This window comes from Delphinus delphis, chromosome 15 (assembly GCF_949987515.2).
Source record: "Delphinus delphis chromosome 15, mDelDel1.2, whole genome shotgun sequence".
Lineage (NCBI taxonomy): Eukaryota > Metazoa > Chordata > Mammalia > Artiodactyla > Delphinidae > Delphinus > Delphinus delphis.
The window spans coordinates 6,218,892-6,363,070 of record NC_082697.1 but is presented as its reverse complement, the minus strand read 5'-3'; the positions used below and the strand labels follow the sequence as shown (position 1 = coordinate 6,363,070).

General features: G+C 45.1%; 4 protein-coding genes across 6 annotated transcripts in view; 3 read left to right on the top strand and 1 right to left on the bottom strand.

Annotated features, from left to right (window-relative positions):
* Positions 1-66,566: 66,566 nt before the first annotated feature.
* Positions 66,567-78,002, top strand: FAM210B (family with sequence similarity 210 member B). The gene is made up of 3 exons (XM_060033378.1): positions 66,567-66,801; positions 75,265-75,440; positions 75,638-78,002. The coding sequence occupies exons 1-3, from the start codon at positions 66,616-66,618 to the stop codon at positions 75,852-75,854; spliced, it is 579 nt and encodes a 192-aa protein (XP_059889361.1). The 5' UTR covers positions 66,567-66,615; the 3' UTR covers positions 75,855-78,002.
* An 89-nt stretch (positions 78,003-78,091) lies between these two features.
* On the bottom strand, positions 78,092-96,795 carry AURKA (aurora kinase A). 2 transcript variants are annotated; one of them, XM_060033381.1, is made up of 9 exons: positions 96,681-96,795; positions 93,005-93,048; positions 90,603-90,882; positions 88,524-88,578; positions 87,277-87,468; positions 86,351-86,489; positions 81,973-82,121; positions 79,930-80,104; positions 78,092-79,803 (listed from the first exon to the last, which is right to left on the bottom strand). In XM_060033381.1, exons 2-9 carry the CDS (start codon positions 93,041-93,043, stop codon positions 79,624-79,626), a joined length of 1,209 nt encoding a protein of 402 aa, XP_059889364.1. In that variant the 5' UTR covers positions 93,044-93,048; positions 96,681-96,795; the 3' UTR covers positions 78,092-79,623. The 2 variants fall into 2 exon arrangements, with proteins under 2 accessions (XP_059889364.1, XP_059889365.1); XM_060033382.1 differs by having other exon boundaries at positions 87,277-87,465.
* Positions 96,796-96,923: 128 nt separating this feature from the next.
* Positions 96,924-108,316, top strand: CSTF1 (cleavage stimulation factor subunit 1). 2 transcript variants are annotated; one of them, XM_060033380.1, is made up of 6 exons: positions 96,924-97,039; positions 99,372-99,572; positions 101,525-101,802; positions 101,967-102,164; positions 102,920-103,310; positions 106,102-108,316. In XM_060033380.1, exons 2-6 carry the CDS (start codon positions 99,404-99,406, stop codon positions 106,359-106,361), a joined length of 1,296 nt encoding a protein of 431 aa, XP_059889363.1. In that variant the 5' UTR covers positions 96,924-97,039; positions 99,372-99,403; the 3' UTR covers positions 106,362-108,316. The 2 variants fall into 2 exon arrangements, with proteins under 2 accessions (XP_059889363.1, XP_059889362.1); XM_060033379.1 differs by lacking the exon at positions 96,924-97,039 and adding an exon at positions 97,128-97,237.
* Positions 108,317-113,946: 5,630 nt separating this feature from the next.
* CASS4 (Cas scaffold protein family member 4) overlaps positions 113,947-144,179 on the top strand; it is a 39,122-nt gene continuing 8,889 nt past the window's right edge. Inside the window, exons 1-3 of the mRNA XM_060032653.1 lie at positions 113,947-114,130; positions 135,590-136,012; positions 140,287-140,388. Coding sequence (XP_059888636.1) covers positions 114,095-114,130; positions 135,590-136,012; positions 140,287-140,388 — 561 coding nt within the window. The 5' untranslated portion in view covers positions 113,947-114,094. The remainder of the gene's footprint in view (positions 114,131-135,589; positions 136,013-140,286; positions 140,389-144,179) is intronic.

Here is a 144,179-nt window from a genome sequence, read left to right as displayed (position 1 = left end):
CCCCAACTCACGTACATAGATTATCATTAAAAGTAAACAAGTTACTCTACTCAATATTCTGTAATAACCGGTATGGGAAAAAGAATCTGAAAAAAATAAATAAGTTATTCGTGGAAATGTTCTAGCAGCATTACTCGGTATAGCCAAAAATGGAAAAGCCCAAGTGTCCATCAACTGACAAAGGGTTAAACAAAATGGGGCACATCCATACAATGAAATATTAGCCATAAAAAGGGATGAACTACGTTTATAACATGGATGACCTCAAAAATATGATGCTAAGTGAAAGATGCCAGACACAAAAGACTAGATTTTGTATTATTCCATCAATACAAAATATCTAGAAAAGGCAAATTCATAGAGACAGAAAGTAGATTAGTGGCTGCCTGGAGCTGGGGCTAGGAATGAGGACTGACTGTAAACAGGCACAAGAGATCTGACTGGGATGACAGAAATACCCTAAAACTGGACTGTGGTGTCACTGGATATGCTATAATAAGAAATCCATGTTTGGCCTTTGTCCCTGGTTCTTGGCACACGACTCCTAATTTAACCCTTGGAGTCTCTGGGTTGATAAGTGTGGTCTTTGTATGTTAATGGATGACTCACGCTGGGGGCCCCTAGACGGCTTCAGGGCTGGTGGCCAAAGAGACCAAGACATGAGTAGAAGGTTGGAACTTTCAGCGCCAACCCCCCGACCTACAGGGAGAAGAAAGGGACTAAAGAGTGAGTTACATCCCCTATGGCAAGTGATTTACTCAATCACGACTGCGCAATGGAACCTCCATAAACACCCCTGAACGACAGGGCCCAGGGAGCTTTCCCGCTGGAACAGACCGAGGTGCTGGGAGGGTGATACTCCCAGAGAAGGCATGGAAGCTCAGCATCCCTCCCACATACCTGTCCCCAAGCACCGCTTCCACGTGGCTGCTCCTGAGTTGTACCCTTTACAATAAACAAGTAAGAGTATTCTGCTGAGCTCTGTGAGTCCCTCTAGTGAATTATCACACCTGAGGGGGATATTGCAGGAAGCCCCAATTTATAGCTCGTCATTAAGAAGTACAGGTAACAACCTGGGACTTGTGACTGGACGTCTGACACGAGGACAGTCTCGTGGGACTGAGCCCTGGCATCTGTGAGGTCTGCAGGAACTCCAGGGAATTAGCGTCACAACAGAATTGAACTGTAGGACAGCCTGTTGGTGTCCGGAGAGTGGGAGAACTGGTCGGTGTGGGGAGAAAACCCACTTATTTGGTGTCAGAAGTGTTAGGAGTAAAAACAGCTCACTGCACAACTCAGCAAAATTACTAAAAATCAGTGACTGTGCACTTAACATGGGTGAATTTTATGGTATGTAAGTTATATCTAAATAAAGTTGTTTCAAAAGGGAAACCTGCAAAAGAATAGACAAGTAAATGAGATGCTACACATGCTGTCCCATGCTGTCCCAGATGCACTGCTCAATGACCCAGCTACCTGGATGAGCAGGCATCCAGACCACCCCTGGAAAATACTCCAGTACCTACACTTTCATTGGTGTCAGGGAGGGAGAACCAGTCCCACTTATAGCCATCTCCGAGAACTCTTTCAGTTGGAAAGTTTTGCTTCGGGCGACTCCTTGGGCACCAGACAGGAGGAAGAAGCTGCAGATTCCAAATGACAAAGGGACCACGTGTCTCATAGCATCGTTGCTCATAAAGGACTCGTCTGCTCCATTGGTTTGTATCCTCCTAGGGTCTGTTCCCTGCACAACATGTATAGGACGTGGCAGAGGAAGGCACTGGGCACTCAGAGCAGCTTTTGAAATGGATCAAAACACTGAAGGCAGAACTTCTCTGGCTTAATGGCTAATGGCTTGTGTGACAGTTTCACTGGGTAGGACAGCCTGACCTTTTGCTTGGGTGGAGAATGTATAATTACCTGAATTGTTTCCCCAGAGAGCAACAATCATGTCTCGTCCCATTTAATTTAATTAATTAATTTTTTAGGCGTACTGAACATCTTCCAGTCACAGAAATGTACAGTCAGACAGACTTTGGTCTTTTGCTTTTCCGAAATTTCCATTTATCCATTAAAGAGGTGTGTCCATCTTATTAAAATTGTTCTTGGATATTAGGCAAACGTTTTAGACTTTGAGGATCGGTAATTTTCTTTTTAAACAAATGCTAGCTCTTCCTTTTAAAAATGGTTTAAACTTTCAAATCCTTAACAGCTTATTTTTTATTACGAGATGATTGAGGTATTTTTTTCCCAGCCCCATCTTAACACATCGCGTTATTGTGATGTGGTGGAAACATCTCAGGCTCCCGGCTCAGACCTGGGTGCTCACCTTGGCTTTGCCACTTTCCAGCTGCATGGCTCTGGCTAAGTTACTTACCTCTCTGAGCCTCGCTGTCAGCATTGATGAAACGAGGATGATTTCTACACTGTTCTGAAGATTAAATAAAATTAAAGGAGGAAAGGATGTCATCGTTTCAGATCTGTATAAATATGTTTAGTGCAGTGATGGCACAGCGTCAGTTTCCAACAAGCAATGATGCTTACTGCATCCATCCTGGGTGATGTTTGGACGATGCCCAGTCAGTGGGCAGTAGACTCAAGATCTAAATCCGCCATAATTAAATTCTGTAACACAAGCTCTTTACAAAGGATGGTACTGGTACTTCCTAGACCAGTTTTCAATCAGCAGTTGATCCTTAGAACTTGTGTCATTGAGAGCTTGGCCATTCACTAGTTGCCTGTCTTTGGTATGGTTGCTTACCTACTCTCTGCTTCCCTTTTCTTATCTGTAAAAGGGGGATAGTAAATAGCTTCTACTTCCAAGGGTGTGAAGGGAATGAAATAAGCATGAAATTAAATAATTAGTACATTTAAAGCACTTGGAATGGTACCTGGCACACAGTAAGCTGTCAGTGAATATTAATTCTCTTTCTTGATGTGATCACTACTGTGTGCTGTGGTCCCTGCCTTCACAGCCTGGCATAATGTAGGTGCTTTAGAAATTGTAATTATTAGTACAAACAGGTGCTTTCCCCAGGCACAGATAGAGCATATGTGAATATTTCTTTTCAGCAAGAGAAGCTGTCAATGGTTCTCTACATAGAAAGTTACAAATACTCTTTGTTCTTTTTTTATTTTTTAACATCTTTATTGGAGTATAATTGCTTTACAATGGTGTGTTAGTTTCTGCTTTATAACAAAGTGAATCAGTTATACATACACATATGTTCCCATATCTCTTCCCTCTTGCGTCTCCCTCCCTCCCACCCTCCCTATCCCACCCCTCTAGGTGGTCACAAACCACTGAGCTGATCTCCCTGTGCTATGCGGCTGCTTCCCACTATCTATTTTACGTGGTAGTGTATATATGTCCATGCCACTCTCTCACTTTGTCACAGCTTACCCTTCCCCCTCCCCATATCCGCAAGTCCATGCTGTAGTAGGTCTGCGTCTTTATTCCCGTCTTACCCCTAGGTTCTTCATGACTTTTTTTTTTCTTAGATTCCATATATATGTGTTAGCATACAGCATTTTTTTTTCTCTTTCTGACTTACTTCACTCTGTATGACAGACTCTAGGTCCATCCACCTCACTACAAATAACTCATTTTCATTTCTTTTTATGGCTGAGTAATAGTCCATTGTATATATGTGCCACATCTTCTTTATCCATTCATCTGTTGATGGACACTTAGGTTGCTTTCATGTCCTGGCTATTGTAAATAGAGCTGCAATGAACATTGTGGTACATGACTCTTTTTGAATTATGGTTTTCTCAGGGTATATGCCCAGTAGTGGGATTCCTGGGTCGTATGGTTATTCTATTTGTAGTTTTTTAAGGAACCTCCATACTGTTCTCCATAGTGTCTGTATCAATTTGCATTCCCACCAACAGTGCAAGAGGGTTCCCTTTTCTCCACACCCTCTCCAGCATTTACTGTTTCTAGATTTTTTTGTTGTTGTTACTGCTGCAGCCTCTCCCTGTTGCGGAGCACAGGCTCCGGACGCACAGGCCCAGCGGCCATGTCTCACAGGCCCAGCCGCTCCGCGGCATGTGGGATCCTCCCGGGCCGGGGCAAGAACCCGTGTCCCCTGCATTGGCAGGCGGACTCTCAACCACTGCGCCACCAGGGAAGCCCCTGTTTCTAGATTTTTTGATGATGGCCATTCTGATGGTATGAGATGATATCTCATTGTAGTTTTGATTTGCATTTCTCTAATGATTAATGATGTTGAGCATTCTTTCATGTATTTGTTGGCAATCTGTATATTTTCTTTGGAGAAACATCTATTTAGCTCTTCTGCCCATTGTTGGATTGGGTTGTTTGTTTGTTTGTTATTGAGCTGCATGAGCTGTTTGTAAATTTTGTAGATTAATCCTTTGTCAGTTGCTTCATTTGCAAATATTTTCTCCCATTCTGAGGGTTGTCTTTTGGTCTTGTTTATGGTTTCCTTTGCTGTGCAAAAGCTTTGAAGTTTCATTAGGTCCCATTTGTTGATTTCTGTTTTTATTTCCATTTCTCTAGGAGGTGGGTCAAAAAGGATCTTGCTGTGATTTATGTCATAGAGTGTTCTGCCTATGTTTTCCTCTAAGAGTTTGATAGTGTCTGGCCTTACATTTAGGTCTTTAATCCATTTTGAGTTTATTTTTGTGTATGGTGTTAGGGAGTGTTCATTCTTTTCCATGTAGCTGTCCAGTTTCCCCAGCACCACTTATTGAAGAGGCTGTCTTTTCTCCACTGTATATTCCTGCCTCCTTTATCAAAGATAAGGTGACCATACATACGTGGTTTCTCTCTGGGCTCTTTAAAGTTCCCCTGAGTTATACCAACGGAGGCAAGGAGGTGTCACTGGCTCAGGAGAAAACAAAGAAATGTAGGTTTCTTTGGATCTAGCAAGATGCCCCGACCTCTGCAGTGCAGAGCTTGGGGGAAGGAGAACTAATTGCATAAGAAGCTCTAGACTTTTCTGGAAGAAAAAAGGTTGATAACACAACTGCTTCTCCCTGGGATTTTAGTTATAAAGACCTGCCATATGTATGGGTTCAGGACCCCACAAAGACCCAGGAGCAGGGAAGAGAGAGAAAGGGTCCCTGGAAATAAGAGAGCTATGGTGGTAGGGTTGCCAGATTTGGCAAATAATACATTTCACTTATTCCCTATGTAGGGCTGCAAGACAAATGATGAATAATTTTTATTATAAATATATCTCTTTCAATATTTGGGACAGACTTACATTGAAAAGTTATAAGTTGTTCATCTAAAGTTAAAATTGAACTGGAGGGACTTCCCTGGTGATGCACTGGTTAAGAAACCGCCTGCCAGTGCAGGGAACACGGGTTCGATCCCTGGTCCAGGAAGATCCCACATGCCGCCGAGCAACTAAGCCCATGCACCACAACTACTGAGCCTGTGCTCTAGAGCCTGTGAGCCACAGCTACTGAGCCCGCGAGCCACAACTACTGAAGCCCACGCACCTAGAGCCCGTGCTCCGCAACAAGAGAAACCACCGCAATGAGAAGCCCGCACACCACGACGAAGAGTAGCCCCCACTCGCCGCAACTAGAGAAAGCCCGCGCCCAGCAACGAAGACCCAATGCAGCCAAAAATAAATAAAATTTCTTAAAAAATTGAACTGGATTTTCTCTATTTTATCTGGCAACCTACATAGCGGAGTGAAAGGACCCCAGGCGTGGGGCTGAATGAAACTGGGAGGAGATAGAAACAGTGGGTTTAGGAGGCCAAGCTTTGGAAGGTCTGTTCCCTGGGTATTTGCAGCTGAGTAGGGCTAAGGGGTCCATGGGATCCTGGAGGTCTGGGCAGCTTTGGGGTGGGGTATAGTGGTGGGGCACTGGGGTTCCACATGGTGATTACCCCTGGTCTTAAAGAACTCAGGATCTGCGTGTAGTCTTGTATGGAGGCATTCTTGAGGGTCCCTGGGCTTTTGTTAGCAAATCCCCAGTTTTATGCTTTTCTCTGAAAACGCTTACTGAAATTCTTCATTTCTTAGACATGAGGATTCCTCTCCTGGGATTTATGCTCATACAACAATGGCTGAGTTGAGGGCGACGGGAATGAGGGGAGACAGGATGCAGAACTAGGAACAGGAGACTGGGCTCTCATCCTGAATCGGGCAGTATCAGGCCACGTGACCTTAAGCAGGTGAATGACCTTCATGTAATCTCAGCTTCATGCGGTCTCAGGAAAAAAGTTGAAATTCATCACGGGCTTTTCATCTGAGTTCTGAGATGTTCCAGGAACCACCAAGGTGAGGTTATCAGGGCCTCCATCCCTCCACAAATTCTGTTTCACCTGCTGGGCTAAAAAATACCTAATACCTACCTAGCACTTGCTCCATGGCAGGCACCATTCTAAAAGCTTTCTGTGTACTCAGGAATGTAATCCTCACAGCAGTTCAGTAATGCAAATTACTATCAGTGTTGCCATTTGACAGGTAAGAAAACTGAGGGCCAGAGAGATTATTTCACCAGTGAGTGAATGGAGGACGCAGGATAAGAACCGGTGTCCTACCTCTAAATCCAGGCTCATAATCATTGCTACTCTGACTTTCCTGAAAATTAGATTTCAGGTGAAGAAAAGTTTGTACCAGATTTCTAAAAAAAATTTTTTAACTCCTAAGCTAAGCACAACATAACACCATCTTCTACCCACCAGATTGGCCAAAATTGAAAAGATGGACAGCATCGAACGTTGCCAAGCGTAGGGTCACTGGGACCCTCTGTTCATGAGAATGTGAACTGATGAAGCATTGTTTGGCTCTATTAAAATTTCAGTGTAGCTACCCTTGTACCCACCCTAGAGAAACACCCATGTGTGCAAAGAGACACATACGAAAAAATTCATTCCAACAATGCCTATTTGTAGCAGTGAAAATTTGGACATACCTCAATACGAGCCACAAGGGAGTGCCTGAATAAATTACGACACAGCAATGCTGTGAAATACCCCATATCCAGCAATAAGAAATGTGAGCTAACACAGAAAGATCTGCAAGATAAGTGTAAAAAAATAAGTTGCAGAATAATCCGCCTTCTCTTTCTCCCAAGACTTATTTTTTAATAAATTTATTTATTTATTTTCAGCTGTGTTGGGTCCTTGTTGCTGCGCGCAGGCTTTTTCTAGTTGTGGCAAGCGGAGGCTACTCTTCATTGCAGCGCAGGGGCTTCTCTTGCGGTGGCTTCTCTTGTTGCGGAGCATGGGCTCTAGGTGCACAGGCTTCAGTAGTTGTGGCGCGCAGGCTTCAGTAGTTGTGGCTCGAGGGCTGTAGAGCACAGGCTCAGTAGTTGTGGTGTACGGGCTTCGTTGCTCCATGGCATGTGGGATCTTCCCGAACCAGGGCTCGAACCTGTGTCCCCTGAATTGGCAGGCAGATTCTTAACCACTGCGCCACCAGGGAAGAAGACTTCGAAAGGACCAAGTAGGAGGCACCAGTGACATCCACAAAAGGGGCTAAGGATTTTACCTGGGGCAGTGGGAACAGCTCAGATGACCGACCACAGGGACACGATGCTGGGGACTTACGGATCCTAGTCTCCACAGGGCATCAAGACAGGAAACAAATCAGGGACTTCCCTGGTGGTACAGTGGTTAAGACTCCGCACTTTCACTGCCAAGGGCGTGGGTTCGATCCCTGATCGGGGAACTAAGATCCCACAAGCCAAGAGGTGTGGCCAAATAAATAAATAAATAAAAGACAGCAAACCAGATGTGATCTGTAAGTTGGAACAAGGAGGAAAGCTGTGGACCAAGGAGGGAGAAATGCCAGGAAGGTGCTAACCCGCAGGTTCCCTCCCAGAACCTGAGTGACAGAAGATCTGTATTTGAGATTTCTGAAATAGAAATAGGCTGCAACTAAGGAGGCAACCCCACAGCAAAACATTTGTGAAGATATGTCTGTTCCTTCATAAAGTGGAAAGACTCACAAAGAACAGCGTATTATATTCTTTTTCAGAAAAAAAAAATATGGCAAGATGATGACCTGATGGACAGGCAATAGGAAAACAGGTGTGCTTTTTCACACGAGTGATGTTCTCTTACAGGAAAACCCTGACCAAGGTGACAAGGCTGGAAAACATGTTGGTTTAACCTCCACACTTACTTCTCCAAGAAATAAAAGTCCCATCAATGTGACGCACTTAGAACGAATTTTAACCATAACCCAGACCTGGCTGATCACGGGGGAAATTGTACATGGATGAAGTCATCTGATTGTAACAAAGACGGAAGATGGCTCTGCCCCAGAGCATCCAGGTTAGAGTAAAACCCTGAATGTAACCACTGTGGGAGAGCTGTGGCCAAAAGTCAAACTTCATCATACACTTTGGAATTCCTGGTGGAGACAACTGCTCTGAAAGTAATGAATCTGAGAGAGGAAAAAAATCAATGATAGCTCATCTCTTAGCCCAAACAGGAATCTGTACCAGAGTGAGAAACCCTGTGAGCAACATCAAAGTGGGAATCCTAGAGCCAGAAGTCCCATGTCATCAGTGTCATGGAATCCATACAGGGGAGAAGCCTTATGAACGTAATCACCACAGGAAACCTTTTTAAAAAAAAAAAAAAAAAACACATCTCATGGCACGTCAGAGATTTCATACTGGAAAAAATCCTTTTGGGTGTAATCAACGTGGGGAAATCTTTAGCTGTAATTCATCCCTCAAGAAACACCATCATGGATTTCATACAGAGCAGAAGCCCAATGAATGCTTTGAGTGTTTGACATTCTCCCTTCATAGTGCACATCAGAGCTAACGTGGATGTTTATTATTTGCAACTGAATCAGGCCCCTAGCAGAAAACAGATGGACCTTTCAAGTTAAGATGACTCAAATAGGATTTACTCGAAAAGGTTTTATTCAAAAATGTAGATGTAAGGAAAGCACAAAGGATGGTGCAGTAACTCAAGGCCCTAAACCCAAAAAGGCGATGAAGATCAAACGATTAAAAGTAGAGGAGAGAAGTACAGCTGATTCACTTTGTTATAAAGCAGAAACTAACACACCATTGTAAAGCAATTATACTCCAATAAAGATATTAAAAAAAAAAAAAGTAGAGGAGAGAAGTTACGGAAGACGATTTAGAAAGAGCTGTGGCTTTCTATCCAGGCGGGGGAGGCAGCCAGAAGAATTCATACCCCCAACCTCACTCATCTCCCTCCCTCCAAGCTCTCACCAGTGGCCCAGTGGCTGAGTCCAACCAGATGCCAAACGGCAAGGGAGTCTGTGATGCGGTCAGCCTTCCAGGACAGGTGGAGAGAGGTGAAGATGGATATGAAGGGGAAACAGAAGATATGCAGCCCAGCGACCAGGAACCCTAGCTGACACACGCCTGAGGACCAACCTGGGTGCCCTGTTCCCACTGTAGCCCAGACCCCGGTACAGAGCCTGGCCCAGGTCCCCAGAACAGGCACTCAATAGAAATTGTTGAAATGAATAAAGGACCAGCGGGACCAAGGCAAACTTATCCAGCAGGAGAAAACTCAGAACTCCTCTGCCTGACCATCTTTTTCAGGGCCCTTGGGGAGCACAGGAACAAGACGATTTTACAACACACATTTCCTGTCACCAGACAATGACACAGCAGAAGACCAGTAACACAGCAAGAGCTGATGCCCTTAAAGAGAAGAGGGAAATGCAAAAGGGAATCTTTGGGCACTGGATTGGAAGCTTTAAGTGTAATCTCTGTAATAGGGGAGAAACTTTGTATTCTATTACAAGTTAATCATTAAGGGGATGTGGCCTATAAGCTTAAATTATACATAGTGGCCCTTCTATGGGAACTCTGCCTCCCAGGTAATGAGCATTAAGCTAAAATACCTTTGTTTAGGGACTTCCCTGGTGGTCCAGCGGTTAAGACTCCACACTTCCAATGCAGGGGGTGCGGGTTCAATCCCTGGTCGGGGAACTAAGATCCCACATGCTGCCTGGCCAAAAAATAATAATAATAATACCTCCGTTTAGCTCACAGGAAACATCCTGATCAGGCCCACCTGTGAATGACTGCAGGAAGGAAGAAATTAACACATCCCCTCCAGAAGCTGACTGGAACCAGGAAATGCTTGACTTTATTCCCTCCCCTTTTAGTATAAAAGAAGCCAGAATTCTAAGTCAGGCGAGATGGTTCTTTGGGACGTGAGTCCACCCTCTTCTCGGTCTGCCTACTTTCCAAATAAAGTCGCTATTCCTCACCCCAACAACTTGTCTCTTGATTTATTGACCTGTCGTGCTACGAGCAGTACGAACTTGGACTTGGTAACGTATCTCAGCAAATCCCCACAATTCTGCACAATAGTTGTTACTTCCCACCCTCAGTAGGTGAGAAAACTGAGGCTCTGAGAGCTTAGGTACATTTCCCAGGGCCACACAGTAAATTGGAGATGGGCTTTGAATCTGGATCTATCTGCAACCAAAGCCTCTGGTTTTCCCACACAGCAGGGCATGGGGTAAACAACTGAGAATAACTTCATAGTTTTAAGGCAAAAATGTCTCCACTCTGCTGACATATCACAACCAGCTATTAACATGTTTTCTTGTATAACCACTGATCAAAACATCTATTAAGTGCCACATTCGTGGCTACAAACCCTGCAAGAAGCAAGTTAAATGACTTATTTAGCAACCCCTGGAGCGTTCCTTAACATTTCAAATGAAATGGACAAAGTGCTTTTATGTACTATAGAAAATGACATCACAGTAGGTGCATAAAAAGGCCATATTTTGAAAAGCATTTCTATTTATAATTATTGGCATTTGTGCTCTAATGGAAGATGAAAATCCTATAGCTTACCACATCGAATACCTCTGGAGAGAGGTGGTAAAAAAATCAAATCTCCCTTGAAAACCAAGCTACCTTTTCAAACAGTCTGAGTTTCCCAGTCGGACTCAAGTTTCCCTGAAATCTTGGAGGTGGTTTTGGACTGTGAACAGTTCCCTTCCTCTTAATTAAGACTAACTTTTTGGTTGAAATGTCCCCTCCTACAGGAAGCCTGAAGACTCCACCAGGCACCAGTGACCAAGGTCTCCTGAATGCTTTTAGCTTTTATTACATGTAATTCTTTGTTCCTTCATCAAACAAATAATTTGTTGAGCGTCTGACCATCCCAGTTACTATGCTAGGTGCAGGGAGTAGAAGATAGAGAAGGGCCCTGCTCTCATGGACCTCATACAACCAAATAAATAAAAAAAGATATTGTGATAAGAGTTACGCTGGAAATAAAGCAGTTGGTATCAATGAAAGTGAATGGAGTGAGGGCAGTGTGTGTTGGAATATGTTTAACAACCAGCTCTCTTGGGGAGGCGGGATGCCCTGATTTAGGGCATTTGCCCATTTCTTTGTGTAAATACTCCTACCATGGCTGATTTCAAGCTACCAACGTGATATCATGGAACACGGACTTCGGAAGAGACGTGCAGCATTAGAAAACCATCATATGGGTTTTGTACCATACAGAGAGAGCAGATGCATGTAACTTCAAGAGCACAGACAATATTAAAATATAGTAAAAGAATTAGGAAGCAATAAGTCTTGAGTATTATCTTTGTTTTTCGTTTGTTTGTTTTGGCTACGTTGGGTCTTCGCTGCTGCGTGCGGGCTTTCTCTAGTTGCGGTGAGCGGGGGCTACTCTTCATTGCGGTGCACTTCTTCTCATTGCAGTGTCTTCTCTTGTTGCGGAACACGGGATCTCGGTGCGCGAGCTTCAGTAGTTGTGGCACACGGGCTCAGTAGTTGTGGCTTGCGGGCTCTAGAGTGCAGGCTCAGTAGTTGTGGCGCATGGGTTCAGCTGCTCCGTGACATGTGGAATCTTCATGGACCAGGGATCAAACTTGTGTCCCCCGCATTGGCAGGCAGATTCTTAACCACTGCGCCACCAGGGAAGTCCCTATTATCTTTGTTTTTAATGCAACTTACTTAATCATAAGTTTACATAACTTTATTTTGAATGATGATTATATTTGACGCACAGCTTGCAACATCCTTGAAAACTGAACAATTGCCGCTCCTGAACCAGTATAAACAAACTCCAATGCACCACTTGTTAGGGGGTCAGGAAGGGCCTTTCTGAGCACGTGACGGCTAAGATAAGACCCAAGAGAAGGGAAGGAGGCAGTCATGCAAAGATCCTGATGTGAAAAAGACCTTGGCATGGAAGGAAGAGGAGGCCAGTGGGGCTGGTGCACAGGGAAGAGAGAGGGCACATGGTGGGTGTGGCCCCAGAGGGGGATCAGAGGCCGTGGTGCAGAGTCATGCAGATGATGTAAAGGGATTCGGTGACATTCCAAGAACAATGAGAAGCCGCTGGAGGGTGTTATTAAAAACCTCCAGGAGAATGGATGGTAGGAGGCACAAGAGCAGGGAGACCACTAGGGTGGCTACAACAGTGGTCCAGGAGCGAAAGGATGACAGTTCCCAATATTTGTGCATACTTTTGCAAACGGTAAGTTTTAAAAGAGCCATGTACGTGTTTCTTGCCTGTGCCTCGACAAATGAATTACAATGGGCAGGATATTACTCCCATTTTAAAGAGAAGGAGAGACTTCCCTGGTGGCACAGTGGTTAAGAATCCACCTGTCAATGCAGGGAACACAGGTTCGAGCCCTGGTCCAGGAAGATCCCACATGCCGCGGAGCAACTAAGCCTGTGCGCTCTAGAGCCTGCAATTCACAACTACTGAAGCCCGCGCGCCTAGAGCCCGTGCTCCGCAACAAGAGAAGCCACCGCAATGAGAAGCCCGCGCACTGCAACGAAGAGTAGCCCCCCACTCGCCGCAACTAGAGAAAGCCCATGTGCAGCAACAGAGACCCAACGCAGCCAAAAATAAATAAATAAATTTATTTTTTAAAATTAAAGAAAAGGAGACAGAACCTGAGGAATATCTGAGGGACTTTAACAAAGTTATGCGGAATGTGAATGGCCAGAGCAGGGCTTGAACAGTGAACTAAGGTGACCACATACCCCAATTTCTCTAGGCCCATCTCAGTTTTGTCTCCTGCACCAGGGTAATTATCAATAGAAAATTGATAATTTTGGCAATTATCACTCTGGAAATTGTCCAGTTTGAGGTATAAATACAGAATGAGGGAAGGCAAGGACAAACTATGTGGGGTGAACTGGAATTTGAGGTATTGATAGGAACTCGTGATTTCTAAAGTGTGTGTGTGTGTCTAACCGAATGTCAGGATCAGGTGGTCACAAACCACACTCTCCAACACGAATTTCACAACGCAAGTTGTGACCACTATGTAGCCTCCAGGGCTCTGTGGGATAACTGAGGCCCCTTTCTTGGCGGTGGCTAAGATGCCGTCTTGTCTTGAACACTCGGCATCAGAACACAGTAAGACTTCACACATTCCTTTCAGTTAATCTAAAAACTATCAACAAGTGAGATTTTTATTTTACCTTTTAAAACTACTTTATTGAGTTTTGACTGACATTTGAAACACCATACGTATGGAATGTATACAACTCTCTGAGTTTGGGGATAAGTATAGAACGATGAAACCATCACTATCATCAAGGCCGTTAACATTTCCATCACCTCCCAAAGTTCCCTCGCACCCCTTTATCATTATTATTGTGTGTGTGATAAGAACACTTAATATAAGATCTACCCTGTAGCCAGTTTTATATATACAGTACCTACTGTTAGCTCCAGGCACCATGCCGTACATTAGATCTCCAGAACTTATCCTGTATAACTGAAACTTTGTACCTTTTGACCAACATTTCTCCTCTTCCTCCTCCCCCAGCCCCTGGTAAATGCCATTCTACTCTCTGCTTCTATGAGTTTGACTATTCTATATCCCACATATAAATAAGATCACATGGTATTTGTCTTTCTGTGTCTGGCTTCCAGGACCATTCATGTTGTTGTAAACGGTAGGATTTCCTTCTTTTTGAAGGCTGAATGATTTTCCATTTTCAAATATCCTGTATAATAAATATATTATATGTAATATATTAACAACTTATAGAATATGTAAATGTATATATGTTTACATAATATAATTATGTATGTATGTATATCACGTTTTCTTTATCCATTCACCTTTCAATGGACATTCAGGTTGTTTCCATATCTTGGCTATTGTGAATAAGGCTGCAGTGAACATGGGAGTGCAGATCTCTCTTTGAGATTTTGATTTCAGTTCCTTTGGATAAATATCTAGAAGTGCGATTGCTGGATCATATGGTAGCTCTATTTATAATATTTTGAGGAACTGCTATAGTGTTTTCCGTAACGGCTGTACCAATTTATATTGCCACCAACAGCACACGAGGGTCCCTTTTCTCCACATCCCTGCCAACACTTGTTATTTGCTGTCTTTTTGATGACAGCCATTCTGACAGGTGTGAAGTGGCATCTCACTGTGGTTTTGATTTGTGGCAATTTTTATATCAGACAATTCACCGCAGCCTTTACAAACGGGGTACATCTGTTTGTTGGCATGCAAAGGGCAACTGTTTGGCTGGTTGTCAGGGACATGGGCTTTGAAATCACACAAATCTGGGTTCAAATCCCAGCCAGGTCACTTGTAGGCTGTGTGCCTTGGGTAAGTTAAGCCCAAATGCCTTTATCTGAAAAACGGCGATAAAAGTACTACACATCCATGTACAGGGCCATTTTATGATACTACTTTTATTTAAGTGTAAATATATAGGAAAAAAAGTTGAGAATCTGTTTTTGCAAAATGCTTCTGTGTATTTTCCATATTGATCATACATTACTTTAGAAAAACCATAACTGTAAAATGAAAGAAAACTTGCACTTTTTGCTTTATACGTTTGGGTAATATTTGAGTATTTTGACAAGCATGTACATGTTATTGCTTTTTTTTTTCATTTTATTGGAGTATAGTTGCTTTACAATGTTGTGTTAGTTTCAGGTATACAGCAAAGCATACCTGAATCAGTTATACATATGCATATATATATATATATCCACTCTTTTTTAGATTCTTTTCCCATATAGGCCATTACAGAGTATTGAGTAGAGTTCCCTGTGCTATACAGTATTTATTGCTTTTTAATTCCAAACATATGAAGGGGCAATATTAAAAAATGTAATTAGCATCTTTGTCACTGGAGCTCCAGTGACTAAGGGCATTTGCAGCAAATGATGGCCTTGACCATCCTGCCTCTGCTAACTGAATTCTCTGAAAGGCTTCAACATCACTCAGGCATTTCTGTCCCTGAAATGTTCAGCTTTAACAAAATTCTAAGTAGAAGCATGACCATGAGTCACAATTACAGGAAGGTTTTATAAATATTATGTAAAAATTACCTAAGGCAACTTGGCTAAAACTTGAGCAAGTGGGAATGATTCACCCAAAACAATTATTGGGCGAGGGGAGAAGAGCAGAAACCCTGACAGGTCCTTTTGTTTAAAATCTTCCCACGTTGCCTGTATGCAGAATGTTTGGATAAATCTTCACTTTCTGATTAAATAAGCTTACATGTGTCACCACAGTCATGTTCAGTTCCAACAGCCCAGTGCCAAGACCCCTCCTGATTCTGACATATTGAGGCCGCCATTTTGTTTTTGTTTTTGTTTTTGTTTTTGTTTTTGTTTGCGGTACGCGGGCCTCTCGTTGTTGTGGCCTCTCCCGTTGCAGAGCACAGGCTCCGGACGCGCAGGCTCAGCGGCCATGGCTCACGGGCCCAGCCGCTCTGCGGCATGTGGGATCTTCCCAGACCGGGGCACGAACCCGTGTCCCCTGCATCGGCAGGCGGACTCTCAACCACTGTGCCACCAGAGAAGCCCGAGGCCACCAGTTTGAAGAATGGTTTTTTCCCTGCATCCAAGTGTATGTTTAAAGAAACTACATCAAGCACAATTTTGTGAAGTAATAGAGAAGTCCAGTGGATGTCCGTCTGGAAGCATTTGCCAAGACAGTCATATTTATATCTCTGCCCATCCATGTAACCCTTCTCAGTATTTTCAATAAAATCACCTTACATCAGACTTCAGCTTCAGCTCCTTCTCCTTCCTTGAACCTCTAACCAGACTCAGCCACTTTCTCCCATCATTATTTATACCACCTGCCTCCAAAAAACCCCATCCAGTTTCAGCACAATATCAAAAACAAGCTGAAGACCATCCACATCTCCCCTAGAGCCACGACTTCCTCAGGCATTCTGTCCTTCCAGCTGTCATACACTAAACCTGTCTTTCCCAAATCTCAGTCATTTCTGTATCACCCTCATGGTGATGACCAGATCAGGTTACAACTTGTCCAAAAATTGACAACTTTTTGAAGAGGATATCTTTCTAAACTTAAATAAACATTTTTCACAGAAAATGGTATCCATTCCTAAAGATGCAAGAACAGTACCACTTGCTGTGCTCATTAGGGTATGCTGGATTTTGTGGCAGAAACAAGCAATCCCAAATTCTCAGTGTCGTTACACATCAGAAATTCATTTCATGATGGACCAAAGTCCACCACAGTCCAGACCATCCTCTCCAGGGCAGCAGTCCACCACACAAGTCTGTTTGACGCTCAAGCCTGGGCCATAAAGAGACTGTTTTCATTTCCAGGGTGACTCTCCCCTCTCCAAAAACTGAGATATGCAAAACACATTGTACATCTTTATTTGCTTACATTGATTTTTGAATCCAAGCCCTCATTCTGCTGGGCTGGTAAAAAATTCAGCCCTGCTATTCTTAGTGTTTCACTAAAATCACTACCATTAACCACAATTACCTGCTCCTTCAGGGTGGTGCACAGATGCTAAGAACTTTCGAGCACCAATTGGGAAGCTGCCCAGAGTCTGGCCATCTACCCAGAGGAGCTGCAGCCAGGAAGACCATTCCTGGTATCACTGCCTTCAGATTCACTCACTCTGCTTCCTCCATGCCAAGGGCCACACCAGGCACCTCTGGTGATGCCCATGGCCCCTGCCTGGGATGTGCTCCCCCTGTGGTAAAAATGGCCAACCTCCCTAAGACCTGCTGAAAGGCCCTGCCATATTTGGGGGTTTTCCAGGGTGCACGGCTCAGGATCCCACTGAGACCCAAGGATTTCTTCCTCCGGCCCCAGCCTATGGCATTCCTTCTTAACCTGGGGAAATGCTCCCGTCTCTTTTAACACCTCTCCTATCAGCTTTCCTTCTCTCCTCAAACCCCATTCTTCTTTATGGGCTTAGACCAGAAGCCATGAAGTCAAATGGCTTCAGGGCCTAGGAGGGCATGTAAATGAGCGAAATCAGCAGGGTATAAGGCAAAAGGGAGCGGTGAGAGTGTGGCAAACTGTGGGCCATGTGGTCCATCTGAAGAAGAGAGTTGCTATTCAGCACCAAGAGCTGTCATATGGGAATTTTAGGACCAGAGTTGCCTGATAATCTGATTTTCCTGGGGATCTCAGAAATCCAGATGTTTAGGTGAAATTGCCCAATTTTTAAAATACTATACAGGTCAACCAAAAATGCCTTCTAGGCCACAGTGGACCCTGTGAGGGCCAGTTACAGCTGGTGGCAAGATGGCAGCAGCCTGTAGCCAACTGGCTTCCAGATTCAAGCATGAATGAGAGTCTCCTTCCCAGGATTCCCCTCCCAAGCCTCCTTGTATTTGATTGGCTCTGATTGGGTCACATGTCATCCCTGAACCAATCACTAAGGTCAAGAGATTATGACGTGGTGATTGACCTCCCTCTGGGTGGTGGGCCACTAGTTGAGTTATGAGCTACGCAAGCACATGGTGGGAGAGTGGAGGGAAGATTGCCAAAAGGAAACTGAAAACTGGAGAAATGGACGCTGAGAAGGCAGGTGTTCACCATAAGACACTTCTAAAAGCCCTCACTCAGTACCCTGTTTTGCACAGCTGCTTCAGAGGAGCTTAACAATTCTGAAGCCAGTGCAGAAAGACAACCCCCAATTACTGACATTTTTTAGCATAATAATTCAGTTAGGGCCAGCTATGTAATTTGCAGGACCCAGTGAGGTGCCTTTTTCAAAGAGTAGGGGAGAAATGCTGTTAAAGGTACTAAAACATATAGTGTTTTTCCTTTTTCCCGTGGTCTCTCAACTTATGGACTCTTATTTGCTACATAATGTCCTAAGTAAGGAAAAATTACAATTTTAAATTATGAGCATGAATTTCACCGTTTATACTATGCAATGCCAGTTTAAATGCAAATGAAAGGGCATTTAACGCCTCTGTAGAATTACCAGAATTACACAATTTGTATTTTGCAGTCCATATGTGCATATGCAATTCATCCTTACCAGAACAGCAGAAACACTGCACAAAACTAGCTTGGCTGTTTTTATTTCACTTTTTGATAAATGCACATTCTACCAACACTGTCTACCTTCAGCTACTGATGGGTAAGGAAGACAGAAAGGAAAGGATCCCTGGGGCACCCTCATCCTTCTCTTTCCTCCTGTAGCATCATTTTCTTTTTCTTTTCTTTTTTCTTTTTTAGCACAACACGGGTCTTTTTTTTTAATTTTTAACCAAAGTGCTCAAATCCAGGAAAAATCTCACAGATGAAAAGGAAAGTGATCATTAGAGCCTAATTGAGGAATACATCCTTGGAATTTTTCATTCTTTCTTTGGTAAACATTGTTTACCATATATATTCCCCCATCTGAAAAAGCCTGTAGATGCAGATGAAATGTCATTTTTCTTTCTAGTTAAGTGCCTTAAACTTTCAGGTGTTGAAATTAGATATGCTAGACATCATATGAAACTAAATGGCAGCGAAGTTGACATGATCAGCCCAAAGGTAAACCATGCAGCTTAATTCATCCAAAAATCCTTCCCTCCAGGTGATTCAAAACCAGTAATGACACTAAACCTATACCGCATTCTAATGAGGCAGCGTATTTTTATCTAATTTTAAAATTCCTCCAGGTAGTAGCTGTCTTGGTGTCATGAAGAAAAAATTATAGTGAAAATCATAGGGTGCTTTTCAGTAATTCTTCAAAAACAAATGTGTCTCAAAGGAGAGAAATAACCAAGATTTCAAGACGTACGGGAAACAAATAATTTGTACACATATAGTTGCTTGCAAGCAAAAATTGAGACAATTAAGAAAATTGTATATGAAAAAAGTAAGTTCAACACAGCTACAGTCTAGTTTCTAATAGTATACCAAAGGAAATGTTAGTACATAACTTTTATTTTTAGAAAAAATTTTAAAGGGTAGACCCATCTGGAGCCCATGAGGAAATTTTGTTAATTCTTCATAAAAAGAATGGTCAGATGGGCTTCCCTGGTGGCGCAGTGGTTGAGAGTCCGCCTGCCGATGCAGGGGACACGGGTTCGTGCCCCGGTCCGGGAAGATCCCACATGCCGCGGAGCAGCTGGGCCCGTGAGCCATGGCCGCTGAGCCTGCGCGTCCAGAGCCTGTGCTCCGCAACAGGAGAGGCCACAACAGTGAGAAGCCCGCGTACCGCAAAAAAAAAAAAAGAATGGTCGGCTCATACAGGGAAGTGAAAAAGGATAAGACAGGATCGCTTGGTCATTTGTGTTTCTTAGAACAACACTGTCTTCCTTCTGCCTTCAAAGCAGGTTCTGGTTTGAATAGAAAAATTGGCCTCTCAAGGCTGTCAGTGTCCCTGCTTATTCAGATGCACGCTGCTTATCTCGTACTCTGAGTCGTGCTGAATTCCCGTGCACTGGGTCCGCTGGAATTCATAGAGCATCGTGGAAGCTGTGTGCAAATGGGGCAACTGGGAACTGCAGCTGCTGTGCACATTACATGTGTCTCCTCTACTCACAGACGTGTGATTGTCCCATCAGACTTCACTTGCAAAACGAAAGCTCAAAGACGGAATTATTAAAGGGTTTCAAGATGGTGACAGCAGGGCATTAAAGTGAGTGCAGAGCACCTCTGAACATGGGATCTGGACAGCTGCCCATGAAGCTGGCCCTGGCTTCAGGAGATACAGCATCCCTCATGTTGACACAGACACTGTATTATTCCCGGTATTTCAACCCCATCATCACCACCCAAAACAACAGACTCCCAAAAGGTAGTAATTTAAAATAGGTTGGCAAATAGACAGGAAAATAAAAGCTCTGTAGAAGCTGATGCCAAGCCCGACAGCATTGCCTCTCTGTCTAATTGTATGTTGTTCTGCTCCCTAACGCTCCTTTTATATCCATCATCATCGAGTTGGTACAGATGGAGCTGTGCCGCCTGCTTGTTATCTCACGGAAAAACGTCCAGAAATAAATCAAGCCACCATGTGTACCTTTGCTAAAGAAGTTTGCTAGAGGAGCCTGGGTCCATGAATCAAGGCCCTGGAGATCTATCACTGACCGGCTGTCCACAAAGAAATGACTCACGCCGAGTGCATTTGGAACAAATTGTCTCTTATTTATAAAGCACCTATGGAGCCCTTGATCAATGCCAGCAACTCTTTTAAAATTCTCTTATTAATCCCCAGGACAACTCTAAAAGGTAAGAAACTATTATCCTGCCCACTGTTCAGATGGGCAAACTGAGGTACGGAGAGATTCATTAGCACCTGGCCACACAGCTAGTAGGCAGTTGTCCAAAAGGTCACTGCAATGGTCAGAAAGTCCAAGGTCTAAGAGAACCATTTAGTCCTGTTTTTCTCACCAGGCATAACACAACCCAAAGAAAATAAACCTTTACCCAGCTTGTCTGAAGCGAACGGAGGGTTCCTCTAGCCCCCTGGTTCCCAGCCCTGACTATATATTGCAATAACCTGGGCTGCTCTTAAATATCCAGATGCCCTGGCTTCACCCCAGACACAACCTCTGTGGGCGGGGTGGACCCAGGCATCAGTATTCTGCAATGCTGCCCCCTGGTTCCAGGGTGTGGCCAAGGTTGAGACCCAGAGGGGCCTGGCCCGCTCTCCCTGGTCGGTGGTGAACGATGGGCACCAGCGCATGAGAAGAGCCACCGTTTGGGAATGGCTTATATTTTAATATAACCTGCCTACCTCCTCCTCTTCTTTTTTTTTAAGAAATTATTTATTGCACCAGTGATAGCTCTGACCCTAACACTGGCATGACCTAAGGCAAGAGTCCAAATTGAGGTCCACATACCCTAAGTCTCAGTATTTAAGTTATAAATCAAGGTAATAAATTGTTAAATAAATATGTTCTATCCTCCTACCTTGACAAATACATCCACCTAACAACAAAACGGAAAAACAAAACAGAACACGTGTAAAGCAACAGTTCATCCAAACAACGCGTGGACATGGACACATCTGAAATAAATTTCACTTTCTACCAAAGACCAAAGACTGTGATTTGCTCTGGAGCAGGCCTGGGAACGGGCAAGTGCATTACAAAGAATTTCTCCCTCCCTTGCTGGGCTGCCATCTGGCTTCCTCAACTAATCACACGTGCAACCCATAGACACCATTTTCTTTTCCTCTTTTTGAGAAGGGAGGTCTTTCATCCACCACCAAGACTCATCTGCTCTCCCAGCCCCACTGGTACCACCTGGGTCCCTATAAAGGGCATCCAACATGGAAGCCATAAGGTTTCTCCTGACTTCCTTCTGGCCAGGCCTAGAATCCGCTGCCCTCGAGGTGCCCCAGCTCCCAACCCCACTGACAACACCCCTGGTCCTGGCCACCCTTCTTCCCTTCCTAGACTCAATCTTCTACCCCAAAGGGCCTTGGCCACCCCTCAGGCTGATGGGGTACCCACTGACGGCACCCAGGGAGGGCAGACCCAGGGGAGAGACACATGCAGGCCCTGTGAGAAGACCTGGGGACTTGTGACCAGGGAACCCTGGGGAATCTCTGGTACTAAGGGTCCTGGTACCCCAGGGTGGTACAAAAGAGAGGGCATGGGCTGGAGTGGACCTGCCCCCTTGTCCCCATGGACTCCTTGCCCCAGTGCAGCCAGAAGTCCCCTCCCTTAGGATGAAAGGACGTTGCCGAGGACAGGGACCATCCTTTTCCCCTACTTTGCACGTGAGCAAGAGGCGGATAAATGTACACAACTCCCCACAGTCTACACCCACTGGGTGGCGCCAGGATCTGAACTGAGCTCTCACTCCAAAGCCCGTGTTTCTAACCTATTCCTTTCCTCCCTCTCCCCACTGTCAAAATGCACCCCTTTTACATGGGTTCTGCAAAGCCCAGCTACCCCGACAAACGTCCTAACCCCCCACTGACCGTGATCTTCCCAGCCCTGACCCGACATGGTCTCTAACAGGGCTCAAACTAGGACCTGAGCACCTCAAAAACCCTGGGGTCAGCCTTAGAGGAGAGTTTTAAAAGAATCCATTTCCAAGCTCTCAAACGTCAAGGGTGGTCTTTCCAAACCTGGATCTGAACACATTCCTGGTGCCCGCCCAGGAGTGCTCTGAGCAACCCGCTAACCCCCTTCTCCTACCTTGCCCGTCTTAACCACTCTTCTCCCACTCTACAAAAGGAAAAGCCCACATCTCCCCACCCTGAAATTCACTCTGGTGCAGCATCCCCATGTCCAAACCATCAAGGGCATCACAAAAAAAAAAGAACATTCTAAATACTGGAGCAAGTGTTGAGAAAACAAGGGACCCAAAAGTCTGGGGATAAATCCTTCCCGAGTCCAGGAGCTTCCAACTCTCTGCTTTCAACAATATTACAGCAGGACTTAATTAAGTTGTCAGCTCGCAGATCATTAAAAATAAATTTTCTGACAAACCAACATGGGATTTTTGGCATATAACTCAGAAGGAGTTTAAATAATTGAGTGACATTGCTGTAACAAAACCCTTTCATTTCCATCCATGCAGTGTGAACAAGTTTTCTCAGAACTTACATCTATAAAAAATGAAAACTAAGAACAGAATTAATGCTGAACTCTGTATCATTACGGTAATAAGTAATTTCCTCCTTCTAAAAAGCCTTTCTAAAAAGCCCTATCCATCTTATTAAGAGATGCAGTCCAATAAAATATTAGTTTTTATGCACAATAATTATTTCTCATATTTTAAAAGGAATTTGTTATGTGGACCAATTATATTAATATAATTAAATTGCAAATTCAGGGCTTCCCTGGTGGCACAGTGGTTGAGAGTCCGCCTGCCGATGCAGGGGACACGGGTTCGTGCTCTGGTCCGGGAAGATCCCACATGCCGTGGAGCGGCTGGGCCCGTGAGTCATGGCCGCTGAGCCTGCGCATCCGGAGCCTATGCTCCACAACGGGAGAGGCCACAACAGTGAGAGGCCCGCATACCGCAAAAAAAAAGCAAATTCAATCTAGAATTTTTTTAAGCCCTAAAATCCTTAGGGTGCTAACAGACCATGATTTGGCTTCAGTGTGTATATAAGTCTGCTTGCAGAGAACTATGATAATCAATAAACTTTCTGAAGCATAAAAAAATATTTCATTACAATAAAACTCTCTGTGGCAATGAAAAGAAAGATTGTAAATTCAAGGAGAAAAAGGGACAATGTAAAACCTTCAAGAACTGGTTCATCCACTTTTAAATAAATCATGATGGGTATCAAATTGTTAGGCTCTTTAGATTCCATTAGGTACAATTTTTTAAAACATGTAACATTTCTATTTTAGAACATCAATATTTATAATATGCCAGAAGGAATATTCTTTGCAACCATTTACACTTACAAAGAAAATTTATGAATGTCAACCTCAAAATGTGCGAGGGGAATTCACCATTTTCCAAAATGCTTTTGGGTGGCGTGCAAGCAAAAAACTACTGAAACCGCTGGTCTGTACCATTCACTTGGTCGCCAGTGCCCACCTTGGCACATGGCTCGGTTTGAACAGCTACTCTGTGCTGTATTGTTTGAATTCCCTCACGGCAGCCTTGTTTCTCCAGCTCAACTAGAAGCGGAGTCACAGGCTGTTTTGTGTCCCCAGTGCTGGCAAAGTATAGAATAAAGCTGAGCCTTGACGCCAGTGTCTCTTGATCGGCCTCTTTTAACTCACAAATGAAGATGTGAGTTGAAATCTCAAGCCTGCGGGCTGTTGCACGTGCTCCATGGTCACTTCATAAGCCCCTCTGGGTCTTAACTTCCTCATCTGTAAAACAGGGTCAAGGCCACACACCTACGGTATTGATGTTACAGGATTTTTACAAGGTTCAAATAGAATCATCTCCCTCCTAGCTTTAACTCCAATTTTTCAAATATTACCTTGCAGCCTATCTGCTTGTACTGAGCTCACAAACCCCCCTAAAATAGAAGAGCCAAAAGCCCACCCCCCAAAATATCAATGTCCCTAACGACCACCACCCCAAACAAGGGAACCCATTCCATCTTCCTTCCCCAATGAGCCAAACATGGCCTAAAATTCCTTCACAAAACTTTGTGCTTTGTGACAGCCTGGAGGGGTGGGATAGGGAGGGTGGGAGGGAGGGAGACACAAGAGGGAAGAGATATGGGAACATATGTATATGTATAACTGATTCACTTTGTTATAAAGCAGAAACTAACACGCCATTGTAAAGCAATTATACCCCAATAAAGATGTTAAAAAAAGAAAAAAAAAAAAAAACTCCCAGCTCTCTTAGCCACCACTTATTGAGCTGTGAGGTCAATTTCCCTCGGTTGTGTTTGACTACTGATTGTTGAGTGTCGGGTATATTGATTATTGAGCTTTCGATAACACCTCCCTCCCGGGAATTCAGAGGTCTCGTGGTCGAGCCCTTGGTCCTAGAGACCCACACTCTCTCCAGCACTGGCCTGGAAAGCAAGGAAGGCGTGAGGGTACCAGGAAAAAGGAAACCACAGAAGTGGTGCCTCCCCCTCCCCTCCAAAACAGAAGCTGGGACATGTCTTCACGTGATTACAGACACTATGCAGCATCTCTGTTCCTTTTGTGACTCTTCCCCTACAAAGCCCGTCAGTGCTATTTCAGAGCTGCCTTCCTGTGGTTTGTTTCACGAATCTGACTAGGGCAGAATCGCTGCCCTGCATGCTGCTGCTGTCGTGCAAGAGGCTGGGTGGGGTTTTTTTTTTTCTTTTTTTATAGAATTTTTAAAGGTTACTTTCTATTCACAGTTATTACAAAATATTGGCTCTATTCCCCGTGTTGTGCAATACATCCTTGAGCTTACCTTACACCCAATAGTTTGTGCCTTCCACTCTCCCACCCCTCTATTGCCCCTCCCCCTTCCCTCTCTCCACTGGTAACCACTAGTTTGTTCTCTGTGAGTCTGCTTCTTTTTTGTTATATTCACTAGTTTGCTGTACTTTTTAGGTTCCACTTATAAGTGACATCACACAGTATTTGTCTTTCTCTGTCTGACTTATTTCGCTTAGCATAATGCCCTCCAAGTCCACTCATGTTGCTGCAAATGGCAAAACTTCATTCTTTTTTATGGCTGAGTAGTATTCCAGTGTGTGTGTGTGTACACATATACATATATATACACACCACATCTTCTTTATCCATTCATCTATTGATGGACACTTAGGTTGCTTCCACAGCTTGGCAACTGTAAATAATGCTCCTATGAATATTGGGGTGCATGTATCTTTTTGAATTAGTGTTTTTGGTTCTTTTCAAATAAATACCGAGGAGTGGAATTGCTGGGTCTCGTGGTAGCTCTATTTTTAGTTTTTTGAGAAATCTGCATACTCCTCTCCACAGCGGCTGCACCAACTTACATTCCCACCAGCACGAGGGTTGCCTTGTCTCCACGCCCTCACCAACATTTGTTATTTGTGTTCTTTCTTATGACGGCCATTCTGACCGGTGTAAGGTGGTACCTCACTGTGGTTTTGATTTGCATGTCCCTGATGACGAGTGATGTTGAGCATCTTTTCACGTGCCAGTTGGCCATCTGCATTTCCTCTTTGGAAAAATGTCTATTCAGTTCTTCTGCCCATTTTCTAATCGAGTTGTTTGTTTTTTTGATGTTGACTGTATGAGCTGTTTATATAGGTTGACTAATCCCTTTTCAGTCATATCATTTGCAAATTTTTTTTTTTTTTTTTTTTTTTTTGCAGTACGCGGGCCTCTCACTGTTGTGGCCTCTCCCGTTGAGGAGCACAGGCTCCACGGCCATGGCTCACGGGCCCAGCCGCTCCGCGGCATGTGGGATCTTCCCGGACCGGGGCACGAACCCCTGTCCCCTGCATCGGCAGGCGGACTCTCAACCACCGCGCCACCGGGGAAGCCCATTTGCAAATATTTTATACCATTCAGTCTCTTCAATAAATGGTGCTGGGAGAACCGGACAACTACATGTAAAAGAATGAAATCAGAACATTCTCTAATACCATACACAAACATAAACTCAAAATGGATTAAAGATCTAAATATAAGACCAGATACTATAAAAATCCTAGAGGAGAACAGAGAGAGAACCCTCTTAGACATAAATCACAGCGATATTTTTTTGGATCCATCTCCTAAAGTAAACAAAATAAAAGCAAAAATAAACAAACGGGACCTAATTAAACTTAAAAGCTTTTGCACAGCAAAGGAAACCTTTGACAAAACGAAAAGACAAGAGGTTTGTTTTATTAATGAAAAGACCTCTCATCCTGGGAAGCCCCAGGAAGGCAGATAAGAGAAGCAGGGTGACTCAGTCGATAAGTCAGGGAAGGGTCTTGGTAATTGTTCCAATTCACCCAGAAAATGAAGAACACACACCAACCTGTGTTTCAAGAAGACAAAGCTGCTCTGCTTGTGGGACTGGTCCCCAAGTCCACAGCTGCCACCCACAGGTGAAAGTCAAGACAGGATAGGGCTTCAATGCCAAATCTGCCACGTCTCAGTATAACCCCAGTTCTCTGTCCTGCTGGTGAACAACAGGGCTGTACTGTCCTCCCCAAATGGTCTCCCTATTTGCACAGAGTCCAGAAGGACTTACACACTGGGCTTTACTGTAATTCGAGTCTTAGTTTCAATCAATACAGAAACCTCAGGATAGAGGGAGGTTAAGGAGCCCCCAGGACCAGTTGGGAAGCTGCCAATCCTTGTTAGGCCGAAGCTGTAGAGCTGGTTACACTGCAGCAAGTCGCCTCTGAGGCTCAGACCATGAGCCTCCCCAGGCCACAGCCTTAGAAGGCATGGAAGGAACGGGAGGGTTCCTACACTGGAGGGTGCTGGCTCCTCCATGCCAAGCACTGGTCTCGGTGCCAGGGATAGAGCAGTGAACCAAAGACAGAAGTCTTAGTGGGGGGCTTCCCTGGTGGCGCAGTGGTTGAGAGTCCGCCTGCCAATGCATGGGACACGGGTTCGTGCCCCGGTCTGGGAAGATCCCACGTGCCATGGAGCGGCTGGGCCCGTGAACCATGGCCGCTGAGCCTGCGCGTCCGGAGCCTGTGCTCTGCAACAGGAGAGGCCACAGCAAAAGTCTTAGTGGGGACGGGGACTTCCCTGGTGGTCCAGTGGTTAAGACTCTGCACTTCCACTGCAGGGGTCACGGGTTCGATCCCTGGTCGGGGAACTAAGATCTCACATGCCGTGCGGCCAAAAAAAAAATCCTAGCTGGGAACACAGATAATAAACAAGCCAAATAAAATATATTATATATCCAATAGCAAAAAGAGAAAAGGAGAAGAATACAGCAGAGAGGCTATACGGATAGGGAGTGTGTGTGTTGCAATCTGACATCGTGAGGTCAGCAAAGACCGTACTGAAAAGTTACTGAGTCAGACGTGAAGGAAATGAAGGCGGGAGCTATGCAGCTACCTGGGAAAAGAGCAATCTGGACAGAAAGAACGTAAGTGTGAAGGTCCCAAATAAGACCCTTCATGCATTTCTCGGTTACAAAACTTAACACAGCGTCATCAGTTGAGAGAATGATGACGAAAATTGAAAGAATCTTCCTCTCTTAGGTCCTACAATGCATTTATTCATTGTTTTTCCAGAAGATATGGTATCACAGTCATCATTCCAATGGTGAATATTTGCCTCACTACTGAGAAATGTACACCCACCACGCTGTGTCCAAGCCTTTCTGTGGATACAGTAACTTTTCATTGCCATATGCCAACTTATGATGATTTCAAAGACATTTTAAATGGCAATTAAACCTGCGGTAACAACAATGCCCATCACTCAACGCCCATCATTCAAGTGACAACAATATGGACAGTTATATAGATCATATATAATTTCATTATTTTATTCAAAGAAATCTGATATGTGCTATCCTTTCCTGACACATAAATTGAATAACTCGTTTTTTAGCGGCTGGTTTTTCAAATTTACTCTAGAAACAAATTGCATCAAGCTTGGTGCTAAAAGTCTATCTGATGAGGATCTTTCCACATTCAGACAATAACAACCGCGTCATATCTGTTGCCAGCAACCCTAAAACTCCAGCTCAAGACTGCAAGGCTCATGTTTTCAGAGCTTTTCTAGTGAGATGTGACTGATTAGCATGAAGACTGAATAAAAGATTAGTATACAAAAGCCAGCCCTGGTCTCAACAGCGAAAACTCGGAAACCGAAATAATTGGCCACCAACTAGAGAATGGATGAGTAAACTGTGATGTACTCAACACAGTGTGATACGAAACGAAAGTAAAAGTCTATTCCTTATAGCAACATGTCATGTCGTTACAGCACAAAGCATGGCACAGGCAAGTGAAAGAAGTCCAGAAAGACTACAAAAGGCATGATATGCTTTTATAAAGTTAAAAATTACCAAAATAATAAACAAATAAAAATGGGCCATGATTGGACCAATATGAGGGTGTTTCATGAACTAGCTCTAGAGCTGTAACTGTCTCTGGTAGTTGCTACCTCTATGATACTTTAATATTCCCCCTTTACTCTTCCAGGTACCTAGTTATTCTATACCTGGTTAGCTTTTTTGTTTATTTCTAATTGTCTCTGTTCAAATAACTAGTATGACTTCTGTCTCCCGACTCTGATTGGTACAGGCCCTCTCTGCCTGCCGTTTGCAATCTATGACAGCCTGGAACTCTGCAAAGTGCAAAAGCTGAATTTTCTTTCTTTTTTTTAAAAAATTAATTAATTTATTTTTATTTATTTATTTTTGTCTGTGTTGGGTCTTTGTTGCCGGGCGGGCTTTCTCTAGTTGCGGCGAGCAGGGGCTACTCTTCGTTGTGGTGCGCGGGCTTCTCATTGTGGTGGCTTCTCTTGTTGCAGAGCACGGGCTCTAGGGTGCATGGACTTCAGTAGTTGTGGCTCGTGGGCTCAGTAGTTGTGGCTCGCAGATTCTAGAGTGCAGGCTCAGTAGTTGTGGCGCACGGGCTTAGCTGCTCTGCAGCATGTGGGATCTTCCCGGACCAGGGCTCGAACCCGTGTACCCTGCATTGGCAGGCAGATTCTTAACCACTGTGCCACCAGGGAAGTCCCAAAGCTGAATTTTCTGTTCCAAGCTAAGGTAAGCATGAGCAGAGACCAGCAGGCATAGATCATGGCAGAGATAAATTCTGAAGCCCCTGACAAATATGTCCTCCTATTCTGTGCTCCTTGTCTGGACGTGGAGACAGTTATACTCAAATATAAGTTGTATTTCACTACCCTACAACATGAAGAAGAAGACAAACTACAGTTGCCATAGATTATCCCTCTGCTCTTACACAGTGGGACAAGGGAGATTATCCCTCCCTTACAGGTCCTGGGTGGTTATACCCAGATCTTCAGGCAGCCCCAGTGAGCTGAGGTCCAGACATCAGTCCTCGAGGTACCTGTCAAGTCCTCCTTGGCTGAGATCTCTAAGTCTGTGGTCCTGCCCGCCACATCCTACATGACACCATCCTGAGTCTCTAAGGCAACTGGACCCCCCAAACCCAGGCAGGAAGTGCAGGTCCTCTTTGGTTGGAAAGCTACCAACTATGGGGCCACAAGGACACGAGCCTCATCCCCTAATCCTCCATAAGCATGTAAGACTTCTCGTGGGACTTCCCACAGGATGCCCTGCTCTCCAGCATGGTTTGCACACCCAGGTCATCTCCTTTCCACCCTGTATATTTCATCTCCTGCTTGGCTGGCTATGCCTGCATAACAGATTACCCTCAACACTTAGTAGCTTAAAACAACAAACAGTTTCTGCAGGTCAGAAATCTGGTGAGTGGTTCCGCTGGACGGTTCTGGCCCAAGATCTGTCACGAGGCGGCCGTCAAAGGAAGCCATCCCTGATGGAGGGTCTACCACCAGGCTCACTCTCAAGGCTGCTCTCAGGAGGCTTCAGTTCCTCCCATGAAAGCCTCCCCACAGGGCTCCTCAACAGTGTGACTTCGTCCCTCAGAGTGAGTGAGTGACCCAAGAGCAAGCCATCCCAGGATGGAAGCCACAGTGGCTTTTGTAACCTGAGAACAGAAATAAGGCACCATCACTTCTACCATATTCTGTTGGTCACACAAACCAACCCTAGGATAACATGGGAGAGGGCCACACTGGGCATGGATACCAGGAGGAGGGCATGATTGAAGGTGGGCTACCATACCTGGCTACTTGTCTGTACCCTCTACCTAACGAGCCCCTTGAGGGTGAAAGCTGGGTCTTGTCCACCATTGTGTCTCCCGCACCTGACACACAGTCTTATCCTCTGGGTCAACAGATACCAATTTACAAGGGCAGGTCGCATCGTGTCAGTCTTCACGGCCACCGTAGTGCCTTGTCTCCAACGAGGGCAAGGTGGCAGGAAGGAAAGCAGGCAAGAGCCAGCTTCTCTATTTAGGACCAGGAAGAGAGGAAAATCAAAATAGGCGAGAGAAAAACCGAACACCTTCTCCAAAGGAGACGTTGCGAGCAGCGTCCTACTGCGGAGATATCCCCATAATTGTGGAAGGGCATGTGGGACTATCATTGTAGCCAGAAGACAAATTCAAATTCAGCATCTCTGCCCTGCTGGGGGCAGGGCAGGGGCCCTCTTTGATAGAAAAGCTCTTACAGAAGCTTACTAATATTAATAGCTGTAAAATGGGGATAATAATATCACCAACTTCACAAGTTGTTGTACGGCTCAATCGAAACAAACGTTTGTGACTGTCTTCGCAAGGTATCTGGCAATCAGGACAAAAATCAATAGATGATAGCTACTTTTATTTGGTGGATATGAGTACCAAGTCCCAGACAGCTACAATCTCCGCCAGCCACGGAAAGGAGCAACATTCTCTTCTCTGAGGAGTTCTGCTAATCCTTTCAGACAAATGAAAAGGAAAGAAAAAGTATTTCCACTAGAGCTGGCTGGCTATGGGGAAACAATGAGATTATTTTCTAATTAAGTGGCTGCTAGAGAGATACTTCCTCTGAAACCTTTTGCTTCTCATCTTCAATGAAATGTACCTGCCCAGAAAAATAATTAAAACACTGGAATGTCGCACAAGCAAGTCATCCCATTTATAAATTTACAAGAAATTTTTTGTGGGGGAGGGGATTTTCATCAAAACTGAAGATAAGGGTATCACGTCCATCAGGATGCAGGCATACTCAAGTTGAGTCATTTGAAGAGGCAACAATAAAATACCTATCTACAAACGTTGGGGAAATCACAAAAGATAGGGAAGTACCCCAGCTCTAGAAAGCGTACACAGATACCACCTGTAGGCTCAAAGGAACATGGGGAAAGAATGGTTATCAAAACCTGGAAGGAGAGTTTCATGCGGAGAGGGCTGCCCAATGCCTGACTGGAGTCACATTCTTTAGCCAAGGAATGCAACCATCTCAAGTCATACCTGCAGGGAATGAGGCAGGGGAATAGACACCCAATCTCATTCCTCACTCTCATCCCTCCCTCCAGTCTCCTGATTTAGATCCCCATTGGTCAAATCCAACCTGAAGCCAAGAAAAGAGAGCCCAGTGCGTTTCCAGGGGTAGAGAGCAAGGTGGAGAAGAGCGGAGAGGGGATCTGGAAGGTCAGATAGAAAATATCCAATACATATATTTATGAATTTATAAAGAAAAACAGCAGTAACACGTGTAACAAATACATGTTTACATAAGTACATCATGCAATCTTTTTTTTTTAGAAATAAACAGCATAACCACTGAGAAAAGATCAGAAAAGACAGAGATCAAATAGCTAAGCATACAAATTCAGGAAGGGCAAAAATACCACTGTAAAGGCGCAACAGATTATCATAGGTTGAGTGTAAGGCTACTCCAGAGCTTCGTTTTTAAGTAAGATGCAGTTAGGACCCTGTAAACCTATCCACAGTATTGTTTTTTCATGTTTCTGTAGCTAGGAATGTTATGCTTAAACAAGATGCACTAGCACCAGATACAATGGTTTGCTACTTAATTTAATTCATAATATCCTATGGGGTTTTCTTTATTCATTTTATTGGAGTATAATTCCTTCACAATACCATGTTAATTTCTGTTGCACAAAAAAGCGAATCAGCTATACGCATACACATGTCCCCACATCCCCTCCCTCTTGAGTCTCCCTCCCATCCTCCCTATCCCACCCCTCTAGGTCATCGCAAAGCACCGAGCCATCTCCCTGTGCTCTGATGCTGCTTCCCACCAGCCAACTATTTTACATTCGGCAATGTATATACATCGATGCTACTCTCATTTTGCCCCAGCTTTGCCCTCCCACCCCATGTCCTCAAGTCCATTCTTTATGTCTACCTCTTTATTCCTGCCCTGCAACTAGGTTCATCAGTACCATTTTTTGTTTTAGATTCCATATATATGTGTTAGCATACAGTATTTTTCTCTTTCTGACTTACTTCACTCTGTTTGACAGTCTCTAGGTCCATCCACCTCACTACAAATAACTCAATTTCATTTCTTTTTATGGCTGAGTAATATCCCATTGTATATATGTGCCACATCTTCTTTATCTGTTCATCTGTCGATGGACACTTAGGTTGCTTCCATGACCTGGCTATTGTAAATAATGCTGCAATGAACATTATGGTGCATGTCTCCTTCTGAATTATGGTTTTCTCAGGGTATATGCCCAGTAGTGGGATTGCTGGGTCATACAGTAGTTCTATTTTTAGTTTTTTAAGGCACCTCCATACTGTTTTCCATAGTGGTTGTAACAATTTACATTCCCACCAACAATGTAGGAGGGTTCCCTTTTCACCACATCCTTTCCAGCATTTATTGTTTCTAGCTTTTTTGATAATGGCCATTCTGACCAGCATGAGGTGACATCTCATGGTAGTTCTGATTTGCATTTCTCTAATAATTAGTGATGTTGAGCATCTTTTCATGTACCTCTTGGCCATCTGTATGTCTTCCTTGGTGAAATGTCTATTTAGGTCTTCTGCCCATTTTTTAACTGGATTGTTTGTTTTTTTGATATTGAGCTCCATGAGCTGTTTGTATATTTTGGAGATTAATCCTTTGTCTGTTGTTTCATTTCCAAAAATTTTCTCCCATTCTGAGGGTTGTCTTTGTCTGGTTTATGGTTTCCTTTGCTGTGCAAAAGCTTTTAAGTTTAATTAAGTCCCATTTGTTTATTTTTGTTTTTATTTATGTTACTCTAGGAGGTGGGTCAAAAAAGATCTTGCTGTGGTTTATGTCAAAGTGTGTTTTTCCTATGTTTTCCTCTAAGAGTTTTATAGTGTCTGGTCTTACATTTACGTCTTTAATCCATTTGGAGTTTATTTTTGTGTATGGTGTTAGGGAGTGTTCTAATTTCATTCTTTTACATGTAGCTGTCCAGTCTTCCCAGCACCACTTATTGAAAAGTTTGTCTTTTCTCCATTGTATGTTCTTGCCTCCTTTGTTGTAAATTAGGTGACCATATGTGTGTGGGTTTATCTCTTTATTCTTTCCTGTACCACTGATCTACATTTCTGTTTTTATGCCAGTACGATACTGTCTTGATTACTGTAGCTTTGTGGTATAGTTTGAAGTCAGGGAGCCTGATTCCTCCAACTCTGTTTTTCTTTCTCAGGATTGTTTTGGCTATTCAGGGTCTTTTTTGTTTCCATAAGAATTGTAAGATTTTTAAATTTTTTAACTCTGTTAATTTTTTAACTCTGTTCTAATCCTGTGAAGAATGCCATTGGTAGTTTGATAGGGATTGCATTGAATCAGTAGATTGCTTTGGGCAGAAGAGTCATTTTCACAATATTGATTCTTCCAATCCAAGAACATGGTATATTTCTCCATCTGTTTATGTCATCTTTGATTTCTTTCATCAGTGTTTTATAGTTTTCTGAGTACAAGTCTTTCACCTCCTTAGGCAGGTTTATTCCTAGGTATTTTATTCTTTTTGTTGCAATCGTAAATGGGAGTGTTTCCTTAATTTCTCTTTCTGATTTTTCGTTGTTGATGTATAGGAATGCCAGAGATTTCTGTGCATTAATTTTGTATCCTGCAACCTTACCAAATTCACTGATTAGCTCTAGTAGTTTTCTGGTGGCATCTTTAGGATATTCTATGTATAATATCATGTCATCTGCAAACAGTGACAGTTTTACTTCTTCTTTTCCAATTTGTATTCCTTTTATTTCTTTTTCTTCTCTGATTGCCATGGCTAGGACTCCAAAACTATGTTGAATAATAGTGGCGAGAATGGACGTTCTTGTCTTGTTCCTGATCTTAGTGGAAATGCTTTCAGTTTTTCACCTTTGAGTATGATGCTTGCTGTGGGTTTGTCATATATGGCCTCTAATATGTTGAGGTAGGTTCCCTCTACGCGCACTTTCTGGAGAGTTTTTATCATAAATGGGTGTTGAATTTTGTCAAAAGCTTTTTCTGCATCTATTGAGATGATCATATGGTTTTTATTCCTTAATTCGTTAATGTGGTGTATCGCATTGATTGATTTGCGTTATTGAAGAATCCTTGCAACCCTGGGATAAATCCCACTTGATCATGGTGTATGATCCTTTTACTGTTTTGTTGGATTCCATTTGTTAGTATTTTGTTGAGGATTTTTGCATCTATATTCATCAGTGGTGAATACATAAATACATACAGAGCAGATACGTAAATCATGCAGCAAGCACACATGCAGAGGAGAAAATTTTGACTCAACACCTGCAACCAAAGTTTCATCTCTCCCATGGAACCAGAGGACCTGAATATGACCAGAACTTGAATGCCAGATCCCTCTCAGAAGCAAAGTGTCCCTTGTACAAGAAGATGCTGTCTTGCAGAAAAACAAATATCATATGATATCGCTTATATGTGGAATCTTAAAAAAAAAATGGGGGTACTGATGAACTTATTTACAAAACAGAAGTAGAGTCACAGATGTAGAACACAAACTTGTGGTTACCAGGGGATAAGGGTGGGGAGGGATAAATTGGGAGCTTGAGACTGACATATACACACTACTATCTATAAAACAGATAACCTGCTGTATAGCACAGGGAACTCCACTCAATATTCTGTAAGGGCCTATATGGGAGTAGAATCTAAAAAAAAGAGTGGATGTATGTATATGTATAACTGATTCACTTTGCTGTACACCTGAAACTAACACAACATTGTCAATCAACTATACTCCAATAAAAATTAAAAATAAAAAACCAGAAGATACTATGTAGAAGCCCCTTTACTACCTTACCATAAATGGCTGGGTTCCAAAGGCATCCAAATGAAACCTGCACCACCAGCACTTCAGCATAACAACCCTCCTCCCTAACTCATGAAAGTTTGGACAAACCCTAGATCAGGGAGATGAATTTGAGCCCTGCTTCCTGTCTTCTTTCCTGTCCACCTTGCAATAAAGCTCTTTCTTTTCTTAAAAAAAGAAAAAAAAAATCTCCCATCGTCACTTGCATTCAAACATGCTTCCTCAGATAGGAAAAGGGGGAATGACATGACAGTGAGAGTCCCTCAGACAAAATATAAACCCTGTGATGGAGCAGAGACCTTCATTCCCCACCGAATATCCACATCCTTTTCCTTACTTCCCAGTCCCCTCGCAGTAGGTTAGAGCAATGTGACCAGTTCTGGACCACAGACTGGGAGCAGAAGTGGCGTGTGGCACTCCACAACCAAAGCATGTAAGACCCTCCAGATGATGCAGCTACAAGACCATGAAGCCCCTCTCAGCCTGAGTCACCAGCCACTACAAGAAGCAAAGGCTCCCCACCAACCCATGTCGGACACGTGGAGCTAGAGAAAGATCAACTTTCACGGTGTTAAGCCATCGAAACAGATAGCTGTTTGTTCCCTCAGCATAGCCTTGCCTATCCTGACTGGTGCCGTGATCCGGGGATGCCCTGGAAGAGGCTTAGGCACGTGGTTGACGTCACTCCCTAATATGAACGTTAGGAATTGTTTTGCCAACAATCTCGGGTTTTAGGAAACGTTTCTTTAGAAACATTTTGTAATTATGAGAGATGTGCTACATGCAGAAAATAACATAACAGGGTACCAACCACACAAATTTGAAAAAATTTCACATTTTGCCATATTAGCTTCAACTCTTTTCATCAGTAAAACATTACAGCTATAGCTAATGCCCCACTCCACACCCATCCCATTTCCCTCCCAGAGATGACCACCAACCTATGTGTCTGTGTGTGTCCTTTGAGGAGAGTTTACTCTGCTCATAAACAGAGTAAACTTGGCATAAACATAGCAATCTGATACCTGAGCTTTCTGCTTCGGGGGAAAAAATGAGAAAACGTGATGCTCTTATGCTTTTCTTTTACAAAAGAAGGAATTGTGACATTAACTACCCTTCCTCTTTTTCCATTTTTTTCCTTCTTTCTCCTGGTTTGCACAACTACTTTAAGGTAAGAAATATGTGACTGTTTTATCTTTAAACACTGGCCTCAAATCAAGGATATTTTATTAGTTTCAGTTTTCTCGAGGAGAAAAAAATACCAGTTTCTGGTTTCGTTTTTGTTTTAGATTTTAGTGAAACCTCTGTTTAGCTCTTGCATCAACTGCTTCTGTTCTAATCCCCACATGGCCTCCTATGAGCTGGGTAACCTTGACCAATTTTCCTAACCTTTCTGTGCTTCAGCTCTCTTGTGTATCACTCAAGGTCCAGGATGAAATAAATGGCACACTTGAGAGAGGCCACTGAAGAGAATTTAATACAGGATCAACTGACGAAGGTACAGGCATGACGAAGAGAAATCGGTAAGAAATGGGAAGATCCCCCAGAGCTGGTAATAGCAGGAAGCCATCATTAGCCTGAACAGAGGGGCAAGGGAAAGCAGTGGGGTCCAAAATCTGTTGTGACCCTCAGCTGGAAGAGAGAACCACTTGCCAGGAGCTGTGGCCTTAGGTGAGGAGCTCAGCCTTTGCCCCCTTATGACATTATGACTTAACCTTCAGTCTCCCGAAGGCCGCCATTAGAGAAACACAACTAGAATCCAGAGGACAAAGGAGCACGATGGATGCTGCCCCACGGGCCATGCTGCCACAGCGCCAAGCACAGGAAGGAAGATCTGAAGGGCACAGAGAAAATCGAGCACAGCCCACCCGTACCATTAGGACAATAACAGCACCTTTGTCATAGAGCTATTCTGATGATTACATGAAGAAACATATAAAGGACAGTCTCTGGCACATATAAATGCTCAACAAACAATATCTTATAGCAGAATCATTAACTAGCCCACATAATCAGTATATATCTGAAGTACTGAATATGCCTACTGATACTAAATAACTATAGAAGTGAATTCTTTCTGAAAACCTGGGTGATTTATTTGTTTATTTATATATTTGTAGCAAGAAATTTGCCAAAGAAGTCATTTCCAAGCTGAATGTTTTCACCACACACTCAAAAAGAAAATCTTCATTTACTTTCACTAGGTCTGTACTGTGATCTAATATCCATTGCCCTTTAGGAAAAAAACAGCTCCTACAAAATGGAAATGATTTTTCTTCAAAGAAATGGCCACTCCAGATTTGTTGAAAGTGATTCAATATTTGGTTCAATATTTGTCCCCATGCCTGTGTCAAAATCTGGTTAAAAGAGAAGTTTTAGGTTTAACTATGGCCTGAGGAATGCAGTGCTGGCAGGCGTTTCAGTATAAAGGATTCCTGCAGAAAGTCTCACTTGGTCTTCTCCCCTTGAAAGCAAAGGATGAGTTTCCAAAAACCAAAATACTGATCAAGATCTCAACCCTAAAATGCAAAATGGAAGGCTGCCATCAATATCAATATATAATATATATTATGCTATAGTACCTAGAATATATAATCCAATATTAACTGAACATATAAAACATATCATCTAATATGTAACATATGATCCAATATTAAATATCGGAGGGTTGTCATATCTTGTGGCCAATGACTTTGTACCAGGTATAACCAGTGATTTGTGTAAGCCTGTAGCAACTCTAGTTATACAACTTGAGCAATTCATTCATAGCACTCAAACCCTAGTTGCATAACTTTACTCTCTACTTGTCCTTGGGCAAACCACCTCGATTCTCTCCACCTCCCTCTAGATTGGGGTGGGGGGGGGGGTGGGCAGAGTGCCCACTTCAACCTGTAGCTCTACCACTTATTAACTAAATGACCTTGAGCAAATTATTTAAATTTGAAATGTGACAGAAAGAGGAGTTGGAGGATTCTGAGGTTTTTGTCTTGAATAAGTATACAGGATGGTGTTTGCCCTTTCCTGTGTCACTGAGTCAGCAGCCTGTTCTTATTTACTAGTTTATAACGAAAAGTTCCAGGCCTCGATCTGGACTCTCATCTAATGCCAAAGCCCGTGCATTTTGGTCCTTTACACCATATTCCCGTCATGCTTTGGCAAGTAAGCCTGGGCACTGAGCCTGAGCTAATAAGTCAGTCAACAGCAAGCTCTGACGACACTCCCCACTCAGCATCAATTTCTGGACTCAGCAAGATTGAAGTGATTTGCCAAGGGTCCCACAGCAAGTCAGAACTGGTGCTTTAGGCTTGTACAAACTTATCCTGCTTGCCCTGGGTGAAGCTTCGTCTCTGAAGCAGCAATTATTAACCTTCTAGAGATCCTGGACCACTCTGAGAATCTGATGAAAATGATGGATCCCATCCCCTTAAAAAGCTAGGCATACACAGCTACACAGACAATTTCTGGAGGTTCACAGACGCTCCTTTTAAAGCTCATCTGTAAACCCACTCGGGAACCCTGGGCTAAGAATCCCTGCCTTGGAAGCAAAGTTGAAAATAAGTAAATTAATACCAAGATGCTTTTAATTATTTTGAATAGGTAATAGACACACCTGAGGAAAAATACTAAAATAAAAGAGTACAAATGAGTATTAGATGGTCTCTCTCCTAGTTCTATCTTTTAGCATCTCAATTCCCCTGACCGGATGCATCCACTCCTAACAGATTCTCCTATAGACATCCGGAGATGGAGTGTGTATGTGTGTGTGTGTCACCTTTCTCTTCACCCACAAAGTAGCATCCTGTACACATTGTTCTGTTTCTTGTTGCCTTACCCTCCTATGATTGCACAGCTGGCTCTTACTGATGAACACTTAGGAATGTTTTCATCTTTTCCCATAAAGAAACTTCCGCCCTGGATAACCTTGAGCATCCCTGTTTGTGCTCATTTCAGAGTTTATCTGTAGCAAAAGCTCCCAGAAGCGGCACTGAGGGTCCAAGGACCCGTGCGTTTTACCTTTAACAGACTTTCCAAATTGCCCTCCAAAGGGAATCTACCAATTCACACTCTCACCAACAAAATCACCAAGTATTTTAATAACACTGCCACGTTTTCCCCAGAACTGGAAGTATTCATTTTTCAATTTAAAAAAAGAAATCCACTACATGAAATGCTTTCTGGCTTCTCTTGACTAATCCAAGTTATTCCACAAATTATTCTCACAAACAAAAACAAATAGTCTGATCCATATGTTCACATTCAGCACAGGCCAAAAGAGCAAAGGCAAGCCACAGACAAGCCTTTGGAACCGAACCCTTATCTATCAATGTGGGGCTCTTTCTTGATAATAACCCTTTCATCCCATAATTAATGGATAGACCGATGTCTTACCTGAATCAAAATTTGTTTCAATTCCAAAGGAACCTCATATGAACAACTCAGAACAGAGATAAAAGTTTAAAAGATCAAAATCCCCAGGGAAATTTAAAATGCCAAGGCCAGAATCCATTCTCATTTCAATTAGTTCCAGCAAAGAACTACTGAATCAGAGTTTCCAATGCTGCTAAAGCAATTGCTCATTAAGGCAAACTGAGAGAAGGCTCAACCTTGCCGTTTTCCCTTCATGCCGAGCAGAACGTCCCACGCGTTCCGAATTGGACACATGGTACCAAGTACATATAAAAATGAACAAGAAATTTTATTAAAGCACAATACAGGGGAGAAAAATAAACTTGAAACTGGATATATGGGCCAAGATTCTGTCCACGAGGTGCAAGGGACCGAAGCTCAAACTGGCTTCAGGAGAAAAAGTTAAAAACTCAGAAAGAGAATGTGCCCCTCACCCTTTATTAAGGCCTCTGACGTCGCACCACTGCCCAATGGGGTTTATGACTTCCTGTCTTGCCCCAGGGTTACTTCTCTAGGATCCCTTGCCCTGGGTGCTGTCTCAACGGGACACACACTCAGCTACCTTCCGCAGCCTCCTCTTGACCCCTGTCAATGTGCATTGAGTCCCCCCAAGCTCAGCAAATAGAGTCAGCTTCCTCTGCTGCCCCTGCCTTCAGTCTCCTCCAGGCCAGAGAGGGGCACATGTCCAAATGCCCACCTGGCAAGCTACCCCAAGCCCTCCCTTGTGTTCTGCTGCTGCAGAACACACACACACACACACACACACACGCACACGCACACACACACACACACACACACACACACCATCTTTATCCATTCATCTGCTGATGGACATTTAAGTTGTTTCCATATCTTGGCTATTGTAAATAATGTCGCAATGAACACGGGAGTGCAGACAGTGATTTCATTTCCTTTGGATAAATACCCGTACGTGGGATGACTGGATCATAGGGTAGTTAATTTCATGAGAACCCCCATACTGTTCTCCATAATAACTGTATCAATTTACATTCCCACCAATTGCACACTAGGGCTCCTTTTTTTCCAAATCCCCATCAATACTTGTTATCTCTCATCTCTTTTGGTAACGGCCATTCTACCAGGTGTGGGGTGATACCTCATTGCGTCCTGGGTGTGCATTTACCCGTGATTAGTGGTACTGAGCTCCGCTAAGCTTGTGGCAATCTGTTCCACCGCAATGGAAAGCTAGCCTTTGAGAAGCAGGAGAGGTTGCCTGATGGCTCTGCGCATCTCTGAGCTTCCAGTCAGCTGAGGAGGAGAGGCTACCTGTTGGTTAGGATGAGCCTGGGAGAAAATGCCTGGGCTCAACGTGCAATGGACGCAAGCTGGAAGGCAGCCACCACCAACAGGATGAAAATGGAGACCACCGAGCCACACAGCTGGTCAGGTGGCACAAGGAAAACTGTAAGCTCAGATGTACTGCAGAGGCTGGAATACCCAGATCCTCCCCTGTCTTTCTTTTGCCTCTAGTTTATTCTAAGGCAAGACTCCTTACCATGCCCACAAGCGCCTGCAAGGGCTTACCCTGCTGACCTCCCTGACCTCCTTCCTCTCCACACTGCCCCCTCACAGATATACTATTATTATCATCACTTATTTATTTATTTATGCTGCACTGGGTCTTCATTGCTGCGCACAGGCTTTCTCTGGTTGCGGCGAGCTGGGGCTACTCTTGGTTGCGGCGCGCGGGCTTCTCATTGCCGTGGCTTCTCTTGTTGCAGAGCACGGGCTCTAGGTGCACAGGCTCAGTAGTTGTGGCACACAGGCTCAGCAGTTGTGGCTCGAGGGCTCTAGAGCGCAGGCTCAGTAGTTGTGGCACACGGGCTTAGTTGCTCTGCGGCATGTGGGATCTTCCTGTACCAGGGCTCGAACCCATGTCCCCTGCATTGGCAGGCGGATTCTCAGCCATTGCACCACGAGGGATGTCCCCACAGATACATTCTTATCTCATCAGCTTTATTTCAGTGCCTGGAACATACCAATCTCTTCCCACGTCTAGGCCTTTGCAATGTATGTTCCCTCTGCCTAGAATGCTCTTCTCTTGGCTCTTGCTTTGGGTGGCTCCTTAGTTAGGTCCAGCAGAAATGTCACTTCTTTTATTAGAAGGCTTTCAAGAAGCCTTCTCCAAATGCTCCACCCAAAGGAGGTCCCTCCATCTCATACTCTGTCTCTGCACCCTGTTTCTTTCCACCGCAGCACTCATGGGAATTTGCATTTAGATTATATATTCGGTTGTTTGCTTTTTCACTGTCTATCTTTATCACTAGGAAGTACGCACCTGTGGCAGCTGGGATTGTGTCTGCCTATTTAATCTCTGCTTCCCCAGGACCTAGCAGGGTGCCAGGCCCTAGAAGACACTCGATCATTTTAAGTGGACAAATGGCCTTCCTACCTGCGCAGAAGTGCTCCCCTGCCATCCCTTTTCCCCTCCTCTCATAAGACCAGCAAGGCCCAGAGCCTTCAAAGTTCTGCTTTCTGAATCCCAGACATGCTCTTCCCAAGTCCTGGTGATCGTTCACCAAGGTAGAACTATTGATTAGCCCCATTTTACAGACGAAGAAAACGAGTCTCAGAGAAATGAAGAGATCACAGAGCACCTGAAATAGCAGACCCAAGACTTGGACCCACTTCCGTCCGACTCCAAAATCCATGTTCCTCCCATGAGCGTCTGTCACCTCCAGTTTTCTAGAGAAGGCTTCTTGAGAAATCTTAACATGCCGAGTACTCACAGCAGCCAGTCCATGCCAACCCAGGTGGAGGAGAGAAGGGTAAGAGAAATCTGGCTGAAAGGAATTTGAGGCAGCTTCCAAGATAACAGGCAGAGAAGGCGTCCCCACCAGACGAAAGTGCTCCCTGGAGACTGTGGGCTCCGTACAGACACTGGCTTGGTCCTGCTCAAGGCTGCACCTTCAGAGGTAAGAATAGTGCCTGGTATGTGGTGGGCATTCAGTAAGTATGGTTGAAAGAACTTAAAATGCTAATATCAAACTGTTAGGAGTTCATAGGTAGGTAACACAGCAAGGGTCTCAACTTGAGTAGAATCCCCGTACACACGGGCAGGCTTGCCAGGCATCTCAGTTATGTTGGGGTTTCTCAACCTGGACGCTACGGACATCTGGTGCCAGGTCGTTCTCGTCACGGGGGCTGCCCTGTGCGCCACAGAAGTGAGCGGCACCCCTGGCCTCTACTGTAGAGGCCAGCACACGTCCCCCTCCACGTGGTGACAGCCACCGATGTCTCCAGACAGTCCCAGAAGTCCCCTCGGAGGGCAAAACCACCTTCCTAACTCATGAGAACCACTGACTTACGTGCAGCGGAGCCTAATCCTTACTGAAACATGGGCTCAGACCCTCCGAGATTTTTGCCAGAAGAAGGAAATAAGCTACCAGGATGCTTGGCTTGCCTTCCTTTCTTGTATAAAATTGACAATCTCTGTTTCAGGAGAAATAAGGGGAGGGAATCAAGAAGACTCTGCAGGTCACCACGAGGCAACTGACTCAGGACACCGCTGCGGCTAGTGGGGGGCTTGGAGCTGCAGTCATGTTGATTCCTAGAGAAGCTGCCAGGGTAAATTTTCCAAGCGTATGGCTAGGTAACATCTGGACTTAATCTGAAATGAGGTTTCACTGCCTTCTCTCACCTTGGGATAAAAAAATATATGTATTTTTGTTCAGCCTAAATTGGAGTCTCTAACACTTAAAATGAGAGATCCTTGAACAGAAGGAGTAAGCCATACTACAAACCACAGAAAGATAGTGGGGGGAGGATACTTCCTCCATCTGAAATGCTGCCGGATTAAAAAAAACAAAGACCAAGGTTTCTCTTACTTTGCGGGTGCGATCTTTCTAGGAACAAGCAGTGCAGAAAACATGGATAAATCAAAAGAATTTTCTAAGTGGCACCGTGAAAGCTCTGTGCACTTAGAATCTCATTCTCCCAAGAGTTTCTTATCTGAATCGTTAAATACGCTCATCAGTCCGGAACTGATGCCACCTTCCTCGTGAACCTTGAGGAAAAGCACAGACTCGGAGTCCCAAACAGACTTTCACACCTGCCCTTCCTCCAATCTTTCGAATGTAAAGAGGAATGAACGTGTTTCCATCTTAAATGTCAGGCCTGCTCCGTGGGGGGCATCAACTCGGCAAAACATCAGAGGAAACACCAATCACAGGAGGGTTTTCTATTCCAGGTTGTGAAAGAAAAGCTCAGGTTGGAGTTCACGGAGCATTTTGCTTAAACGTGACCTGTTACTTATAGACAAGGGAGCAGGTGGCGGTGAGAGGGCTCTCGAGAGTGATTTTTAAAATAGGATTCTGATATCTGGAACATTTTCTTCTGACAAAATCTTAAGGAGGATCTCAATAAAAAGCAGATACAAGAGGAGCCTCTGGGACTTCCGTGGTGGTCCAGCGGTTAGGACTCTGCACTTCCAATGCAGGGGGCGAGGGTTCTATCCCTGGTCGGGGAGGAAGTTCCGCATGCCACACAGTGCAACCAAAAACAAAAGAAGGCTTTTTCAGAGAAACGGGAGGTCTAGAAATCCACCCCAAGCAACACTTCGCACCAGCATCTTCCCCAAAACCTCACCATGATCTGCCAAAACAACTTGGAGCTCTGCGCTCTGGGGGACTGGGTTTTCCCTTTGGCACTGGGTTGCTCCATGGATTTCCAATAAACTGTCCTTGCATTTTTTTTTTTTTTAGATGTTGGGGGTAGGAGTTTATTTATTTATTTATTTTTGCTGTGTTGGGTCTTCGTTTCTGTGCGAAGGCTTTCTCTAGTTGTGGCAAGCAGCGGCCACTCTTCATCGCAGTGCGCGGGCCACTCACTATCGCGGCCTCTCCTGTTGCGGAGCACAGGCTCCAGACGCGCAGGCTCAGCAGCCATGGCCCACGGGCCCAGTTGCTCCGCGGTCTGTGGGATCCTCCCAGACCAGGGCTTGAACCCATGTCCCCTGCATTGGCAAGCAGATTCTCAACCACTGCGCCACCAGGGAAGCCCCTGTCCTCGCATCTTGAGCTCGTTTCTCTGTCCACCTGCTGCCGCTCGGTGGCCTGGGAGCTGATTCTAGAGACTGGCTCACGAAAGTCCCCTGTCGCAGCCAATGGGAGGCAACAACAGGAGGTCCAAGGGCAGGAGGAGAGAGCAGTCAGGACATTTCTTCCCCACGGGCTCCCAGGATTGGTCAGCTCGGGCTAGTTTTGAACATGGCTATCTAAGCCCAATTTTCTAAGTCTGTTTCCATTTCAAACACCGTGGTTCGGATTTGGGGCTGAGAAATGTGGTCCCTGATATCAGTGTGCCTTAAGTTCGATCCTTCCCTGAAGAACAGTCACATTTTTTTACCTGGAAGTGGAATCTACTCTGTTGGTTGCCTGAGAGACAAAATGCACCGCTTTGTACCATTTAAATGTTAAGAGGGCTCAGACATTTTTCTGCAGAAAGCCTATTTCCCTGGCACTGAGTTCCCCAGTTCTCCCAGTTTCACAGGTTAGGGAGTTCTCTTTCATTAGAAAGTTTTTTAGAAAATGTTAGGGATGGATTTCATTTATATCAATTTCTTGCTGTGCTTTCTACTAAATTCCAAATTAATGCCAGCCCAGGGTTTAATAGATCAGATCCCTGAGGTCACCGTGACCGCTATTAACTGAGCACTAGCTTTGTGCAAGGCATGTTCTATTCACTGTCTCTCATGCTCCTAAAACCCCCAAGGTAAGCAGCATTCTTCCCAATGGAAAAACTGAGGCTTCGCAATAAGTGAAGTCACTTGGAAGAGCTAGAATTTGAACTTCTATGGTCCGGAAGCCCTAATCCTTTGTACATATGGGGAATGACTGTTAAGGGGTAGGAGGGTTCTTTTTAGGGTGATGAAAATGTTCTGAAATTAGACAGTGGTAATGATTGTACAACTTTCTGAACAGAAGAAAACCACTGAATTGTATACTTTAAAAGGGTGAATCTCATGGCATACGAATTATGTCTCAAAAAAAATATTTTGAACAGCACTCAGAACAATGCTTGGCTAAGTACTAAGGAAGTTTTCATTAAATAAATTAAAGTAAATTGCAAAAACAATAAATTATTATTTCAGATTTTAAAATCTTTATTCATCAAATCCTTCGGCCACCCCACCACACGAGATTTTTCAGAATTGTCTTCAATCTTTCAGAGCCTTCACCCTTTCGCCGCTTTCCCATATTTTCTGCAATCTCTCCCTCCCAGTTGGACCCCTTCCAACTCCAAATTTCCCTCTTCCTGTTATACGAAGAAATCCTGCTTTATGTAAGTTGGTGCAGCCACTGTGGAAAACAGTATGGAGGATACTCAGAAAACTAAAAATAGAACTACCGTATGATCCAGCAGTCCCACTCCTGGGCATATATCCAGACAAAACTATAATTCAAAAAATTACCTGCAAAAGATGGCAGTGTAGAAGGACGTGCGTTCACTCCCTCTTGCGAGAGCACCAAAATCACAACTAACTGCTGAACAATCATCGAGAGTAAGACACTGGAACTCACCAAAAAAGATACCCCACATCCAAAGACAAAGGAGAAGCCACAATGAGATGGTACGAGGAGTGCAATCAAAATAAAATCAAGGGGGTTTCCCTGGTGGCGCAATGGTTGAGAGTCCGCCTGCCGATGCAGGGGACACGGGTTCGTGCCCCAGTTCAGTAAGATCCCACATGCCGCGGAGCGGCTGGGCCCGTGAGCCATGGCCGCTGAGCCTGCATGTCCGGAGCCTGTGCTCCGCAACAGGAGAGGCCACAACAGTGAGAGGCCCACGTACTGCAAAAAAAAAAAAAAAAAAAAAAAACACCTAGAGACAAATGACAATGAAAACACGACAATCCAAAACCTATGGGATGCAGCAAAAGCAGTTCTAAGACGGAAGTTTATAGCAATACAAGCCTACCTCAAGAAACAAGAAAAATCTCAAAGAAACAATCTAACCTTACACCTAAAGGAACTAGAGAAAGAAGAACAAACAAAATCCAAAGTTAGCAGAAGGAAAGAATCATAATGATCAGAGCAGAAATAAATGAAATAGAAACAAAGAAAACAATAGCAAAGATCAATAAAATTAAAAGCTGGTTCTTTGAGAAGATAAACAAAATTGATAAACCATTAGCCAGACTCATCAAGAAAAAGAGGGAGAGGACTCAAATTAGTAAAATTAGAAATGAAAAAGGAGAAGTTACAACAGATACCGCAGAAACACAAAGCATCCTAAGAGACTACTACAAGCAACTCTATGCCAATAAAATGGGCAACCAGGAAGAAACAGAAAATATGAACAGACCAATCACAAGTAAAGAAATTGAAACTGTGATTAAAAATCTTCCAACAAACAGAATTCCAGGACCAGATGGCTTCACAGGTGAATTCTATCAAACATTTAAAGAAGAGCTAACACCCAACCTTCTCAAACTCTTCCAAAAAACTGCAGAGGAAGGAACACTCCCAAACTCATTCTATGAGGCCACCATCACCCTGATATCAAAACCAGACAAAGTTACTACAAAAAAAGAAAATTACAGACCAATATCACTGATGAATATAGATGCAAAAATCCTCAACAAAATTCTAGCAAACAGAATGCAACAACACATTAAAAGGATGATACACCATGATCAAGTGGGATTTATCCCAGGGATGCAAGGATTCTTCAACATACGCAAATCAATCAATGTGATACACCATGTTAACAAATTGAAGAACAAAAGCCATATGATCATCTCAATAGATGCAGAAAAAGCTTTTGACAAAATTCAACACCCATTTATGATAAAAACTCTCCAGAAAGTGGGCATAGAGGGAACCTACCTCAACATAATAAAGGCCATATATGACAAAACCACAGCCAACATCATTCTGAATGGTGAAAAACTGAAACCATTTCCACTAAGATCAGGAAGAAGACAAGGTTGCCCACTCTCACCACTATTATTCAACATAGTTTTGGAAGTCCTAGCCACTGCAATCAGAGAAGAAAAAGAAATAAAAGGAATCCAAATCGGAAAAGAAGAAGTAAAACTGTCACTGTTTGCAGATGACTGACATGATACTATACATAGAGAATCCTAAAGATACCACCAGAAAACTACTAGCGGTAATCAATGAATATAGTAAAGTTGCAGGATACAAAATTAATGCACAGAAATCACTTGCATTCCTATACACTAATGATGAAAAATCAGAAAGAGAAATTATGGAAACACTTCCATTTACCACTGCAACAAAAAGAATAAAATACCTAGGGAGACAAAAGACTTGTATGCAGAAAACTACAAGACACTGATGAAAGAAATTAAAGATGACACAAACAGATGGAGAGATATACCATGTTCTTGGATTGGAAGAATCAATATTGTGAAAATGACTATACTACCCAAAGCAATCCACAGATTCAATGCAATCCCTATCAAATTACCAATGGCATTTTTTTTAACAGAACTAGAACAATAAAACTTGTAGGGAGACACAAAAGACCCCGAATACCCAAAGCAGTCTTGAGGGAAAACACGGAGCTGGAGGAATCTGACTCCCTGACTTCAGACTATCCAAGCTACAGTAATCAAGACAATACGGTACTGACACAAAAACAGAAATATAGATCAGTAGAACAGGATAGAAAGCCCAGAGATAAACCCACGTACATATGGTCACCTTATTTTTGATAAAGGAGGCAAGAATATACAATGGAGAAAAGACCGCCTCTTCAATAAGTGGTGCTGGGAAAACTGGACATCCACATGTAAAAGAATGAAATTAGAACACTCCCTAACACCATACACAAAAATAAACTCAAAATGGATTAAAGACCTAAATGTAAGACCAGACACTATAAAACTCTTAGAGGAAAACATAGGAAGAACACTCTTTGACATAAATCACAGCAAGATCTTTTTTGACCCACCTTGTAGAGAAATGGAAATAAAAACAAAAATCAACAAATGGGACCTAATGAAACTTCAAAGCTTTTGCACAGCAAAGGAAACTACAAACAAGATGAAAAGACAACCCTCAGAAGGGGAGAAAATATTTGCAAATGAATCAAAAGACAAAGGATTAATCTCCAAAATATATAAATAGCTCATGCAGCTCAATATTAAAAAACAAACAACCCAATCAAAAAATGGGCACAAGACCTAAATAGACATTTCTCCAAAGAAGACATACAGATGGCCAAGAGGCACATGAAAGGCTGCTCAACATCACTCATTACTAGAGAAATGTAAATCAAAACTACAATGAGGTATCACCTCACACCAGTTAGAATGGGCATCATCAGAAAATCTACAAACAACAAATGCTGGAGAGGGTGTGAGAAAAGGGAAGCCCCTTGCCCTATTGGTGGGAATGTAAATTGATACAGCCACTATGGAGAAGAGTATGGAGGTTCCTTTAAAAACTAAAAATAGAATTACCATATGACCCAGCAATCCCACTACAGGGCATATACTCAGAGAAAACCATAATTCAAAAAGATACATGAACCCCAATGTTCACTGCAGCACTATTTACAACAGCCAGGTCATGGAAGCAACCTGTCCATCGACAGATGAATGGATAAAGAAGATGTGGTACATATATACAATGGAATATTACTCAGCCATAAAAAGGAATGAAATTGGGTCATCTGTAGATACGTGGATGGACCTAGAGACTGCCATACAGAGTGAAGTAAGTCAGAAAGGGAAAAACAAATATCATATATTAACACATATATGTGTAATTTAGAAAAATGGTACAAATGAACTGGTTTGCAAGGCAGAAATAGAGACACGGATGTAGAGAACAAATGTATAGACACTAAGAGGGGAAAGCAGGGGCGGGGGGAGGGATGAACTGGGAGATTGGGATTGACATGTATACACTGATGTGTATAAAACAGATAACTAATAAGAACCTGCTGTATAAAAAAATAATATAAAATAAAATTCAAGAAAAAAAAGATACATGCACCCCTATGTTTAGCAGCACTATTTACAATAGCCACGACATGGAAACAACCCAAATGTCCATCGGCACATGAGTGGATAAAGAAGATATGGTACATATATACAGCGGAATACTACTCAGCCATAAAAAAAATGAAATAATGTCATTTGCAGCAACATGGATGCAACTAGAGGTTATTATACTAAGTGAAGTAAGTCAGAAAGAGAAAGACAAACACCATATGATATCACTTATATGTGGAATCTAAAAGATGACACAAATGAACTTATCTATGAAACAGGAACATAATCACGGACATAGAGAACAGACTGGTAGTTGTGAAGGGGGAGGGGGTGGGGGAGGGATGGAGTGGGAGGCTGGGGTCAGCAGATGTAAGCTATTATAGAGAGAATGGATAATAAACAAGGTCCTACTGTATAGCACAGAGAACTATATTCAATACCCTATGATAAACCATAATAGAAAAGAATATTTTTTAAAAGAATGTATATATATATATGTGTGTGTGTGTGTGTGTGTATAACTGACTCACTTTGCTGTACAGCAGAAACTAACACAACATCGTAAATAAACTATACTTCAATAAAAAAAAATTTTTAATTAAAAAAAAGAAATCCTGCTTTCCCGAGGCCCTTCGCTCCAATCCAGTACCATGCTCATTTTTGCGTATCCAAACCAAGAATCAAAGCGCCTTCCATTTAACAAGATTCCACCCTGATTAAAAAGCAATTATGATTTGTTTTTTCTTACGCTAGTTATTGTAATAGAGACAATACATGTCTTCTCTTTTTCTTTTTTCTTTTTAAAGAATTCAGAGGATAGAGTGGAAAAGGAAAAGGTGAGTCAGTAAGCCAGAGACTGAGGAAGCACAGATGGGACTGAAAAACTACGAACTCTTTTCTTCTCGTTCACCATTTCTCCCCAACGATGACAAATTTCAGACACCTTTTGGTCTCAGGACTTCGTATTTACTGTTCCCTCTACATAGAATGCTTTTCCCGCAGGAAGCCACATGGCTCACTACCATAACCCACGCAGATCTCTGATCAAATGTCCCCACTCTGTGACATTCCCAGGGTCCCCTGATTGCATCTCATCCCTGACACCACGATCCCTCTCGCCTGCCTTCTTTCCTCTCAATAGCTTGCATTATGATCTGCCATCCTATGTAGTTCCGTATTTGCTTGTTCAGGGTCTCTCGCCCCACTCTCAGCCCTCTCGAGGCAGTCTTCTGTCTTTCTTATTCACAACGGTATCCCCAGCACCGAGAACAGTGTCTGGTACATAGTAAGACGCCCAGTAAATATTATTTGGGTGAATGAATGAATGAATAAATGAATGACACAAGAAGCTAATTTTCAACAGGTCTTCTAGACAAGGGGTCGTATTTTGCACAGAAGGCAGGTATTACTCTACGTTGGGTGGTATGCCAGTTCATCTGTATTATTTCCCTGGGTACCATGGAGACCTCTAAGGAGCCATTGTTCTGAAATACAATTACAGGGGAAAATTAGTCACTTAATTCAAAAGTGTTCATGCTTCTGTATAATAATTTGATGTGAAAAGAAAGACGTGGAAAGATATTAGTCTTATTGTCAGCACACCTTTTTAGTTTTTAAAAATCAAGTCTCCTCTGTGCCTGTCTTGCCATTTCATCCATCAGGTTGAGAACTCCCCAAGGGAAGGGCCAGGCGGGAGTGGGTTTCAGGACAGCACTGAGTGTCTGGGGAGGGGCTGGATGTCAGCTTTTCCCTGAGTTCTGTGAGCTGTCCCAGCAAATTATCAAACCCAAGGAGGGGGTCATGGGAACCCTGATTTATAGCCGGTTGGTCAGAAGTACAGCTGACAACCTGGGACTTGCGATTTGGCACCTGAAGTGGGGTCAGTCTTGTGGGACAGAACCCTGAACTTGTGGGATCTGACACTAACCCTAGGTAGACAGAGGCAGAACTGAATTGAGATCTAGGACATCCAGTTGAGAATTGGTTAGTGTTGGGGGTGGAAAATACCTACACTTCTGGACCCAGAGGTGAGTAGTAGAAGAAAAACATGATAGTCCTTTTCTCTCAGACCAGCTGGGACTACGGAAGCAGATACTGGGCATGGGGCCCAGCATTCTTGTTCTCACAAGCCCAACAGGTGACTCTGGTACGAACTCAAGTCTGAGACCATTGCTTGCTTCCCCCTGGGAAGTCCCCGAGGGTCTAACCCTCCTCCAGGTAGTCTAGTATCCACGACTCTCCCTGGGCAGCATTGTCCCATCTGGGCTCACAGCCCAATCTCCAACAAACCCCAGCGTTCACCTCCAGAGCTCAAAATAATATGTTGGTACCATTATTCCTGACTTAGGTAACACATATTACCTCCCCACCAAGAGGACTTAGCCCATAACTTCCCCTCTCCATCTCAACTTTTGATATTTATAGTTCTGTGACTCTCTAGAATTTTAGATGATACGCTCAATCCTCTATTTCTTGTTCCATCAACAAGGGGATCCTGGACCCCCTGCTTTATAAGATGCTCATTAGCTCCCATCCCCTCCCCGCCCTTCTCCTCCCTCCAATCCATGTCACAACTTCTGCCCAAGACTCCTTTGCTTTTATGTTTCTAAACAGATCTCATTTACAGTTCATTCCCTCTCAAGGCAGTCTTTTTCTTTCGTATTCACAGAAGTATCCCCAGCACCAAAAACAGTATGTGGTACATAGTAAGATGGCCGGTAAATATTTATTGGGTGAATGAATAAATGTACAAATAAACGAATGACATGAGAAGCTAATTTTCAATAGGTGTTCTAGACAAGGGGTCATATTTTGCACAGATGGCAGGTATTACTCTACGTTGGGTGGTATTCCAACATAGCGTAACACCTGCCATCAGGTATTACTAAACTTACAAGCTAAGTCTAAATACTGAAAACCAGTGAATAGCCTTTATATTATTACGAGAGTATGTGTGTAAGGAGCATGGCACAGTGTTTGGCAAGAGTAAGCCCTCCATCAATGGTAGTGGATTATTATTTTCATGACAAGCTAAATATTGTTCAGGTTGGTAGCCAGACTCCAAAGTGGTCCCCAGTGATGCTCACCTCCTGGTATTCACGTTTGTGTGTAATCTCCTCCTACACTGAATAGGGTTGAACTGTTTGACAAATGGGATGTTGCAGAAGTGACAGTGTGTAATTTCCAAAGCTAGGCTACAAAGAGCATTGTAACTTCTGCCTTGTTCTCTTGGGATTCCTTGGGCTGGGAAAAGCCAGACACCATATTGTGAGGACACTCAAGCTGCTCTGTGGAGAGGAACCTCCAGCAGTCGACACCAACTGGCCTGCCATGTGAGTGAGCTACTTTGGAAGGGGATCACCCAGCCCCAATGAAATCTTCACATGATGCTACCAGCCCTGGCCTAGGTGTTGACTACAACCTCATGAAAAATTTTGAGTCAGAACCACCAGGTTATGAATTCCTGACCCAAAGAAACTATAAGCGATAATAAATGTTTATTATTGTTTTAAGCCACTAAGCATTGGGGTAACTTGTTACGCAGCAATAGATAACTACTACACTTTACTGTAGTGTCAGCCATCCTATTGAAGGGCCATATTTCACAGTACATGACTAATTCCAAACGACATTATTCTAAGTCAGATAAAAAGATGCGTCTCGGGACTTCCCTGGTGGTCCAGTGGTAAAGAATCTGCCTTCCAATGCAGGGGATGCGGGTTCGATCCCTGGTCAGGGAACTAAGACCCCACATGCCACGGGGCAACTAAGCCCGCATGCCACAAGTACTGAGCTTGTGCGCCTCAGTTAGAGCCCATGAGCCACAAACTACAGAGCCCATGCACTCTGGAGCCCACGCACCACAACTGCAGAGCTGCCCTGGAGCCTGCGTGCCACAACTAGAGAAAAGAAAACCCACACACCACAACTAGAGAGAAGCCCACATACCACAACGAAAGATCTAGCATGCCTCAACAGAGACCCTGCATGCTGCAACTGAGACCCGACACAGCTGAAAATAAATTAAATAAATACATACATAAACATGGCGGGGGGGGGGAGAAAAAAAAAAAAAGATGGGTCTCTTTCAACCAAAGTGGTCCTTTCAGCCTGTGCTAAGACTTGGTTTTAATTATCTACAAAATTCTTTCTTGATCCTAGTGGCAAAAATCAAAGCCAATTCTCTATTCTAAGTTACAGGTCAGCAACTCACTGAGAGCTTTCAGCTTAGACATTTCAACAAAGGGGAAGGCTTTCCAGAGCTCAGCCTTGCACCACACTGCCTGCTCCCTCCCACCTCTAAAGCACTGCAGAAAATCACCTAAGTACTGATAGCTTGCTAAACTATACATCCCCAGACCCCACTCGCAGGGATTCTGAATCAGTGGCTGCAGCCTGGACCCAGGAATCTGCTTTATAAAGAAATAGTCCCCCAGGTGATCCCGATATAGGTAGAGCTGCTCTGAGAGAAAAGATGCTCTAAAGGCTGGCGTCTCCTCTCCCCTGATCCATTAGCTGAGCCGTCACAGCTGGTGAGATGGGAATAACACTGAAAGCATTTGCCAGCATGGTTGCGAGCCAGGCCTTCTCCAAGTCTGAAGTCAGGGGACGGCAAGCTGAGCGCCACTGCGTAAAACATATACAGTCACAATCCTTTTCTCTGTCTCAGAAAAGATCCACCAGTGAATAACTCAGAGAAAAGTTCCTCTGGAAGAATCAGTAGCCATTCCTACCTCTTGTAGGCTTTTTATTTTCTTTCCCCGTTTTGCAAATCTGAGGGAATTACATCTGCTTCACTATATCAGATGTTCGGGACAAAGATTGTTTTTTAATAGCTCTTTAGAGTCTCATGGACAATGCAGGCAAAACAACACGGAAACCTTGAAAATCTGAAGTGTGAAAAGAAGAGCTGGTTCTTTCCTGCTACCTTGCTTACCTCTCTCAGGGACGCTGATTCAAAATAATCATTTCCTGGCCCTAGTCAATACCCATTGATTATTCACCACTGCAGTTATTAAAGCAGGTTGATGTGAGAAAGCTACAGCTCGGCTGGTGCGAAGCATAAAGATTCTATTTTCAAACAAGACCAGAGATAATCTTGATCAAAGAAACCCACGGGTGCAAAACTGAAAGTCCGCACCCCAAGAGGCAAGCCCGCATAGATGCAGGCCCTTTGAGAGTAGTCACAATAAATCATTCTCTACACTCACATTCAATCAGTATCTATAAATTCTCTAAGATTTACATGTGCCAAGATTGCTGCAAGCAGAAAACCAAGATTTGTTTCTATCCCATAGTCTTTATCGCATTGTTTGCAAACTGGTGATTCCTGGGGCCCCATCTGGAGCTCAGAAATATTTGGTTACACCTGTAGAGGCTCTTTGTTTGTTTGAATTCATTGCCAACGTTTTAAAATCAGGAGATTTTACACTCAATGCAGATGGCAAGCCTGGGTCAGTTAGCATTTTCTGTGTAATAACCATTTATTGTCCCATGATTCTGGCGTTCAGAAATCTGGGCTGGGCTCAGCCAGGCGGCTCTGCTGGTCTAGGCTGGCTTGACTGATCTCTGCCAGCCATGTTCATGTGTTTGTGGTCAGCTGCCGGATCAGATGGGGGCTGGCTGGTCTAGGGTGGCCTCAGCTGGGACAACTGGCTCTGTTCCACCTTGGTCTCTTCCTCCATCAGGCTAGCCCGGGCTTGTTCACAAGGCAATCACGGGTTCCAAGAGCAAGGGCAGGTGTGCAAGGTCTGGATGCCTGGGCTCAAAACTCACACACCATTACTTAAGCTGAATTCTATTGCCCAAAGCAAGTCACAGGCCAGCCTAGATTCAAAGGGTGGAAAAACAGACTCCACCTCTGGATAGGAGGGGAAGAAGTTGAGGCCAATTTTGCAATTTTACACACAGCTTATCTTAAGAAATCAACAGACGGAACCACACAGTGTGTTAGAGTATAGAGGCACCTGCCCCGTTAAGGGCCATGTCAGCGCCCTTCTGCACAAGGCTTGCCCTTGTGATTCACTGACACAACCGTCTGGCCCTGAGGGCACGGCAGGGTTTGCCATTCCTGATCCCAGAAGAAGCTCCCACCTTGTGTATCCCAAAGATCCGTCCCCAGCACTATCAGTACCCTGGAATCACTTTTCACTTCTCAGAAAGCATCTCCTTTCTGTTTACCCTGTCTCCCTTCCCCCAATAAATATCCCATTTTCTGCTGGGAGAATTAATGGGAGAAGGGGATGTGAAAGGGGGGAGGGTGACTCTTCCGTAGTTGGAAGACTCAGGAAAAGAGCAGCTTTGGAGCCAACAGACTTGGGTTCTCCTTGTAGCTCCAAGACCCCATGAACATAGTGTCTCTAAGCCTGGTTTCTCGTCTGTAAAACCGTCCCTGCTAAGTTTGCTTACTTCTCCTTGAAAATGCATTATGTTCGTTGATCCATACATTTTGCATAAATATGGACCCTTTTTTTTTTTTTTTTGCAGTACGCGGGCCTCTCACTGTTGTGGCCTCTCCCGTTGCGGAGCACAGGCTCCGGACGCACAGGCCCAGCGGCCATGGCTCATGGGCCCAGCCGCTCCGCGGCATGTGGGATACTCCCGGACCGGGGCACGAACCCGTGTCCCCTGCATCGGCAGGCGGACTCTCAACCACTGCGCCACCAGGGAAGCCCTGGGGACATTTTTGATGTAACAAAGTTAGGCAAAAAAACAAAAACAAAAAGGAAACAAAACGACAACCCAGAAAAGCACTCAGAAATGAGTGGTTAAGGTTATTTCCCGGCTCAGCCGTGAGTTTACACCAGGCTTCCTACAAAAACCAATTCAGGACTCATGTACAGAAGCGATTTGCTGAAAGATCCAGAGACTTAATGGCCCAGGGAGCTGTTTTATGTCCTTGCATTTACAAACTGTAACTCGCCTCAAAGCTCAGAATCCCTGGCAATGCCTGCCTCTCCTTGGTGGGAGCCTTGGGAGGGCCTGCAGCGCCCCCTGCTGGGTGAGGGCTCCTGGGACAGGGTCACCCGGGGCTCAGAGCAGGGTTATTGAGGTAAGTCCCGGACAGATCCTCACCCTAAGGGACCTACAAGCATCACTCAGCTGCACGCCGGTGAAGCCGGGGTCGCCTAACACCCACTTCCGAGGCCCAGCCCTGCAGCTCCCGCCACCTTCAGAGCCCCAGACCACCTTCCCCTTAACCTCCCTAAGCCTCAATTCCCTCATTTGCAAAATGGAAATGATGAGAATGCCGACCTCATTGAGGTGCAAATGTGACAATCCAGAGGAAGCCCTCAAAGCCCGGAAGCAGAGCGCACAACACGTAGCAGCTATTAAGGTCAGGCCCGAATCTCCTCCGGATAAGAGTAACATAACAAGAATCATCTACAGCGGTCCCCTTCCCCACCCACCAGGAGTGTGGTAACAACAAGTACCAGGGATTCACCGTCGGCCAGGCTCCGAGACCCTTAAGTGCATTGAACATTTTTAAACCTCAAGCATTTCCATAAAGTCCATAACATTATTATCCCCATTTCACAGATAAGGAAAACTCAGATTAAGTAACTTGGCCAAACTCGGCTAGAAGCAAGTAGCAGGACTAAAATTCAAAAGCCAGCAACCTGTGTCTAGAAGTAATAAAAACTTTTCTTCCTGGATAGATATTAACAAGTCAAAACTCTCCCCACCTCCCCCCTTTTTTCCTCGATAATCTATTAAAAAAGGGAAACTAAGTGAATCAAACAGTTTTGTTTTCCCCCAGAGACCCTCCGTGTTGCGTTTACTACCTGCAGAGCTCCTCACTGGCCTGGCGGCCCTGGGTATTTGTCCTCATCTTACAGAAAGAAAATGGAGAAGCCAGGTCAGGCTAAGCACTTCCAATCACTTGCTTGTCACTCCCAGAAGCCAGTGGCGGGTGCCCAGGCCAGAAGCCCGCGGTCTAGGCCGCACTGACCTGGTTCAAGACCCCAGTCACGATGCACAAAGCTTGCCAGGGCGTTAGCTTTCGTAGCCTCACTGAAGCCAAGTGAGGGAGGCTGAGGAGAAACGCCTCCAAATTGCCGGGAGACAGATGAGAGACTGGTGAGCGCACACACACACACACACACACCACACACACACACACCACACACCACATACACACCACACATACCTCACACTCACAACACACACACCACACACACACACATCTCACACACACCACACACACACACCACACATACCTCACACAACACACACACCACACACACACACATCTCACACACACCACACACACACACCACACATACCTCACAACACACACAACACACACACACACATCTCACACACACCACACACACACACCACACATACCTCACACTCACAACACACACACCACACACAGTTCTCACACACAGCTCACACGCACCCCTCACACACACACACACACACACCTGGTCAACCAAGAATCAGCATCACTTTTCAACGCCCCAGCGCGCTGAGACAAAGGAGGCTCTGAGTTCCCACGAGGTCTCAGGCAGAAGCTTGACTCACCCTATACGTGGGCGCTTCCCCAGCTCGCCCGGCTCGGCCGATGCCTGTCCGTCTGTCTGTCCATCCGCCCTGAGCATCAGGACCGGCACGAGGCCCTGGGTTCGCAGCTCGAGAGTTGCGGGGTGAAATCCGAAACCGACCCCTGTCAACCGAGGGCCAGGGCAGGCCCAAGAAAGGGGCGGACCCTCCAGATGGGTGGGTGGTGCTTTCAACACGCAGGGAACTTACACACGAGGCTTGAAAGTTGTAACGAGCAGTTCTCCGCCCCGCGCCCGAGAATCTTAAAAGTTTATGTCGAGGCCTTAGCGGGCCTTCGTCATCCAGACCGTCTCAACAACACGTGACTCTCAGGCTGTGTCCTCCAACTGGTTCCCACTGTGGGATGGCGGGCGGAAGGCCGTGGGAGGAGCCTCCAATCGTCGGGGCTTAGTTCAAGCGGAAGTCACGTCCTCTCGGTGACCTCCTCCTACAACCCCGAGCCCTCCCTCTCTTCACCCAACTTCCAGGCTTCGCTGGTGTCTCCGAAGTCCTCCCACGCGGCGCCCAGAGCTCTGCAAACACCACCCGAGGGTTCTCCGTCTTCCATCTTCCTCCCCCACCCCGACCTCCAGGCACCAAGCAGAGGGGCCTGTTTAACGTGGTCATCAGATTATGTGGCTTCCCTGATTAAGATCCTTCAATGTAGGGCTTCCCCGGTGGCGCAGTGGTTGAGAGTCCGCCTGCCGATGCAGGGGACACGGGTTCGTGCCCCGGTCCGGGAAGATTCCACATGCCGCGGAGCGGCTGGGCCCCGTGAGCCATGGCCGCTGAGCCTGCGCGTCCGGAGCTTGTGCTCCGCAACGGGAGAGGCCACAACGGTGAGAGGCCCGCGTACCGCACACACACAAAAAAAGATCCTTCAATGCTTACTCACCGCAGCTAGAATAAAATCGCCTGATCTGGTCCCTGGCAACTTTTCCCAAACCCCTCAAGCCCCTCACTCCTTGCACACCGGCCACTCAGGCCTCCTCTGACACTCCTGCCCCCAACTTGCCACTCACATCACTTTCTTCCTCCTTTGGACCTGCACCCAGTTGTCCCTCTGCTTGACCCCCTCTTCCCCCTGGAAGCTCCACGTCTGCTCCTGGGCACCTTGCAGATGTCCAATGCCTCCTTCTCCGGGAAGCCTTTCTGATCACCCCTCGCCCAACACAATTCATGATGCTGTCCTCCCCCGGCTATCTGTTCTCTGCCCATCAGGCCCATCCAACTCGAAGCTCCCTAAGAGCAGGGACCATTTCCAAGCCACCCACCTGCATAACCTGGCAGAGTTGAGGGCAGATCGAAGATGTTCAAAAAGTATTTGAGGGAGGGAGGGAGGAAGGGAGGGAGAAAGGGAAGGAATGAGAAGACAGACATGGGAGAACAATCAGTAATTATTAACGTAATTTGTGATGATAATAGCCAACACCAGGATGGGCCTGCTCTGAGCCTGGCACCATTCCACGCACCTCACATGTGTTAATGCATTTAATCATCACTGCAAGTCCCCATGTTACATGTGCAGAGGCTGAGGCTCAAGTGAAGTAACTTGACCAGTGTCCACAGAAAGCAAGCGGTATGGCTCAAGCTTGAACCTGGGCTTCGCTCCAGAGTTCATGCTCTCAGCCTCCAGGAAGGAGGCCCTAGATGTCCATCGCATAGGGGAAAGGACACCCCCTCCGCAGGGAATACAAGGCAGCCGCTTAAAGAAGGATTTCCGTATTTACTGACATGGACAGGTGTCCTTGATGGGACACTGGGTGGAAAAAAAAGCAAATGAAGGACACATGTTATAATCCCATTTTTTTGGAAAACATCAGAGAAAACAACAGCCAGATGTGATTGTTCACACACAGAAACGTGGCTGGAAGGACACACAAACCTGGCTGATGCTGGCTACTGCTGGGAGGGCTTCCCGGGTCTCTCGCTCCAGGCTCTAGGCACATGGAACTCTCCCTCGAGACCTAGCAGGCTGCCCTATCCACAGTCCCAGAGCCCCAACTCCCCAGCCCCTTACTCGGCTTCCGCGCTGCATTTGCTGCTGCCTGACACCAGAGGGCACACTTATTTGTTTGATGCCCGTCTCTGTAAGGGTAAGAATACATTGAAAAAGAAAAAAGTTGATTTTCCCTGGTGCAAAAAAAGAGGAGAACCTTTGCATTGCCACTCTCCTTTTCTTAGATCATGTGATTCTTTCTCTGCCCCTTTGAGATGTATGTAAATCTTTTTAAAGGCGAAATAAGCCGCTTGCAGGTTTTTAAAACCCGGGAATGTGTTAAGAGTCTGAGAGCTGTCTCCTTGAAAGGTAAACATCAAGGAAGATAGCAGCCTATCTCCTAGGCCAGATGAGGGTTTAACTTCGGTGACTAGCTCTGTGCTATAATTACACGTTTGTCACAGAGGCACAGGAAGTGTATTATTCCTTTGGATAAAGACAATTAGCAAGTACAAACGAGGGTGAACTATGTGTGACAAACGGTGCTGTCAAGTCCTCTTACCTGAGAACTAGTTATTTTTTGTCTTCGGATGAAGCATCTGCTCAGCTGCATATAACAAGGCGCTTTCTTCCTGTCTCTGAGATCTCTTTAGTGAATTGCCCGTGATCTGCATCACGTTCTAGCTTAATGTTTACTCAATAATAAAATTCTTTTCTTTCTCTTCTCCTTTTGTGGAAAGGTTTTCTGTCAGCAGATTTTGTTTTGAATTCTCCCCACCACCCCTCCCCACTGGCTTGTCTTCCCCAGTAGAACATAAGCTCTGGGATACCTTGTCTTCGTAGTTCACGGCTGTGTGCCCGGCACTGAGGAGGTGCTTAAAACCTGTTTATTGAATGAATAAAAGAAGTTGCTGGCTGTGTCCTTTGAGTTTTCATTGTTTACAATGATCAAATGTTACCTATGACAATAATTTTGCTAAAAAACAATTAAACTTTTAAAGACTCCACAGTTGTGCATACAAAAGGCAGCCACTGGTTTGCTTAACAGATATTGATTTTATTTCCTGTTAATCCCCATGCTTCTCAGGCATGAGTCAGTCGTCTTTAAAGCATTATTACCAAGTACTTAAGACACTCTTATTAGCAACATATTGAGACATCGAACGAACGAGAAAATCTTCGAACATCATAGTTCCAGCTAATCCAGATTCTTCCCGAGTACCAAGAAGTGATCGTTTCTATCTCCAAGGCAGTCGAGAGGAGATTCTTGGAAAACCGTATCAGCACGCTCCTCCTCAACAAGCTACCGCTTTTCTTGGTGGTGGTTTTACGAGTAGCATCTCTCTCCCTGAGTGGCCTCACTGGACCGCACAGCTCGGGTTCTACGCCCTGTGCCCCCCACCCCGAAGCTTTTATTGGTGTCCAGTCCACACCATTCATACTCTTCTCGGAACGAATGAATGAAAAGGAGCAATAATAATAATGGCCACTGTGCTCACCACGATCAGCTTTCGGGAAGGCACTGTATGTGCTGGTCCCTGTGCCGAGCATACACGTGCATGAAATTTCTCTTATTCTTCACAGCAATATTGTGATATGGTGCTATTATTATTCCCATCTTACAGATGAGAAAACTGAGGTCCCAAGATGTTGAGTGACTTGACCCGGCACACGGTCAGTACACCATAATGGGGGGACACACCCCCAGGCAATCTGACCCCAAAGCCCCAGCTCTTGGCCCCAAGCCATAAAACACCATTTGTTTCAAAGTGTTGGACTAATCTTCTACCTTATTTGTGGAAACAAGAGAAAACCCAGCCAGGCAGTAACCCGAGGCAGGAGGAACCCGAATTCCTCTTAATAACTCACATTTTCTGAGCTCCTGCCTTCAGCCAGGCACTAGGCACAGCACTCAAAAGGTGTCATCCCGGGCTTCCCTGGTGGCGCAGTGGTTGAGAGTCCGCCTGCCGATGCAGGGGACGCAGGTTCGTGCCCCGGTCCAGGAGGATCCCACATGCCGCGGAGCGGCTGGGCCCGTGAGCCATGGCCGCTGAGCCTGCGCGTCTGGAGCCTGTGCTCCGCAACGGGAGAGGCCACAACAGTGAGAGGCCCGCGTACCAAAAAAAAAAAAAAAAGGTGTCATCCCACTTAAGCCTCACACCAAACTAAGGGAGGTTCATTCACTGTCCACATCCCAGAGGTGAAGCCTGGGAAACACAGAGAGGTGTCGTGACTTGCCAAGGTGCCACAGTCAGTCAGTGGCTGAGGTGGAATCATATCCAGGTCTCTCCGCCTCCACGGCCCATGTTCTTACTGACGATTTTTCCCCCAAATGAGGAAGAAAAGCAGAGATGATGATCCAATGTCAGCCCTAGTTCAGACAAGGACAGAGCTCCCACAGGGTGGGCCACAAGGAAAAAGAGGTCGCTCGGAAGTGGGTGGTGGCAGCTACCACCGGTGACATTCTCCATGCCCCCCTTGGTGCCTAGCAGAGCCCCGAGCATGACGCGGATGCTGAATTAAATAGTGACTGAACAACTGAGAGCGAATGCACCTCTTCCTACAGAGACCTACAGTGCATGCCTCCATGGTTCCCAGTTCAGACATGGTCTGTGGGGCGTGGAAGCCCGTTTTCTCCTCAGCCCTCCTCCTCCCTTCGTTGTGCCCCCCAGGCCATCTGTGTCATGATGGAGGGAAGGGGGGTGGGGAGTGAAGCCTTTGTGGGGACTGATACCATGCCCGTCGTGCACACATGGGATTGCTCTTCATTTTTTCAGGAAGTCACAGACACATGTGTCGTTATTCTCATAACACAGGAAAAGAAAGCTGAGGTTAAAGCAGGTTACATACTTTCCTTGGGGCCGCAAGGCTAGTGTCACGAGCTCCCAAACTCCACCCTGACCCATTTGCCTCCGAAGACCCTGCCTCACAGAGGGAGAAGAATCAGTAGGTGCCACACGATGGAAGAAAATGTGCACACGTGGTCGGCACCCAGTAAGTGCGTGTTGATAAGTGAATGGGTGAGACTCTTTCAAGGAGAGGGTTACTAACAGGATCTACTGCTACAAGATGTCACTAACGATAGTTCAAGTTATAATAGAGAAAAAACTGGAAATCACGTATATATTTATTATAACCTATATTAGTCAGCTCGGGCTCCCATAACAAAATACCACAAACCGGGTGGCTTAAACAACAGAAATTTATTTTCTCACAGTTCTGGAGGCTGGAAGTCCAAGATCAGGGTGCCAACGAGGTCCAGTTCTTGTGAGCATCCTCTTCCTGGCTTGCTGATTGCTTCTTGCTGTGTCCTCACGTGGCAGAGAGAAAGAGTTCTGGTGTCTCTTCCACTTCCGATAAGGGCACTAATCCCATCGTGAGGAACCCACCCTTATGACCTAATCTAACTGTATTTACCTCCCAATGGGCCCATCTCCAAACACTATCATACGGAGAATTAGTGCTTTAACATGTGAATTTGGGGGGAAACACAAACATTCAGTCCATAACACCCATTACCAGGACACTGGATTAAATAAATCATGGAGCACCTATACTATAGAATGCTCTGCAGCTTTTAAATAATAATATTGCACAATTATGGTTTCAACAGGAAAGACATTAGTGACAGATGCAGTGAAAAAGTCACATTATGATGCATATATACAACATCACCCCATTTCTACCAATACTAGGGGTGTGGGGTACTTTGGCAAGATCTGGATCTCACACCCATACCCTGACCAGAGGGCCACCAACCACTGAGATTGGACAGCTTCATACAAACTACAATAGGGAGGGAGGGGCATCTCCAATAGAAAGAGGGAGCTGGGCAGACAAAATAGACAGAAACGCCAGCCACACTGCCATGTCTTGAGTCCTTACTGTGTCATGCCCTGTTCTACAGGCACTGAACTATATTATCTCCTTTAACTTTCAAAGTAACCCTTTGAGATGGGTATTATTACTCTCACTTCTTGCAAGTGAGGAAACAAGGGACTTAGATCGTTGGAGTCACTTAACAAAGATTCTAAACAGGGCCTGCACCACACCAAAGCTGTGATGTTCACCAACAAATCATGAAACCACAAAGCCTTACTTTTACTGCATCGCCCACTGCTGGCACATAGCAGGTGTTCAGAATAATGAATGCTGATTGGAAATGAACAGAGAGGAGGCAAGAAGTGATGTATGGGCACGGGTAGTTGGATTTGCTTTGGGAAAAGGGACAGAAGCAGGAGGTGGGGAATGGTGGAGGGAAACAGGGACGTGGGCTGGAGCCATCAGTTAAAACTCAGGCTTCCCCTGAGAAGTAAGAGGCCAGGGTATGTGCCAGGACAGAAGTCATCAGGGCAGGAAGGAGGACTCCAGGTGAGCAGAAACAGTTTAGAGCAGACACTGCAGAATCTGACAGAAAAAGAGAACTGGAAGAGAACTGTTCTCATCCTCAGGAAGACTCAGGTACAACCAGAGAATATGTAATGGGAGAAAACGTGGCAATGTGTCCCAAACACTGTTCACTTTCTATTTTATCACAGTTTATCTGCCTGTGCTCCAGAATCTACCTTCCCACATTCTTATAGAAAGGAGCCACAGTGAGTAACCCCGAGGCCCTGGACCCCTGAGCAGATTAACCATGGTTCCCTTGGGAACTGGGAAGAAGTAGTTCCTCCTCCACCAAAAGGGAAAACTCCTTTTCCTTCCTCCAGCACCCCGGCCCCCTTTAGGTTTCAGCCCCCTCACACACACACACACACACACACACACACACACACACTGATGTGTACCCCTTCCCATGGTACACGTGCACTTCCTGTGTGACACTCACCGCTGTGCATGGGCACACAGCCCTGTCGCACTGCCTGGAGTTACCACTCCCGTCCCCCGGCAGCCACCCCCTCTACCTCCCTGCCAGCAGAACCCCGACTGTGTTCAGGAAGACGATGTGCCTACTCTGACCTAAGCCAGGCCTATTTCTTTTGCTGGATCCTCAAATTCCAGACTCCCTTGCAGCTAAGAGTGTCCTGTGACTCAGCTGTAGCCAGTGAGACAGAAGGGGCTTCTCAAGGTGGGGGTAGGGTCCTGAGGTATTGAATTTGGGCACATCGATCCCCATCTCTTTCCAGTGTAGAACGGCTGAACGGCCGGCAGAACAGCTATAATTTCCCTTTGCACCTAGGTTTCTGGATACGAACTCATTTCTGCCAGTTGAATGCACTGGCAGAATATTTCGAAGGCAGAAAGGAGGCGGAGGCATCCTCCTGCGGTTTGGGCTGTTTGCTGCTGGTAAACAAGTGTGTGGAGACGTGGGGTTTTCTGCAGCAGAATTCAGGTGTGCAGTCGCCAGCCCACGGGTGTGGACCGTTAGTTGTGGCCGAGGCAGCCGCCTGACCCTGCTTTCCAGCGTCCAGTGATCTGTTCTGTAGAAGCTGGAAAGCAGCTGCAGTGGCAGTTTCCTGATCCTGGGGTCACGGCTCTGGCAGTGTGCTCTAGAATTCATTCATTCCACTGGCCGACCCCTGACACCCACCTAACGGCTTGTGGCTTGTGTCCCCCCTCTTGCCGGCCTGTGTTGCTCTGTCCAGAGAGCCTTTCCTGGGGGGCCAGCCTAATGTCCACTCCCCCAGCTTTTCCAATGGTTTTCCAAGCAACCGTTCCCTGTGGTAAAAAAAAAAAAAATTTTTTTTCTGCTTAAAATAGCAAAGATCTAGAAACATAACATTCTGGACCCTCTAGTTTGAACCAAAAAAAGCTACCGGGGGCTCAGGCATGACAAAAGGATGAGAATAAGAGGCCTCAGGGAAGGTTTCATTTCTGTGAGCCTCAGTTTCTTCTTCTGCAGAATGGAGACCAAAGATTATTATTTTTATTACAGTTAATAGTTGACTACCGTGGTAGACTGCATTTCCCAAACATGGTCACGACAACATTTCCCATTCCACAAGCCCTTCCACACGTGACCTTGTCACTCCCGTCAAGTCGGAGGAATCTGACTCCCTCACTCCTGAATCAGGGCTGGGCTGGCCTCTGACTCGCTTGTAAGCAACATGATGAGTCAGGATCCGCCGACTAGAACTCGCAGGCTGTCGGAAGGGGTGCACGTCTCCAGCCCCGCCCATTTCTCGCGGGGCTTCAGCTCCGGCCCGCCCCGGCCGCGCGGGGCTACAGCCCCGCCCTCGCCGCTCAGGCGGCGGAGGGGCGGGGGTCGGTGGGCGGGGCCAAGGACGGCGCGCGGCCCCGGCCCCACCCCGCCGCTCCGGGCTCGGGCTCCCGCGGGCCCCGCCCACCGCGCTGCTCCCTCTGCTGTCCGCTGTGCGGGCAGCGGCGCAGGGCTGAGTACTATGGCCGGGCTGCTGGCGCTGCTGTGCCCCACGGGCAGGGTGGGCGCCCGGGTCCGGTCTCGCGCCGCCTGGCTCCTGGGCGCTGCCGCCCCCCGCGCCCCACCGCCCTTGTTTCTGCCGCTGCTCGGGACCGGGCTGGACGCCCCGCTGCTGCACGCGGCCCGCGGGAACTGCCACGGCCGCCAGGTAAGCCTCCCCGCCCCCACCCCGAACCCCGCGCGCCCCGATCGTCGGCCCATCTCCGCCGAAGGAGAGCCTGACTCGCGCAGCTGCCCGAGACCGAGCACCGCCAGAGTCCCCAGGCCTCAGATCTCTACAAGTCAAAAAAGCGAGTTCCCAGTTTACAGCAGGGGAAACTGAGGCTCAGGGAGGTGTGACTGCCCAAGGTCACAACCTCCAGGTGATCCCAGGATCCCAAAGCGTCAGGCTGTACTGTGGTGGTGGACGGGAGGATTGGAGATGGGGCCTGGGCTTGGTATCGACGTTCTCACTGGGCGGTAGAGTTGTTCCCTTTGAAGTCGCGCCGGGGCTTCCTCCCTGGGCCGAGGAGAAAGGCTTGGTGGGTGCTGCGGTCTCTAACACCCCCCCCCAACACTTGCTGCCACTCCCTTTTTATCTAACCTAGAGGGCAGGCCTCCCTGTCAGACTGCAGGCAGGACGCGCGCAAGAAACCCAGTGTTACTTCATTGCATCAATATTTCACTTCGATTGCTTCTGTGTTTGCTAACTGAAAACTGGTTTCCATTCAGAATGGTAATGCAGACTATCCCTTTTTGAAAGTTTTGAAGTGGGTCTCCTTAAAGAAAAAAGGTGGTAAGCAGTGAAGTCTGGAGATCCAGAGCTAACGAGTTGGGACAAGCGGTGCCTGGAGGTTTGCACCTTTGGTCCCTTTGCCTGCCTGCATCCACTCACCAGCGGTGCAGACCTACCCCAAGTGCTGAAGGCCTCTGAGCCTGTTTGCTGACCTTGCAGGCGTTTAAAATAGCACCTTCCCAACAATAGTTTGGGGAACAGTTCCATGAGCTGATGTGGGCCTCAACATGGTGCCACTGGGAGCCAGTGCTTCCTGAATGTTGCATACCATGCCTCTGCCACAGGTGGAGAAACTTCCTTCCCTGCCTTCTGCTCCCCCATCGGACAGGTGGTAGATCTTGTCTCTGCCTCCTGAGCCCAGTTAGGGGATCCTCATGCGTCTGGCACCCTCCGCGCACACCCAGCTGTCTCCTGGTGATTCTCTGTGGATCAGCCCAGCTGTCCCTTCCTCCTGGAAGCCTTCCCTGACCACCAGTGATACCTTGGGTGCCTCCACTGGCCCCCTCCTCAGCCCCATGGGTGTGCATCTTCTATGCACTCATCATATGGAATGTCCTCCTGACTTGCTGGTCTGTCTTGTGAGCCTGGCACTGGCAGGTGTGTGTGTGTGTGTGTGTGTGTGTGTGTGTGTGTGTGTGTGTGTGTGTGTGTGTACTGCTCCCCCACCCCATATTTATTAAAGTAAGAAGGCTGTATTAGAAGGGTCAGGAAGGTTTGAGGAATGAGCCAAAAATTGCTCACAAGTTCAGATTGTTTAGAGTGACACCTGTTTTCATTCATGCAATAAGTAATATTAATAATAAACACTATATTTTGTTTACTTTGTACCAGGCACTGTTCTGAGTAGTTTGAAAATATTAATTCATGTAATCCTCACAACAACCCTGTGACGTAAGCAATACTGTCATTCCCCCCCCCACTTAAGCCCAGAGAGGTTGAGTAACTTTCTGAGAATCACGCAGAGGTTACCTGTCAGAACTGGGATCCAAACCAGTCTCGTTCCAAGGCTTCTGCCCTCAACAGCTGTGCTGTGTTCCTCACTTATTCGTGAGTGTCTGCACTGTGCTAGGCACTGCTCTAAGGCGGGGGGGGGGGGGGGGGCGGATAGAGCAATGAACAAAACAGACATAACCCACCCTCAGGGAGCCTGACGTCTAGTGGGAGGGGAGGGACAATAAACAGAAAAGGAAAATATCAGGCTTGTTGATGTGAGAGGTGCTACTGAGAAATGCCAAGGGGGGAGGGAGGGTGCAGATGGGCAGGGCTGCAGGGAGGGATGCTGCCAGTTAATAAATAAGGTCATCAGGGAAAGGCTCCCTGAAAAGGCAGCGGGTGAGGGAGAACTGGGAGGTAGGACACTGGGGCTCAGAGAGCCATCTGCAGGTATATGAAAGCACTTATCTAAGAACAGACACGGGTGAGGTAGATGTTGTCTGCATCCAGGGCAGCGACTAAGGATACATCACAGGTTCTTAAGGTGATATTTCACGAAGAAATGAATGTCTGAAAAGTTTCCATTCCTTGCAGGTCATCACCTCATAAATTCCTTTATTTCAGTCTCTTTATTCTCCTCCAGGGTTAGGAAGAAAAATGTATGACCCACAACGATTAAAGAGATTTCCAGGATAAAAGGAAGAAAATTGTCCATATAAGCTTCTAACTCTAGAAAGTTAAAAACTAACTGCAGGGCTTCCCTGGTGGCGCAGTGGTTGGGGGTCCGCCTGCCGATGCAGGGGGCGCGGGTTCGTGCCCCGGTCCGGGAAGATCCCACATGCCGCGGAGCAGCTGGGCCCGTGGGCTGTGGCCGCTGGGCCTGCGCGTCCGGAGCCTGTGCTCTGCAGCGGGAGAGGCCACGGCAGTGAGAGGCCCGCATACCACCAAAAAAAAAAAAAAAAACTAACTGCAGCACCGGCTAACAGGAAATTGTCTTTTGTGTCTGAATATTTTGTCCCTCCCATTGTCTTGCAGTCGATACTGGTTATTCTGTAGCTGGAAGTCTGGCTGCCTTTTTTTTTAAGGAATAACTTTTCTTTTAATATTTATTTATTAATTTATTTATTTTTGGCTGTGTTGGGTCTTCGTTTCTGTGCGAGGGCTTTCTCTAGTTGTGGCGAGCGGGGGCCACTCCTCATCACAGTGCGCGGGCCTCTCACTATCGCGGCCTCTCTCTCTTGTTACGGAGCACAGGCTCGAGAAGCACAGGCTCAGTAGTTGTGGCTCACGGGCCCAGTTGCTCCGCGGCATGCAGGATGCGGGATCTCCCCAGACCAGGGCTCGAACCCATGTCCCCTGCATTGGCAGGCAGATTCTCAACCACTGCGCCACCAGGGAAGCCCTGGCTGCCTTTTTTTCTTTTCTGGCCAAAAGGCCTTTTGCCAAAATAGAGGTCGTACAGAAAAGGGCTCTCGAGAGAGAGACAGTTCCACCCGGTCCTGGCAAGTAGACAGAGGGGACATAATGAAGTCTGGCTGGGCCAGATGTCCAGGGTGGAAAGTGAAAGGGGCTTTCACCCGTCATCAGCCTCAGGACGTTGTTTGGCTCTTGGAACCGGGGTTTGTCCACTGCTCCTCCTATCAGGGCCTGGCAGATCTCCCATCCGGGGCACTTCATCCGCAGCCAAAAGGCGGGTGGGGAGCTGTTTATCAGGAGCCTGAGCTCCCAGCGGCCATTCTGGCTGCTAGGCGTCAGAGGACAGGGCGGGCGCGGTGCAGGCCCAACCGAAGGGTACTGGTGACAGTTTTCCTTCTCCCCTCCAGAGCCTTGACGTTCTGGAACAGGCTCTTCCTTGAGGAATGTTCAGCTCTTGGGGGACATGAAGGGGAGCCTGCAGCACAGAACTCAGTCTGGGCGCCGCCAGCCAGCTCATAGCTTTGCCCCAAACCTTGGTCTCCCATCTGTCAAAGTGGGAGCGACAGAGGTGCCCACGTCGTGGGGTTGTGAGGGTTTTTATGGGATGGCGCCTTTAAAGTGCTAAGCCCGGTACCTGGCTCAATAGAAGGGGCCTCTCTTGAGGACACTGGTGGTTTTCCTAAAACCTTTCAAAAAACGTTATGCTTTCCTGCCTATCAGAACCAGCCTCTGGGACCCCATAAATGGATACTGGATTTTAGTAGGCAGTCCCCTTTTTTTAAGTGTTTGTTTTCTTAAGTCTGAAAAAAGCCCGCAGAAGTCAAAGCTAAAGGCAGAGAGGAAATACAGTTCGTCTCCCGCCTTAGGACCTTAACACTTAATTCCCAGGGACTGAGCAGCCTTTAATGAAACAGATTTAATTTTAATTGAAGCTTTAATTTAAAGCTTCCAGGTGTTTTGGGGTTTTGTTTGGTTGGTTGTTTTTTTTTTTTCAGTCCCAACTGCAGTTTGGGAACAAAAGAGATGCTCTTTCAGTTGGGAGGTAATGAAAAGACTCTTTCAACTAATAAATCTGAGTTCTGTGCCAACTCTTTTGGGAGCAGGGGCAAATGAGCAGCTGCTGTGTATGATTAAAAATCAAGGATGATTCTGGGAAAGGTTTTTGGTTTTTTCTTTTTTTTTTGGCTACGCTGCGCGGCTTGTGAGATCTTAGTTCCCTGACCAGGGATTGAACTCGTGCCCTCGGCAGTGAAAGCGCAGGGTCCTAACTACTAGACCACCAGGGAGTTCCCAATTCTGGGCAAGTTTTAATCCAAGACTGAATTCCACCCCCTCCTCGCCGTGCGTGGAATGTGGCCCTTCACTGAGCCTTACTTAGTTCTTTTGGGGACACTAGGAGAGTCTGCTTTTGTGCCTTCTTATCTTCTACGTACGTGCAGCAGCCACGGTTTATCTTCCATTCTGGCAGCTGGTCCAGAGCCAAGCCCTCCTGTCCAGCATGAAACCAAGCTGAGAGGCTGCCCCAGGGGTTACCAGACACAACAGGGCTCCAGACACTGCAGACATTCTTTGTAGGGCAAAATGTACTGTGGCTCCCAGCTTGCCCTGAAGAGTAAATTTTAGAATCTGTACTTTGTATTTCAGTTGAATCAAATTCTGCTTCATAAAAAGGAATGAAGTTTGATACCTGCTACAACGTGGATGAACCTTGAAAACACGATAAGTGAAAAAAGCTGCCGCAGTCTGTTCGGGCTGCTATACCACCACAGGCTGGGCGGCTTAAACGGCAGACATTCATTTCTCACAGTCCTGGAGTCAAGAAGTCCAAGGTCAAGACACGGGCAGATTCAGTGTCTGGTGAGGGCCTGCTTCCGAGTTCATAGCCAGCTGTCTTCTGTCTTCTTGCCATGTCCTCACATGGTAGAAGGTTCAAGGGAGCGCTCTGGGGTCTCTTTTACAAGGGCCCTGATCCCATTCATGAGGGCTCCACCCTCATGACCTAGTCACCTCCCACCTCCAAATACCATCCTGGTGGGGATTCGGTTTCAACATACGAATTTGGGGCGGGGGAGGGCTTCCACCAACATTCAGTCTGTAGCAGGAGCCAGTCACAAAAGGCCCCATGCTGTATGGCCCCGTTTACATGAAACGTCCAGAAAGGGCAAATCCATAGACAGAAAGGAGTTTCGTGTTTGCCTTTCCCCATCAGGATGGGGGAGAGAGGAATGGGGAGTGACTGCTAATTGGGTGACAAAAACGTTCCAAAATTAGATCCTTGTGATGGTTGCACAACTGCAAACACACATAAACCATCTGACTGTACGTTTTAAACCTTAAGATGGACTTTATGGCCTGTAATCTATATACCAGCAAAACTGTTACCAAAGTGGATGGGCCTCCCTGGGGAGGAGGAAGAAACGCACGTGGGGCGTTAGGTGGTGACGGCCCGATGGAGGGAACTGCACAGGAGCAGCTGTGTGAGGGTCTTGGTTTTAAAGAGGGTGCTCCAGGAGGGCCTCCCTGAGGTGATGTCGGAATAAAGACCTGGAGGCGGGGCTATGAGGACGTCTGGGGAAAAGCATTCAGGCAGAGGGAGCCGCAGATGCCAAGGCCAGGAGCGGGCCTGGCCTGGGCTGCTTAAAGCAGCAAGAAGGCCACGTGGCCCGAATGGGGAGCAGGAAGGAGAATGGGGGTGGGGGGCGGCGGGCCTGGAGGGCTGAGGGGCTGGTGCTTCCAGGAGGCCTCTGACGGGGGTGGTGCTGTAATCCCACCTCGGTTTTTACAGGCTCCCTCTGGCCACTGTGTTGAGTGGTCAAGGGTGGGATTGGGGGACCAGCTGGGAGGGAGGCCACCACAGTAACCCAGGGGAGAGATGAGGCGCCTGGGCCAGGTGGTCCTGAAGCAGCGTTCCCTAAACCCACCTAGGCTGGCACCGCTCAGCGCCCCTCCGGTCAGTAGCCCTGTCTGCTGCTCTGTAGGGTCAGCCCCTCATGGGAGACCTGCAAGGTCAGGCCCCGGGCCCCTGGGTGGCCCCTGGTCTCTCATGTTCCTGCCTACAGCCCGGGCAAGAGTAGCTCGGGAGGTCTGGTCTGAGTGCCGTCAAAGAAAGAAAACAGCCCAGGAGGCCGACTGCAGTGGGCCCGGTGGAGGGCGGGGCAGTGGATTCTGATGGGCAGACACCGTGGAGGGCGGGGCAGTGGATTCTGATGGGCAGACACCATCACGTCCTGAGGATGGAAGGGCAGGGGTGGGCCACCAGGGCTGCTGGCTTAGGGGACAGCATGGATGAGCACGAGGGATGGAGGACACAGTGCGGGCCTGGCGTGCGATGGGGGGACGAGGCTTGGGTGGGCAAGCCTCCAGAAGTATCTGAGGAGGAAGGGGACCTGCTGCACTTAAAACCCTTTATCAGGGAGTTCCCTGGCAGTCCAGTGGTTAGGACTCCGCGCTTTCAGTGCCGAGGGCGCGGGTTTAATCCCTGGACGGGAAACTAAGATCCCAAGGCACAGCTGTGTGGCGTGGCCAAAAAAGTAAAAACTCCTGATCACATCCTAGTACCTGTGCATGCAATCCAGCTCGACCCCTAATACACCGGGCAGAGATGGTCCCTTCACTCTCCCAGTGCTAGGAGCCAGGCAAGACGACCAGGTTCCCTGCTCCCTGGAACCACACATTCCGGGCCTCTGGCCAACAGCAAACAAGCGAAGAACGGAATGCTTACGTACATGTATTTGTTATATTTGTTACATTATAAGCAGGACAACTCCTGAAGATGGAAATCTCAGAGAGGGAAGTAGAGATGTGATAGCATGGCTGCCACTGAGGGCAGGCAGCTGAGGTGGTCAAGGAGGGCCTCTTGGAGGAGGTGACGTTTGTGTTTCCAGCTTAAGAAGTGGCTCACTCCAGTCTGTTGCAAGGCAGGTACATCTGAGAAGCGACGGCCACGTGGAGAGTCTGCTGAGGGCGGGCAGGAGCAGGGCAAGGGGAGGCGAGAGTGCTGAGCAGGTGTTTACCTGGCAACGCTGGCTGATCACTTAGAAGCACCAGGGGAACTGATATCTAATCGCAGTGCCCAGGCCTCACCCCACATCTATGAAATCAGAGGCTGGGCACCTGGGCACAGACAGATGGATCAGCAGCATCCGGGTCCCCTGGGAGCTCTTGAGAAAGGCAGCGTCTGCAGGGAGGCCCCAGACGTGCTTGGTCAAAGCTCCCACCTGCCCGCCAGCAGGGGCTCTGAAGCAGGGCAGGGCCGGGAGGAGGACCTGTGCCTCGTTGCGGTTGGAGGCTGCTGCCCTGGGCACCTGTGTCATTTCACTTTTGTCCCTGGGATGCCACGCTGCATGTCATGTGTCCCCACCCCACCACCCCCACCGCAGCCTTTGAAGCATGGCTCCACTGCAGCATGTTCTAAAAATACAAGAAGGCAGCCGTCCCGCTGCAAAGTCAGTAGCCGGAGCTGACTGACCCAGATGCTGCCTGTGAGAAGAGCTCTGAGGTCTGTCGTTAGAGCTGAAGAAACCCTTTGATGTAAAAGGCACTCTCCATATTGAGGAGTTTTGTCTTTTTAATCCAAGGTTGTTTTTATTTCTCCCAAACATTCCAGGCCCTGTAGATGCTCAGTAATTGTTAACAAACACCCCACGCAATGAATACTTTCTGTACTAACCCGGCCGCTGCATTTATGGCCGGAGAACTAGCCCTCCCTTTCTCCGTTCAGATCTCAGGGGTAAATCTTGATTCCAGAAGTAGATACGTCACGGCTTTTGCTCCGTTTTATTTCGTACCCACTGTCTTGTAGAGTCTAGCATGGTTGTCACGTCACCACAAACCTGGAGGCATTAAACGACACACATTTATTCTTTGACAGCCCTGGAGGTCAGAAGCCCAAACGGGGTCTCACAGGGCTAAAGTCAGTGTGTGGGCAGGGCTGGTTCCTTCCAGTGGCTCTACGGGAGAATCCATTTCCTGCCTTGTCCAGCTTCTGGAGGTGCTGCACTCCTTGGCTCGTGGCCTTTTCCTCTGTCTTCAGAGCCAGCAGCACAAATCTCTGCAAATCTGACTCTGCTGCTGTCCTCACGTCTGCTTCTCTGACCCTCCTGCCCCGCTGTGTCCACTCACAGGACCCTTATGATTAAGGTCCCACTGGTCCCACTCAGAAAATCCGGATGATTTGCCCATCGCAGATCCTTAACTTAATCCCACCTGCAAAATCCTTCTGCCACGTAAGGTAACATATTCACAGGTTCTGGGGACTAGGACCTAGACATCTTAGGGGCCATGGTTCTGCTCATCGTACCTGGTACCCAGCCCTTCACTGCACTCAGTGGCTTAGCGGGCATTAGCCTCAGCTGACAAAGAAAGATAGTAACTTATCTCTCACTGGACAGGAAAGAGCAGAACGCTGCCTGAATCTGAAGCTGCTGATGACCACTAACATCCTTGCTCCTGCCCTAAAGCGTCTCCCCTTCTTTGGCTTGTGCGCAGGACACCAGCAAAATCACTGTGACAACAGGCGGCAACATCAGCAGTACAGAGGAGAAAAAGCAAAGCAAGTCGCAGCAGCTGAAAAAGATCTTTCAAGAATATGGTGCCGTTGGCGTGTCACTGCACATTGGAATCTCATTAATCTCTTTGGGCATGTTTTACATGGTTGTTTCAAGGTAAGATTTTGACAGTAGTAGATATTTGTTTTTCGCTGCCATCCAAGTGTCTTTGGGAATAAGAACTTTTTTCCTAAGACTTTATATTCATCTAGCTACTTTCATCACATTTTTTAAAATACTGTAAATGTCATAGCCAAATTGATCGGTTAACTCTATCCCTTTTGTGTTTGTCTGTTTGCCTCTCTCCCTTCCAGTGGTGTGGACATGTCAGCCATCCTGCTTAAGCTCGGGTTTAAAGAGTCACTGGTACAGTCGAAAATGGCAGCAGGCACAAGTACTTTCGTGGTGGCCTATGCCATCCACAAGCTGTTTGCACCCGTGAGGATAAGCATTACCTTATTTTCCGTGCCCCTGATTGTCAGGTATTTTCGGAAAGTGGGAATTTTTAAACCTCCAGCTGCAAAGCCTTGATAAACTCTTCAACTGTGGGCCTGAAAACCTACTTCTTTGAAATGATACATTTTGGACTGGTTTTATGATGTAGGGTTTCTGGTGGGGGTGAGGCAGGGGCTAGCTGCTGTCTTCTCGTGAATAGCATTTACTTTTGCCAGCAAAAATTCAGGGTTTCAAATCACTGTAATTTTTTTGCTTTATAAGTTTTGGTGATGCTATTCATCATAGGGCTTGTCTGCATCATCTACAGTGTCAGCAAAGCATCGCCATTGAGTTATCATCTGAAACAAAACTGTCAGCCAGGAAATGTTCCTTCTGGAGGATCACTGGTGAGGGTCTGCGTGCAGAAAGAAGCCTCAGGGGTTAATCTTTGCTCAAGTTCTTAAAGGGCAGCGATTCATTAAGCTGGTTTTTAAAGTTCCCCTTCCTCTCATATTTGCTGTCAGGCGGCCTTCGTTTTAATATGCAGTAATGTGCGGAACAGCTGCCAGTGCTACAATTAATGAAGCAGAATTTAAGACTTCACAATATGGAATCAGGATCTTAATTAGCATCAACACTTTGACGTTCATTACACTTGTTTGGGGGGAAAGAAAAACAAGTATTTCTGGTACGTTTCACTGATCCCAAGACACCTTCATATCTGGACATGATGGGGCCTGCCTCAGCTGATTTTTCCCAAACTTCATCAAAGTAGGTCAGAATCATTTGTCTCTGTTTCGGTAAAACACGGAAACTTCATCCAATAGTAATGGCATCAGTTGGCCCCGGACGCATGTGTCCTCAGGAATCTGGACACTGTACATATACGCAAAGCTGAGACAATCTTGGCCTGACTAACTGTCTCAGACTTCAGACATTCCAGAACTAGTGTCACAGTGTTTACATTGTGTTGCTACTTATATTTTTTAATTGAGTTAAAATTATGTATGCAAAAAAAAGATTTTGTATCACTCTCTAAAAAAGTAAAATTACTAGCAGTTGCTGTAAATGGGAGACAACCGCAAAATAATAATATAGGCCGGGCAGGGACCGAGCTAGTTTACCAGGTAAAGGGCGTGTGACTTTAGGCCCCTCGTTCTCTGTTTGGGACATTGGTTAAGAACAGAAATGCAAGCACACAGATCTCAGTTGAGACTTTCTCCTTGAGCCAGTCAGGAGCAAGCAACGGAGCAGGAATCTATTCCCGTGGGCTTCAGCATCACTGACGGGACACTGGCTGCACCCCAGGAACCCCAGTGTAACTGCCCTGCCACCATGGTTCAGGGGTTGCATTTATCTTTCTGGCTCCCAGATTTATTTTTTATTTTAGTTTTTTGGTTCGATTAACTACATTTGTGACAATCAGAAAACTCAAGGAACTATAAACTGATCATCCTGGTTTTACTGAGATCTGACTATTGACAGGTTTTCCTCGTTAGCCCATAGTAACCCATGTCAATCAGTTATTTCAGTTAACTTTTATGAGAATCTTTGTGAGCCAGATTCTCCACTTGCAAGATCTTTAAAGTGGATCTATTATCCCACCCCCACCCCCCCTTTTAAAGCCGTTAGCCCACTGCCAAAAGGTTTTAGCAATTTAAAGTTGGAATTAGACTGCCTTTCTGGGGTCTAATTCCCAGGACACGTCCACATCAGAGAGAGATGGCACCAGTGCTAGGTAATTCCTCATGAGGACAGGACCAGCACTTCTGTGTTGCTGTCTGTGTGTGAACAGTTGGCTCTGGGCTCCTAACCACCTTCCTCACCGGCCTCCCAACCATTCAACTCGTGAGTAATGCCTATGCAAAAAAGCCGATAGGGATTCCTACAGGTTTAAGGGCTTGAATGGGAGTGGACTGAAAGGGCAAGCAATAAAACAAATTATCATACCAAATAGCCATAGCGTTCTCTTGTAAGCCCCAACTCCACTCCACTCCAGTGGCCAGTTGTCAGAACAGAACAGAGTAACTAGAGAGGAGAGGCAATCAAAAGACCAGGGAGTTACAGCATTATGTGAATTCACCAGCAAGATGTACAGATCACTTGTATTTACATTGTTTTTATGGAACTAGGGGAATAAAACTGATGATCTATTTTAAACACGTAAGCCATTGTTCACCTCTAATTTTTTATCTGACCAAATGAGCAGCTTAAATTCCGTGAAACAAATAAACATCTTTGTAAAGTTTATGAAGAACTTTTTATTCTTAGAAAGCCATCACTGCTGCTGATCATGAAGCAGCAGTGCGTGTGACTAGTTTATTAATGCTGTGCTGCTACAGTGAGCTCTTTTCTGTGCTTCTGTGGGATTGTTTGGGGAAATGACAGCTTAGCTAGTGTCACTGGCGGGGTTAGTCATGTTGTGTTGACTGCATCCGGGGTGGATGGATGAACTACTACTCTGGGATGTAAAAGCTCGAGACTGTGGGAACCAAAAGCTCCTTTGTCCCAACGGGGCTAACTGGACACGGCCGTTTTACTCAGTTCTTAAGTTTCCACAACTACTTCGGCAACTCTGACATGGAAGCGTATAGCCACGTCCTTCTGTGTAGACATTTCTGACCTCTGTAGGCCTCTTGCACTGAAAGTTGGCCATGAAAGCATGTTTCCTCTCCTAGTTCCCAGTAAGTTCAACACTTCCACCTTTGCCTTCATCATGGTCAAGTTCATCATCTTTGGTTGATGCACAGGTGTTGGCAGCCAGAAATACGTCATTTTACGTGATAGGAACACATAGAACATGAGACCAGCTCCTCTCATGGCACCTCCTCATTTCTAGGCCAAGAGTGAACAGGTGGTGAAAAGAATTACCCATGTACTGCAGACAGGTGTACTTGTGGACTCAGGTTTCAAGTTCACACAGACGCCACAACTCCAGTGTGTCCCGTGGGAACCAGGTGACACGGGGAAGAAGGGAAGCCTCTGCCAGCTGTACTGAAGGGGCAGCAGGCGTCCACTTTATAAGCCACGATGAACACTGACAGCGCCCAGATCCAAGTACGGCTGCGGAGGAGGAATTCCGTTTAGGCAAACACTCCTTCACCTGAGAATCAGGACAAAAGCCACACTTGGAAAATCCATTTGCCAAGAACTGGTTCACCCCACGTGTGAATCTCTTTGCCATCCTGTTGAGAACACAGTCAGAGGCCAGGGATGGGCAGGTGTGGATGTGTAGGACTCCCCCGCTCTGTCCTGACCACCTGCAGCTCTGGTGGTCCCCCAGAGGCCCCCGCTCAGTCTCACCAGGAGGTAAGTGGCTGAGGACCAACAAGCAGGCTCGGCAGGGGTACTGGACAGACACTGAGAGCGGTCCTAAAGGAACGCCATGGAGGTAAAAATACAAGTCTATACGAAAGTCTTTATTTTAACATTTAAAAGAAAGAATCACATGTTCATTCCGACAGCTTTACCAGACTGGGCCACCCGATAAGTTACACGCACACAGGGACTTGGAAAGTTATTGCACAGATTTTCAACGGGTCGAGTCAGGACCAAACAGCCGCCCTTCCCCACAGCCAGGCTGCGAGTCCGTCTTCCACAAGGACACCTTACTCAAAACAGGCTGCGGGGTGGCTGCACTTGAACCTTGCCTCCAGATTGATTATATAACCACGGCTGCTCCCACTGCAGAGTGTCATGTCTGCGGAGGTGGAGCTCTGAACTGGGAGGCCGAGCACTGCCTGCTCATAAACAGTATTTCCTGTAGCATCTCGAGGGCGGGCAGGCAGCAGGGAGATAGGCCAGCAGCCTGTTCCAGGCAGATTATCAGCAGCCCCGTCTCGAGGATTTCTGCCCCCGAAGATTCTTAAGATTGTTTGCTAGCTGATTCTTTTTTTTGACTACTCGATGGTTTTGAATTTGCCGTGATCCAGGGGTGTTCAAGTACTTCTTTGAGGGTGGGCCGCTGGCTGGGATTATGCTTCAGCAGTCTGGAAATGAGGTCCCTGGCTCCCTCTGGCACAAAGTCAGGGAATGTGAATTCCACCTGGGTAAGTGTACAATAAGTGACAGGGTCACAAACGTGGCTAAGAGAGAACAGGATAAATATTCAGATCGTAGCCTAAAGTCAAGGCTGATAAGGAATGATGGGTCCTTTCTAGTGATGTCTTACCCGTGATATTCTTTTGTAGGTCTCTTGGTATGTGTTTGCCTCAAAAGGAGGCTTCCCAACTAGAAATTCATAGCAAAGCACCCCAAGGCTCCAGAGATCCACCTTCTCGTCATGCATCCGGCCTTCAATCATTTCAGGCGGCAAGTAGTCCAGGGTACCGCAGAGGGTGGTTCTCCTAAAAACGCAGGCAGGTTCAGGTTGACGTGCTTCTGTTTCTGATGCACAACAGCTGCTCAAAATCACCAACCATTACACTAACGTTGAGCGCTTTTCCTAGGCTAGATCCTGTGCTACGAAGCAGGTACTGTTATAAATCCCCACTTTTAGACAGGGAGATGTACAAGATCTCACAGCTAGCAATCAAGCTGCACTCCAAATCTGTCCAACTCCAGAACTTCCTTAAATGATATAAAATATAGGATTTAAAGTATCACCACTATAAAATTTTGTGGACAACTAGGGAAATTTGAACATGGACTAAATAGCAGGTATTAATAAGGCTGTTAATTTTCTTAGGCGTGATAATGGTTGTGATTATACAGGACAATGTCCTTATTTTTAGGAGATGCACACTGAAGCACTCAAAGGACAAAGCACACTGTCTGCAACTTATACGTAGACGACACACCCAACATGGCAAAATGTTAACAACTGTTTGAGTGTAGGCACCGGATCGACAGGTGACCAATGCAGCACGTCTGTATGTTGTTTTTATAATAGAGGTTGGAAACAAACATCAAAGCAGGAGCAAAGACCATGCAGGTTTTGCTGGTTTACATCAGTTATTCTTTCCCTGGTGCCCAGTGAGCGCACAAATGCTCGCTCGACTGCATGGTGACCCAGGATTAAGGAGCTACCTCTCCAGACACCTAGCCTCTCATCACCACCGAGATTCAGGAGACGGCCTGAATCGGGGGGTTCTCAAATGACAGCACAACATCGAAGGAGCTCTTACAGTTACCAAGGTACGGGAGGCGAGGAGAAGTGACCAACATTTACACAGTGTCCTCTTCAGAAAAGGATCAGCTACCTTTTCTGTCACGATGACACCACTGGGAGGGTTAAGGTACAGTTTAGCCCTGCGATGCCATGAAGCCAGGTGCCAACAGCTCCCACCCGTGGCAGACCACGAGACTTTTTTTTTTTTTTTTTTAAACAGAGACTGCAGCAGCATATTCAGTGCCTTGCAGGAAACAATTAGGAGTGGTCTGTGACAAAAACAAAGCTCCCCACACCCAATGGCATCTATTTTAGACTACACAATTTTTTTTCAACTGGCTTTAAGGTAATCTGGCTAAAACTTTTTAAAGACCTACCCCAAAGTTGACAGACTCTTATTGGTGGATGTATGCTTTTAAATGCCCTACTTCACATGTGGTTCCAAAAGCTCACTTAAACTCCACTTACATTTTAAAGAGGAGAAAATGTTTTAGCTCTGTTGGCAAAGTTCACTTAAATTGTTTCATTACGTTGATCTCTCCACTTTAAGAGGAGACAGGAAAGGACTGTTCTGTTGACAGAGGACGGAAGAATCTTTGCCCCCCCGCCCTGAAAGCTCCGTCCTGAAAGCTCCGTCCAAACCAGTTTGGTTCCTTTAAGTTCCCTGAAGAACTGTGCTCTTGGTTCTAGATCTTTGCAAGCGATGCCCTCAGAAACTTCTGTCTCCTGGTCCGGGAAGCAGTGGAGTCTCCCTCACACCAGTCAGCCAGGTGTTACTGCCCCTGTACACATGCTGCACTTCACCTGTCATACACTTGTCATATCTTTTACTTATTTGTCCCCTTCATTAGTCTCTAAGGACATTACGCATCTTTTAACCCCAGGCTTAGGACAGGATAAACAGCCCAAAATGGCTGCGGAGTAAAAATGTTCTTGAAGACACTAGTTTACTATCAGGCCTAAATTACACCAAAGTACGTGCGTCAGTTACCTGCCCCAACTCAGCACACATCTATACTTTACATATTTTACTATTTAGCTCATGATTAGCCCCTGGGCTTTTGCTAAACCGAGCAAACAAGTTCCACGTCTGAAGTTACATACCTGGAGGATGGGGCATGTACTGACCACCCAAAATCTGCGATCTTAAGCTCTCCAGATGATCCGAGGAGCAGGTTCTCTGGCTTAATGTCTCTATGAATAACTCTCTTTGAATGACAGTAAGACAGGGCATTTGCCAATTCTGTGATATACTATTCAAAAAAAAAAAGTATTGAAAGTCTGTGTTTTAGATTTATATAACACAATTTTAGACATCTCTTCTGAAAGGAAACCCAACATAGATTTTAACATGTTTCGTAGATTTTTAAAGCCAAAACTAGAGAAAATGGATGACTCTACAAGAAAACAAACCAATTTAGTGTGCAGCATTAAGCACAAGTGATTCTGTGCTATGTTATTTGCTAACACAGCAGATGTGATATTGAAAGACAGGAAAACACAGAGACAGCACTACATCCCCACATGGCAATATATGGCCCAGCAGCAATGAATTAAGACAATACTGAAAAACTGGTATAAATTAGGGAGTCAGACATGTAAACGGTTTTTAACATTTAAAACAAAAACGCTTAAGTACAGACCATTCCCATTTTTAAACCAAGGCCAATTTACAACAAAAGGATTTGTCTGAAGCTAAAACTTTACTCTAAGAGCACCGGAAGAAAAAAATCCTGAACAATAAACTAAGAGCAGTTGTCCTGGCATGTTAAGTAGCGAGCTAAATTTGGGGACACACTACATAGTAATTCATTAGTCAGCTTCAAAGTACACAAGCAAGTCAGTCCTTTCGTTCGTTTTGTTTGCATTTCAACTAAAAGATCTAGCAAGCAGGTCCAGAATTTGCTTTAACATATAAATAAGAATGGTTTTATAGTATACTGAAAGAATATATTTAGCTCTGACTTAAGTTAGAGAAGCGTTTGTTTCCCAAAAGTAATTCTAGACAGGACTGAACATTATTTTATACCAAAAAAGGTGTACTAAACAAATGGGTAGAAACCAGATGTTATCGTCAGAAAGGACATTTTTCATTATTTTCAGCCAAAGCCAGAGACCAAAATTTAGACCATAATAAACTGAAAGTGAAGGCAAAGAAAGCTCGTCTCCTGCACCAAAGTTGGGTTGATGATGCCCTAGGAGCACACATTACTATTCCGGAGGGCAACAGGCTGTCCCTGCTCAAACCTCGGCAAGAACCAGAGCTCTCTGGCACCCAACTCCCTCCACACCTCCCACATTAGATTGTGGGTACACGTAAAGGTCCCTAACACTTCTCTAGAATTAGTCTTATTTTTATTAGAAAAGAAAAACAGGTGCGTGTATATATCTCCAAACTAAGGAATCTAGAAAGAACCAATCTTTTCTTTCAAATAGCTGTTTACACCAAAGTAAACTCCATCTGGACTAAGGAAAACTGAGTACTACAAATATTAATTGCCAATTAAATAAGAAACTAGTTTGGTTAACTAATATTTAAAAAGCAAATAAAATAGATTTCTACTTATCCAAAAGGCAAATATTTAAGTTTAAAATAGTACGTCCTCGTTGCACAGACAGGACCAGAGGGTCATTCACCAATAGTGCTGTGATTTCATCAGAAGATAAAAGTAAAACCACCTGAACTTAATGCCATTTACATCAATGCCAAAAAGAAAATGAGTGTACATACTACCCAGAGACCTCCACCAAGAAACAGAACGAAGTAACCACCATTCAACAGGCCCATGATCGGCTAATTCAACAAAAAACAGCCCAAATTAAGACTCAGCTTCTTCAAACAATTTTCACACAATAAAGGAAAGTAGAATTTGGGGGGGGGGGGGACAAAAACCTGATAATGTTGAACTTTATTAAGATTAAAAACATCTGCCCCTGAAAAACACAGTTAAGAGAATGAAAACATGAGCCACAGATGGGGAGAAAACGTGATAAAGGACACGTACCACAAATACACAGGAACCCTTCAAACTCAGTAAGACAACAACAAAAATTTTTAATGGGCAAAAGATCTGAAGAAACACCTCAAAGATGATATACAGATGACAACTAAACACATGAAAAGATGCTCAACATTGTACGTCATTAGAGAACTGCAAATTAAAACTGAGGCACCACTGTACACCTACTGGAAAGACTGACATCCAAAAGGCTCAACACCGGGCTTCCCTGGTGGCGCAGTGGTTGAGAGTCTGCCTGCCGATGCAGGGGACATGGGCTCGTGCCCCGGTCCGGGAAGATCCCACATGCCGCGGAGCGGCTGGGCCCGTGAGCCACGGCCGCTGAGCCTGCGCGTCCGGAGCCTGTGCTCCGCAACGGGAGAGGCCACAACAGTGAGAGGCCCGCTTACTGCAAAAAAAAAAAAAAAAAAAAAAAAAAAAAAAAAAGAAAGAAAGAACAAAAGGCTCAACACCACCAGCTGCTGGTGAGGAGCAACAGGAACTCTCATTCGTGGGTGGGAAGGCCAAGAGGGTATATCCACTTTGGAAGGCAGTTTAACAGTTTCTTAAAAGCTAAATGTAGTCTTACCATACAAGCCAGCAATCGCACCCCTAAGTATTTACCCAGCCAGTTTGAAAACCTATGTCCCACAAAAACCTGCATGCAATTGTTTATAGCAGCTTTACTCGTAATCACCGAAAACTGGAAGAAACCAAGATGCCCTTCAGTAGGTGAAGAGAGAATAATGGAATAGTATTCACCAATAAAAAGAAATGAGCTATCAAACCCTAAAAAGATACAGATGAATCTCAAATGCATACAGTTGTTTCCCACAGGGTAACTGGTTAACAATGCTACCACTACACATGAACACTGGAATTGAACAGATAAATGGATGGCGGAGGGTGGAACCCAAGTTTCTCAATGTTGGGGTGGAGGTTACAGATAAGCAAGGGAGGAGGGTAAAATGATCCATGTGATAATGGACTCATGTTTTGCTTAATATAGATACGGATGGATAAATATAGAAATACTTTTAGATACATGCATTTACATGGATTACTATACACATATTTCCTTGCTCTCTGTCAGCTGAAAGCCTAGAAGTAATAACACTCAGTAGCAATGATCATATCCAGCGCCCAGATCTTGGTTTCTAGTAACACTTTCCAATAAAAGGAACCAAAGCTCCGTGGAGAAATAACGAATTCTAAGACTGGGATAGGAAATGTACAAGATGAAGCTGGAACATCATCTTATAGCACCAGAAAACAAGAAAGTGCTTTTCCGTGCACGCACACACACAACGATAGGGACGTATCCAAAGGACACAGGAACCACGAGAGAGCTCCCAGTGGCCAAAGCTGGAACAATGAGAGCAAAGTGGTATTAGATTATACTCAAAGGATAAAATAATCCATGAGTCCATGTTAATAAATGATTGACTCCATTTTCTGACTATTTTAACATCATTTTGCCTTTGGTGTGGGTATTTGTTGTTATATGTCTTTTATGTCTATGGATTAATTTTGTCTGGTGAATCAAAGGATTTATATCATTTATCAAATTTGGAAAGTTCCCAGCCATTATCACTTCAAACATTACCTTCTGCCCAATTTCTCTATTATTTTTTCCTTCAGGATTACAAAATTTATTACTAAATTTATATAAGAAGTAAACATTACTTCCAAATGTCAAAAATAAATAAATAAAAATGAGTGAGTAAATAAATAATGGAGAATAGAGAAATATCTGGTACAGAATTCCAAATAACTTATGTCGATACCCTGCCCTATAGGAGATGAAACATAACCCCCCATGGGCTGTTCCTCTGAAAGGACAGAGCATGCAAAGGGAGAAAAAGAGTAACTTTACAGTGGAGAAACCTGACAAACACTACCTCAGCCAGGTGGTCAAGGCCGACACTCAGGGATGAGTCAGGTTAATAGTATGTATCCTTGATACGAGAATGCATTTTACCTCTGATCTTCCTCTCAAAACCCCATGACCCTCATCTAATCATGAGAAACTAAAGAAATCTGAATGAAGTATGGATTTCAGTCAATAGTTATGTACCAATATTGGTTCATTAGTTATGACAACTGTACCACACTGATAAAATATAAATAGGAAAATTAGGTGTGTATTAATAGGAGAAAGTAAGTCTGTACTATCTTCAGTTATTCTATAAGTCTAAAACTAATCTAAAACAAATTTTTCTTTTTTTTTTTTTAAAGAGAGCAACTATACATTTCCACAGAAACAGCTGTGGAAACCAACCACAATATTCCATTTGGTACCTGATTTTATCTGTATATAAAAGGTACACCTAAGCTATTTTGATTTTTCCATTTCAAATATTTGATCTGATTAAGCTATCTTCCCATGAGACAAAACCCCCTCTATTATATAATGAAAGGTCCACTGCTAGGTAGGACAGGTATAGAGGAAACAGAATTAGTCTGAACAAATGAAAACTCACAGTAGCAGTTCTCTGCTCATCAAACTTTGACAGTTTCTGAAGTTCTCTATAGACAGCTCCGAGGGGTGCATATTCCAGAATTAGGTAGACTCTGGTAGCATCATGGAAATAACCATACAGCCTGAGAATATTTGGATGCCTGCAACGAAGGACGAACACTCTAACACCTGGTTTTGGAGCTGATATGTACTGAGTATCAAACAAATGCTCATGTGAAACCAGTGGTAAAAATTGCTGCTGGCCACAGATCCCACTTCAACCCCCCTTGAGAATTTGAAACTACAGACCCACTGTAAGAAAAAGATGTACACTGCTATCAATTTACATGCATTTCAAGGTATTAATGGACCTTGGGTTTAGTTAAGACTATTGTCTTCCTTTAGGCCATCTATATTCTTAGGTGGGGAAAGAATTCAGATAAATATTAAGTCTCTGCAAATTGGAAAAAAAAAAAAAGACATGGCATTCCCACAGTAGTTGAAACCCAAACACCATGAGATAGACAACACAGGCAGCGTTCACGAATGGCATGGGATGTGCTGCTGACAACTTTGGACAGCTGAGCACAGGCTATCTGTTTTTTTGTTTTGCTTTTTTTTTTTTTTTTTTTTAATTCACCGAAAGCAAAAAGAAAAAGATCCACTGGCCAAAGTCAACCTGTAGGCTGCCAGTTTGCAACCTAACTCAAAATAAAAGGTATCATTCCCTTTAATTACCCACCAAAACAAAACAAAACAAGAACACCTCCAGTAAATTACTCCATCAACAAAACAAACCTTCAAGCAATTTTTCAGGACCACGGCACTTAAGTCTAGTGAATTTAGTCACTCTGCAGTACTACGGAGCCAGCCTTCTACAAAGAAGTTTACAATCGTTTAACTCTTAAAGTTCTGTACGCCACTCTTCCTGGACATCTGAAAACTTACCTAAGGTGGGACTGTATTTCTACTTCCCTCCTCAGCTGATGCTCAACTCCTGCTTTCTCCAACTGAGCTTTAAATAATACCTTAAGAGCCAGGATAAACTTGCTTTGTTTTTCTCTCGCCAAATAAACATTACCAAACTTTCCTTTACCCAGCGGGCGACCAATTTCAAAATCTTCCAAAGCCCACTGCCTTCTAGGAAAGAATTGAACATTTTAAAATGTGAAGAAAACACATCTTTTCTAACAATGTATATTAGTGAGTAGTAGACATCCTATAAATTTTATATTCAAAGTTGTATTGAGTATGTACCCTCTGCAAGAACCAAACCAATAACCACAATTAATGAGTCACCACAGACATTAAGCCCCCCATGCCCCCACCCGCCATCAGCTGAGTGACTCTGTGACAAGGAACAACCTGGACTGTTAGAACTGAAGCACTCACTGGGAAGTGTCCCACGGCAGTATTATGCCCTGGAGCACAGACCTATTAACAACACTTAGGACCGTAAGAAGGATTAGATGAGTAACTGGAGAGGGAAAAATGCTGCAGAACCACCTGTGAGCCTCTTTCAAACCAAGCACAGCCTCCACCACTCTGGTTAAGCGAGTGGGATGGAGCCCGCAGGGCAGTGGGGCGAGAACCATTGGATGTAGATTCTCAGAAAGCCCCCGGTAGGTGCTAGAGCAAAAAAGGCTATGGATTCATTCCTGGCTCCTATCACATTCTAGAATCTAGACAGTTCAGAGACTGAGAGCAGGGGAAAATACAGCCAAGCTTTATTATGAGGAACAAGTATAATAATTCTGTCAATACTTTCAAAATACCCAGACAGTCATGTATTAGTCCATAGCTCTGCAATAGGACCACATTTTGTTGTTGTTTTTTTAACTTCCACCTCTTTACTAGAATAGAAAAAAGTATAGAAGCATACATAAACCATATGTAGTAGTTACTTCTGAAGGTGGAGAGGAACTTTCACTTCACACATTTCTGTAGCAGATTCATACAAGTCATTTCTAAATTTGGAAAGCAATAAGAAAAACTCGAGTCCCTAATAAACATCCATCATTAAAATTCCTTCTCCCTTTCTTTAAAGATTGGAAATTTGAAACATCTATATTTTCTAAGTGAAAATACAGTATAAAGACCTATTTTAAAAGTGTTCCCATAACTAAATTTGCAATTAAATGGTGTATTCTAGTAGAATGATGGCACAGAACTCTGTAAACAAGATAAAACTTTACCTTTTTGATTCTTCATTTTTCTGTTTTGATGCCGCTTCCTTTTCAGGATTATTTCCTAGATAGAGTAAGTTAAAAACCTGTTTTTAGAATAACTATGCAGAATAAGTTAGAAATCTTTGATTAGAGATGAATATTAGTGTATGTCCAAAATATTAGTGTATGTCCAGAATGATAGATCTGAACTATTTCTAGTTTTTTTTTTGTTTTTTTTTTTTTTTTAAAAAAGGGACTTCCCTGGTGGTCCAGTGGTAAAGAATTCGCCTTACAGTGCAGGGGTTGCAAGTTCTATCCCTGGTTGGGGAACTAAGATCCCACATGCCGAGGGGCAACTAAGCCCATGCGCCACAACTACTGAGCTCGTGCGCCTCAACTACAGAGCCCATGCAACCTGGAGCCCGTTCACCACTATTAGAGAAGAGAAAAACAGCGTGCTGCAACGAAAAGATCCCGCATGCCTCAACGAAGATCCCGCATGCCAAAACTAAGACCCAACGCAGCCAAAATAAATAAATAATAAATAAAATATTTTTTAAAAAGACTACTTACTACACTGTAACCTCACTCCTGCCATTTGAAGTCTTTATAGAACTTCGAGAGTAAAGACAAGCAGATACATATAGCTAGGCCCTTAGATAATCTCCTTGAAGCCTCAGTTTCTTTTTTTTTTTTTTTTTTTTTTGCGGTACGCGGGCCTCTCACTGTTGTAGCCTCTCCCGTTGCGGAGCACAGGCTCCGGACGCGCAGGCTCAGCGGCCATGGCTCACGGGCCCAGCCGCTCCGCGGCATGTGGGATCTTCCTGGACCGGGGCACGAACCTGTGTCCCCTGCATCGGCAGGCGGACTCTCAACGACTGTGCCACCAGGGAAGCCCCCTGAAGCCTCAGTTTCTAAATGAAGAGCTTCTAAAGCAGAATTACCAATCTTCCCATCCATCACAAGCTCCCACCTCATCACCTTTTCCCCAGGAGGTGGGCCAGCCAGCTGTCCATTTGCTACAGACAATGTGCAACAAAACATAAGCCAGCCACCACCTCCTTCCACTGTCTTGGTGGCCAAGGGGAAATTACATGGGACATTTCCACTTGTCTATTTCCAGCACTTCAAACTCTTAACAGCAGCACATTTTGCTCTGGTCAGGTATTTGAATTCAGGCCTCAACTGGACTCTTCCCCTCCCTGGTTCACAATCTCAGTTAAGGCCACCAGTATAACCACCATCCCCATGTCCAGTTTATTGCCCAGTTCAGTCAAGTCTGCATCCTAAGTGAGCTCTCGGATTTGTCTGCACCACTCGATCCTGGCTGTCTTCAAATAAGTTAACACTTCAAAATCTTAGCTTCCTCCTCCACAAAACCAAGTTAAAAACCATGGCTGCCTTTGTAGAGTGGTTACGAGGACAGAATGACACAACGCGGATGAAGGAAGCCTGCGGTGTGAGCGCTCACACCTGGTAAATGCTAACTATTAGCACCGACCCTGCTCTGCCTAGGTCAGGCCGCTGCCATATCGGCCCCAAACCACAATGGCTTCCCTCCTATCTGGTACCCCTGGGTCCAGCAATGCTACTCTCCAATTCATGCCCCACATTCAGATGAGCTTTCTATAAAGGCAAGTCAGCCCGTCCTCCGCTCAAAAACCTTTCAGCAGCTTCCCAGTGCACACGGGATAAAGCCCCACTCACCGCGGCCAGCAGCGCCCACCTCGACCTGACCTGGCCCGCCTCAGTCCACCCACTCCCCACGCCGGGCACTTCCCTCCACACCCCAGAACCCTGAAGTTGTTCAGCTCCAAGAGTACCTGCTACAAGAACCCCATCCCTCCCCTCCGCCCCTACTATGCAATCAAAGAACACGGCACTGGTGCTGTGTCCTCCCTGGCTGCCAACTCTTCCTTGAGGGTGGGAGTCCAGCCTGGCCCACAGGAGACACAGGTACTTCACCCGGACACCAGATTTTCTCCCCATCCTCAGTAGAAAATGACGTAAAAGCTAGGGTTCCAAACAATAAACACATGTCCACACACTTGCTTTTTTAGCAACTAAAAAGAATGACTCTCCAATGAGCCTCAGAGCGCTGATTACCAGGTGCTGGGAGCTGGGGCTGCTCGCTCTTTTGGGTATTACTCAGCGGCCTGGAGACAGAACGAGGGGCGCTGGCTGCCTGCGTCGGCTTTTGCTTCAGGGGCTGTACGGGTTTTTGGCTGGAGACAAGCTTTTGCACTTGTGAAGGAACACGCTGCGAGGAATTTGAAGGACACAAGACCCGCTGAGCCTGGCCACTGTTCGCAGACACCGGATTCTGAGAAGGAAATTGCTGAGTCACCGGAACACGTTTTGGGCCATCACCAAGTGGAACTGTAGTCTAGATTGGGGAGGAAAAAGGAACTTTATGGTCTCCATGAACGAAAGCTGAATATCAAGAGAATATTCCAGAAGTTTTTTTTCCAATATAAGAAAATGAGTGTCACTCACTGATAACAGACGTTAGGGGAAAGCGATTTTAATCAGCACTTCCAGAGCATACAGTGTATGGCTGCAATGCCTGAATGACACCGTCTCCCCTTCCCCAACACCCACCCCTAAAAAGCACGCCCCCATAAACAAATGTTCATGAACAAACTTTCATTGAAAAAAGGAGGCATTAAACACTAAGAATTCACAATGACTTGGGAATTATTATTTAGCAAGAAGCTGCAATTTGGAAACTGTATACCAAAATCCCAATTCCAATGACATTTCTTTGACAATACCTATGTTTAGAAAAGAGACTGAAAGAAATACAACAAAATATTCAACAGTGATTTTTTTAAAATTATTATTTATTTATTTTTGGCTGTGTTGGGTCTTCGTTTCTGTGCGAGGGAGCCTGTGCTCCGCAACGGGAGAGGCCACAGCAGTGAGAGGCCCACGTACCGCAAAAAAAAAAAAAAGTTACTACCAAAATATATTATTTACATGCCTGTAAGTTGGATGTCACGAGTTTTTAAAATACTTAAATTCTAAGGCCCTGAGCTAATCAAACACAGGGCAGGGGGCACTTCCTCTAGCTTCAATGGAGGAAATTTCCTCATAAACGAGCAAACAGTGCCAGAAGAGAAGCCTCAGAATCCATCACCAGCTTGCTGGTACAAGTGCTTTCCAAGAGAGGGTTTCCAACTTACAGGAAAAAGAGATTGCTTCTGAAAGTAGCAGCATCCACAACACAGCAGACATTCAGGCAGCAAAAGACATTTTAAACATCAAGCAATTTTCTTTTTATGTAAATTTATTTTTTTTTTTTTTTGGCTATGTTGGGTCTTCATTGCTGCGCACGGCCTTTCTCTAGTTGCGGTGCACGGACTTCTTATTGCGGTGGCTTCTCTTGTTGCAGAGCACGGGCTCTAGAGCACAGGCTCAGTAGTTGTGGCGCACGGGCTCAGTTGCTCTGTGGCATGCGGGATCTTCCCGGACCAGGGCTTGAACCCGTGTCCCCTGCATTGGCAGGCGGATTCTTAACCACTGTGCCACCAGGGAAGTCCCTAGAGCAATTTTTTAAAATGATTTTTATCATCAGAATTGAGAATCAAATACAGTGAACCAATTTAGCCTTTTTCTGGTTGGTCATTTTTACACTTTCAGCCAGTAAAAAAGGCTAAGTATCCATTTTTCAAAGATGAAGACTTCTAAAAACAAACCCCTCTCCTCAAAAAAAAAAAAAAGCAGTATTTATATTCTTCTAATTTCCTAGAAGGAAAAAAACCCGGGGATTACTTATATTAAAAGGATCTTTCTGTGAGAGACCCATTCACCTAACTGCTCCACAAATATTCATCAAATGCTAAGTAAGGGCCAGGGGGTCTCTGCTCCTGGATTCCAATCTCCCCCAAGCTGAACTGAGCACCCCTCCTAGGAATTACTCAGGTTATATGTATATATAGTATGGTACTGGCTCACACACCTAACCAGAAGGGCTCTAAGTTCTTTAAAGTCAAAGACCACATGCTTTTCACCGTTGTGATCCCTGCACCTGACACAGAACCTGGCTGCAATGCCCAGGAAATGCCCACTGAACTGCTGCTCGACATTCCTCTAAAGCGTGAGCAGAACCAACTACGGCAAAGAAATTAATTTCTGGAAAGCAAGGAAGTACGGGCAAGTGTTAAGCACCTACTACGTACATCATTATCCTGCATGCAATGGAGCAATAGAGATACTTAAACAGCTAACTGTAAGACAAAGCAGAGGAAATAAAAGTTACGGTGAAAGAAGCAACGAAGTGTTATTGAATGCGTAGAAAAATGACTAATTCCCACCCAAGAACGTGGTAGAGGGATCTAAAGTTACAACCCAGAGTAAAGGTAAAACGAATTCTAGATTTTAAACCCAATCTCAAACAACTCTACCCCAATAAAAAATAATAATAATATAAATAAATAATAAAATAAAACCCAATCTCTCTTTGGGTTTTATAAATGTGACTTGAGATTACAGATTATTCAATTTACCTTAGGCCCCGAGATGCTGTTTTCTTTACATTTGTCCATGATGCCTGAAAAGAAAAAAGAACCACCTTTAATTTGTAAAAATCCACCTGCTTCCAAGTGTTATGCTGGATGAGGGTTATAAATCCTGATGAAAAAGCCTCAACAGCACACAGAATTTTACATGTTTTGCCATCCAAATGAGGCTGATAAGGGAGCAGTGTTTTCTCGCCTGATACCACGTGCAGGCATGGGGCCTTCCCCCCACCTCACACGCTGCAGCCCGCCCCTCCCCCGATACTCAGACTTCACTCCTGAACCGCCCTGTCCTGCCCCATCATCTCTCTAACGGACCACTTTCATCACTGTACAAGCCAGCTTCCACACCTGCTGCCTTCAGAACAAAAAAGGTCCTCTTTACCCCAAAACTGACTCAAGCTATGACCACATCTCTGGCCTCCCCTTTCAACAGCAAAGCTCTGCAAGTCTCTACCACTTCCCTCACGCTGCCACAAGCTCCCTCCCACAGGGCTTTTATCCCCACTGCCAGCCCAGCTCCAGACTGACCCCTGCTGTTGCTAAACCGAAAGGTCAATTCTCGGCCTTCCTCTAACGTGCATTCCCTGCATTCCAAGGGATCCTGCACTCTTTTTCCACTCCTTTCTTCGCTTAGCTCGCAGATCTGTCTTCACCTTACTGCTGTCCCATCGCAACCGCCTTTGCTGATCAGCCTCACGCGTACCACCAATCTCAGTGTCTGGGGTGACTCCGGAATGGACTCTGCAGGTCTCCATCTACACCTGCCTACGGCCCCAGGACTCTGAACATCTTTAACAAGAGAACTCGAATTTGCATCTCCTGCCCTCCCCTCTCCTGCGACTGCCAGGCTCTCTAACAACCTGCTCAGGATCCCCCAGGAAGGTCTGCCAGGCGTCTCAACCCAACACACCAAATGAAACCTCTTCTCTCCGGCACACTTCTTTTCCCCTTTGCCATGGGGGTTGCCCAGAAACACTTCTTTCCCAACTACACTCACTCCTTCGGTGAGCTCATCCCGTCTCCTGGCTTTCAGTACCATCCACAGGCTGAGGATCCCCAAATTTCCATCGGAACTCTGACCAGCTGGTAATCTGAGAGCATCTCAATGTTAAACTGTCCCCAACTGAAGTCCTGCTCCCTTCCCCACCCCATCTCCGGCAACCCGCTCTCTAGGATGGCGGACTGGGCTGCCCCCATCTCAGTAGACGGCAAATCCATCCTGCCAGTTGCTCAAGTCTAAAGTCTTAGCACAATCTTTTACACGGTTCTCCCTCAAAACCCTTATCTGATCCATCAGCATATCTTACAGGCTCTATCTTCAAAATCACTGCTCACAGCCTTTACTACTCCCACCTCGTCAAACCACAATTTTCTCTCCCCGCAATTATTTGCAAAAGGCTCCCCAATGGTCACTCTGCTTCCACCCTTCTCCCATTAAGTCCATTTGCAACACTGTGCCCAGTGATCCCATTAACAAGTCAGATATATGGTCCTTGGTTCAGAGGCCCCTCATGGTTCCTCAACTCAAATTCAAAATCTTACTTGCACATATAGGCCTATAAAGCCTCACAGAATGTGGATCTTGACCACCTCTGTGACCAGATCTCCTCCTCTTCTCTACTGCACACCAGCCATTCAGGGCTCCTCCCTTTCCCTGGCAGAGAAGTCCCCTGCCACAGGGCCTTTGCACTTCCTGTTCCCTCTACCTATGAGGCTCCTCCCTAAAAGAGAAGTGTGGCTGTTCCTTCATTTCATTCGTGCTGAGATGCCCCTTTCAGATCATCTTTTACTTAACACCTTACATAACATTATTTGTACTTGTTTACCTTCTGAGTCCCCAGACTCAGATACCCAGCTATCTGCTCAGTATCTCTAAAGAAAGTAAGCTCCACAGGAGGAAGAGCTTAGTCCCATTTTGTTCACTGTTACCTCCCCAGAACATGCCTGGCACACAGTATGTATGCTCATCTTTTGGGAATGAATCAATCCATTAACAAAACAGATCAGTAATAAAAAATAGTTTCTAACACTTAGGAAGTGTTAGAATCACTTCCTGTGAGTCAGGCACAACAACCTATCAAGTAAGTAGAACATAAACTCCAAGAAAGCAGAAACCTTTCTCTATTTCTCTTACTCAGATGCTCCTTATACTCTAGAATCCAATCAGAAAGCACTCTTCAGCCCCACGCTTTCACATCCACTTTATAAGTAATCAAATAACTCCACCTCGAAGCCGGGACCAGGCTAAAGAGCCTGGAGTCCTTATAAACAGCCATTTAGACATAATAGACAAAAAAGAAAAGGAAATACATTCTCCTCGAATTTCACACACGCTCTGATGCTTTCTTCACTCTCCCTAACAGTTACAAGCAGCAGACTCATGAGAGCACACAGACCAATGAACACTGAACCGTCTTCCACAGAAGCTACAGACATTCACGCCAATGTAATGCACTTTCCTTCTCAGGAAGCACAGTAACAGAATGGAACATGATTCTGATCCAGAAATTCTGGAGAAAGCCTCAAGAAGACTGCTTCTCAGGTGATTCTGGCCTGCAGCGGAGTTCAGGAGTCACATGTCCAGACGACCTGCACAAGATCCCTGCAGTTCAAATTAGAGATCCTACTAGTCTAAACAGCAAAACAGATTTGCACTGTGGGTTGAGGCTTTTCCTTCCTTCGTTAAACCTGCAAACGTCTGCACAGATGCAAGAGAGTGGAGAGGAAATGAGTATGTCGCTGAGAAGCATTTAATTCAAAGAACTAGGAAGGTTAAGGATGAGCAGGAAACAGTGAAAGGGTGATAGCTACATCTACATCAGGAGGACATTCGCTAGAAATGGAGACTTTCAGGCCCAACCCCAGACCTAACAACTACATCCTGCATTTCAAAGACACCCCCAGATGACCAGTATGTGGCTGGGCTAGACCACGAGTTCTCAACGAAACATCAGAATCACCTGCAGAGCTTGATAAAAATACAGACACCTGAGTCCTACACCCAAGCGCTTCTGATCCCTTAGGTGGGTTCATATTTTTAACAAAGACGCTCAAGTAATCCCGATAAGGGTAGTCCAAGGTCTACGGTTTGAGAAGTACTGGCCCAGGAAGGCCTCTTTGAGGAAGTTATTTATTCACCCACTCATCCGTCCCGCCCGGACAAGGGCCTTTTCCGGCTAGTCTACCCAAAGTAGCCCCCGGTTCCTAGCGCCCTTCCCTAGTGGAAGTTATCTTGCTACTTCATCGTCTGTCTCCCCACCCCCCAGAACGCAAACTCCAAGACAGCAAAAACCTTCTGTACCTCCTTACCCAGGTGCTCACTGAACACGAGAATCCCATCAGAAAGCACCCCCCCAGAGCCCCCCCCCCCACGCCACACAACCCAACGCACTCCAGGTGTTTAATAAACACCAGGCGGCATGTTACAGGGCGTCTGGGGACCCAGGAGCTGATGGGAGGGCGCTGGAAAAGCACGGGGGGACGCAGGGAGGAACGGGGGGGGGAAACGCAGGGAGAAACTGGGGGACCAAGGGAGACTTTCTCGCCCCGACCCTCCCCTCGCCGGCCCAGCGGCCCCAAAGACCTCTTCCCTCCCACCCACCCCCAAAGGCCACACAGGGTCCTCCCGCCCGCCTCACAGAGATGCCCCAGGTCTACGTACCTACGGCCTCCCACCTCCGACCCAAAGGCTCCGAGTCCTCCCGAGAGCTCGGCCGTTAGGAGTCAAAGTCTTCATTTTAAATAGGAGTTAAACCCTCGAACCCGAAAGCTGATTGGTCGGGGCTAGAGAGGCGCTGCATTTTCATTGGTTCAAAACCAACTCGACGGCTTGAGTCACGGCCCGGCGGAGACGGCGCGCAGGCGCACTTGCTTCGCAAGGCCCCGGAAGTGATGGAGGCAAAGGCCCGCCACATCTGCGGCCGTTCTAGCGCCCGCGGTGCTCTCCGGGTCTGACATTTGTCCGTGAGGCAGCAGTCCCTTGGCGTCAGGGTTGCCGCGTCGGAGATAAAGTCGGAGGAGGTGAACGAATCTCTAGAACGCGCCCGTAAGATGGCGAGAAGGGCAGGAGCGAGTGGGGTCAATCGATAGCGCAGCGCTCGGCGCGATGCCCTTTGTGCGTGCGCAGTGAAGGTGCGCCCGGAGCGATCGATTGGGCAGGATTCGCGTCTCCATTTTTCTAGGAGAGAGCGCGGGAGACCGAGAGAGCAGGACGATCCGGTATGGGGGAGCCCTGGGTGCGTGGAATGGCGGGTGCGGTCGGCTAGCGCCTTTGGGGCACCACAGGAAAGACGCGGGCGAGGCGGGAAGAGTCAATAGTGAGCGGGGTGGCATGCGCCCTGAGTTGCCAGGCTGGGCCCGCACTGTCGCTCCTCTTCCTCAAAGGCCTCTCTTTGACCCTCCATTCTTCGCTAGCCTCTAGCTCGGGGTCATAGCGGAGCGTACGGTGAGGGGGCGTTTGTGTTCTCTCCCTGGTCTTCCTTCCAACTACGGGTACAACCAGTCCTGGACTGGTTACTTCCTGTCTTGGGGCCGCAGACCCTTCACCTGCAAATTGGGGGCGGTAATTAGGGCTCTTTCTAGCCCAGCGAACGGAAGTTCTATGGGAGTTGAGAAGCAGGGCTCGTCCTCTCTTTTCCTATTTTAATCTCTTGGTAGCCCTATGATGCGCCTGGCACGAGTGAAGGATGGAATAGTGGTTACGCTGTGGGTTCTGGGGTGGGTAATCCTGGTGGCCACTTTAACCTTGGACGAGTTACGCAGCCACGTTTTACTTGCAGTATTTCCTAACCTCTTTGAGCCGGTTTCATCATCTCTGTTGTGTCCTAATATTGTCTACACAAGCATGGATTTATATATATTTGCTTAATACCCATTAGTAGAGCACAGTAAGAGCTCAGGCTCTGGGTTAGGATCCAGGCTCCGCCATTTACAGGCTGTTGGATCCTGGGTGAGTTAACCTTCCTGTGCCTCCGGTTGCCCACCTCTAAAATGGCATAAGCTGAAGATTGAATGAGGTAATGCATATTAGTTGCTTACACCATGTGTGTTATATGCGGAATGTCTAATGAATTTTAGCTAGTTTATCATTAAGTTTTTAAGGAGCAGTACACGCAGCAATTAGAACAACATCATCTCTGGAGTCAAACCGTCTGCGTTCTAATGCTGGTTCCTCCAGGCACTAATTCTGAGACCTTGGGCAAGTTATTTCCCCTCCTCACCTGTAAACAAGATTACTGGACCTCCTTTATAGGATGTTGTTGAGGATTGAGATGAAACATGGTAAACACATTGGCTATTCTTATCATCAGTAGCCTCAGTAATTCTCCAGAGGGCCTTGGGTAGTTAAAAACACTGTTCCCGCCCCTTTCCTACAGCACCTCCCACTTTCAGAATCACCCCTGTGAAGTGGTGTTAACTGCCCACTCCCCGCCCTTCTTTCTTATATTCTTCTCTCCTGTGCTCTGCCTTCCAATTTTCTTCTGTGCCACAGCTACCTGTCTGCCTGTGACTTTTATTCTTTATCGCTGTTCCCCAGCTCCTGCAGGTTTCCGATACCTGTACAGATCTACACGTGTACAGACATTGATTTTTATAATCAGATTATCTAATCATGTCAACCAATTGGAGTTTTTTTTTTTTTTTTTTTTTTTGCATAAACTGGAAACCATCTGTAATTTTCTCTTTTGCTTTCTGAGCCGGAGAGAGAACTTAAACACTTGTAAATCAATCTAAACGCACAGTCCTTCCAGTTTTTCCATTTTTTATAGTTATTTTGGCTGTATCCTATTTGCCAGTATTTTATTCAGCAATGCTTTCCAAAGTATTCTGTAATTAAATTATGTAATGTAACAAGCTCGTTTGCCTTGAAACATGTTTTAAGAATGACCATAACTGACATTAGTAAACATAACAGCTTAGCTGGTGGAAACAGTAGTGTCTAGACGTCCAACAGTAGCAGCTGTTGTACCTATTGCAAACATTAGCCAGGGTTTCATTAACAGAAGAAGTGGAAGATTCTGGGATAGCAGTAAAGAATAAAAATTGCAGGTGGGTAATTTAGCAGAGAAAAAATGTTCATGAAGAGAGGTTCTACTGTAAATATTGGCTAACGTGATTTGAACCATTTCTGTGTGCTGCTGTGCTCAATGCTCTACATGTATCATCTTGTTTAGCCTTCACTGACTTATTTAACAGCTGAGGACCCTGATCTCAGAGAAACGTAGTTGCTGACCAAAGATAATGCTGATAGAGCTGGGATTTAAGCCCTGGAAAGGCTGACCAGATTCCTGTGTTGCTTCTGTGGTTTGCTAGTGCCTCTGCCCCTCATCATCTCCTGTTTTCTCTCTTGCAGCTGGCAGGGAAATTACCTTCCTCTCCTCCAAGATGTACAGAACCAAAGTGGGCTTGAAGGATCGCCAGCAGCTCTACAAGCTGATCATTAGCCAGCTGCTCTATGATGGCTACATCAGCATTGCTAATGGCCTCATCAATGAAATCAAGCCTCAGTCTGTGTGTGCGCCCTCGGAGCAGCTCCTGCACCTCATCAAACTAGGTGACTTGAGAGCGCACGTTCAGTGAGCCCGTGACAAGCGTTCAGATGTTTGTCAGGATTGCTGCCCTTTACTTTTAGTGCCTAGTATGTGTCGAGCACAGTGCTGGGTAATGAAGGAGAAAGCGAAGTCCAGAGTGTGAAGGTTTTGAGCAGGTTCTGGCCTCAGGGTCTTTATGTGAATTATCTGGAGCTTTCTGCCGCTGTATTATTGACTTCAAGTCTCAGCTCAGATGTCGTCTCAGAGTCCTCCTCATTTCTTCTAAAATAACCCGAACATCTTCCCCGTACCTCCGCAAGTGCTCTAAAACAGCAATCCCATTTCCTTTGTAACAGAATCACTGTCTGAAATTTTCTATATTGTTTTGAGTTTCCCACACAGTCCATACCACCTGCCAGAAGACTGCGAGTTGTTTTGCTTTGGGTTTGGGTTTTATTTTTTTGGCTGCGTCAGGTCTTAGTTGTGGCACGCAGGCTCTTTGTTGTGATGTGCAGGCTTCTCTCTAGTTGTGGCATGCGGGTTTTCTCTCTCTAGTTGTGGCGTGAGGGCTCTGTAGTTTGCAGCACGTGGGCTGTCTCTTTGCGGCTTATGAGCTCAGTAGTTCTGGTGCCCGGGCTTAGTTGCCCCGCGGCATGTGGGATCTTAGTTCTCCAACCAGGGATAGAACCCTCATCCCCTGCATTGGAAGGCGGATTCTTTATGACTGGACCCCTGGGAAAGTCCCAGACTGCAAGTTTAATAAAGATATTGAACCTTGTCTTGTTCAACAGTGTGTCCAGGTGCTTGCCTGTGTCATAGAAAGCACTCAGTAAAATACAGAATTGCCAAACATATTTATACTCTTTGACTTGGCAGTGTAAACTGTTCGAATTGGCCTGAGGAAATAAAATGAATTCCACTGAAATGCCCAACAATATGGAATTGGTTGTACATGTTCTCATATTCATAAAGTTGGATCCAACAACATGATGTGGGTGAACGTTTATTACACTGGCCAGGTGTTTATTCCATATGGGTAAATGACCGAGTATGTCACACCACGTTACATATTGTGATTTTATTTGTGTTTTAAGAAATGAAACAACTGTGTGCGTGGAGAAAGGTCCAGAAGAATTCATACCGCCATGTTAACAGTAATTATCTCTGGGTGATATAATACAAGGTTATGTTTGTTTTTTGTTTATCTGCATTTCTGATTTTTCCTATACTAATAAAAATTGTTTATATGATATGTCAAGTTATTTTTCAATTTAAAATGGATTTTCTGGGCTTCCCTGGTGGCGCAGTGGTTGCGAGTCCACCTGCCGATGCAGGGGACACGGGTTCGTGCCCCGGTCCGGGAGGATCCCACATGCCGCGGAGCGGCTGAGCCCGTGAGCCATGGCCGCTGAGCCTGTGTGTCCGGAGCCTGTGCTCTGCAACGGGAGAGGCCACAACAGTGGGAGGCCTGCGTACCGCAAAAACAAAACAAAAAAAAAATGGATTTTCTTGTTAAACTTCAGTTTGTTTAAACCTCAACATTCTTTCAAAGATGTTTCACTAATGTTATTACTAACAATATATCTGACTTAGTGAGCTTCAGAGCTGCTACTAACAGATCTCAACACTAAAAATATTAAAATTCGAAATCGGGAAAAATGGACAATTTAATTACAGAACTGCTCTTTTTCAGTTTCTGTAGTTGTGGTTAAAGTAGAAACTTTTGGAGGCAAGTATCTGGGGAGGTGACTTTACCTGTTGGAACCTAACCTGCCACAACGCCTATTGCCTTACAGCGTTGTCACTGTTTGTGCACCCAGGTCACAATACATAACTTGTACAGTATTAAGTACCATGCAGCTCCAAGAAAGAGTAAGTTGACATCAGCAAACACCTTTCCCAGTTTGGATCCAGAACTTTGTCCCGTCTTTTTAAAATAACGTTTCTTCATGCCCTTAATTTTTATTCCTTTCAGGAATGGAAAACGATGATACTGCAGTTCAGTATGCAATTGGTCGGTCAGATACAGTTGCCCCTGGCACAGGAATTGACCTGGAGTTTGATGCAGATGTCCAGACTATGTCCCCAGAGGCTTCAGAGTATGAAACATGCTATGTCACATCCCATAAAGGACCATGTCGTGTAGCTACCTATAGTAGAGATGGGCAGTTAATAGCTACTGGATCTGCTGACGCTTCCATAAAAATACTTGACACAGAAAGAATGTTGGCCAAAAGTGCCATGCCAATAGAGGTAAAAATCCTGGTAATATACTTACCATTTGCCTTTTGTTGTTCATTCTTGGGAGAATGAGAGCATAGTTTAAACCAGTTTTAACTTAGCATAGCTGTAGAATGTATACTTTGAGCCAGACAGATTTTGCACTTCAAGATTCTCTTCTCTTCTTGCTGGCCTAGGTCATGATGAATGAGACTGCACAGCAGAACATGGAAAACCACCCAGTGATTCGAACTCTTTACGACCACGTGGATGAAGTCACGTGTCTCGCTTTCCACCCAACAGAACAGATCCTTGCCTCTGGTTCAAGGGACTATACTCTTAAATTATTTGATTATTCCAAACCATCTGCAAAAAGAGCCTTCAAATACATTCAGGTTAGGAATGTTTGGAAAGGATCTGTATGCATTTTTTTCCCTAAATACAATGAGCTGTTGTGTGGCTCTTCTCTTGTTAAAAGTCGTCTCAGTGGTCATCCTGTGAATAGAGAGGATGGCAGCAAGGACGCAGCGCCCACTGCAAATGGCACGGCTCTCATGCTGTCACGCGCCCACCTCTGGCCAGTGAGGATGGCTGCCGGTCACAGATACAGTTCAGAATGCACATCACATTTTAAAGGTTGCAGATTCCTGTTTAAAGACAAAACACAACGAACTTCTCTAACTTAGGGGAATTAAAAAATTATTCAGTTGAAATTCTCAGGTGTTTGCTGGAAAAGCGACATTTGGTGCTCTGTTTTGAATATGCGGTTCAGAAATGCTAATGTTTTTGTAGTGGCTTCCACTTCAATATTTGGAGCCCTGGGACAAATTAAAGAAACTCTTCTTATAGTTTATTTTTATTCATTAATCGTATGTGAATGTGTCATAGATTGATAGTATTCCCTTCTGAGTTCACCCATTGTTTATGTGCAAATGATGAAGCTCACCTGTGATCTTCGGAATAATCTCACCAGTAGATAGTTTCGGAAATCTTTGTTCAGATGGTCCTTTTGTGTATTCCAGAAAGTTCTTTGTTCTTCTCTTACCTGTGTAATATCTAGTCATTGTTTTATGGGTTCTTTGCATCAGCCAAATATTTTCCCCATTTCCTGTGGGTTTAATTGTTCACCACTTGGTCTCTTTCCCAACAGGAGGCTGAAATGTTACGCTCCATCTCTTTTCATCCTTCTGGAGACTTTATACTTGTTGGAACTCAGCATCCTACTCTTCGGCTTTACGATATCAACACATTTCAGTGCTTTGTCTCTTGCAATCCTCAAGATCAACACACTGATGCCATATGTTCCGTTAATTACAATCCTAGTGCCAATATGTATGTGACTGGCAGCAAGGACGGCTGCATCAAATTGTGGGATGGTGTTTCAAATCGATGCATCACCACTTTTGAGAAAGCACACGACGGTGCTGAAGTTTGTTCTGCCATTTTTTCCAAAAATTCAAAATACATTCTGTCAAGTGGAAAAGACTCTGTAGCTAAACTTTGGGAAATATCAACAGGACGAACCCTGGTGAGATACACAGGTATGTGAGAAGTTGATATTACTTCACATTTCTGAGGCATTTTAGTTCCCAGAACTCTTAGATCCTCGAACTAGATCCACACAATAAATCTATGTGGATCAAACAAGAGGCGGAGCTGGAAATAGAACCACAGTTTCTTTGCCCTTCTCAAATGTTAACAGCTAAAATTAGATCTGATTCCATGCAAGTAACACTTGAGAATTAGGTGGTCTGTTTGTAGACCCATGGCCTGCCCACTTCCCGCAAAAACATGAAAGCAGTCCAGAGAAGAGACTCAGTAAGTGAGAGGAAAGATCTTGGCCCATGCCTGAGAGAGGAGAAGGAGCCCCCAAAAGAGACCCCAAGTGTTCCGAACCTAGATATAAAGTGGGCCCTTCAGACAGAAACACAAAATTGTCAGTCTGATTGTCTAATTTATGTTGGTCTCTAATTGTAACAGTTGTGCCTGTGAGCTCTTTTTATGAGATCTGTTTAAATTTATCCTATCACTAGTAGTCAGTGTTTGTCTAATTATTTGATAGTAAGTATTAAAATATTGTCTTTCATTTTCCTGTTCCTTGTAGCAGCAGAGGCTGTTTGGTAGAAAACTTCAGCTAGTTTCCTCTGTTGTGAGATGTTTGTGTCATACACTGAAATTTCCATGACCACAACTTTAAAACTCACAAGAAAACAACACTGTTGTAAGGGACTGCTGGGATGTTAATAAGTGAAGAAAATTGAAGAGTTGGTGACATCTGAACCACTAGGGTGCAGCATAACCTACCATAGATTTACCTCATTGTAACCAGAGTTTGCTTCCTGCCATCTCTCTGGCTTCTGATGTAGATGGTATAGCTAGCAAGTCTTGGGAAGAGTCATTTTTGTTTTACGAATGTTTGGGATGTTTTATGGTTATATGTGGCTGATTGGTTTGTTTTTCTGGAGAATTGGGATTTAATTTTAAAATGAGATTATAATGAATTTATACGCAAATTCCCTCTTTTTCTAATTCACAGTTTAAGACCCCTTCATGTTAGCACTATTGGATCTGCTTTTCCAGTTTTAATCTTTAGTTAGAATTCAGAGGGCTCTTGAAATAATGAAGGAAAGGAAAAACTATCAAGTAAACATTAGAAATTTTGATGTTAAAAGTTAATTTAGGGCTTCCCTTGTGGCGCAGTGGTTGAGAGTCCGCCTGCCGATGCAGGGGACACGGGGTCGTGCCCCGGTCCGGGAGGATCCCACATGCCGCGGAGCGGCTGGGCCCGTGAGCCATGGCCGCTGAGCCTGCGCGTCCGGAGCCTGTGCTCTGCAACGGGAGAGGCCACAACAGGGAGAGGCCTGCGTACCGCAAAAAAAAAAAAAGTTAATTTAAAACGCTATAAACAAAATTAAATGCTGGCTAGGGAAAAAAATATATAGCATAGGTAATAAGCATAGGTCATACGCTGCTCAGTAAACCCAAGAAAAGATGACCAACTTCACTATAAACCTAAGAAATGAATATGGAAGTATCTTTTTGCTCATCAGATTTCAGGAATTTAAAAGATTGGTATTATATAGTATTGATAAACGTTTCAGGAAATCACATATTGTTAGGAATATGATTGGTAAAATACTTCTGAAGGGCAGCTTGGTGTCATATTATCAAAATTATAAATATATATATTTTTGACTTGCTATATCCACTGTTAGAAATTTAACCTAAAAAGATTCTTGGGAGGCATGCACATGCACACATAAAAAGGTATTCATCTCAGCATTATCTGGAGTAGTGGAAAGTTAGATAGAATATAAATGTCCAGAAGAAGCATTGAGAAAATTGTTACATAGCCTTTCACGGCATGCAGCCTTTAAAAATAAATACTCATAGTAATGCTTGTTGAACACTTATACTGCAAAACTGAATGGGCATTACACCTCATTTTAATCCCTGCAACATCTTGTGGGCAGGTGCTGTAATTATCCCTGCAGAGCAGAGGAGACAGTTAAGGCCCAGGGATGTTATTCATTCAAAGTCACATCGCTAATAAGTACTGAGTCCAGATCCAGCACCAAAGTGTGTATTTTTATCTGTTAAGCTATATTCCCTCTTTGTAGGTCTCCACCACAAACTGTTGAATAAAAACTGTATGCCGTATGCCCTGATTTATATAAATTACAAACGCACACAGATTGGAAAAGATATTCACCAAAATGTTGACTGTGTAAAATTATCAGGCAGATTTTTTTAATAGTTCATATAATACTTGAAACATAAAATATGCTTTTTTTAATTCATGGTGAAAAACAAAAAGCATAGAGTTTCCTCTTGGAGAGTGGCTGTTCATCCATCCCAGTGATTCTAGTCCTAGGAATTTAGTCCTAAAGAAATAATGTGTTCTATACAAAGAATGTTTGTCACAGTATTACAGTTGGATACAAACTAACTGCCTAGCAGGAAAAGAATCATTACCTGATGGTGCTTCCAAACAATGGGATACTTTGCAGCCAGTAAAAACACAACGTATCCAACATGAAGTTAGATAATGTGGCACCACTTTTGTATTTTTTTAAGGTGTTTTTATGCCTAAAAATCCATCAGAACATTAATAGAGTCGCATTAGGTGGTGGGCCCAAAGGTGATTTTCTTCTTCATACATTTTTTAGAGTTACCGAAATTGCACAATAAATGTGTATTACTTCAACAATTGTAAAATGCAGTTTTTACGTCAACAGAGCTAATAACAAAAGTAGAAGAGTCTGGGCTCTAAGATGTGAACTGGAGAGCTAGCCCTGGTGCCCAGGCCTTAACCTCTCGGTCTCTGCGCAGGTGCTGGCTTGAGTGGACGGCAGGTGCACCGGACGCAGGCCGTTTTCAACCACACGGAGGACTACGTGCTGCTGCCTGACGAGAGGACCATCAGCCTCTGCTGCTGGGACTCGAGGACGGCCGAGCGCCGGAACCTGCTCTCGCTGGGCCACAACAACATCGTGCGCTGTATCGTGCACTCGCCCACCAACCCCGGCTTCATGACCTGTAGCGACGACTTCAGGGCGCGCTTTTGGTACCGGAGGTCGACCACGGACTAGAGCCGCCGGCGTTAAATAGGGTTCTTTCCTCGAGGACTCCGCCCCTCCTTCCCCTTGTGTCCCGCCATCAGCTTCAGTAGTAAGTCATTGTACCATCTTTGGCAGTTGTGCTGCCACCTCTGCGTCCTTCTGGGATTTGTATGAAAGAATCTTTTTTTACCTTGATGGAGAATCATGGTGGAAAATGTTGGAAACACAGATCTGTGCGGTTGTTCTGCAGTCACTGATTATTACAGTGTGATTTTCATCAGTTTTGTAAATACAGGACTTGCTATTTCCCTTGATCATTTGAAGAAGGATGGCGTGTTCAAGTGCTTTCTAGATCCCAAGTGGATCTGTCGTGAGGAACGTTCATTTGGATATTTTGTCAACTCTCGTGCCTGTTTTACATCCCCTTTGTACCTTTCCTTTCAGAATACATTTTGGCAGATACGGGGGCATATGGCTCTGAGAATCAAGAGTTTTATGCCACGTTAAAACCATTTTAGAACATCGATAGTATCAATTCTATCCTAAAGTGACATCACTCTGATAATAAAGTTCAGATCTGCGACGTTACTGGTAACACATTTTTCACTGCAGTGAAACTAATGACCAGCTTTTCCTGAAGATTTATAGGAGGTCTGTCTCCCATCACACGTCCCACATTATCCTTTCACAGCCTAAAATGCTTGTCTTCAGTAAATGTGTTTCTGATGAGATTATTGCCATTTGATAGGAAACACTGAAAATACATCCAGTGTAATCAAAACTAGGTGATCCCGCTATTGCTCTCAGGTGTTGCTCATCTTCAGGAATGATTACTGTCAATTGACTTTGTTCTTATGTAATTTTAAATCTTACTTTTCAGTTCCCTTCAGCATGAGCCGTAACTACTCATCATGGATAGACCCAGCAGCTGCATTCTCAGAAGATTTTTTGCAATTAACGAACTAATACAGGTTTTCTGGTTCTTGAAACTTGACAGTGGTTCTCTGGATTCAACTCTAGCTAGGTCAGAGAGCCCTGAGCTCCCCTTACAGAGAGAAACTTTGGTTTATCATTATCTCCCAATACAAATACCTCATGGTCTGGGTAGGAGTACCTAGAAATACAGTCTGGGATCATTTGGTAAAGATACTAAATATGTTAATTGTTTTATGTTACAGGAATTTTATAGTCTTCTGAAGTTTATTGTATAAAAAGTCTGCTTTAGACATCATCCTTAAGGAGCATTTTAACTCTTTGGTCTATAAAACCATTTTCAGCATTCTTAACATGGTAAGTCACAGGTTTTAGTTAAGATTTCCAAAGAGCTATATTTTTTGGTCCGTAGTGAGTTTAAATTTATTTTGTGTTCTCATTTTGCGGTATTTGAGCTTGGCCATCTGTGGGTGCTTTTCTTGTACGACCAAAAGAAACCTATTGGATAGAAACAAGGATAACCAGTTCTACCCCAAAATTACCAACCAAAACTACCCACGTTTTCCATCTTTCAGCCTATGAAACTGTAAAGCAGAGGTTCAACCTTTCTGCTTATTCTCTCTGGCACATGCACTGGGATGACCACACTGTACTCCTGATACAATTTCCATTGGACCTTTTTAACTGTTCATGTATTTAAATGATACTGCCTACTTTTTCCAGCTTTTGGAATAGTCTCAGCAATAGATCTGTAGTTTCAGGACTTCTGTTTACAAGATCAAGATGCTTTTGTGTGTTTCCAAAATAGATTTCTTTTTAAATTTTTTTGCTTTTAAAAATCACATTAATGTTTGAAACTGGTGTAAATGCCAGGTATATTACATGGACTTGGTTTCATCACATCGTTAATTATTGTACCACTTAATTTTACCACATAACACCCTGACATTCAGATGGTGAGTAATATGCAGTTAAGAACTTATAACTTCTATGTTATTTTTTAAAGACATCTGATTTCTAAAATAAACTTTTTGTATATAATGATAATTTAAAGCTAGTGTTTGTGGGGTGTTTTTTTTTTTTTTTTGGAGCTTGCCTTGAATGTTTCTGTATTTGAACGTAAGCTCTTGAACAGCAGTTGTGACTTTGGACTGACACTTTTCACACTGTTTCTTCAGTGCTTTGTTCTAGAAGGCAGATTTTCGTAGCTTAATCACCTTTAGCTGTGTATCTTTGCTCTTCTATGAATGTACAATTTTTAGTATAATCTGTTTCTTCAGATGGTTCAGAGAAATCTGGCTTTCGCCTTAAGCTTTGGTTTCTCTTAGGAAAGGAGATGTTGGGGGCATCTAAGTCTCAGCTCTGTTGAGGCAAGTCATTTCCAGGCGATAGCTTCCTTTTCTGTGATTGAAGAACTTTATCAAAATCATCCCCAACATGCACTTCAATCACTGAACCTCCTTTTTTAAAAACACATGATATAAACAATTGGGAGAGGGGAAAAACATTTACTTCTTGGGGGACACTTCTTCTACTGAAAAAAACAGCAGGCCAGACAGAACCCTTTCAGTACGAACCTGGATAGAATTTGTTTTTAATCACTAAGTAGATAGCTGAGCTAGCAAGAAAGTGAGGGGGTTTCTGAGGCAGACCCCACACAAAGCACACATCCAGAGGATTAACAGTGACAGAGCTGCCGGTTGCACGAAGGACATTTGTCAGTCCCTTGCAGCCTAAAGATTTCTGGGCTCTGAGTCTTCACGAGGTTAGGAACTTTGATCAAGACCCATAAAAAAAACCCAGAACCCAAAAGTGGCCCCCTCAGCAAAAGGGCGAACTGGACAAAATCCCCACCTCAGAGAAAGAGGAATCCGGCCCCACACTGCTGGTTCAGGTTTGCAGGGAAGGGTCTGGGGCATTGGCACAGGGGAGGGTCTTCGAGAATCTCATCCACAAACAAGGGTGAACCAATCCACACTACCTATGTGGTTTGGAGAAAAGCAAGCTGAGAATTCCAAGCAGCTCCAGCTGGTAGTGGCCATGAGTGCCAGACAGGCCAGCACCGGTTCTCCACGGACGAGCACATCTTAACACCAGGCCTCAATTATTCCTTCTCCCAGAGAGCGCTAGGAGTCACGTGTTCACAAGTGAACATAGGAAGCAGCCACTGTGATGAGAATCAGAAACGGGTCAGACTTAGTGGAATTAGCAGATGCACAATATATATGTAGAACATGTTTGAAGAACTAAAACAATAACTAAAATGGGGCCAAGGATCAAGAGACGTCAAAAGTAACCAAGTGGGTTTGAACAACAAAAGCTATAAAACATTCAGCACGTCCGTAGCTTTCGTACCTCATGTTTTTGCCCTTTTTCTGGAGCCTTTGCCTTTGCCTTGCTACTCCCTTAGTGGGTGTTTTCATCTATGAAGCCTCTTTCGCAGTCATTTTCTGGCCAATTTACTCTTCTCTTCCTGGCTGCTCACCCGCAATGACTACTGGCCTGTGGTGTCATTTTCTGCCCTGGTTTTTCTTGATCTCCCTGTCTGCATTCAGCCTTTTCCTCCAGCTTTACACCCCCTCTCCACCTGCAGTGTTTCCTTTGCATCCTTTTCTTCAAGTCTTGCTCTCATTCTTTTTCCCTCTCAACCTTGGGATCAAAATTCAGGCTCTTAAGCTGAGCTCTCACTAATAATTACAGTAGCTGTAGGATGCCAGTCCTCCCTGTATTATCCCTATACTAGGGTATTTAGACGAATTTCTTGGCAATTTATGAAATCCTACTTTGACCAAAGGAGCTGTTTTGAGCTACATTCATGAGGTTAAAATCTGTCAGATAATAAGGTGATTTTAAAGCAGCAGAGTCTGAAATGTCCTGCCAGGCCTTTAAGGCTTTGGACATTCTGAGTGGTGTTTGGCTGGACTTTAAGAAAAAAGTCAGGTATTGAACTACCACTCATGGAGCTGAATGGCTGAAAGTCCACACGAAAACAGCATGAAAGCATATATAAAGAGCAGTACGCAAAAGCCATCTGCCTTCTTGCACATTTATTTATTTATTTTTAATTTATTTATTTGGCAGTGCCGGGTCTTAGTTGAGGCAAGCGGGATCTTTAGCTGCGGCACATGGGATCCAGTTCCCTGACCAGGTATCAAACCCGGGCCCCCTGCATTGAGAGCATGGCGTCTTAGCCACTGGACCACCAGGGAAGTCCCTGCCTTCTTGCACATTTATTGGGAGCTGTGGAGGTGATCTGACTCCCTAGGTTCTGAAAAGAAAATCAATTCAAAATACCGTTCTCGGGAATTCCCTGGCGGTCCAGTAGTTAAGACAGAACTCTGCATTTTCACTGCCGAGGGCCTAGGTTCAATCCCTGGTTGGGGAACTAAGATCCCGCATGACACGCAGCCAAAAAAAAAAAAAAAAAATACTGTTCTCAGTGGTACATTAGTTAAGAGAGGAGGGGTGGGAATTACCTCATTAGAAGCTCTCTCACTTGGTTCTTTTGAATTCTAACCGTTTCAAACTTCCGCCTGCAGTATATTGCGAAAACCACCCAATTTTCTAGAATGGTCAACTCTCGCAATATTTGTGCACGTAAGAGACTCATTTGCCCTAAGATGTAAATATGAACGGATTGCAGCAAAATGTCTACAGCCTTTCATTCAGAAAAATCTTACCAGGGTCAAATAGGAGTCTGAGAACTCAAGCCCCTTGTTCACAAAATACTACACTAAATATCTATGTAGGGGTGAGTATTTAATTTCTGGGCCAAATCCTATTACATTTGTATCTTGGATTTTGGTTCTGATTGTTTTTCCTTAAAAAGGCATGCAGGGACTTCCCTGGTGGCGCAGTGGTCAAGAATCCGCCTGCCAACGCAGGGGACACGGGTTTGATCCCTGGTCTGGGAAGATCCCACATGCCGCAGAGCAACTAAGCCCATGCGCCACACTACTAAGCCTGTGCCACGATTACTGAAGCCCGCGTGCCTAGAGCCCGTGCTGCAAAACAAAGCCACCGCGATGAGAAGCCCGCGCGTCACACTAGAGAAAGCCCATGCACAGCAACGAAGACCCAACACAGCCAAAAATAAATAAATAAATGAAATCAATTTTTTAATAAGACATGCAAATTACAGCATTCTAATCTGTATAGGGACCTTTGAGGTCAGCCCTTCAGTATAGGGAAGAATTACTGTCTGGAGTTTGAGAAGGTGATAGGGACCGTCCAAATTTGAGTTGGTGTGAAATCTGTCTGTTGTCTTTTTTGTGTGTGTGTGGTACGCAGGCCTCTCACTGCTGTGGCTTCTCCCATTGCGGAGCACAGGCTCCGGACGCGCAGACTCAGCAGCCATGGCTCACGGGACCAGCCGCTCCGCGGCATGTGGGATCTTCCCGGACCGGGGCACGAACCCGCGTCCCCTGCATCGGCAGGCGGACTCTCAACCACTGCGCCACCAGGGAAGCCCTGTTGTCTTTTTTTGTTCATCACTGTGTGACCTTGAGTGAGTATGTCCATCCTTTCTTTTTACTTTTTTTCAAATATATACGAAAGTCAATAATACAGTAGAAACAATGGTTGCCAGGGGCGGGGGTAGGAATGACCCCCTGTCATGAACAAGGAATGACATGAACAAGGAATGACAGCTGACGGGTACGGGCTTTCTCATTGGGGTGACGAAAACGTTCTGGAATTAGTGGTGATGGTTGCACAACTCTGAATATACTAAAAAACACTGAATCGTACTTTTGTGGTATGTGAATTATATCTTAATAAAGCTGTTATTTTTTTAAATTCAGTATCAGCAGTACAGTACAGTGAATCCCCATGGACTCATCACTCAGACTCCCCAATCTTCAACTCACGCCCAGTATTGTTCTACCTATACCTCTATCTACTTTCCCCTTGAATTATTTTGAATTTTCAAATTTTATCTGTAAATATTGCAGTATATATCTCTGAGAGATAAGGACTTTTTAAAATGCAATCATAACATTTTTCCATCTCAATATATATGTGGAAACATTGAATCTTGGTTTAATAAATTCCCACTCTGGAAACATGAACCTCAGCCTTAGCTGGACAGTGCTTGCCTCTTCCTCATCTGAGGTGCTACATGGCCCATGGCCGCCGACACAGAGGAGCTGCTAGAGCCAGAAGAAAAAGCAGGAGGGAAGAGGTGCACCCAAGAGAAACACCCGGATTCACATTTAACAACATGGAAATCACCTGCTATTTTGCAGTGGCCTTTGCCTCACAAATATCACCTGTTATATGCATTGCAGTGGTACTACTTTAATGATTTGTCTCATCTGTAAAGACTTAACAGGATAAAATACTTCTGTTAGTCCAGGGTCTATACGGCTCTGCCCCAGCTTCTCGTACCTTGCCTTCCTCGTGAAGCCTTCCCTAAATTACTCCCCCACTCTCCCATCTCTGTCCTCCTCTCTATGGATCTCCACCTTGAGCTTGTTGCCAAGTCAGTTTGTGATCGTTCTGTGCGATCACCGTTCCCTCCCTGTTAACTGCTCCCATCAACAGCATGTCAATTACTTGGCACTGCAAGTTAACTTCCAACACTGGTAACAATTTAAAATATAGGTCCTGGGGACTTCCCTAGTGGTCAGGTGGCTAAGACTCTACACTCCCAATGCAGGGGGCCCAGGTTCAATCCCTGGTCAGGGAACTAGATCCCACATGCCACAACTAAGAGTTCGCATGCTGCAACTAAAAGATCCTGCATGCTGCAACTAAGACCTGACACAGCTAAATAAATATTTTTGAAAAGAAATAAATAAAATAAAATATAGATTGTCTCAGCCAGAAGTCAGTCAGCTATTTCCACCTGTAAATCCTTCCTGGTGCTCAGACTTGTAGGGGCTACATGTGGGATAGCCTGCAGACAAGACAGTAAGTGCTGTAATCACAGGAGAACGATGAGAGAGACAGCCCATTGGAGGTGGAAGCTGAGCCCCGCTGGGAAGGATGGGTACCCGTTTGTTTATGTGAAATAAAAGTGTGAACATGCCTAGCAAGGAATCTGCTCTCCTGTGGGTCCTCTCTGGATGTTTAGTCTGAACTTAAGGAAAGTGGAAAGACTTAGCAAGTCGTCCCGAACTGTGTGAACTAGTGTGGCATCACGTGGGTGGGTCGGTGAGATTTGAGAGATAATGTATTGATAAGTACTCCGCATAACCCTGCTGCAGAGCTAGCACTCAAAGACCAGGGGGTGAGTATGGGGGTCAGAGCGGGGGGAAGCGGAAGAGTGCACCTGACGGGAAAGATGTGGGACGAGGTCCCTTGGGCACGCCCCCACCCCCGCTGGACTTGTTTTCTCCGGCTGTTGCAGGGTAAGTTTTAGGGGGCAGGAAGGAAGAAACACTGACTGTTATCACAAATTTGTCCTGGTGGCCTCTAATCAGAGAAATATGCTTGGTCTGTCCAGGGGGAGTTGTTCCACAACGTTCAAGGGATGAGAATGCCATGCGTTCATAAGTAGGAACTTCACCCTGTAAAGCAGAAGACTTTTTTTTTTCGTTTTGCGGTTTCTTGTAGCAAATGTGTGACAATTTATACTTACAGACATCACACATTGAGGAGTGAGTGTGGTCTGGATTTCTGGTCTCCCTTCCTTCACCTCTTTTCTTCTCACCCTTTCCAGAAAGTTTGCCTGCTGGGAGAATCATTCTGACAATTTCCTGTGCTGTCAGCTCCATAGAATTCAGTTTCTGAGAACCAGCCAGAGGCATGCAGTGACATTGCGTAACCACCTCTGAAGTCAGAGATATCAGCCGTGGAGCTCAAAGGAGCCGTTTCACACCAGCAACATGAAAGGAGCTAGCATCACGGACGGGGCGCCCAAGGTGAGTGGCGGGGCTGTGTGCAGAGGCAGACGGAGCAGCCTGTTTGGGTTATAAGGACAGCGGCCGATTTCAGGGCTGAGTTTCTGATGAAGTCAAAGATGAATACCAGTAACATCTAAGTTTGAGAGGAGAAAGTTTCACGTGAGTTTAAGTATAGAAACTATATGTGCCGTAAAGCTCCTGACCAGTCTGACTCAGAGATGGTTGCAAATTACTTCCTAGCAAAACCCAGTTTACGCGGTTGATAACACAACCCATCCCTTTGTGTCCATTCACCTTCTAACAAACTTCCGAGCGAGACATGGGTCTCTGCCCCAGCCCTGAGTCCTCAGCGGGCCTTCCTCATGCTGTTTTCACATTACCTTCTGTACTGACATGCATGAGTGGAGCTCAAGTCTGTGACAGGAATCAAAAAGGATTTGCTGTTTAGAATATTGAAATGGCTGCTAAAAGAAAACTGCTTGGACACAAGGAAAAGTGAAGGTCAGGGTTATTTTGCTACATCTTTTTAAAATTTTAAGTAGAACAGGAAAACAAAATGAAACAATTATGAAATGGGGAGCTTGCTTATATGATTAAATATGTGTTATTTATTATTATAATAATAACAATAGGTGTCACTGGAGGAATGTACAGCTGAATAACCCATGACAGTCTCTCTTATGTAGATTGCTACCCTAGAATTTTGTACCCGACTATTTGCTTTGAAAAATTTTAAACCATTGGGAAAATAGAAAAAAAATTTCAGTAAACCTGTGCGTATCCTTTACCTACATTCACCGATTCCTGACACTTTGTCACATTTGTATGCATCTATTTGTATATATTTAGACACAGGCTACGTTCACATTTTCCAAAAATCCAAAAACATCCTTTCTAGCTTTTTTGGCTGTTATTATTTCTTTGCATGTTTACTTGTTTTTTTCCCAGCCCAGGACTCATTCCAGGATCACACATTTTGTTTGTTACGTCTCTGTCATCCTTAATCTAGAACAGTCCACTACTTTTTTTTTAAACATCTTTATTGGAGTATAATTGCTTTACAATGGTCTGTTAGTTTCTGCTTTATAACAAAGTGAATCAGTTATACATATACATATGTTCCCATATCTCTTCCCTCTTGCATCTCTCTTCCTCCCACCCTCCCTATCCCACCCCTCTAGGTGGTCACAAAGCACCGAGCTGATCTCCCTGTGCTATGCGGCTGCTTCCCACTAGCTATCTACCTTACGTTTGGTAGTGTATATACGTCCATGCCACTCTCTCACTTTGTCCCCGCTTACCCTTCCCTCTCCCCATATCCTCAAGTCCATTCTCTAGTAGGTCTGTGTCTTTATTCCTGTCTTACCCCTAGGTTCTTTATCAGTCTACTACTTTTTTATTTCTTTCATAAAACTGACATTCTCTACGAATATCCAGATTTTTTAACCATTTACCCTTTTTTTTTAATGGGCCACTTATTCTGCCCAATTTCTATAGCACTTTACAATGTGTAATTGTAACATGTATATGTGTAATTAACATGTATATATACATATAGCATATATGTGATAGTCCCAGCATCCCCATGAATTTCTATTGTCGATATTATACAGATAATAACAGCTGACCCTTACTGACTCTCCATCTGTCAGGCCTGGTGCTGAGTGCTATTCTTGCTTTTTCTCATTACATCGTCTCGACATCTCCATAAGGTAGACGTGTTACTCTTATCCCCATTTGACAGACGAGGAAAGTAGGGTTCATTGACTTGCCAAGGTCATTTGCTAGTAAGTGGAATGCCAGGAGCCAAACCCAGACAGACTGACGCAGACCCAGACTTAACCAGCTCACTATATGCTGACCCTTAGGCCAGAGGTCTGCAGTCTTTTCATAAAGAGCCAGCTAGTATTTTATGCTCTGTGGTCCACCTCTGATCTCTGGTGCACATTCCTGTTTTTATTTTTTATTTCTGGCTGCACCTCGGATTTCGGGATCTTAGTTCCCGGACCAGGGATCAAACCTGGCCCCCTGCTGTGGAAGATCAAAGTCCTAACCACTGGACTGCCAGGGAAGTCCCTCTGATGCATATTCTTTTTTGTTTTTACAACCCTTTAAAAATATGAAATCATTCTTAACTCTTGGACTGGTCATGTGGATTTGGCCCACAGGCCCTAGTTTGCCGACCCAAGTCTTAGATGAATGATGTCTCAACTCGTACGGATGCACCCCCTACCCAGTTACAGCAGCACCAGGGCGAGAACCCAAATCTTCCATTCCTAGCCCAGAGGCAACCTCAGTTCATGCTTTCTTGGGTATCCCTACAGAACTGCCAATGCACATATAAGATAATATGATTTTTTTAAAGGTTTTTCAAGAACAGGAGCAGTAACTGAACAACTGTTGAGCTTCTTGTCTTTTACAGTGAACAGTACATATTAGAGCTCCATCTGTTTTAGCACCACTGACCTACCTCAGTATTTTCAATGCCTACGTTGTCATTTAGGTGCTTTTGATTAAAAGGTAACACAATGCTTGAAGGAGTCATACCATGTGAGTGGTTCTCAGCATTGGTGCATCTGACTTTAAAGCAACCCTGACTTTCACTTAGGGGCACCCAGACTCCTTTCATGCCCCGAGGTCAGCCTGTGTACGTCAGGTGGTGAACTGTGCCTGCCCTTTCAGGCTGTTCCCCGGTGTTGCTGCTTGACAAACAACCAAGAGCTCCTCGTCAGTAGAATTTCACCTTTGTGCACAGTGGATTTTGTGTAATTGTCTGACTTTTATTAGGTTTCCGCAAACTGTCTTACAAAATGAAGAGAAAACTAAAAAATAAACATGGTGGTATTAGAGCTAGGAAACACTGGTCTCAAACAGTGTAATTGCAAAAGGTAGAGACCGTTGTGTGTTGCCAAGGCTGTAAATCCAACATCTCATTGGACTGTAGCTGATTGACTCCATGTTCAACTCCATTCATGCAACGCTGGAAAATTAGGTCTGAAAGACAAGGTGAATAACTGGTTTTACTATATGTAAGTCCTTGCTTTGGATTTTTGGTTGTTTCAAAAGTGCCTTATTTATGAAAATAGAGTCTGCATGTATTTTAGTGATTCGGTCCCGTTTGTGGCAGTTTACTTTGAGCGTATGTGTCTGTGTGTGCGTGCGCATGTCCACACCATTAGAGGTGATGCTGAAAATAGCATCTTTGTGTACAGGCATCTTTGTCTCCCTGGAGTGAATGGCCAGGAATTGAAAGAGGAATCCTGGGTCAAATAAGCATGGTATTTTGTTTTCCATCACTTTCTGAGAACTTCTAAAATTTGAAAACTTAGTTTCCATAGTATTTTCTCTACAATCTATATTTTCTCTCTTTTATAAATAGAGCCATAGGCTGTTTTGCTCACTTGGTTTTCTGAAGGGAGTTTTCAAACCAAGTGTCTTTACCATGTTACTGAAGTGTGGATGTTCCAGAGCACTGATCAAAATAATATTTATGTTTTAAGAACGTTTAAACATCCTGAAATGTTCTCAACATTTCAGATTCAGCTTCAGTTAAAACGCAAACATCCTGTGGTCCTCTTCCATCTCAACTCTGAGTGGGATGGTTCTAGATTCACTCAAGGAGGGTCTAGGTAAAGACTTAGAATAAAAAAAAAACAATCACCAACACTCCCAGGGTTAGTTTAGACCCTAACAGGCTGCAGTGGCATTGGATGAGTCTGCCGCTCGCCAAGACTCTTCTGCTCTGGTGCTTCTGGGCAAGAACGCTCGGTGAGGCTTTGTTTGTGAATGAGGAGCAATTTCAGGCTCTCCTTGTACCTTTAAAGCTCTCAGATGGTAAGCAAGACACTTTCAACTCAGTCTTTGTCGGAGAAGGGCAAGTGTGATCACGGCAGGGAACTCACCATCACCCACCAGGCCCTGCCGCGTGCCACTCCCACCAGCTCCCACCACCTCAGTTCCTTCCCCTTCTCCCCTGCTGTTCCCGACCTGGGAATGCTCCTCTCTCCCTGTGGCTTGACCACTGGGTCCTCCTCTCAAGCATCTCCCCATCCAGAGGCCTCTCTGGACCACCCTGTCTAAACCACCTCCCTTTTCCACATCCATCCCATCATTCTCATCATCCGTCCCAGCCTCACTTAACAAGATTGGAAATTGTCTTGCCTTTGTTTCGCCCTTTGGAAATTCAGCTCCATAAGGGACAGATCTGGCCTTTCTTATTCAGTGCTGCATCTTTAGTGCCTACAGCAATGCCTGCACATAGTAGGTGTTCAAGAAACACTTTGGTCGGTGTGCGTGTGTGAATGAATGGGAGGTTACCTGGAGTGCAGATAGAGAGCCCTTGCAACATGGTCACGAGGACAGGAATAGTACTTCCTGCTTACCAGATGTCTGGGAACAGAGGTCACCCCTGACTCTCAGCTCTTCTAACCCCTACCTGACCCCATCCTGACCCGCCTCTCAACCTAGATGCTTGAGAATTACCCCCCTCGTTCTCCCACGGCGAGATGTTGCCTTAGATCTGAGCCTGTGCAATTGAAGTCACGGCCACAAGGACCTGTGGTCTCCCTCTGACCTCATCCAGCAGCCTCATCCCTTCACCTGCCTCCCAAAGCAAAACAAGTAACCACAGCACCCAGCTTGAAAGCACAACTCATGGTCCACTGTTTAGCCTCTCACCCAAGACAGAATCATTGCGCTCTGGGGGTTTGGGCGATCAACACAGAGCCGACATTCCCGTGGGATCAGACAGTCGGTAAATAAGTAAATGGACACAATGATCTCAGGTGCTGACAACTGCCCTAAAGCAAAGAAAACAGGGCTTCCCAGTGGCGCAGTGGTTAAGAATCCGCCTGCCAACGCAGGAGACACGGGTTCAAGCCGTGGGCTGGGAAGATCCCACATGCCGCGGAGCAACTAAGCCCATGCTCCACAACTACTGAGCCTGTTGCTCTAGAGCCTGAGAGCCACAACTACTGAGCCTGTTGCTCTAGAGCCTGAGAGCCACAACTACTGAGCCCGTGTGCCACAACTACTGAAGCCTGTGTGCCTAGAGCCCGTGCTCTGCAACAAGAGAATCCACAGCAATGAGAAAAGCCCGCACACCACAACAAGGAGTAGCCCCGCTCGCCACAACTAGAGAAAGCCCCCGTGCAGCAATGAAGACCCAACGCTGCTATAAATAAATAAATAAATTTATTTTTTTAAAAAATTAGTATTAAAAAAAAAACAGGGTGACCTGATAGAGGTGATCCACAGAAAGGGCCTCTCTGGAAACCAGAATGATGGGAAAAGCTTTCCAGGCAGAGGGAACAGCAAATGCAAGGGCAGGAATGAATTCAGCAGAGCAGAGCATCCATGAAAACGCCAGTGGTCAGAGCAGAGTTAACAAGGGTAGAAAGTGTCAGAAGCAAGATTTGAGGGGTAAGCAGGATCTGTTCACATAGGGCCTCGTCGACACTGTAAGAACTTTGAAGTGCATTCTAACTGCAGAATGCACTCTAACTGCATTCAAACTGCTACTTTACACAAGCCACTGGCCTGTGTAAAGTAGGAGATAACATGGGCTGATTTACGTCTTTTAAGACATCTTAAGGCTGCCGTGCACACACAGACAGTCAGTAGGAAAGAGCAGAAGCGGGGAGGTGAATCAGGAGACAGGGCCAGGGCTTCATTTTCCATTTTGGATGGTACCGTGCTGTTCTCAGCGCACATGGAGAAGAACCGTTTGCTCTGTCTTTTGAAAAAAATAAAACGTTTGGTGTTTGAGAGTGTCAGGAGATGTGATCAGAAAGAACAGTAAATAAAGGTATAAATAGCTTTTATTGAGGTACACGTGCTATATGCTTTATTTTTTTAAGAAACGGATGTTTATTTTCCACCAACTTTATTTCCATTTTCTTTCATTCATTCCCCAAATATATTGAGCCAGACGCTGCTCTAAATGCCACAGAAGACAAAAGTCGTCACTTTTCTCAATATTTAATAAACTGTCATTAGCGTTAAAAATCCATTACCTTCTATTATTCTTTCCCCTGTTCGATAACCTTTATTTTCTCTTTTTTTTATAAATTTATTTTTTTCTTTATTTTTGGCTGTGTCGGGTCTTCGTTGCTGTGCGCGGGCTTTCTCTAGTTGCAGCGAGCGGGAGCTACTCTTGGTTGCAATGCGCGGGCTCCTCACTGCGGTGGCTTCTCTTGTTGCGGAGCACGGGCTCTAGGCACGCGGGCTCAGCAGTTGTGGCTCGTGGGCTCTAGAGTGCAGGCTCAGTAGTTGTGGCGCACAGGCTCAGTTGCTCCTTGGCATGTGGGATCTTCCCGGACCACACCTCGAACCGGTGTCCCCTGCGTTGGCAGGTGGATTCTTAAACACTGTGCCACCAGGGGAGTCCATAACCTTTATTCTCTTAACATTGTATTTGCTATAGAGCTCACTTTGGGGGGGCGGAGGCGGTGCAGAAAAAAGGCCAGACAGAACACCAACTGCTTATACTACAAGTTAAAAATGTTGCCAGGAGACTTTTCAAAGGAGAGTGGCCTGCATGATAATGGAATGAGGAAGCGACCTTAGAAATGTGTGTGGTCATGTTGGAACTGTGATGACTCAGGGGGGAAATGACAAGAGCCTGGAGGGGAAATAACTTCAAAGGAGGAAGGTGGGAGCCTGGTAACAAAGAAAAAAAAAGATACCACTACAAGTGATATTCGAAGACTCCAACATGAGTTGCAAAAAGGGGAAATAAGTATTTTTGGAACCATTTCCAAACGTATTGCCCATAAACCATGTGTTTATTGGAATGGAAGAGGGCTCCTGTGTGCACATGGCAAGGACAGAGATAGGAACAAGAAGGCGGAGTGTGCGTCTGCGCCTGGGACGGCATCTCCTGGCTCTTTGCGGGGAGGCTTTGCCAGCTCTTAAAACTCCTCTAGGAAATGTTATTCCTGGTCAAGTCTGGGCTCTGCATCGGGCCCACTCACTCCACGGTGAATCGATTGTTCTTTTTCTTTAAACCCTTGCTTCTCCTTAGAATCAGGAGCAGTTTTGTTTGTTACACGTTTGTTACAGGCAGCTTGTCTTTTGGGGCTTGGAGGGGGTGAGAATTGGGGTAAGAAAGCAGTAGGGTGCCTCTCCCTCGGAGACGCTTGCCATCTAGTTAACAAAAAGTAAAACGTGCCTGTGGAAGGTTCTCTTGGGTTCAGAATTTAAACTCAGAGGAGGCTGAAAGGGCACGACAGTCAATTACTAATAGCGAGAATGTCAAGTTGCTTCTGTCCTACACGGATGTTTCCCAACATGGAGGGGGTCAACAGCCCTGGGGAAATCAACAGGGACAGTTACAAAGCACATTCTCTATAACCTTCCTTGTGGTGCTAGCCATGGGTTTATCTGTGGCTCATTATTGACAACAAAATGAATAAACCCAGTGAACTGGAATAAATGCCCACCAGCAGCCTGTGAGAAGAACTTAAAGAACAGGTGGCTCGTTGCTTTCCTAACACCCCCAAAATGACCCTAACAGATGGAGAATTCGGTGAACAAGTATGAACTTTCACATTTCTCTATGATCCAGTAAACAGCTTGGACCAGTTTTGAATTCTTCCTGATCAATCAAGTGGAAAATAATCACACCCTGCAGGGACTTTGACCTCATTCATACAAGATGATTTTAGGTGTGGTACACAGATAGAACATTTCTTAATGTTAGCTCTGTATTTTAATGTGCATTGGAAAAAACTAAAACTAGCTCATCAAACTTGTAATTTCATAGGTCATATTGCTTTGGGAGACTTTTTTTTTATTGGCTTAATTTAATATTTTCCTTGAAGTTAAAAATGTACAGACAGCACATGGATATGACAGGAAGCATGCAGTTAATAGACACACGAAGTTTAAGAAACACAGTCTTAGACAAAGCTTTCTCCTAATTGGCGGTGGTATAATTGCTTCAGACCAATCAAAGGACACGAAACACCTTCTTTCGTCTCCATGCCTTTGATCCCCTTTACGCTTCAAAACAAGAAAAAGGGAAGGAAGGAAAAGATGAGAAAGGAAAGGATCCCACCTGTCATTTTCTTTAATCCCTCTGATGGCTTTCATGAAGTAGGAGATAAGAGCAAGACGAAACCATGCAAAATGTGGGGGGTTGCAGTTGGATGGGAACCCTATACTTTCAGATGAGGATACTGAGGCCCAGGAAAATTCTCAGCTACTTGCCCTCCTCCCTCCATGTGTTTCTCACAAGAGAGGGCTGAATTCTCAACCACTTACCTTGGCTCAACATTGCTCTCAACTCCTCTTTTCCCCAAACCAAATACCTGAAACAAGAATTCAGAGACTTGTCTAGCAAGGAGTGAACTTGGAGGTGGGGAGGGGGTTTGGGGGACGGATGAATAAATATCCTGGATCTCTAGGGCACTACAAGCTACAGAAACAGTTTGGTATAACATGAACCTGTCTTGGGCCACATCCAAAAATATCAATTGCTCAGAAGACCTGGGAGATCTTTATTGTTGCATCATTTCAACCCTTGGGCTTGGACTAACAGAACCTTGTTCACCTTGTTCATGGAGAAATCAGTTAAGGTTTGTGTGTGTTCGCAGACTAAGCCATGGTCAGGCTCATTTTTAGAGGTGTTGGGAAAACAAGGAATCCTTCTTTTATTTAAGTTTTTCTTTTTCTCTTATATCCCTTCTCATTTCCAAGTTCACCAGGTTTATTCCCTTCTTAGTCCCCAGTGCCTACAGCTAAGCTGGAGACAATGGCTATTTGCATCCAGATGGGTGGAAGGGAACCGGTGTGTTATGTAACCGGCCCCTACCTTTCCCACCCATGGCTGTTGGTTTCACCCCAGATCTCTCACCCCACCCCAGGTAGGGACAGCTGCAGAAAGAGCAGTGCTCAGGCACAAGTGTTCTAGACCCTAAACCTCACAGCATGCCAGCACCAACTACTACAGGAGTTCCCTTCTGAAGTGATTTCTGCCAATGTTTTCCAGGGTATGGACTAATCACCTTTAAAAATAATTTCTTTAAAGGATCAAGATGAAGGTGAATGTCTGTATCTGAGTTTCTCTCTTCTGGAATCCATTTCCTGCAAGAGTTCAATTGCTTAGGACTCAGAGTGAACTGTGTAAATGCATCCATTACTTGTTATTCTGCATTTTTTCCACTAAGTTAAGGAAGTAGGTAATGATGTTTCCCAAGCAACTATCCCATCAGTGGAAATTATCAAAAGTTGTTTTATGTCCCACGTTTTGAAGCAAAAAAGAGAGAAATTGAATTTTGTTTAGAAAGCTCTATTCTACTCAGTTAAGTTTTTGGCTTTTTTCGTTTTTTTGTTTTTTTTTTTTTGCGGTACGCGGGCCTCTCACTGCTGTGGCCTCTCGCATTGCGGAGCACAGGCTCTGGACGCGCAGGCTCAGCGGCCATGGCTCACGGGCCCAGCCGCTCCGCGGCATGTGGGATCTTCCCGGACCGGGGCACGAACCTGTGTCCCCTACACCGGCAGGCGGACTCTCAACCACTGCGCCACCAGGGAAGCCCTAAGTTTTTTTTTTTAAAGCTTAAAGGTGACTCTAAATATAAAAGTAATCTGGAAAAAAGCATTTCAGTATCTCAGTTAAATGACTTCAGATCACTTTCTACACATTCTGGAGCCTTTTAGTCCAGAACTTTTCAACTTTTTCAGAAGCGGAGCTGAAGCTAAAACTCAGTTATTTTCTAGCCTATCTGGCAAATTAATATTAACCACAAGAAAGACAGCAGTTTTCCCTCAGCCTCTCTCACTTAACTGCTTTGCTAAGTTTTTTATAAAAATAGCTCCAAGAGAAGCAACTCTTCTTTATGCTGTGGGATGATGGAAGAAATTACTTAGCTGTCACCTCATTTAAAAAAAAATTCTAAGTATTTCTGAAAATGAAATGCAGATCATTGCAGCCGAGCTGTGTCAAGTTCTACAGCACCATGTTAGGCATGACACATTAAAAGGAAATAATTTAATATAGTTGCAAATCTCAAGGCAAGTTCTGGTTGTGAAATATACCATTTTGCTATGTTAAGTGACTCGGTTCCCTGTAACTTGTGGAATTTTACTTTTCAATGTAAATGTGGCTATGGAAAGCTACTGAAATTCATGAAAGGAAAGAAAAGTTAACTTAGAGAAGAGAAAGAGGAGGAGGCCTGATGGCCTGGTGGCCCATCTCAGCTGCAGACCTCATAATACAGTTCCACGTGGAAGGAAAGCAGCAAGTGGTTATCCCAACGCCTTCCCCGATGTTACGCGAGTGCAAGGCACAGCTGCAGTGTCCTGCAGCTGCTGGTCCTAATTTCTGGTCTTGGGAACAGTCCCCTCATGGGGGCCCCTCCCACTTGGCCCAGGTGTTTGTGCCCAGGACCATGTCATTCTGCAGCTGACCACAGGGGAGGGGACGTAGTGGTGGCAAAGGCACCCAGCCTCTCCTGTTTACCTGGAGACTTATTCGATGCCTCTCTAACTTACCTGGGCCAGGCCAGAAAAACCCTTAAAGCTTCACCCCACCTAAATTTCTGCGATTCTTAACACACCTACGGTTAGACCCTGTTGCCTTTAAGTGGTAGGTTTTTGTTGCCTTCTCTGGATGTCGTCTGTGACCCTACTCTCAAGGAGCTGGGGAGAAAGAAACACAAAATCAGCTGGTTCTCAACAACTGTCCAAGCACTTCTCAGCATTTTTCATGCTGTAAAGGATCCTCTGATGGATGGGCAATGAGAGTCCCATCAATGGTGTGAGTTATCCCGGAAGTACACAAAGGGTTTCCCCAGATGCCAGATGCTTTTGTGTGGCAAACTGCTTTTGGCTGAGATGAAGACTGACTGGGTCAAGGTTCCCTTCTATCAAATCTGGGAGTAGAACAAGCTTAAGTGATCATGGAAAGCAGGAGCTCAAGTTCACCAACGCAGAAGCAATTCTCTTCTAACAGAACAGAATCTTTTTTAAACACTAGATTTTTATATTGAAAAAGCAAAACACATACATATGGCTTTAAAAATTCAAACTGTACCAATGAACATGGACTGAAAGCATGTTTTCCTTTAATCCCAGAGCTCTATAGTTTCCTGGTCTCCGGTTCAGCTAGCCAGAGGGGGAGCCCCAATGACTTATGTCATCTTCCAGAAAGATGCTGTACTCATAAAAGCATACATAGGGACATACTGTCTGCACAGTTTCTCATCTTGCTTTTTAAAGTATTAATCCTTGGGAATTCCCTGGTGGTCCAGTGGTTAGGACTCCACACTTTCACTGCCCAGGGCCCAGGTTCAATACCTGGTCGGAGAACTAAGATCCCACAAGCCACGTGATGCGGCCAAAAAAAAATTAATACTCTATTTTAGAGAATGTTCCACTTCGGCTCATTTAAACTCTACCTCATTATTTCTAATGGCTGAATAGTATTCCATTATACAAATGTGTCATTATTTGCCAGTAATTACATTGAAGCCATTTCCCAAATTCTTAATGGAGAATCTAATTCTGATCCTCTAACCATACAACTTACCCAACTGAGTTAAAAATGTTTTTATCAGCTTACCATGCCTCTCTCCAGAGGCACACTTTGTCATTTGCTCATCCATCGAAATGCACATGCCATCTCACAAAGGATAGCATGCTAAGCACTATGATTTGTAGGCTAAAAGGGCAGACTCCAGGGTCAGAACTGCCTGTGTGCCAGTCTTGGTTCTATTCGCTGCCCCCCGAGCAACCTTAGGCTAAGTCACTCACCCTCTCTGCGCCTTAACTTTTCATCTCTTAAATGGGACATTAGTAACAGTCCCCGCTTTATGGGATTGTGACTATCAAGTGAGATAGTCAATGATAATTACTTATCCCAGTGCGTGGAACAGAGTTGAAAAGCTGTGAGCAACCCTTATTAAGGCGGCATTGGCTACATAGGGAACAACAATACAAACGTGACTCAATATGCATCCGAAAGATTAGAGAGGATTTTTTTTTCTCTTTGATTAATTATGGGAACTTAATAGCAGTTGACACATACAGTGTGTAAGAAGTCTGCGTTGTAAGTGGGGAGCCTTCCCAGATAGCCCTTGCTGTGACTCCTTAAAGCCTGTTGAGCCCTCCCTTATCTCTCCCCAGATTGCCTTGCAGAATGCTGTCACCCATCCGCATCTCTCATTAAAAAAGTGTCATGGGGATACTTTGTTTCTTCCTCAGGGTTGTCCTCCTTCCTCTGTCCTTCTTCCCTTTTTGGAGAATGTGGGTGGGAAAGGGAAAATGGAGGTGGTGAGGGGATTTTTCTCATGCTCTTGGAAACTTTTCTTTCTCTCTCTCCTCTCTCGATTTTGTTTAACATAATGCGCTTTAAAATATGATGGAAAATAAACATTCACGAGCCAACAGATAGCACCATTCTCTCTGCTTTGATCTTTCTAAGCCTATCTATGTATTTATATAATATGAAATACTTCCAAGTACATTGAAGGGGAGACCTTTGTCTTTAAAGATGATCAAAGAGCTTTCTCCGTTCCGCATTTACTCCTATGTTCTCAGTCTGGGCTCAGCAGCCTCATAAAAGATGTATTAGAGAATATCTCATTGATCTCAAAGGAAAAGTTCCTACATCCAGGAAAAACCTTCATGAACTTGAGGGGTTCACATTTCCCATACATCACAGGGTTTGAAATATTTACAGTGCATGCATTTTAAAAAAATTGTGGCTTATGTGTAACTATTCTCTCTCATGGCCCTCAGAGGGGGAGTATCAATCATTCCATCACCTTCCCCTGAAACTAACTACTACTTCCAAGAATTCTTGGAAGTAAGTCATGGAATCTGTGAGAAGGAAGCTAAAACGCTAAACATGGATGCTTTTCAAAGAAGGATTTTAGTAGGAGAAAAAGGCCTGTCTTGTTAATGGGGTTCCACGATGTCGTACAGAGCAGGGACCCAGCAACGGCTTTCTGCTCAGGGTTCCTTCCACGTTTATGATCTCTATCTCTTCCTGTCTGGGACACTTATTTATTTACTACTTCCTGCCGTGAGCGGGTGACCCTGTGGTATGATTTACCTTCCCAAGGAAATGAAGATTTTCTGGCTACTTTAATGGAAAACATTCCAGGATCTCTACTCTCCTATCCCCTGGCCACTACCTCTGTCATTTCAAGAATACAAGAGTCTGGGGGTGGGGGAAACACTTGTGGAGGATGAAGCGAGAAAAAGCAGGATTGGGTTGTGATGCTGATCTGACCGTTGTGAAGGGAAAGAGGGGAGCAAGCAGGGGAGGGTGGAGAGAGCCTCAGACTGTGAGCATTTTGCACATAGTCTTGGATAACATAATGGGGGGGCGATGGGGGGCTTCAGAACAGATTGCCCATTAGAGGAGTCCTGCACTGGGCAGAAAGGCTCCAGCCCCCGCTTGTTAACTTCCAGTTTGCAAAGGAAACCAGTGTGGGGCCTCTAAGAGCCCAGCAGTGGGCTGGACTCAGCCACAGAGTACTTCATTTGGCCCAAGTGTCATCTTTTGAAATCTGCCTGAGTGTGCCACAGTCTCCACCGCTCCCAAACGTCTGACACCTGGCCTGCCTCCCTGACATAATACTGCTTGCCCGGCTCCTGTGACCATTTGAGTTTGCCTCTCCTGCCTATAGACGTCATTAACCCAGCTCCTTCTAAGTTTACATGCATCTAGACTTCAGCAGATTAGAGCAGGAAATTGACTTGGACTCGGGGAGGCTGTGCACTGAATTGACAAGAGCAGGCTTCAGAGTCCGACAGACTCGAGTTTGAATCCCCAGTCTACTGACTGCTGCTGTGTGACCTTACCCTCTCCTAGTCTCGGGCACCATAAAGCTCTAAAATGAGGCCAACACAGCCAGTGAGCCCCCCACCCCCACCCCATCCAGCTCGAACACTGAGTTTCTGCAGCTTTGCTCTTTCAAGTGAACTGAAGAAAAGTGGAAAGTAAAGCAGGAAGGCAAGCCAGGCTCTTGGAGAGCCAGCATGGGGCAGGAACTGAGGAGCTGTGCCCACCCTCCCGGCCCAGAGAGGGGATGACCATCCTGGCAGTGGGAATGATGCAGAAGCCCAAAGAGCAGCTTCAGCAGGTGGCATTTCTACAGGCTCATCTAATGTGGTTCTGCTTAGAACTGTAGCTGCTGGCTCTTCACATCACTGCAGAAGACAAAGTATGAGAACCAAATCTGTCTCTCTGCATCTTACTTACCTTGGTCCACAGCGCGCCTCTCTTTCCTTCTCTGGCAGTTACAATCCTGCCCTTCTTTCAAGACTCACCTCAGGGTTGCCCGCAATCCCTCGCCAGCTCCTCCTGGCAGCGCTCCTAGAGCCAACTGCCACCCTTATCTGAGCCTCAGGCATCTCCCACCTGGACTGGACCACTGGCTTTGATGAGCCTCTTTGGCTTCACACTGGCTCCGTGGAGTCCCCTTTCCACCCAGCAATCAGAGATAAACATCAACCAATACGGAAACCAAGCCCCAGGTTTTTGTTTACTTCTCTCCGGACCACCTGGTCATCTTTCAGTTTCCCTGACTCACAGTGCACTTCGCATAGACACACAAATTCACTCCCTCCCTCCCTCACCCACTTTTCTTCCTCTGCCTGGATGATTTGTCCCCCTTTCTTGATCTGACTAACTTCTACTCACTCCCAGATTGCAACTTCCGTGGCCCGTTTCTCAAGGGAACGTTCCCTAAGCCCTCATCCATCCCCACTTCCCAACTGCACTCATAATTCCTCATAAATGTCTATATCTTCCTTCATTGCACTTAAGAGAAGTAGAAACCCTACGTTTATTTCTGATGTGACTGGAATGTGTCTCCTCTGCTAGGACGTACACCGGCATGAGATCAGGAACTGTTTTGTTCACCACTGTATCTCTAGCAGAGTGCTGGGCATATAATCAATGCTCAATGCAGTCTTGATGTATGAATGATTGAATGAATGAATGAATGAAGCTAGCTAGTTACTCCCATGACTCATTGCTGATTCAGTATAGATTAGCACATTGCATCTGGCCATTGTGTGAACGTCTCCCCAGAGAGGGAATCTGTTGTTTGCCTTCATCTCCCTAGTCTCCTTTCCCTTCTCCCAACTGTTGTATGAAGATGGGCATTTGGGGGAAATGTCCTTTTTGGAAATTGGTTAAGAAGGTTTCTTCCGTTGTACCTAGAACCTAACTGTCTTTGTGCCGAAAGAGAATAAAAATATAAACATATGCCCTCTTTCATCTCTTAAATATCTACACGAATGTTTCCAAATTATCACCCTGTTAAAAAATAACTTGGGAGTGGCCTCAGTGACAATTGCAGTTGTTATCAGGATGCTTTGCAGTCCTCGTCAGTCCCTTCCATCTGTTGTCTATAAAGTGTTCAGCGCAGTGCCGGGGCATGGGTTCACGATGCCTGTTTGCTGCGGCTGCTATTTCTTGTTCTCCCCACACGGCCAGCCTGTCCATAAAAGCCTGGGTTACCCCGACCAGACTGTTTCTTGAACATGCCTAGAGGGTCATCACCTCCAAGTCCCGTGGATGCACGTGGAGGAGCCCAGCCTCCAGCGTGTGGTCAGGGACATTCTCTTCAGGAGGTGACTCGAGCTGAGATCTGAAGGAGGATGAGTCATTCGTGCAAAGATCTGGCAGAAGAGCGTTCAGGGCAGGAGGACTAGCATGGGCAAAGGTCCTGAGGTGGAAGCAAGCTTAGTGCATCGCAGGAAAGTAAGAAAACGATGCAGCTGGAGGGAAATTAACGGGAGTAGTAGCAGCTCGGGAAGCCGATCAGGCCGGGCAATCCGGTAGGGAGTTTAGGTTTTGTTCTAAATGGGGTTCTGAGCAACTGGACATTTTTAAACAAGAGACCAAAAGTCTGATTTATGTGTATAAAATACCACTCAATGCAAATCAAAACTACAATGAGGTATCACTTCACACTGGTCAGAATGGCCATCATCCAAAAGCCTACAGATAATAAATGCTGGAGAGGGTGTGGAGAAAAGGGAACCCTCCTACACTGCTGGTGGGAATGTAAATTGGTGTGGTCACTATGGAAAACAGTATGTAGGTTCCTCAAAAAACTAAAAATAGTGCTACCATGTGATCCACCAATCCCACTCCTGGGCATATATCTGGAGAAAACCATACTTTGAAAAGATACATGCACCACAATACTCACTGCAGCACTATTTACAATAGCCAAGACATGGAAGCACCCTAAATGTCCATCGACAGAGGAATGGATAAATAAGATGTGGCACATGTATATTATACAGTGGAATATTACTCAGAGCCATAAAAAGAATGAAATAATGCCATTTGCAGCAACACGGATGGACCTAGAGATGATCATACCAAGTGAAGTAAGCCAGACAGAGAAAGACAAATATACCAAATATCATTCTGGCTGACACTGGACTGACACATTCAGTCTAGACACTGAATTGTAAGGGGAAGCGTGCAATAACGGATGTGAGGAGAAGGCTTAGAGTCCACGTGACCTCGGACAAGTCATTTGAAAGTCATTCATTGAAATGACTTTCAAAGTCATTTGACTTTCAAAGTCATCAATGAATGACTTGAAATGACTTTCAAGTCATTCATTGAAAATTAAGTGACATAATGGCTTCAGTGCCCCCAACGCAGGTCCCCATTCAATATAGGCCACTGTTACCTACCTTTTCTGGGAGAGGAACTCCCCAAGATTTCTCACATTTTAAAAATTCTTTTATGACACAAATTTTGATAGTCTTTGTTATTAAAACTCTAAGACATTAATTGACTGCAGGAGATGTCTCTGGACCAATTATAATGAAATACTATTCTGAAGGGAATCATGTTATAGCAACATATTAGGATTTTCCTTTGCTGGGACTTTACATCCTTTTAAGATGCTGGCTGCTGCTCTGAAGGCTTCAGGCTGTAAGTGCAAAGTAAACTGTGTCTCCATTTTGGACACAGCTGTGGGTGCCCGATGGGGTGAGTGATCACACAAGCCCATTGTTCTCTGGACAAGCATCCCCGCCTTTTGCAACAGGCAAATCCACTGGCTAAGCTGATGCCAATCTGGGCACTTCAAAGCAACTGCCATGTTGAAGCAACTTCTCTGTCTAAAGATACACACGATCTTATTTCTAGACAAGTGCAAGCACGTTTCAGATGATGGGCTTTTTCTTTTCAGACTATGTTAGATGTATTTCATGGGAATTGTGACGATGGGTTGGAGATTGTGTTTTGTTTTCCCATTTCTTCCCAGTATGGACAGTTAAAGTATCATTTTCATAAAGGTAAAATCGTGACTCTCATGCGAATATAAAATGAACTCATGTCTAAGATTTTATTAAACTGAGTAATTAATGAAAGAACCAGAAAAAAAGTTAAAAGAGCATTTGAGGATCTAGGTATCTGGAGACAATTCAATACAGTAATATTGGGATAGGATTGCAGGGCTGGACACGAATCTGATTAAAATCCAGCCAACAAGGTAATAAACCATTAACATTTCAGGTTATCTTTTCTTACTGAACAGAAGTTACTGGCTTCTTTAACTGGAAAAAAAAAATCCACAAGGTAGCAAGTAACTTTACTAAGTCAGGACCTTTAATCAATACCCTTTATAAGATTCGAAACCTCCCTTCCCTCTAAATGCTTCATCTCTGCTCGATTCTCCAAAGCTGAGTACCCATATTCATGTGAAACCAACGCACAGCACACTGAAGGGACAGTACTAGAGTGGGCAGACTAGCCAGGCCTCGAGGTCCATCTTCTGGACATCTCAGGGGTCATTCTTACTGAAAGCCATCAAAAAGAGTGGCCAGAGAGTCAGAGAGCTTCCTTCCTCTTAGACAGAAATAGGAGCTCTCACCTTGGTGCTGTGTGTCTCTTTACCTTCCAAAGACTTGAACCTAAGGCATCGCATCTCTCATCCTTAACCACGCATTAACTAACCAAGTAGCCAGTGAGCACCTACTGTGTGCTGGAATCTGGGGATACAGTAAGAGCAGGAAAGTGTGGTCCCTGCTCTCCTGGACGTTATGCTCTGCAGGGAGACATACCAAATAGATGATCGCCCGCTTAATGAATTAAATACAAGGGTCATAAATCCTGATATGGAAAGGTGTTAAGAAAAAAAATGGGGAGAACTAGCTTAGTCTGGAAGAATATGGGTAACAGGGCATCACCTTTCAAGGAAAGGACACTTTAAGTTCATCTGAAAGGATGAGAGGGATTTCACAGGGAGCAGGAGGGCAAGGTGCTAACTGTTTCACGGGGAGCAGGGGGGCAAGGTGCTAACTGTTTCACGGGGAGCAGGGGGGCAAGGTGCTAACTGTTTCACGGGGAGCAGGGGGCGCAAGGTGCTAACTGTTTCACGGGGAGCAGGGGGCCAAGGTGCTAACTGTTTCACGGGGAGCAGGGGGGCAAGGTGCTATCTGTTTCATGGGGAGCAGGGGGCAAGGTGCTTAACTGTTTTGGGTAGAGGGGACAGCTTGTGTGAAGGATTCGAGGACCCCAAAAGGGTGGCGCTCCTGAGTGGCTGGTGAGGAAGTGACGCCATGAGGCTGGACAGGAGAGCAGGGGCCTGGAAGTTTGGGCAGAGTTGGGGCTTCATCCAAAGGGTGCTGGGGAGCCGTCGAAGGGCCGTAGGGTGAGGAATGACACGATCAAAATTTATGTCCCTGGAAAGTCCAGCACTGGGAATAGTGCTGGTAAATACTCAGTAAACATTGGCAGAATTCGTGAAGGAGCACAGGGCTGGCCCGAGGGGAAGCTTCCCAGGATCCCTGGCTGTTAGCTCTAACTCAGCTCTTTGCTTTCCAGTTGAATCTCATAAACTCACTCAACCTCAGACAAGTAAGGCTTCATACCATCCCTCTAGCTGAGGATCTGTGGTTCACCATGGATGAAAGAGAAAATCTCCGCAGGCAGCAATGACCCTCACTGTACACCAGCCCTTAACGCTTCAGGCCCTTCTTCCTTCTTTGAAAAATGAGTGAACAGTGGAGATGCCCCAGGGAGGTAACGCCCTTCCCAAACTGCAAAAACATTTCAAGTTTTCTTGACAAAGATTTTAAAACGAATGCGCCATCCAACCAAGAGCTAATGCACAGGGTATGTTAGGGTGCAAGGAAATGGGCAGTTTCATTCAAGGGTCAGGGTGGGCAGATGTGGAAATGACTCAGACCTCGCTGGAGGGCCGTGAGCAGCCCGGAAGGGGGAGCCCCAATGATTTCCACCTGCAACTCCCCTCCCACAAATGTGTCTGTGGAAATAACAGGGGGAGTTGCAGATAGTTGGCTATCAAGGTAATCATTTCAGCATTGTTTGCAATCGCTAAAAACTGGAATTAGCTAAAATGTCCCCAAATCAGGAAGTTCGAGTATGGGTCATTCATACGATGGAAAACCATTCGGCTATTTAAAAGGATAGTGAAGAAAACTGTTTATAGGCTGAGGAAGATGTTCACAATCTATTTTTAAGTGGGGAAAAGCAGATTATAAAACTGGATGTATCATAGATTCTTATTATGTTTTTTTAAACATCTTTATTGGAGTGTAATTGCTTTACAGTGATGTGTTAGTTGGTGCTGTATAACAAAGTGAATCAGCTATATGTATACATATATCCCCATATCTCCTCCCTCTTGTGTCTCCCTCCCACCCCTCTAGGTGGTCACAAAGCACCGAGCTGATCTCCCTGTGCTATGCGGCTATCTATTTTACATTTGGTGGTGTATATATGTCCATGCCACGCTCTCCCTTCGTCCCAGCTTACCCTTCCCCCTCCCCGTGTCCTCAAGTCCATTCTCTACATCTACGTCTTTATTTCTGTCCTGCCCCCTAGGTTAAAATATAATTGTTACTCTAAGTATGTGTATGAACATGTAAGTTCAAGAAAAGGTCTGGAAAGACACAGCCAAAGAAGTAACAGTAGTGACCTGTGGTTGGTGGCACTGTAGGTGCTTTTGGTTTTTTCTATTTTCTTATCGTCATTTTGTATTCTTTCTTTTATGAACTTTCATCGCTTTTGTAGCAAGGAAAAAAAGGCTCATGTACAAAAATGTGCATGATCTCCTAGGATCTCAGCTGCTGTAGATTTTATGGAGGATTTTCAGTGCCTCTTTGCCTGCAAGGAGGATTTGATTCTCCTTAGTCTTCTCAGATATACATGCATGTGTTTCCCCAAATCCACAGACCTGATTGTGGGTTTAAGATGGTATTTTTCAGCAGTTGGCCATCCAATTCCATTTTTGTGACAGAAAAAGAAAACATTATTATGCAAAAAAAAAACCGGCATCAGTTCTCAACCAATGTAATGGGAGGATTGGTCGTTTCCGCTTTATTTATAAACTGTATGTATTAGGGGCTAGTGGGTATAAAAAGGATAATTAACTAAATTTGATTTTTTAAAAAAGGCAGCCGGAAGGATGCATACCAAAATGCTGTAAATAGTTACCTCTGAGTGGTGGGATTGTAGGTGATTTTCACTTTCTTCTTTTTGCTTCTCTACATTTCCTAATTTTTCTGTCATGCACTGATATAATAAGGGAAGGAGGCGATTACTTTAAAACCCACAGAAACAAATTGCATTCTTTTATTGACAGCAGAAAATTCCAGTAAGAAGGGGTTTTACCATTGCCGTCGTTACAACAGGTGGTTTTGCGTTTTTTGGAGGACTGTGTGGCTTACAGAAAGAGCATGGGTCTGAGAATTAGGAGACTGCCCATGTTTTGATCCTGGCTGTATAGACTAGTCACTCACCCCCTGCGTCTTTGTTTCATTGCACGTGAATAAATGAACATTGATGGAGCCTCGCCTATGCGCCTGGGTACGTGCTTGATGCTGGGGAGAGAGCAGCAAATCGAGTGAGGTCTGGTCCTGGAAGTCATGGAATTTCCAGTTCCAGTCGGGAGAAAAACAAGCACCAGGCAAAGGGCAGTAGAATCATCTTGACACTTTACAGCCAAGCATTACTGAGCACTTAGCAAATGCCAGGCACTGTTCAATGAGCTTTCTACACTTACCAACCCATTTAATTCTCACAATAACTCCATCAGGTAGATGGTACTATTATTCCCATTTTACAGACAAGGAAACTGAGGCCCAAAGAGAGTAGCTAATTTACTCAAGGGCACACAGCTAGGAAGTCACAGTCAGGATTTCAACCCAACTCTGTGCTAGGCTGCCCTCTACCGCATAACTAGGGGGGTCATAAATTAAATCAGGACCGTGAGAGGGGAGAGACTGGACCTGGTCTCAGGGTGGAGGTAATACTTCCTGGAGGATCTGACATTTCACCTGAGACCACGCCCCACACTCCCCAAGGATGGGTAGAAATAAATCAGGCAAACAACAGGGACGGGGCCTCTGGGGTCGAGGAAACAAGATAAATGAGCAGCTGTGACTGAGTGCTAAGCGAGTGGTATGGCTGCAGTGGTTACTGGCAATGATAATGACCGTGAATTCTTTCGCCCCTGCCCCCAGATGCTCTTGGCCAGGGCACTTTATGACAACCACCCCGACTGTGCCGATGAGCTGGCTTTCTGCAGAGGAGACATCTTGACCATTCTGGAACAAAATGTGCCAGAAAGCAAGGGCTGGTGGAAGTGTTTCCTTCACGGGAGGCAAGGCCTGGCCCCTGCCAACCGCCTTGAAATCCTCGTGGAGGCCCCTGCCGACAGGCCCTGTCCCGCTTTCCTGAGAGGCCCGGAAGATGCTTCCACCAGCTCCCAGGAGACCTATGAAGTGCCCACCCTGCTCAACCCCTCATCTCCAGGCCCTGTGTATGAGCAGATGAGGAGTTGGGTGGAGCGGCCTCTGCCTCCCACCGTCCAAGTCTATGAAGTCCCTGACCCGCCTTCCAGCGCCAGAATCGTCTGTGAAAAGACTCTAAGATTTCCAAAGCAGGTAAGCCTGTTTCTGGACAGAAGAAATAGGACAAGGGGTACGTAGCACCCAGGGGCTTAACTACCCTTGAATCGTGGGTGTCCATCAGGAGATCAAACATACAAGATGGGAACCAGATGGCCGGGGTGAGTGGATGAGCTTGTGTTTGGCGCCCACTTTGGTTGTCATTAACACTCTGGGCACCCTGGCGGTTCCTGGCTCACCGAGACACCCACACTTTGCAGGAAACTAAATGCTTAGTCAAGCTGTGCGTGAAAGCATCTTAACATTCATGGTGGTGTTTTTTTACGCCCGGAACACTAGGATGGCTCGTGGTAAATGGAGGGGTTGAATTTCCATGGGTCAAAGGCAGGAAATCACTCATCAGATTTAAAATTTGTATTCCTTTCCATCCAGAAACTTTACTTTCAGAATAGCTGCAGAAATATACAAGAAGGCAGAAATAGATCTGGATGAGGAGGCCATAGGCACTATAGCGTTATTTGTTACAGGGAAAGATCCAGGATGCCTAACTGTGTATTCATGGGGTATTTGTTACGTAAATTTCGGCATAACCCTATGATGAGCTACTATGCAGCTGTGAAAAAAAGATGAAGCAGTCCTGTAAGGTATTTATAAGTGGGGACAAAGAACCATTTAAATAAAAAACAACCTAACAAAGAAAAACTCAAAAAAAAAATTGTGTGTGTATATGTGCATTGAAAAGAATACACACCAACGGTGGTTACGCTTAGGAAGTGGAACTGGTTAAGGAGAAAGTGAAAGAAGGCATTAAGCAGGGACCTTTAATTTATTCGCTCCTGTGTCCCCAGCATCTGGGACCATGCCTGGCATGGGGTGGGTACTTGATAAATATTTGATGAACAAAGAGACTAGGAAGTTGATTTGTGCGTTAGGCAGAGCATGTGTTACATCTGTAGTTTTTAAAAATAACAATTTTTAAAAAACAGAGGAAAAGAAGCGCTCAGTAAATGCAGAATGAAACTGTTTTTTTAAAGAAGGAAAGGAGTTAAAAGAAGAGAAAAATAATGTACTGTTTTTCCCCAAGCCCTGGCCTTCATGAAGTGTTAAGAATGTAGAACAGATTTGCATATGGTCTTCAGTCACTGCAGGCATTTCCTGCCGTCACACACTTTGCTTTCAGCTCAGATGACACATCCCACCCGGCCCCAGCTCTGCATGGAAGTCCCGGCGAGGTCTGTGTCCAGGAAGGCCCACTCCTCCCATGTATGTGCTGGCCCCCACCCCCCAGCTCCCCCCCCCCGCGAGCAATATCCCACCTACCATGCAGGCCTCCTCCACACTAGCTTCTTCAGACAAGGTGTTGATTCCTTAAGAGATTTTGAGTACTTCAGATTTCCTAGCTCCCCGGGGCTGCCATGCAGAGAACCAGCTGTTACACAGAACAGCTGCCACTCGTAGGCACTGGCTGCAGACACCAGAAGGAGGCAGCTCAGTCTCCAGCATCCATCCGTGAGGTGGACCCCAAGTCACTTTTCGGGAACAACTGGCCCAGATCTAGGCCTGGCACACTCAGCTGTCATCTGAGCAGCTGACTCGGTGCTGGCTTCTCTGAGAACAACAAGTGGCCTGGGCTGAAGTTAATTGAGTTGCTTTTCAAAGCCACTAAAAGACACACACAAAAAATCAAAGGCCCCCAAAAAGGACAGCAGCTGCCATGTCCACTGTTCCCCGGGGATCCCAAACCCCCAGCACAGTGCCAGGCTCCTGCAAGGTGCTCTGTAAACATTTACGGAACGAATGAAATGACCGGATCCAACCTAAGGCTTCACAACCATGGACTCACTGTCAACTTCTAGACTGACAACGGTATGGAAGGAGAGATGACTTTACCTCATCAGAAAAGGGCCAGGGCATTAGCTGTAACATTTGTCCTTGACATGAAGCGTGGAGCTCTCACTGGTGCAGGCTGCGGCCACGGACAGAAACCACGGCTGCCAGAGGGGAATTTAGAAGCGAGGGACTCCTCACCACTCAAGCAGGTCTTGCTGTGGCCCCAGCAAAACACCTGGGGAACTTTCCTTCCTTTCACTCCTGCTTAAGTTCCCTCCATCGCTGCCCTGTCTATATTTTTGCTCCCTCCCGCCTCCCTTTTTTATTGCCTTCTCCGTGCTTGGGGGTCTTTTAAAGCAAGAGATGCCATCTGTGGCTTAGAAATCAGGAGTCCAGGTTCACTTGGCTTTGGGGGCAGCCACAGCTATGCTGGGTGATTGGAGACATCCCAGCACCCCTCTGTACTTCTCTTTCTTGCTCTGTATCAAGAGAGGGTGGGGCTCCATCATTTCTAAGTTCACCTCAAGTTGTATCTTTTGGTGATTCTGAATAATTTTGCTTCTTCCTCTACTACAAGAAGGAAGGAGCTAGAAGAATGCAAGATGATAATCAGTTAAGAATCTTCTGATTCACAGAAAAGGCAGACGTCTTCTCCAAGTTCGGGTAATCTAGCGGTGAGCCTTGAGTCTGAGACCGCCCAGAAAATATTCCATTCTGAGCAGAAGCGGACATTGGTAAAACCGAGCACGTCCAGCCATTAGCTTTGAGCTGTTTTCCGACGGGCGGTTCACAGGGTTGGTACACGGCCCGGGGGACCCATTTCAGAGATTCCCCGGGTTGAATATCTCTAGATTAAGGTTGGCCAAAAATTAAAAACCAAGAAGGTGGAAATATGTCACCTGTCTCAAGTTGTCCTAATAAGGGATTCTCCGTCTTTCTAGCTGGAAGAGACCCGTGTAGATTAGAACAACTCTTCGCTTTACAAATGAGGAAATTGATTCCCAGGGAGGTGAAAGGCCCATCCAGGGTCATACCCTGATGAGTACTAGAGACCAAAGTTTCTTTGTTGTGTCTGTCTCTGTCTACACCCCTGGGCTGACAACACCCAAGGCAGAGCCCTTGGCCTACGCTTGATCTTGTTCACCTGGCTCTGTGGCTGACGCTATCTATTTTGTTTTATTGAAGTTTAACCTATAGATCCTAAGTCGCTAGTATCCGGATCTAGAAAAAGAACGAAACTAACATCCCAAAAGCCCCCTCCCACCTCTCCCAGCCACTTCCCCCCAGGGTAACCACTGTCTTGAACTTTGTTTTACTTTTTACTCCAACTTCCTTAATATAACATGCCGGCCTCTCTTAAAAAAATAATAAAATAAAATGACCATACAAAGAAGGTATTTGATTTTGGTTTAAATTCAGAGAGGGTAATCTTTTGTATTTCAAGTAAGAAGGTCAGATTTCCTGATGAAATTGCTTTTAGACCCTCTAGTTCTCGACCTGGAGCTTCCTTCTGTCCTCCAAACCTTTCAAAACCACGTTTCTCAAAACAGGTTCCTTAACTGATTGCCATCTACATTTTCCGAGAAACACTGGGCATTTTTGAACTGACTTCTTTCCACCTAAAATTCCAAACACAGGAAAGTCCCCTTGTAGTCTGTAGGTTGTCTCTTGGGCAAGTGTGACCCACAAAGTCAGCTGCATAAATAAAATGGACCTGTGGTGATTGGGGAGTGGTAGGCAGTGGAACCGTGTTTGGACAGGCTCTGCGGTGGGAGAGAGCTCGCTGTGTTCCAATAAGGAGGGGGGTGGGCAGGGAGGAAGGAAGGTGATGGCTGACAACTGGGGACACACCATGCATAGTCCCTGGGGTTGGGCAGGGCATGGCCTGCAAGGAGCTTGGAATTAACCCAGAGCATAATGGGGAACCGTTGCTGAGTTTGTCCTGGACAGATCAGCCAAAGACCAGCAGGGACCAAGTCCGGTTTACTAATCTGCGGCAGTGAAGGGGATCACAGAGCAGAGGATCAGGTAGCACCTGTAAAGCCCCCCTGCCTGCCTCATTCACGGCTGCATCCTCAGCATCATTAGACAAATATTAATAACCCAGCGTTCGAATCACAGCCTGGGATCCCTAGAGAACAGCAGAATCACCCGGGAAACTTGATGATACAGCAGTTTTTCAGTTTCTCCATCAAGACTCAGAAATTCCGTACCACGGACGCGGAGCCCAGGAATCTGCATTCCAGCCTGCTTCCAAGGTGAGGCTGATGCAGGCAGCTATGGGCCAGCATGTGAGGAAGACTGCCCTCCACCATGGACCTCCCCAACAGCGTGCTGCTGTTCCCAGTCTCAGAGCGAAGGGCTTCCAATTAGAGGTGCCCAGAGAACATCCCAGTGTGTCAGAGCTGCCTTTGCTGTCTCATGACCCGTGGACTCAGTGGTGACGTTTCTTTCCCTCAACTCTTCTTTTTCTCCCCAAGGCCCTCTTCACAATTCCCAGGCCTGCTCGGACCTCGTTGCCAGCTCTGCCTTGCCAGGTGTACGATGTGCCTGCCCAGAGCCGGTGCCTCCCAGCCCTAAAGGTGAGCCTCAGCCGTGGCCCTGCTCTTCCCACACCTCTCCATCCATTGTGGGGTCTCAGGGTCACGCAGACCCTGCATTTCGGCTTTACCACTGAGATATCTCCTGGAGCATCAGTTCTGACTCCAAAGGACACATCTTCCCTCAGAAACCAGCTTTGTGCCCAGGGAGCCCAGACCTACTCACGAGAACATTACTACTATTTGAATTCTGAATATTTAAAACTTTTTTACGTTTCATTTGTAATAGATACTTTATATCCACGCATATGTATACACACAAACATACACATACACATATCTGCACTTTTTTTTTTTTTTTTCGGTTTCCAAAGCACTTTTATTTTGGCAGGCGCGATCTTAGTTCTCCTGCAGTGGGAGTATGGAGTCTATTTTTTTTTAATAGATCTTTATTGGAGTATAATTGCTTCACAATACTGTGTTAGTTGTGTTGTACAACAAAGTGAATCAGCCATATACATACATATATCCCCATATCCCCTCCCTCCAGAGCCTCCCTCCCACCCTCCCTATCCCACCCCTCTAGGTCATCGCAAAGCACCAAGCCGATCTCCCTGTGCTATGCGGCTGCTTCCCACTAGCTAACTATTTTACCTTCGGTAGTGTATATATGTCAGTGCTACTCTCACTTCGACCTAGTTTCACCCTCCCACCCCGTGTCCTCAAGTCCACCCTCTGTATCTACATCTTTATTCCTGCCCTGTAACTAGGTTCATCAGTACCTTTTTTTTTTTCTTAGATTCCATATATATGTGTTAGCATACGGTATTTGTATTTTTCCTTCTGACTTACTTCACTCTGTATGACAGACTCTAGGTCCATCCACCTCACTACAAGTAACTCAATTTCATTTCTTTTTATAGCTGAGTAATATTCCATTGTATATATGTGCCACATCTTCTTTATCCATTCATCTGTCGATGGACACTTAGGTTGGTTCCATGTCCTGGCTATTGTAAATAGTGTTGCAGTGAACATTGTGGTACATGACTCTTTTTGAATTATGGTCTTCTCAGGGTATATGCCCAGTAGTGGGATTGCTGGGTCGCATGGTAGTTCTATTTTTAGTTTTGTAAGGAACCTCCATACAGTTCTCCATAGTGGCTGTATCAATTTACATTCCCACCAACAGTGCAGGAGGGTTCCCTTTTCACCACACTCTTTCCAGCATTTGTTGTTTTTAGATTTTTTTGATAATGGCCATTTTGACCGGCATGAGGTGATACCTCATTGTAGTTTTGATTTGCATTTCTCTAATAATTAGTGACGTTGAGAATCTTTCCATGTGTCTCTTGGCCATCTGTATGTCTTCCTTGGTGAAAAGTCTATTTAGGTCTTCCACCCATTTTTTAACTGGACTGTTTGTCTTTCTGATATTTAGCTCCATGAGCTGTTTGTATATTTTGGAGATTAATCCTTTGTTGTTTCATTTGCAAATATTTTCTCCCATTTTGAGGGATGTCTTTTTGTCTTGTTTTTGGCTTCCTTTGCTGTGCAAAAGTTTTTAAGTTTAATTAAGTCCCATTTGGTTATTTCTGCTTTTCTTTCCATGACTCTAGGAGGTGGGTCAAAAAGGATCTTGCTGTGATTTATGTCATAGAGTGTTCTGTCTACATTTTCCTCTAAGAGTTTTATAGTGTCTGGCCTTACATTTAGGACATTAATCCATTTGAGTTTATTTTTGTATACAGTGTTAGGGAGAGTTCTAATTTCATTTTTTACATGTAGCTGTCCAGTTTTCCCAGCACCACTTATTGAAGAGGCTGTCTTTTCTCCATGGTATGTTCTTCCTCCTTTGTCATAAATTAAGTGCCCATATGTGCATGGGTTTATCTCTGGGCATTCTATCTTGTACCATTGATCTATATTTCTGTTTTGTGCCAGTACCATACTGCCTTGATTACTGCAACTTTGTGGTATAGTTTGAGGTTGGGGAGCCTGATCCCTCCAACTACGTTTTTGTTTCTCAAGATTGCCTTGGCTATTTGGGGTCTTTTGTGTTTCCATACGAATTGTAAACTTTTTTGTTCTAATTCTGTGAAGAATGCCATTGATAGTTTGATAGGGATTGCATTGACTCTGTAGATTGCTTTGGGTAGTATAGTCATTTTCACAATATTGATTCCTCCAATCCAAGAACATACTATATTTCTCTATCTGTTTATGTCATCTTTGATTTCATTCATTAGTGTTTTTTTTAAATTTATTTTTGGCTGCATTGGGTCTTCGTTGCTGCACGCGGGGCTTCTCATTGCGGTGGCTTCTCTTGTTGCGGAGCATGGGCCCTAGAGTGCGCGGGCTTCAGTAATTGTGGCATGCGGGCTCAGTAGTTGTGGCTTGCAGGCTCTAGAGCGCAGACTCAGTAGTTGTGGCGCATGGGCTTAGTTGCTCCGTGGCATGTGGGATCTTCCCAGACCAAGGATCGAACCTTGGTCCCCTGCATTGGCAGGCGGATTCTTAACCACTGTGCCACTAGGGAAGCCCCTCATCAGTATTTTATAGGTTTCTGAGTACAAGGCTTTCGCCTCCTTAGGCAGGTTTATTCCTAGGTATTTTATTCTTTCTGTTGCAGTGGTAAATGGGAGTGTTTCCTTAATTTCTCTTTCTGATTTTTCATTGTTGGTATATAGGAATGCCAGAGATTTCTGTGCATTAATTTTGTGTCCTGAAACCTTACCAAATTCATTGATTAGTTCTAGTAGTTTTCTGGTGGTATCTTTAGGATTCTCTATGTATTGTATCATGTCATCTGCAAACAGTGACAATTTTACTTCTTTTCCAATTTGTATTCCTTTTATTTCTTTTCCTTCTCTGATTGCTGTGGCTAGGACTTCCAAAACTATGTTGAATAAGAGTGCCAAGAGTGGACATCCTTGTCTTGTTCCTGATCTTAGGGAAATGCTTTCAGTTTTTCATCTTTGAGTATGATGCTTGCTGTGGGTTTGTCATATATGGCCTTTATTATGTTGAGATAGGTTCCCTCTATGCCCATTTTCTAGAGAGTTTTTATCATGAGTGGGTGTTGAAATTTGTCAGAAACTTTTTCTGCCTCTATAGAGATGATCATATGGTTTCTATTCCTTAATTTGTTAATGTGGTGTATCACATCGATTGATTTGTGTTATTGAAGAATCCTTGCATCCCTGGTATAAATCCCACTTGATCATGCTGTATGATCCTTTAACTGTTTTGTTGGATTCTGTTTGCTAGTATTTTGTTCAGGATTTTTGCATCTATGTTCATCAGTGATATTGGTCTATAATTTTCTTTTTTTGTGATATCTTTTTCTGGTTTTGGTATCAGGGTGATGTTGGCTTCATAGAATGAATTTGGGAGTGTTTCTCCCTCTGCAATTTTTTGGAAGAGTTTGAGAAGGATCAGTGTTAGCTATTCTCTAAATGGTTGGTAGAATTCACTTGTGAAGCCATCTGGTCCAGGACTTTTGTTTGTTGGAAGATTTTTAATTACGGTTTCAATTTCATTGCTTGTGATTGGTCTGTTTATATTTTCTATTTCTTCCTGGTTCGGTCTTGGAAGGTTATACCTTTCTAAGAATTTGTCCATTTCTTCCAGGTTGTCCATTTTATTGGCAAATAGTTGATTGTAGTAGTCTTTTATGATACTTTGTATTTCTGCGGTGTCCGTTGTAACTTCTCCTTTTTTTAAAAAAAATTTCTGATTTTATTGATTTGCATCCTCTCCCTTTTTTTCTTGATAAGTCTGGCTAAGGGTTTATCAATTTTGTTTATCTTCTCAAAGAACAAGCTTTTAGT

Bases quoted from the DNA above. Each gene is read 5' to 3' on its own strand.
- CSTF1 (XM_060033380.1), top strand. From the start codon at position 99,404: ATGTACAGAACCAAAGTGGGCTTGAAGGATCGCCAGCAGCTCTACAAG. The intron at 101,803-101,966 runs GTAAAAATCCTG...TTGCTGGCCTAG, and splicing joins AAAGTGCCATGCCAATAGAG to GTCATGATGAATGAGACTGC. The intron at 102,165-102,919 runs GTTAGGAATGTT...CTTTCCCAACAG, and splicing joins GAGCCTTCAAATACATTCAG to GAGGCTGAAATGTTACGCTC.
- AURKA (XM_060033381.1), bottom strand. From the start codon at position 93,043: ATGGACAAATGTAAAGAAAACAGCATCTCGGGGCCTAAG. The intron at 87,469-88,523 runs GTAAAGTTTTAT...ATTCTTTCCTAG, and splicing joins AAAAATGAAGAATCAAAAAG to AAGGCAGTGGGCTTTGGAAG. The intron at 80,105-81,972 runs GTATGTAACTTC...CTGCGTTTTTAG, and splicing joins GTACATGCCCCATCCTCCAG to GAGAACCACCCTCTGCGGTA.
- FAM210B (XM_060033378.1), top strand. From the start codon at position 66,616: ATGGCCGGGCTGCTGGCGCTGCTGTGCCCCACGGGCAGGGTGGGCGCC. The intron at 66,802-75,264 runs GTAAGCCTCCCC...GCTTGTGCGCAG, and splicing joins GGAACTGCCACGGCCGCCAG to GACACCAGCAAAATCACTGT. The intron at 75,441-75,637 runs GTAAGATTTTGA...TCTCCCTTCCAG, and splicing joins TTTTACATGGTTGTTTCAAG to TGGTGTGGACATGTCAGCCA.